At 55.6% G+C, this 130,740-nt stretch overlaps 8 protein-coding genes across 8 annotated transcripts in view; 3 read left to right on the forward strand and 5 right to left on the reverse strand.

Annotated features, from left to right (window-relative positions):
* Positions 1 to 11,711, forward strand: part of CIC (capicua transcriptional repressor) — a 19,117-nt gene extending 7,406 nt beyond the window's left edge. Inside the window, exons 9-20 of the mRNA XM_034072276.1 lie at positions 1 to 27; positions 124 to 221; positions 1,301 to 1,510; positions 1,845 to 2,043; positions 2,631 to 2,652; positions 3,721 to 3,782; positions 4,566 to 4,733; positions 6,340 to 6,445; positions 7,388 to 7,539; positions 8,734 to 8,865; positions 10,128 to 10,259; positions 11,416 to 11,711. The exon at positions 1 to 27 is cut by the window's left edge and continues 54 nt beyond it. Coding sequence (XP_033928167.1) covers positions 1 to 27; positions 124 to 221; positions 1,301 to 1,510; positions 1,845 to 2,043; positions 2,631 to 2,652; positions 3,721 to 3,782; positions 4,566 to 4,733; positions 6,340 to 6,445; positions 7,388 to 7,539; positions 8,734 to 8,865; positions 10,128 to 10,259; positions 11,416 to 11,675 — 1,568 coding nt within the window. The 3' untranslated portion in view covers positions 11,676 to 11,711. The remainder of the gene's footprint in view (positions 28 to 123; positions 222 to 1,300; positions 1,511 to 1,844; positions 2,044 to 2,630; positions 2,653 to 3,720; positions 3,783 to 4,565; positions 4,734 to 6,339; positions 6,446 to 7,387; positions 7,540 to 8,733; positions 8,866 to 10,127; positions 10,260 to 11,415) is intronic.
* Positions 11,712 to 12,086: 375 nt separating this feature from the next.
* RPS19 (ribosomal protein S19) lies at positions 12,087 to 15,815 on the forward strand. The gene is made up of 6 exons (XM_034072322.1): positions 12,087 to 12,236; positions 12,987 to 13,057; positions 13,534 to 13,634; positions 14,218 to 14,401; positions 15,568 to 15,622; positions 15,761 to 15,815. Exons 2-6 carry the CDS (start codon positions 12,987 to 12,989, stop codon positions 15,785 to 15,787), a joined length of 438 nt encoding a protein of 145 aa, XP_033928213.1. The 5' UTR covers positions 12,087 to 12,236; the 3' UTR covers positions 15,788 to 15,815.
* Positions 15,816 to 19,412: 3,597 nt separating this feature from the next.
* On the forward strand, positions 19,413 to 30,272 carry CD22 (CD22 molecule). The gene is made up of 9 exons (XM_034072321.1): positions 19,413 to 19,522; positions 21,836 to 21,982; positions 22,810 to 22,962; positions 24,076 to 24,210; positions 25,449 to 25,613; positions 27,417 to 27,507; positions 28,177 to 28,349; positions 28,865 to 28,993; positions 30,149 to 30,272. The coding sequence occupies exons 1-9, from the start codon at positions 19,450 to 19,452 to the stop codon at positions 30,253 to 30,255; spliced, it is 1,173 nt and encodes a 390-aa protein (XP_033928212.1). The 5' UTR covers positions 19,413 to 19,449; the 3' UTR covers positions 30,256 to 30,272.
* Positions 30,273 to 34,663: 4,391 nt separating this feature from the next.
* Positions 34,664 to 38,177, reverse strand: LOC117437706 (ETS domain-containing transcription factor ERF-like). The gene is made up of 4 exons (XM_034072277.1): positions 38,114 to 38,177; positions 36,287 to 36,521; positions 35,260 to 35,449; positions 34,664 to 34,792 (listed from the first exon to the last, which is right to left on the reverse strand). Exons 1-4 carry the CDS (start codon positions 38,175 to 38,177, stop codon positions 34,664 to 34,666), a joined length of 618 nt encoding a protein of 205 aa, XP_033928168.1.
* A 21,237-nt stretch (positions 38,178 to 59,414) lies between these two features.
* ATP1A3 (ATPase Na+/K+ transporting subunit alpha 3) lies at positions 59,415 to 85,260 on the reverse strand. Its single transcript, XM_034072278.1, has 23 exons — positions 85,255 to 85,260; positions 81,170 to 81,289; positions 80,515 to 80,574; positions 79,401 to 79,604; positions 77,813 to 77,926; positions 77,054 to 77,188; positions 76,290 to 76,407; positions 74,305 to 74,573; positions 73,120 to 73,318; positions 72,363 to 72,472; positions 71,652 to 71,786; positions 70,515 to 70,707; positions 69,329 to 69,504; positions 68,228 to 68,364; positions 67,077 to 67,227; positions 65,864 to 66,032; positions 65,118 to 65,272; positions 63,757 to 63,880; positions 63,043 to 63,188; positions 61,974 to 62,104; positions 60,504 to 60,605; positions 59,933 to 60,024; positions 59,415 to 59,477 (listed from the first exon to the last, which is right to left on the reverse strand). The coding sequence occupies exons 1-23, from the start codon at positions 85,258 to 85,260 to the stop codon at positions 59,449 to 59,451; spliced, it is 3,075 nt and encodes a 1,024-aa protein (XP_033928169.1). The 3' UTR covers positions 59,415 to 59,448.
* A 2,613-nt stretch (positions 85,261 to 87,873) lies between these two features.
* On the reverse strand, positions 87,874 to 114,147 carry GRIK5 (glutamate ionotropic receptor kainate type subunit 5). The gene is made up of 20 exons (XM_034072279.1): positions 114,098 to 114,147; positions 112,124 to 112,254; positions 111,157 to 111,312; positions 108,816 to 108,913; positions 106,374 to 106,539; positions 105,178 to 105,356; positions 103,924 to 103,977; positions 103,189 to 103,344; positions 100,202 to 100,354; positions 99,234 to 99,338; positions 99,043 to 99,150; positions 97,850 to 98,044; positions 95,831 to 95,944; positions 93,708 to 93,817; positions 92,875 to 93,048; positions 92,619 to 92,784; positions 89,636 to 89,861; positions 89,427 to 89,555; positions 88,718 to 88,839; positions 87,874 to 88,080 (listed from the first exon to the last, which is right to left on the reverse strand). Exons 2-20 carry the CDS (start codon positions 112,206 to 112,208, stop codon positions 87,874 to 87,876), a joined length of 2,703 nt encoding a protein of 900 aa, XP_033928170.1. The 5' UTR covers positions 112,209 to 112,254; positions 114,098 to 114,147.
* Positions 114,148 to 115,903: 1,756 nt separating this feature from the next.
* Positions 115,904 to 120,424, reverse strand: ZNF574 (zinc finger protein 574). Its single transcript, XM_034072280.1, has 3 exons — positions 120,376 to 120,424; positions 116,738 to 118,882; positions 115,904 to 115,914 (listed from the first exon to the last, which is right to left on the reverse strand). The coding sequence occupies exons 2-3, from the start codon at positions 118,878 to 118,880 to the stop codon at positions 115,904 to 115,906; spliced, it is 2,154 nt and encodes a 717-aa protein (XP_033928171.1). The 5' UTR covers positions 118,881 to 118,882; positions 120,376 to 120,424.
* A 7,714-nt stretch (positions 120,425 to 128,138) lies between these two features.
* The window catches only part of POU2F2 (POU class 2 homeobox 2), a 13,041-nt gene continuing 10,439 nt past the window's right edge, over positions 128,139 to 130,740 (reverse strand). Inside the window, exons 12-16 of the mRNA XM_034072281.1 lie at positions 130,724 to 130,740; positions 130,065 to 130,188; positions 129,447 to 129,508; positions 128,328 to 128,414; positions 128,139 to 128,146 (exon numbers count right to left, since the gene is read on the reverse strand). The exon at positions 130,724 to 130,740 is cut by the window's right edge and continues 50 nt beyond it. Coding sequence (XP_033928172.1) covers positions 128,139 to 128,146; positions 128,328 to 128,414; positions 129,447 to 129,508; positions 130,065 to 130,188; positions 130,724 to 130,740 — 298 coding nt within the window. The remainder of the gene's footprint in view (positions 128,147 to 128,327; positions 128,415 to 129,446; positions 129,509 to 130,064; positions 130,189 to 130,723) is intronic.

Below are 130,740 nucleotides of genomic sequence, written 5' to 3' on the forward strand. Positions count from 1 at the left end.
AGGAGGAGGGGGACGATGACGTCATCGGTGAGGCCACGCCCCCCAAGTGTGGGGGGAGGGGATGGGGGTCACCCCATTGACACCCCCTGCCCCACATCTCTGCCCCACATCTCTGCCCCATAGCGGATGATGGGTTCGCCCCTCCCCCCACTGACATCGACCTCAAGTGCAAGGAGAGAGTCAGTGACAGCGACAGCGACTCCTCGGGGGAGGAGGGGAAGGTGGGAGATGTGGGGCTGGGATCTATGGGGCTGGGAGATGTGGGGCTGGGAGATGTGGGGCAGGGAGATGTGGGGCTGGGAGATGTGGGGCAGGGAGATGTGGGGCAGGGAGATGTGGGGCAGGAGATGTGGGGCTGGGAGATGTGGGGCAGGGAGATGTGGGGCTGGGAGATGTGGGGCTGGGAGATGTGGGGCTGGGAGATGTGGGGCTGGGAGATGTGGGGCAGGAGATGGGCTGGGAGATGTGGGGCTGGGAGATGTGGGGTAGGGAGATGTGGGGCTGGGAGATGTGGGGCAGGGAGATGTGGGGCTGGGAGATGTGGGGCAGGGAGATGTGGGGCAGGGAGATGTGGGGCTGGGAGATGTGGGGCAGGGAGATGTGGGGCTGGGAGATGTGGGGCAGGGAGATGTGGGGCAGGGAGATGTGGGGCTGGGAGATGTGGGGCAGGGAGATGTGGGGCAGGGGGATGTGGGGCAGGGAGATGTGGGGCAGGGAGATGTGGGGCAGGGAGATGTGGGGCTGGGAGATGTGGGGCAGGGAGATGTGGGGCAGGGAGATGTGGGGCAGGGAGATGTGGGGCTGGGAGATGTGGGGCAGGGAGATGTGGGGCTGGGAGATGTGGGGCTGGGAGATGTGGGGCTGGGAGATGTGGGGCTGGGAGATGTGGAGCTGGGAGATGTGGGGCAGGGAGATGTGGGGCTGGGAGATGTGGGAGCTATGGGGCAGGGATCTATGGAACTGGGGGAGCTGTGGAGTTTGGGGTTCAATGGGTCCATAGGGGGTTTGTGGCGATTATGTGGGGCTGGGATGTGGGGGGGTCTATGGGGCTGGGCAGATCTATGGGGCAGGTGGAGCTGTGGGGTTGGGGAGGGTCTGTGGGGCTTGGGGTTCAGTGGGGCTATGAGGAGTCTGTGGGGGTCAATTGGGGGGGTCTCTGGGTCTGGAGCATCTCTATGGGGCTGGGGCTCTATGGGGCCCTATAGGTCTCTATGGGGCTCTATGGGGCTCTATGGAGCTCTATGGGGCTCTATGGAGCTCTATGGGGCCAGACCCCTGACCCCCCCTTCCCCCCCTTTAGCCCTTCCCCCGGAAGCTGTTCCCTCCTGCACCTCCCCCCCCCCGCCCCTCCCCCCAGGACCCCTCCCCCCCACCTGGCCCCACGGACCCGCCCCCCCCAGGCCCCGCCCCCTACAAAGGGGCCCCCCCCGCCCCCCCCAAGCGCTTCGAGGGGGTCGCCCCTCCCCCCCCCCGCCGCAAACGGGCCGAGAGCGCCGGGGGGGGGGGAGGGGCGAGCGAGGGGGGGGGGTGGGGGAGGGGCCGTCCTCCGCCCCGCCCCTCCCCCCACCGCCGACCCCAAAGCCCCTCCCCCACCCGCGGGGGGGGGAGGGGTCGTGGCCAACCTGGTGCTGGGGGGGGGGGGGGGGAGGGGCGGGGGGGGGGGGGGGGGGGGGGGGGGGGGGGGCCCGGGACCCCCCTTGGCTCTCTTGGCCCCTCCCCCCACCCCGGTGCAGTTCATTGCGCAGGCGCACGGGGGGGGTGGGGGAGGGGCGGGGCCCAACGGGCCCCTCCCCCCCCCGCTGGGGGTGGCCCCTCCCCCCCCCGCCCCCCCCCCCCCCCCGCAGGGTAAAGGGGCTCCCATTGCGCAGGTGCAGTACATCCTGCCCACGCTGCCCCTCCCCCCCCACGCCAAGGCCACGCCCCCCTCCCCCGCGGCCCCTCCCCCCCCTCCCGGCATCCACTTCGCGCTGCCCCCTCCCCCCCCCCCCAACGGGAAGGTTCTGCCCAACCCCCCAGCGGCGGCCGCAGGCTCCGCCCCCAAAGGTGAGGGGGGAGGGGCATGGGGGGGGGGTGGGGGTGGGGGGGATGTGGGGCTGGGGGGGTCTGTGCTCTATGGGGCAGGGGGTGTGGGGCACTGTGATCTATGGGTCTCTATGGGTCACTGTTCTCTATGGGTCTCTATGGGTCACTGTTCTCTATGGGTGTCTATGGGTCACTGCTCTATGGGTCTCTGCTCTATGGGTCTCTATGGGTCACTGCTCTATGGGTCTCTGGGTCTCTATGGGTCTCTATGGGTCACTGCTCTCTATGGGTCTCTATGGGTCACTGCTCTATGGGTCTCTATGGGTCTCTATGGGTCTCTATGGGTCTCTATGGGTCATTGTTCTCTATGGGTCTCTATGGGTCTCTAGGGGTCCCTATGGGTCTCTATGGGTCACTGTTCTCTATGGGTCTCTATGGGTCACTGCTCTCTATGTGTCTCTATGGGTCTCTATGGGTCTCTATGGGTCCCTGCTCTATGGGTCTGATGTGGTCTCTGCCCCTCCCCCCCCAGCCCCCCCCCTGCTCCCAGGCAAGGTTCTGGTTCCGGTGGCTCCGCCCCCCCGAGCCCCTCCCTTCACCCCCCACAGTGCGGCCCCTCCCCCCGGCAAGGTGAGTGCCCCTCCCCCACCCTGACCCCCCCGTGACCCCCCCCATATGCACCCCCTATAGGGCCCCATATAACCTTTCACCCCATAGAACCCGCCCCCCATATACCCCTCTGCCAATATAACCCCCCCATAAACCCCCTCCCCATATATGCTCCCCGCCAGGTAACTCCCCTATCTACCCCCTGTAGAATCCCCCATATACCCCATATAACCTGTTCTATACCCCCATATGTAACCTGTTCCATACCCACCTATACACCCCCCCCATATTCCCCTATATATCCCCCTATATAACCCCCCTATACCCCCTATATATACTGTTCTATAAGCTCCTATATAACCTGTTCTATACCCACCTATATAACCCTCCTATACCCCCTATGTAACTTGTTCTATACCTCCCTATATAAGCTCTTCTATACTTCCCTATATAACCCCACTATACCCCCCCATATAACCTGTTCTATACCCCCCTATATACTCCCCATACCCCCCTATATAACCTGTTCTATAGCCGCCTATATAACCCTCCTATACCCCGTATATAACCTGTTCTATACACCCCATATAACCCCCCCATATAACCCCCCCTATATCCCCCCTATACCCCCCATATACCCCCATATACCCCCATATACCCCCCTATAACCCCATATAACCCCCCCCTATGCCCCCCATACCCCCCATATAACCCCCCCTATATCCCCCCTATACCCCCCATATACCCCCCATACCCCCCCTATATCCCCCCCCTATACCCCCCATCTAACCCCTCCCCCCTCTCCCCACAGATCATCCAGCTGAGCCCTGTACCCGTCGTGCCCCCCCCCGGCAGCCCCACAGCATCCATAGGGGGGGGAGGGGGAGGGGGAGGGGCCAACAGCGGAGGGGGGGGAGGGGCAGGGGGGGCCCAGCCCCCCAAGGTGCTGCTCCCCTCCCCCGCCCGCATTGCCTACGTGCACCCAGCCCCTCCCCCCCCCGCCGGGGCCCCGCCCCCTGCCCCTCCCCCCCCGGGCCAAGGGGGGGGGGCTCCCCCCGCCCCTCCCCCCCCCGCCCCTCCCCCCCCCAGCGCCTTCGTGCAGCCCCCGGTGTTGGGGTTCACGTCTGCCATCGTCCAGCCCCTGCTGCCGGGTAAGGGGGGGGGTATGGGGTATATAGGGGGTATATGGGGGTGTATGGGGGGTATATAGGGGTATATGGGGGGTGAATGGGGGGTGTATGGGGGGTATGGGGGGGGTATATGGGGTGTATATGGGGGGTATATGGGGGGTATAGGGGGTATAGGAGGGGTGTATATGGGGGTAGGGGGGGTATATAGGGGGTATGGGGATGTATGGGGGGTATATAGGGGGTATATAGGGGGTATGAGGGGTATATAGGGGGTATGGGGATGTATGGGGGGTATATAGGGAGTATATAGGGGGTATGGGGGTACATAGGGGGGTATATAGGGGAGTATGGATGGTATATAGGGGTGTATGGGGTGTTACATAGGGGTGTATATAGTGGGGTATATAGAGGGTATGGGGGGTCATCTATTGGATCACCTATGGGGGTATATACGGGGTAATCTATGGGGTATATAGGGGGTATGGAGAGTATATAAGGGCTTGTTTATGGGGGTATATGTGGGGGTCTCATGTGATCTATGGGTCCTATGGGGCTCTATGGGTCCTATGGGTCTCTATGGGTCCTATGGGTCTCTATGGGTCCAATGGGTCTCTATGGGTCCTATGGGGCTCTATGGGTCCTATGGGGCTCTATGGGTCCTATGGGGCTCTATGGGTCCTATGGGGCTCTATGGGTCCAATGGGTCTCTATGGGTCCTATGGGGCTCTATGGGTCCCATGGTTCCAACACTGACCCCTCCCCCCCCAGGCCTCTCCCCCCTGCCCCCCCCACCCCTGCCCCCAGCCTCGGCCGGGCCGGTCCTCGCCGCCATTTACCCAGGCCCCGCCCCCGGCCCCGCCCCTGGCCCCGCCCCCGCCACCGGATTGGTCTACAGCGTGGCAGGCGCCGCCCCCTCCGTGGCCCCGCCCATCCTGCCCAAGGGAGGCCCCGCCCCCAGCCAGGGCAATGCAGGTAACGGGGGGGGGGCAATGGAGGGGGCGTGGTTATGCAAATTAACCGGGTTATGGGGGCGGGGCTTAAACTGGGGCGGAGCTACGGTGAGGAGAGTTGGAGTCAATGGGGGCGTGGTTATGCAAATGAACCTGGTTGTAGGGGTGGGGTTAAGAGTGGGGGCGGGGCTTAAAGGGGGGCGGGGCTACGGTGGGGAGGGGTAGGGTCAATGGAGGGGGCGTGGTTATGCAAATGAACCGGGTTGTAGGGGCGGGGCTACACCCTATGGGCAAGCCCATTGAGTGACATGGGGATGAATGGAGGGGAGGGTGTGCATGCAAATGAGGGGGCGGGGCCTGTATATCCAAGCCCCGCCCCCTAATTTACATAACCCCTCCCTCTTCGCAGCCCCCCTGAGCTTCCCCCCCTCCCGCCCCCCCCGCCCCCCCCTCCCCAAGCCCCCCCAAAAGGTCAAAGCCGCCATCGCCACCATCCCCATTGGCTGCTATGAGGGGCCAAGACCCCCCCATGACCCCCCCCGCGGCCCCCCTGACCCCGCCCCTCCCCCACAGCCCCCCCCTTCCTCCTCCTCCTCACCCCCCCCTCCCCCCCCCGCCGATTGGGACCCCCCAGCCCCTCCCCCCCCCGCCCAGAACGAGGCTCCCCCCTCCCCCCCCCCGCACTGAGGCTTGGAGCCAACGGGAGCCGGAGGAGGAGCAGCCCCAGAGCCCCCCCCCGGGGGACACGGTGAGAGCCCCTCCCCCCTCATTAGCATATCATTAACCAGTCATTAATCAATAATTCTTAATTAATTTATAGTTATTAATTAAACCTTAATTAATGGATAATGAATTTTAATTATGTACAAATTAATCATTAATTATTAATCATTTTTTAAGCTAATATTAACTAATAATTATTAATTAATTTACAATTATTATTTAACTTTTAATAACTAATTAATTTTAATTACCAGTTAATCATTAATTATTAATCAATTTATTTTAAGTAGTTAATAGTTTTCTGTTAATAAACTTATTATTTAATCGTTAATTAATTACTAATTAATTTTAATTATTCACCAATTAATAAGTAATTAATGAATTTATTCATTTTTAATTAATCTTTTGTTAATAACCAGCTATTAATTTAATAAGTTTGCAATAATTTTTTAATCATTAAGTATTAACTTTATTATCAATTAATTATTAATCAATTTATTTAATTTTTAATTAATTATTAATCATTAGGTATTAATTTAGTATTTTTATAGTTATTATTTAATTGTTAATGACTGATATTAGTTAGTTACCAATTAATCATTAATTTAATCTTTTATTAATCATTAATTAATCATCACTCATTAATTAATAGTCATTAATTCATCATTAGTTAATGACGACATAATTCTAATTTATTAATTAATCGTTAATTAGTTATTAATTAAGTTATTAGTAATTATTAATTATTAATTAACAAACCCCCTTTATTCCCCCCCCATAGGGCACCAAGTGGCGGCCGCCCCCCGAGAGCCGCCCGGAGCCCCCCCCTGCTCCCGGCCCCTCCTCCTCCCCCCCCCACCCGGAGGGGCCCCTCCCCCCCCGCAGCTCCGCCCCTCCCCCCCCGCCGGCCCCTCCCCCCCCCCAAGAGGAGCGCAAGGAGGGGGGAGGGGCAGGGAAGAAAGTGAAAGTGAAGCCCCCACCCCTGAAGAAAACCTTCGACTCGGTGGACAAGTGAGGGGGGGGGGGGCGAGGGGGGGGGAGGGGGAGGGGTCAAAAGGTCATGGGGGGAGGGGGCTGAAGGTCATGTGGGGGGCTAAAGGTCATGGTGGGGAGGGGCCTAAAGGTCATGGGGGAAGGGGTGAAAGGGGGGGAGGGGTGGGGGAGGGGTCTGAAGGTCATGGGGGGAGGGGCGAAGGGGGGGGCTTAAAGTCATGGGGGGAGGGGCCTAAAGGTCATGGGGGGAGGGGACTAAAGGTCATGGGGGGAGGGGTGAAGGGGGGGGAGGGGCCTAAAGGTCTCTGTCATGGGGGGAGGGGCTTTGGGGTGGGGGGAAGGTGGGGTTCTATGGGGGGGAGGGGATGGGTATGTGGGGGGAGGGGTCAGGGGTGTGGCCATGGGTCTGTGGGGGAGGGGGAGTTGTGATGCTCCTTCCCCTATAACTCCTCCCCCATTGCCCCTCCCCCAATATCTGTGCCCCCTGTTGATCCCCCATTGCCCATCCCCCCTTTTTGCTTTTTCCCCTCCCCCATTGCCCCTCCCCCCAAATGCCCCTCCCCCATTACCTCTCCCCCATTACCCATCCCCCATTACCCCTCCCCCATTACCCCACCCCTATTGCCCCTCCCTCAATTACCACTCCCCCCATTGCCCCTCCCCCCTTACTCCTCCCCCTTTACCCCTCCCCCCTTTACCCCTCACTCCATTGCCCCTGCCCCCATTCCCCCTCCCCCATTCGCCCTTTCCCCCTCCCCCACTGCCCCTCCCCCATTGCCCCTTTACCCCTCCCCCTTTAACCCTCCCCCACTGCCCCTCCCCCATTACCCCTCCCCCCATCCCCCTTTGCCCCTCCCCCAATTATCTGTCCCCCATTGCCCCTCCCCCCTATCCGCCATTACCCCTCCCCCATCCCCCATTGCCCCTCCCCCCCCCTCCCCCCCCTCCCCTCCCCCCCAGGGTCCTGTCCGAGGTGGATTTCGAGGAGCGCTTCGCGGAGCTGCCCGAGTTCCGGCCCGAGGATGTTCTCCCCTCCCCCACCCTGCAGGCCCTGAGCACCTCCCCCCGCGCCATCCTGGGCTCCTACCGCAAGAAGCGCAAGAACAGCACCGGTGAGGGGGGGGGAGGGGCGGGGTCACCGCGGGGTCATCGCGGGGTCACTGTGGGGTCACGGGGGGGAGCACCTCCCCCCGCGCCATCCTGGGCTCCTACCGCAAGAAGCGCAAGAACAGCACCGGTGAGGGGGGGGGAGGGGCGGGGTCACGGAGGGGTCACCGCGGGGTCACGGGGGGGTCACGGGGGGGAGCACCTCCCCCCGCGCCATCCTGGGCTCCTACCGCAAGAAGCGCAAGAACAGCACCGGTGAGGGGTCACGGGGGGGTCACGGGGGGGTCATCGCGGGGTCACGGGGGGGGAGGGGCTTGAATGGGGAGGGGTCATAGAGGAGTCAGTGGGGGAGGGGCCAGATGGTGGGAGGGGTCAGAACAGGGAAGGAGAGTGGGGAGGGGCCATATGGGGACGGGTCATATGGGGTCAATGGGGGAGGGGTTGGGGGTTCCTCACTGTTTCCCCCCCATCCCCATTCCCATCCCCATCCCATCCCATCCCCATCCCATCCCATCCCATCCCATCCCCATCCCATCCCCATCCCATCCCATCCCATCCCCATCCCATCCCCATCCCATTCCCATCCCATCCCCATCCCATTCCCATCCCATCCCATCCCATCCCATCCCCATCCCCATCCCATCCCCATCCCCATCCCCATCCCCATCCCATCCCATCCCCATCCCATCCCATCCCCATCCCATCCCATCCCCATCCCATCCCCATCCCATCCCATCCCATCCCATCCCCATTCCCATCCCATCCCCATCCCATTCCCATCCCATCCCATCCCATCCCATCCCATCCCCATCCCATCCCCATCCCATCCCATCCCCATCCCATCCCATCCCCATCCCATCCCCATCCCATCCCATCCCATCCCCATCCCATCCCCATCCCATCCCATCCCATCCCCATCCCATCCCCATCCCATCCCATCCCATCCCCATCCCATCCCATCCCCATCCCATCCCATCCCATCCCCATCCCATCCCATCCCATCCCCATCCCCATCCCATCCCCATCCCATCCCATCCCATCCCATCCCCATCCCATCCCCATCCCATCCCATCCCATCCCCATCCCATCCCCATCCCCATCCCATCCCCATCCCCATCCCCATCCCATCCCATCCCATCCCATCCCCATCCCATCCCATTCCCATCCCAATCCCATTCCCAACCCTATTCCCATTGCAGACCTGGACTCCTCAGCAGAGGATCAGGCCTCCCCCAAGCGGAGGCTCAGGCGCCGCTCGAGCTGCGGCTCCGAACCCAACACCCCCAAAAGCGCCAAGTGCGAAGGGGAGATCTTCACCTTCGACAGACCCGGTCAGTGGGGCAGGACCCCCAAGTCACCCACATCTATGGGGCTGGACCCCCAAGTCACCCCACATCTATGGGGCAGGACCCCCAAGTCACCCCACATCTATGGGGCAGGACCCCCAAGTCACCCCACATCTATGGGGCAGGACCCCCAAGTCACCCCACATCTATGGGGCTGGACCCCCAAGTCACCCCACATCTATGGGGCAGGGCCCCCAAGTCACCCCACATCTATGGGGCAGGACCCCCAAGTCACCCCACGTCTATGGGGCAGGACCCCCAAGTCACCCCACGTCTATGGGGCTGGACCCCCAAGTCACTCCATATCTGTGGGGCAGGACCCCCAAGTCACCCACATCTATGGGGCAGGACCCCCAAGTCACCCCACATCTATGGGGCAGGACCCCCAAGTCACCCACATCTATGGGGCAGGACCCCCAAGTCACCCCACATCTATGGGGCAGGGGGGCCTCGAGATCCCCCCCATGGAGGTGTGGGTCAGAGCGGAGGGAGTGGGGCTGGGATATGGGGGGGGAAGGGGGAGATTGAAGGTGTTTGGGGGGGGGTCTGGTAATGGGATGGGGTTGGGGGGGTCCTTATGGGGGGGTTGGGGATCTCTATGGGGGTTCCTTATGGGGGTGCCTGACCCCCCCCCCATTGCCATAGGGGGCAGATGTGGGTCAGGGGTCCCTGCCCCCATTGCCATAGGGGGCAGGTGTGTGGGGCGCCCCATAGATGTGGGTCTGGGGTCCCATAGGGGGCAGGTGTGTGGGGCACCCCATAGATGTGGGTCAGGGGTCCCGTAGGGGGCAGGTGTGTGGGGCGCCCCATAGATGTGGGTCTGGGGTCCCATATGGGGCAGGCGTGTGGGTCTGGGGTCCCATAGGGGGCAGGTGTGTGGGGCGCCCCATAGATGTGGGTCTGGGGTCCCATAGGGGGCAGGTGTGTGGGGCGCCCCATAGATGTGGGTCTGGGGTCCCATAGGGGGCAGGTGTGTGGGGCGCCCCATAGATGTGGGTCTGGGGTCCCTGGCGCCCCATAGATGTGGGTCTGGGGTCCCATAGGGGGCAGATGTGTGGGGCACCCCATAGATGTGGGTCTGGGGTCCCATAGGGGGCAGGTGTGGGTCAGGGGTCCCATAGGGGGCAGGTGTGTGGGGCGCCCCATAGATGTGGGTCAGGGGTCCCATAGGGGGCGCCCCATAGATGTGGGTCTGGGGCCCCATAGATGTGGGTCAGGGGTCCCATAGATGTGGGTCTGCCCCACAGGGGGGGAGGCTGAGGATGTGCTGGGGGAGCTGGAGTACGAGAAGGTTCCGTTCTCGTCCCTGCGGAGGACCCTGGACCAGCGGAGGGCGCTGGTGATGCAGCTGTTCCAGGAACACGGGTTCTTCCCCTCCGGTACCGGGGGGGGGAGGGGGGGGGGGGGTGGGGGGGGGGGAAACAGGGGAATATGGGGGAAAATGGGGAGAAATGAGGGGAAAATGGGAAATAAATGGGGAAAAAATGGGGAAAAATGAGAAAAAAGGGAAAAAATGGGGAAAAATGGGAAAAAATAGGGGGAAAATGGGGGAAAAAAGGGAAAAATGGGGGAAAATGGGGAAAAATTAGGGGAAAAATAGGGGAAAATGGGAAAAATGAGAAAAAATGGGGAAAAAAGGGAAAAAAATGGGGAAAAATAAGGGGGAAATGGGGAAAAATGGGGTGAAACAGGCAAAAACTGGGCCTAAACCAGCCCAAAATGGGCTTCAAAAGGCCCCAGAACACCCACAAGGGCCTAACCCCTTCCTTGTGTATCCCTGTCCCTCTCTCCCTGTCCCCATTCCCATTATCCCCTTATCCCATTCCCATTATTCCTATCTCCATGATCCCATTCTCCTGTTATCCCCATGTTATCCCTATGTCATTCCCATGACATTCCCATGTTACCCCCATGTTATCCCTATATTATCCCCATGTCATTCCCTATGTCATTCCCGGTGCTATCCCTGTATTATCCCTATGTCATTCCCATATTATCCCCATGTTATCCCCATGTTGTCCCCATGTTATCCCTATGTCCATCCCCATGTTATCCCTGTGTTATCCCTCTTACCCCTATGTCATTCCCTATGTTATCCCTATATTATCCCACTGTTATCCCTCTGTCATTCCCTTTGTCATCCCCATATTATCCCTGTGTCATGTCCCATTGTCCCATATCCATCCCCATGTTATCCCACTGTCATTCCCTATGTTATTCCCTATGTTACCCGGTGTTATCCCACTGTTATCCCTCTCTTATCCCTCTGTCATCCCCATGTTATCCCTATATTATCCCTATGTTATCCCCCCGTTATCCCTATGTCCATCCCTCTGTCATCCCCTATATTATTCCTCTGTCATTCCCTATGTTATCCCTGTGCTATCCCCATGTCATCCCTATGTCATTCCCTATATTACCCCTGTGTTATCCCTCTCTTATCCCCATGTCATTCCCTATATCATCCCCCCTGTCCCCCCCCCATGTCCCCCCCCCCTGTCCCCCCCCTCCCCCCCTGTCCCCTCCCCCCCCCAGCCCAGGCCACGGCCGCTTTCCAGTCTCGCTTCTCGGACATTTTCCCGTCCAAGGTTTGTCTGCAGCTCAAGATCCGCGAGGTCAGGCAGAAGATCATGCAGGCGGCCACGCCCCCCGACCAATCAGCGCCCGCCGCCCCCGACCAGGCCCCGCCCCCCGACCAATCAGCGCCCGCCCCCGACGCGCCCGGCCCCGCCCCCGACTCCGCCCACCCCGAGGCCACGCCCCCTTCGCCCGCCGCGGGGGGCGGGGCTCGCTGAGCATTCCGAGGCCACGCCCCCTTCCCCCCCCCCCCCCTCCCCCCGCGGTCGCCATGGGAACCGCGGGGGGGTGATCACGTGACCGCGCTCTATAATAACCGGTAAATCTTTGCAGACCCGGCGCCGCCTCCGTCTCTGATCACGTGGGGGGTTTGCGGCGTTGCTATTGGTTGGGCGGGGGGAGGGGGCGTGGTCTGGCGGCTTGTCAGCCAATGGGAGCCCGGCGCGGAGCCGCACGGACCAATCCGAGAGCGGCTTCCGGAGCGCCGAAAAGCACCGAATTCACCCCAAAACGAGCCCATGGGGGCCGAGGACCAATCAGAGCTCGGCTTTTAACAGCCGCGCGGCCGGCGACCAATCAGCAGCGGGGTTCTAGCGGGAGGCGGGGAGCGGGTGGCCCCTCCCCTCTTCGCCCCGCCCTCTCCCCCTCTCCTATTGGCCCTCGCGTACTCTTGCGCGCGGGGATTGGCGGAGCGAGTCTCGCGAGACTTCCGGCCCTGCGGCTTCCCCCGGGCGGCCCCGTGCTCAGGTCTCTTGTGGTGGCGCCGCGGAGGAGGAGAGGTGAGGGACGGGAGCGGGGACGGGAATGGGGTCGGGAATGGGAATGGGAATGGGATCGGGATTGGGAACGGGAATGGGAATGGGATCGGGAACGGGAGCGGGTTTACCGGTTACTGAGGCGAGGTGAGGGCCGGGATTGGGATCGGGAACGGGATTGGGATCGGGAATGGGAGCGGGAATGGGATTGGGGTCGGGGTTACCGGTTACTGAGGTGAGGGCCTGGGCCGGGATAGGGAACGGGATTGGGAACGGGAACGGCATTGGGATCGGGAATGGGATCGGGGTTACCGGTTACTGAGGCGAGGTGAGGGCCGGGATCGGAGCCGGGAACGGGATTGCGATCGGGGTTACCGGTTACTGAGGGGAGGGCCTGGGGCCGGTACCGGGATTGGGAACGGGGTCGGGGTCAGGATTGGGATCGGGGCCGGGATCGGAGTTACCGGTTACTGAGCTGAGGGTCTGGCGCCGGGGCCTGCTCCGGGTTCGGTGTTACCGGTAACCGGGTCTCCGGTATCAGTGTTACCGGTAACCGGGGTTCAGTGTTACCGGTAACCGGGTGTCTCCGGTATCAGTGTTACCGGTAACCGGGTCTCCGGTATCAGTGTTACCGGTAACCGGGTCTCCGGTTCCGGTGTTACCGGTAACCGGGTCTCTCCGGTATCAGTGTTACCGGTAACCGGGGTTCGGTGTTACCGGTAACCGGGTCTCCGGTTCCGGTGTTACCGGTAACCGGGTGTCTCTGCCCCACAGATGCCGGGGGTGACGGTGAAGGACGTGAACCAGCAGGAGTTCGTGCGAGCCCTGGCGGCCTTCCTCAAGAAGTGAGGCCTATGGGGGTTTGGTGGTGCCATAGGGGGCTATGGGGGGGGGGGTTTGGTGTTACCATAGGGTATATGGGGCGAGGGTTTGATGTTTCTATGGGGATCTATGGGGGGGGGTTTGGTGTTACCATAGGGGGCTATGGGGGGGGGAGTTTGGTGTTACCATAGGTATATGGGGCGAGGGTTTGATGTTTCTATGGGGGGGGGTTTGGTGTTACCACAGGGGTCTATGGGGGGGTCTGGTGCTACCATAGGACCTATGGGGGGCTCTGGTGTTACCATAGAGATCTATGGGGGGCTCTAGGGTTACCATAGGGCCTATGGGGGGGTCTGGTGTTACCATAGGCTCTATGGGGGAGGGTTTGATGTTACCATAGGGATCTATGGGGTGGGTTTGGTGTTACCATAGGGTCTATGGGGTGGGTCTGGTGTTACCATAGGGATCTATGGGGATGCTGAGGGTGCTCCTGGCACAGGTCAGGGAAGCTGAAGGTCCCAGACTGGGCAGACACAGTGAAGCTGGCGAAGCACAAGGAGCTGGCGCCCTATGATGAGAACTGGTTCTACACCCGCGCGGGTACGGACGGGGAATGGCTAAAAGGGACCAAAACACCCCAAAATGGAGCCCCAGAACCCCCAGATTGGCTCTGAACCAACCAAAAAGGGCCAAAAATGGGATTAGGTAACCCAAAAATTGGGTCTAAACCACCCGAAATGGCTCCAAAAGAGCCTCAAAACACCTAAAATTGATCCAAAAGAGCCTCTAAAGCACAGAAATTTATCCAGAACAGCCCCAAAAGACCCTCAAAACTGCCCCAAACCTCCCAAAAGAGCCTCTAACCCACCCAAAATTGACCCAAAACGGCCGCAAATGACCTAAAACTGCCCCTAAACCACCCAAATTTGACCCAAAATAGCTCAAAACCACCTCAAAAGAGCCTCAAAACCCCCCAAAACCGACCCAAAACAGCCCCAAACTCACCCCAAAACTGCTCCAAAACCTCCCAAAAGAGCCTCTAAACCACCCAAATTTGACCCAAAATAGCTCCAAACCCCCTAGCCCAAAACCACCCCAAAAGAGCCTCAAAACCCCCCAAAATCACCCCAAACCCGACCCCAAACAGCCCCAAACTGACCCCAACCGCGGTGTCTCCCGGCAGCCTCCACGGCGCGGCACCTGTACCTGCGGGGGGGGGCGGGCGCCGGCTCCCTCACCAAGGTCTATGGTGGGCGCCAGCGCCGCGGGGTCCGGCCCAGCCACTTCAGCCGCGGCTCCGGCGCCGTCGCCCGGCGCGTCCTGCAGGCGCTCGAGGCCCTCAAGATGGTGGAGAAGGACCAGGACGGGTGAGGAACCCCCCCCCTCTGTCGTGATATGAACCCCACTATCGCGATATGACACCCCCCCCATTGTGATATGACCCTTCCCTATCGTGATATGGCACCCCCCCATTGTGATATGACACCTCTGTATCGCGATATGAACCCCAGTATCGCGATATGAACCCCCCCATTGTGATATGACACCCCTGTATCGCGATATGATACCCCCTTATTGTGGTATGAACCCCACTATCGCGATACAACACCCCCCATTGTGATATGACACCCCTGTATCGTGATATGACACCCCCTTATCGTGGTATGAACCCCACTATCGCGATATGAACCCCCCCGTTGTGATATGACACCCCTGTATCGCGATATGACACTCCCTTATCGTGGTATGAACCCCACTATCATGATACGACACCCCCCATTGTGATATGACACCCCACTATAGTGATTTGGCGCCCCCTCTATCGTGATATGACACCCCCATTGTGATATGACACCCCACTGTAGTGATATGACACCCCCCATTGTGATATGACACCCCACTATAGTGATATGGCACCCCCCCTATCGTGATATGAGCCCCCCCAATCACAATAGGGCACAATATGAGCCCATACTCTCCTATAGTCACAATATAACCCTTATAGACATGATATAACCCCCTATAGTCGCGATATAGCTCCCTGTAATTGTGATATAGCTCTCTATAGTGATATAATGCCCCTATAGTTGCGATATAGTTCCCTATAGTCACGATATAACCCCCTATAGTCGATATACCCCCTATAGTCACGATATAGCTGCCTATAGTTGCGATATAATGCCCTGTAGTCACGATATAACCCCCTATAGCTGTGATATACTCCCTATATTGATACAACTTCATATAGTTGTGATATAGCCCCCTATAGTTGCGATACACCCCCAATAGTAATTATGTAACCACTTGTAGTCGTGATATAATCCCTGTAGTAATGATATAACCCCCTGTAGTCACGATATAGCGCCCTATAGTTGTGATATAACCCCCTTTAGTCGCGATATAACCACCTTAATATAACATGATTCACACCCTGCCACTATCGCGATAGAACCCCCACTATCGCGATAGAACGGGCTAGAAACAGCCCCCCCCACTCACAATGGAATCCGGTTGTGCCTCTCGTTGACTGCAGGGGGCGCAAGTTGACTCCTCAGGGGCAGCGGGACCTGGACCGCATCGCCGGGCAGGTGCGTTTTGGGGCAGTTTGGGGCGATTTAACCATTTTATGGGGTTTTTGGGGTGGTTTTGGGGTGATTTGGGCTGTTTTTGGGGTGATTTGGGCTGTTTTTGGGGTGGTTTTGAGCGGTTTTGGGGTGTCCCCACAGGTGGCGGCCGCCAGCAGGAAGCACTGAGGAGCTGAATAAAGGCAGCGTCGAGATGCTCGTGTGGTGTTTGTTGTCCAAAACGGGGGGAAATGAGCCCAAAATAAGGGGGGAAATGGGGAGAAAATGACCCAAAATGGGGGGAAAATGTCCCAAATCTGGGAGTAAAAACCCAAAATGCCTAAAATTGCCCCAAAAAGAGGGATGGGGATTGCAAAATGGTTGGAAACTGGCCCCAAATAGAGTGGGAATGGTAAAATAGAGGAGAATCACCCCAAAAATAGGGATGGGGATCCCGAAATAGGGATAAAGTGACCCAAAATGGTCCAAAATTGCTTTAAATGGGGGGAAACTGCCCCAAAATCAGGATGAGAATCAGCAAATGAGGGGAAATTGCCCCAAATTGGGGGGGGAATCGCCAAATAGGGAGAAAATGCCCCAAAAAGTGGCTCAAAATGGGGGGAAATGCCCCAAAACTGAAGGATTGTGATGATTTGGATGGAATTGGGTGAAAAATCAGTGATTTTAGGCAATATTTGGTTAAAAGTTGGTGGTTTTGCCCAAAATGGTGCATTTTGGGGAGGAAAACCCTAAAACCGCACGGTTTTGGGTGTTTCCTCCCCAAAAATAGCCATTTTTAGCCAAAAATTGAGGTTTTTTGGGGGGAAATGGTGCGGTTTGGAAGGTGGTGTAAAAAATGAGGTGATTTAACCAAAATTGGTGATTTTTGGGGTTAAAAACAGCATAAAGAGGTGGATTTTTGGGTGGAAAAAGGCCCTTTTTGGGCACATTGGAAGTGGGAGTTTTTGGGGCCATTTGCCTGCATTTTGTGTGTGGGATTCTAGCTGGGAATGGGGGTGGATTTTGGGTCAAAAACACCCAAAAATGGGGTTTTCTGCTGAGGGCCTTGGGAACGTGTGAGGGAAAACCCACTTTTAGCTCAGGAAATGGAGGTTTTGACCCAAAAAGTGAAGGTTTTACCTCAGAAAATTGAGTTTTACCTCAGAAAATTGAATTTTGCCTCAAAAAGTGAAGTTTTTACCTCAAAAAGTGAAGTTTTTACCTCAGAAAATTGAGTTTTACCTCAAAAAGTGAAGTTTTTACCTCAGGAAATTGAATTTTACGTCAAAAAGTGAAGTTTTTACCTCAGAAAATTGAATTTTGCCTCAAAAAGTGAAGTTTTTACCTCAGAAAATTGAATTTTACCTCAAAAAATGAAGTTTTTACCTCAGAAAATTGAATTTTGCCTCAAAAAGTGAAGTTTTTACCTCAGAAAATTGAATTTTACCTCAAAAAATGAAGTTTTTACCTCAGAAAATTGAATTTTGCCTCAAAAAGTGAAGTTTTTACCTCAGAAAATTGAATTTTACCTCAAAAAGTGAAGTTTTTACCTCAGAAATTGGGAGTTTTACCCAAAAAAGAGACTTTTTTACATCAAACTGATGTTTTTACCTCAAAAAATGACATTTTTATGCTAAGAAGTGAAGATTTGAGGTAAGAAAATGGAGATTTTTACCTCAAAACCTGAAGTTTTTACCTCAAAAGTGGGGATTTTGCCTCAGAAATGAGGCTTTAACTACAATAAATGTGAGTTTTTACCTCAAAAAATGATGGTTTTACCTCAAAAAGTGAAGTTTTTACCTCAGAAAATTGAGGTTTTACCTCAAAAAGTGGTTTTTTTACCTCAGAAAATGGGGTTTTACCTCAAAAAGTGACATTTTTACTTCACAAAATGGAGGTTTTGCTTCAAAAGTGAGGGTTTTACCTCAAAAAATGGAGCTTTTACCTCAGAAAATCGAATTTTCCCTCAAAATTTAGGTTTTTACCTCAGAAAATTGAGGTTTTTCCTCAAGGTTTTTACCTCAGAAAATGGGCAGAAGTTGGGTCCAATCCCTCGAATTTGGGGCTAAAGAGGCCAAAATTGGGGCTTTGGTCCCGTTTTATCCCATTTCTCCCCATTTTTGCCCCATTTTCCCCTTATTTCCCCTATTTTATCCCATTTCCACCCAATTTTACCCCATTTTCCCCCATTTTCTCCCCATCTTTCCCCAATTCCCCTTATTTCCCCCCATTTTAGACCCATTTCCACCCGATTTCATCCCGGTTTTACCCCTTTTCTCCCTTTATTTGCCCCAATTCCCCCTTATTTCACCATTTTAGCCCCATCTCCACCCATTTTGCCCCATTTCCCCCTAATTTTGCCCCATTTCTCCCTTTTTCCCCCATTCCCGATCCCATTCCCATCCCCATTCCCATCCCATTCCCATCCCCATTCCATCCCGTTCCCATCCCATTCCCATCCCATTCCCATCCCATTCCCATCCCATTCCCATCCCAATCCCATCCCCATCCCATTCCCATTCCCATTCCCGTTCCTGCCTCAGGAGCCCCCGGATCGGCTCCGTCAAAGCCGCGCCTGTTCCCGGCTCTGAGGCCGCATTGTGCGGAGCCGGGGGGGGCAGCGCTGCCATGGGAACAGCCCCCACACCCCCCCCCGCTGCCATGGCAACAACAGCACCAATCCCCCCCCCGCTGCCATGGAAACAACAGCACCAACCCCCCCCCGCTGCCATGGCAACAACAGCACTAATCCCCCCCCCGCTGCCATGGCAACAACAGCACCAATCCCCCCCCCGCTGCCATGGAAACAACAGCACCAACCCCCCCCCGCTGCCATGGCAACAACAGCACTAATCCCCCCCCCGCTGCCATGGCAACAACAGCACCAATCCCCCCCCCGCTGCCAGGGCAACAACAGCACCAATCCCCCCCCCGCTGCCATGGAAACAACAGCACCAATCCCCCCCCCCCCCCCCCCCCCGCTGCCATGGAAACAACAGCACCAATCCCCCCCCCCCCCCCCCCCGCTGCCATGGAAACAACAGCACCAATCCCCCCCCCCTGCTGCCATGGAAACAACAGCACCAATCCCCCCCCCCCGCTGCCATGGTAACAACAGCACCAATCCCCCCCCCGCTGCCATGGCAACAACAGCACCAATCCCCCCCCGCTGCCATGGCAACAACAGCACCAATCCCCCCCTGCTGCCATGGAAACAACAGCACCAATCCCCCCCCCCCGCTGCTATGGGAACAGCCCCCATCCCACCCCCCATGCACTGGGACAGGGAACAATGGGGGGACAATGGGGGGGTCACAATGGGGGTACCCCCATTGCCACCATAGGGTACCCCCATTGACACCATTGGGTACCCCATTACCACCATAGGGTACCCCATTAGCACCATAGGGTGCCCCATTGCCACTATGGGAGCCCCATTGCCACCATAGGGTGCCCCATTGCCACCATAGGGTACCCCCATCCCACCATGGGTACCCCCATTACCACCATAGGGTGCCCCATTGCCACTATGGGAGCCCCATTGCCACCATAAGGTACCCCATTACCACCATAGGGTCCCCCTTCCCATTTAGGGTACCCCCACCCCCTATGGGCCCCCCACTTCATCCCTATGGGGCCCCCCACTTCATCCCTATGGTGCACCCCATACTCCCAATGGGGGGGGGGGCATAGGGGGGGAATCCCCTCCATCCCCCCCACCATGTAAACACCCCCCCCCCAACCCCCTCCCTCCAGCCCCGCCCCTCGCCGCCCATTGGCTGCCGCGGCGCATCTCATTAGCATACATTAACCGGCAGGTGGGGAAGCGGCAGCAGCGCCGCGGCAGCGCCATGGAGCCCCCCCCGCGCCCCCCCCCGCTGCTGCTGCGGGGCCTCCTCCTGCTCTGGGCCGCATCCGGACCGGGTAAGGGCCCCCCCCCAGCCCCAAAACACCCCCAAAATCACCCCAAAATGACCCAAAATCACCTGAAAATGGCCCAAAATCACCTTAAAATGGCCCAAAACCAGCCCAAAATGGCCCGAAACCAGCCCAAAACGGACAGATCCCCCCCCAAATCCACCCCCCCGCTCCCAAATTGCCCCCCCGACATCGCAGGGACCCCCCCCAAACCCCCCCCCACCATCCAATAACCCCAAAACCACCCCAAAACCCCCTTGAAATAACCCATAACCCCCCCCAAAACCCATCCCCCCCCCAAAACCCCCCCCAAAAGACCCCAAAATCGCCAGAAATCACCCCAAAACCCCCCCCCATCACATAACCCATAACCCCCCCCATTCCCACCCCCATATGGTTCACCCCCATTGTCCCCCCCCCCCTTTTCCGCATCCCCCCCCCCCCCATTGTCACCCATTGAGGGGGGGGGGACACCCTTTGTACCCCCCCCATTGAGGTGCCAGGCGTCACCCGGCGCGGGTGTCATTGAATGGGCCCATTGTGTGCCCCCCCCCGCACCCCCCCCATTGACACCCATTGACAACAACGTGGCCCTTGTCCCCGTGTCACCCTCGGGGTGACCTTGGGGGGGGGGGATGGGGTTGGGGGGGGATGGGAAGGGGGGGGGGGGGTTGTGCTGACACAGCAGAAATGGGGTTGACTCCCCCCCTCCCCCCCCAATCCGGTGGCGTCACAATGGGGGGGCAATGGGGGGGACCCGGTGGGAGCATCGGAGGGGGGGGGGCAATGGAGGCGTGTTCCATATCCCATATCCCATGTATTCCATACCCTATACCCCATACCCAATATCCCTTACACCATATTCTATATATTCCATACCCCTACCCCATATTCCATACCCCATATATTCCATATCCCATGCCTCATATCCCATACCCCTTATCCCATACCCCATATTCAATATCCCATATCCCATACCCCATGTCCTGTACCCCATATCCCATATATTCCATACTCCATATCCCATACCCCACATCCCACATCCCATATCCCATGCCCCATTCCTATACTACATACCCCATATCCCATACCCCACATCCCAAACCCCATATATTCCATATTCCATATCCCATATATCCCATACCCCATATCCCATATATTCCATGTTCTATATATCTCATACCCCGTATCCCATATCTCATATATCTCATTTATCCCATACCCCATATCCCATATATCTCATACCCCATATCCCATATATCCCATATGTCCCATACCCTTATCGCATATATCCCATATATTCCATATATGCCATATATACTATCTACCCTATCTACCCCATCTATCCCATATATCCCATGTACCCCATACACCCCATACCCCATATATCCAATACCCCATACCCTGTATCCCATCTATCCCATCTACCCCATCTATCCCTATGTATCCCCATGTATCCCATCTATCCCTATGTATCCCATGTATCCCTATGTATCCCCATGTATCCCCATGTATCCCATCTACCCCTATGTATCCCCATGTATCCCTATGTATCCCATCTATCCCTATGTGTCCCCATGTATCCCATCTATCCCATCTATCCCTATGTATCCCTATGTATCCCATGTATCCCTATGTACCCCCATCCATCTCCATCTATCCCATGTATCCCTATGTATCCCATCTATCCCTATGTATCCCATGTATCCCTATGTATCCCATCTATCCCTATGTATCCCATGTATCCCTATGTATCCCATGTATCCCTATGTATCCCTATGTATCCCATGTATCCCTATGTATCCCTATGTATCCCATGTATCCCATGTATCCCTATGTACCCCCATCCATCTCCATCTATCCCATCTATCTCTATGTATCCCCATGTATCCCCATCTACCCCATCCATCCCCATGTACCCCATGTACCCCCATCCATCCCCATGTATCCCATCTATCCCTATGTATCCCCATGTATCCCTATGTATCCCTATGTATCCCATCTACCCCATCCATCCCCATCTATCCCCATGTATCCCATCTATCCCTATGTATCCCATCTATTCCTATGTATACCTATGTATCCCTATGTATCCCTATGTATCCCATCTATCCCATGTACCCCCATGTACCCCATGTATCCCCATGTATCCCATCTATCCCTATGTATCCCATCTATTCCTATGTATACCTATGTACCCCTATGTATCCCTATGTATCCCATCTATCCCTATGTATCCCATCTATCCCTATGTATCCCCATCTATCCCTATGTACCCCCATCCATCCCCATGTACCCCCTGTCTGCGGGTGTGCGCAGGGCGGTGCCAGGAGGTACAGGCGGAGAACGTGACGGTGTTGGAGGGCGGCACAGCAGAGATCACCTGTCACCTGCACCGCTATGATGGTTCCATTGTGGTGCTGCAGAACCCGGCACGGCAGACACTGTTCTTCAATGGGACACGGGGTGAGAGCCAATGGGATCAATGGGGGTCAATGGGATCAATGGGGGCAATGGGGGTCAATGGGGGCAATGGGGATCAATGGGGGCAATGGGATCAATGGGGGTCAATGCAGAACCCGGCGCGCCAGACACTGTTCTTCAATGGGACACGGGGTGAGTGCTAATGGGGGCAATGGGGGCAATGGGGATCAATGGGATCAATGGGGGTCAATGGGATCAATGGGGGTCAATGCAGAACCCGGCGCGGCAGACACTGTTCTTCAATGGGACACGTGGTCAGTGCCAATGGGGGCAATGGGATCAATGGGATCAATGGGGGCAATGGGGATCAATGGCAGTCAATGGGGGTCAATGGGATCAATGGGATCAATGGGGGCAATGGGATCAATGGGGATCAATGGGGATCAATGGGGGTCAATGGCATCAATAGGGATCAATGGGGGTCAATGGGGGTCAATGGAAATGGGGGGAATGCCCATAGACCCCCATAGGCTGCCCACAGACCCCCATATATTGCCCATAGACCCCCATAGATTGCCCATACACCCCCATAGGATGCCCACAGACCCCCATAGGCTGCCCATAGACCCCCATAGGCTGCCCATAGACCCCCATAGGATGCCCACAGACCCCCATAGGCTGCCCACAGACCCCCATAGGCTGCCCATAGACCCCCATAGGCTGCCCATACACCCCCATAGGCTGCCCATACATCCCCATAGGCTGCCCATACACCCCCATAGGCTGCCCACAGACCCCCATAGGCTGCCCATAGACCCCCATAGGCTGCCCACAGACCCCCATGGGCTGACCCCCTCCTGTACCCCCAGCACTGAAGGACGAGCGGTTCCAGCTGGTGGAGTTCAGTCGGCGACGGCTGCGGCTGCGACTGTCGCGGGCCAGGCTGGAGGATGAGGGGGGTTACTACTGTCAGCTGTACACCGAGAGCACGCACCATCAGATAGCTACACTCACTGTACTGGGTGAGCCATGGGGCAATGGGAGTCAGTGGGGGGCAATGGACTCAATGGGACTTAATGGGGGGCAATGGGAGTCAATGGACTCACCGAGAGCACGCACCATCAGATAGCTACACTCACCGTGCTGGGTGAGACATGGGCAATGGGAGTCAATGGGAGTCAATGGGGGGCAATGGGAGGCAATGGACTCACCGAGAGCACGCACCATCAGATAGCTACACTCACTGTGCTGGGTGAGCTGTGGGGCAATGGGAGTCAATGGGACTCAATGGGGGTCAATGGGAGTCAATGGGGGGCAATGGGGGGCAATGGGAGTCAATGGGAGTCAATGGGGGGCAATGGGAGGCAATGGGAGTCAATGGACTCACCGAGAGCACGCACCATCAGATAGCTACACTCACTGTGCTGGGTGAGCTGGGGGGTAATGGGGGTAATGGGAGTCAATGGGAGTCAGTGGGAGTCAATGGGAGTCAATGGGACTCAGTAGGAGTCAATGGGAGTCAGTGAGACTCAATGGACTCAATGGGACTCAGTGGATTCAATGGGACTCAATGGGAGTCAATCGGACTCAATGGGAGTCAATGGACTCAATGGGACTCAATGGGACTCAGTGGATTCAATGGGACTCAATGGGAGTCAATCGGACTCAATGGGAGTCAATGGACTCAATGGGACTCAGTGGGACTCAATGGGACTCAATGGGAGTCAATCGGACTCAATGGGAGTCAATCAGACTCAATGGACTCAATGGGACTCAATGGGAGTCAAAGGAACTCAATGGGAGTCAATGGGACTCAATGGGACTCAATGGGACTCAATGGGAGTCAATGGGACTCAATGGGAGTCAACCGGACTCAGTGGAACTCAATGGGACTCAATGGAGACATGACAGTCAATGGGACTCAATGGGGACTCAATGGGCCTCACTGGGATCCAATGGGACCCAATGGCACCCAATGGGACCCAATGGTACCCAATGGCACCCAATGGCACCCAATGGCACCCAATGGGACCCAATGGCACCCAATGGTACCCAATGGCACCCAATGGCACCCAATGGGACCCAATGGCACCCAATGGGATCCAATGGCCCCCAATGTGACCCCTGCCCCACAGTGCCCCCCGAGGACCCGGTGGTGGAAGCCGGTACTGCAGCAGTGGAGGGGGCAGAGCTGGAGCTGAGCTGCCTGGTGCCCAGAGCGAGACCCCCAGCGACCCTGCGGTGGTACCGGGACCGGAGAGAGCTACCGGGTGAGCATTGGGGTGTATAGGATGTATAGGATGTATAGGGTGTATAGGGTGTATAGGGTGTATGGGAGCTGGAGCTGAGCTGCCTGGTACCCAGAGCGAGACCCCCGGCGACCCTGCGGTGGTACCGGGACCGGAGAGAGCTGCCCGGTGAGCATTGGGGTGTATGGGGTGTATGGGGTGTATAGGGTGTATGGGGTGTATGGGGTATATGGGGTATATGGGGTATATGGGGTGTATGGGGTGTATGGGGTGTATGGGGTACATGGGGTGTATGGGGTGTATGGGGTGTATGGGGTGTATAGGGTGTATAGGGTGTATGGGGTGTATGGGGTGTATGGGGTGTATGGGGTATGTGATATAGGATATGGGATATAGGTTATGGGATATTGAATACAGGATATGGGATATAGGATATGGGATAAAGGATATAGGATATTGAATACGGGATATGGGGTATGGGATATATGGGGTATGTGATATAGGATGTGGGATATAGGATATGGGATATTGAATACAGGATATGGGGTATGGGATATAGGATATGGGATAAAGGATATAGGATATTGAATATGGGATATGGGGTATGGGATATATGGGGTATGTGATATAGGATATGGGATATTGAATACAGGATATGGGATAAAGGATATAGGATATTGAATATGGGATATGGGGTATGGGATATAGGATATTGAATACAGCATATGGGATATGGGATATAGGATACAGGATGTAGGATATTGAATACGGGGTATGGGATATGGGATATATGGCATATGGGATATAGGATACAGGATACAGGACATGGGATATAGGATACAGGATATAGGATATTGAATACAGGGTATGGGATATGGGATATATGGTATATGGGATATAGGATATTGAATACGGGGTATGGGATATATGGCATATGGGATATAGGATACAGGATATAGGATACAGGATACAGGATATGGGATATAGGATAAGGGATACAGGGTACAGGATATGGGATATAGGGTATGGGATATATGTGATATAGGATACAGGATATAGGATATAGGATATGGGATATGGGATATAGGATATAGGATATGGGATATGGGATATAGGATATAGGATATGGGATATGGGATATGGGATATAGGATATAGGATATGGGATATGGGATATGGGATATAGGATATAGGATATAGGGTATGGGGTATATGTGATACCTGACACATGATGTATGACCCTGCCTGTCTCCGGCTCAGGCTCCAGCAGCCGCGAGCTGCAGGGGAAGGTGTTCAGGCAGCGGAACCTGCTCCGGCTGCGGGTGGAGCGTCGGGATCATGGAGCCATCGTCACCTGCGAGGCCTCACACCCGGCCCTGGCGCGGGGACAGCGGCGCCTGACACAGTACATGCTGGATGTGCAGTGTGAGGGATGGGGTATGGGGTGTATGGGGTGTATGGGGTATATGGGGTGTATGGGGTGTATGGGGTGTATGGGGTATGGGGTGTATGGGGTGTATGGGGTATATGGGGTATATGGGGTATGGGGTGTATGGGGTGTGGGGTGTATGGGGTATGGGATCATGGAGCCATCGTCACCTGCGAGGCCTCACACCCGGCCCTGGCGCGGGGACAGCGGCGCCTGACACAGTACATGCTGGATGTGCAGTGTGAGGGATGGGGTATATGGGGTATGGGGTGTATGGGGTATATGGGGTGTATGGGGTATGGGGTGTATGGGGTATATGGGGTGTATGGGGTATATGGAGTGTATGGGGTATATAGGGTGTATGGGGTGTATGGGGTATATGGGGTATATGGGGTGTATGGGGTGTATGGGGTGTATGGGGTATGGGATATGGGGTATATGGGGTATGGGATCATGGAGCCATCGTCACCTGCGAGGCCTCACACCCGGCCCTGGCGCGGGGACAGCGGCGCCTGACACAGTACATGCTGGATGTGCAGTGTGAGGGATGGGGTATGGGGTGTATGGGGTGTATGGGGTATGGGGTATATGGGGTATGGGGTGTATGGGGTGTATGGGGTATGGGGTATGGGGTGTATGGGGTGTGGGGTGTATGGGGTATATGGGGTATATGGGGTATATGGGGTGTATGGGGTATGGGGTGTATGGGGTGTATGGGGTATGGGGTATATGGGGTATGGGGTGTATGGGGTGTATGGGGTATGGGGTATGGGATGTATGGGGTGTGGGGTGTATGGGGTATATGGGGTATATGGGGTATATGGGGTGTATGGGGTATGGGGTGTATGGGGTGTATGGGGTGTATGGGGTATGGGATCATGGAGCCATCGTCACCTGCGAGGCCTCACACCCGGCCCTGGCGCGGGGACAGCGGCGCCTGACACAGTACATGCTGGATGTGCAGTGTGAGGGATGGGGTATATGGGGTATGGGGTATGGGGTGTATGGGGTATATGGGGTATATGGGGTGTATGGGGTGTATGGGGTATGGGGTGTGTATGGGGTGTATGGGGTGTGTGGGGTATGGGGTATATGGGGTATGGGGTGTATGGGGTATATGGGGTGTATGGGGTGTATGGGGTATATGGGGTGTATGGGGTGTATGGGGTATATGGGGTGTATGGGGTGTATGGGGTATGGGGTGTGTATGGGGTGTATGGGGTGTGTGGGGTATGGGGTATATGGGGTATGGGGTGTATGGGGTATATGGGGTGTATGGGGTGTATGGGGTATATGGGGTATGGGGTATATGGGGTGTATGGGGTATATGGGGTATATGGGGTGTATGGGGTATGGGGGGTATGGGGTATGGAATGTATGAGGTATGGGATATGGGGTATGGGATATGGGGTATGGGATATGGGGTATGGGGTATGGGATATGGGGTATGGGGTATGGGATATGGGGTATGGGATATGATGCTGTCTCCCCCCATTTATTTATATGTCACCTACCTGTGGCAATGCCACCCAGCCCTGAGGCCTGCCCTATGTCCTATGAGCTTGGTGCCACCTCCTCATATCCCATATCCCATACCCTATATCCCATATATGCCATACCCCATATCCCATACCCATACTCTTATATCCTTATATCCCATCCCCTATACCCCATACCCAATACAATATATTCCATACTCCATAGCCCATATCCCATAGCCCTATATCCCATACCCCATATACCATAATCCATATCCCTCTATCCCATATCCCTGTATCCCATATCCCATGTCCCCATAGACGCTCCCACTGCCCGCATCCACCCATCCCAGAGTGTCCTAAGGGAAGGTGACACCTTGGTGCTGACCTGTGCTGTCAATGGCAACCCCCGGTGAGTGTCACCCTATGGGGTGACAATGGGGTGGCTATGGGGTATCCATGGGGTGATAATGGGGTTACTATGGGGTTACTATGGAGTTACAATGGGGTTACTATGGGGTTACTATGGGGTTACTATGGAGTTACAATGGGGTTACTATGGAGTTACAATGGGGTTACAATGGGGTTACTATGGGGTTACTATGGAGTTACAATGGGGCTACAATGGTGTTACTATGGGATAACTATGGGGTCACTCTGGGGGTCATCATGGGGTCACAATGGGGTCACTCTGGGGGTCTCTATGGGGTCACAATGGGGTCATCATGGGATCACTCTGGGGGTCACTCTAGGGGTCTCTATGGGGTCACAATGGGGTCATCATGGGATCACTCTGGGGGTCTCTATGGGGTCACCGTGGGGTCACTCTGGGGGTCTCTATGGGGTCACTCTGGAGGTCTCTATGGGGTCACAATGGGGTCACCCTGGGGTTAGTATGGGGTAACTCTGGGGGTCTCTATGGGGGTTACTCTGGGGGTCTCTATGGGGTCACCATGGGGTAACAATGGGGTCACAATGGGGTCTCTATGGGGTCACAATGGGGTCACAATGGGGTCACTCTGGGGTCTCTATGGGGTCTCTATGGGGTCACAATGGGGTCACCATGGTTCCCCTCCCCCAGCCCCACGGAGATCGCCTGGAGCCGCGGGAACGACTCTCTGCCCCCGCGGGCGCGCGCCGAGGGGGAGGTCCTGACCCTGCCGGCGCTGGCGCCACAGGACAACGGCACCTACAGCTGCCACGTGGGCAACCGGCACGGCCGCGCCGCCGACCACTACGTGCTGGTGGTGTATGGTGAGTGCTGACAGAGAGACAGCATGGAGATGTACCATAGAGATGTACTATAGAGATGTACCATAGAGATGCCATAGAGATGTACCATAGAGATACCAGAGAGATACCATAGAGATACCATAGAGATGTACCATAGAGATGTACCATAGAGATACCATAGAGATGTACCATAGAGATACCATAGACATACCAGAGAGATACCATAGAGATGTACCATAGAGATACCATAGAGATGTACCATAGAGATAGCATAGAGATACCATAGAGATGTACCAGAGAGATACCAGAGAGATACCATAGAGATACCATAGAGATACCATAGAGATACCAGAGAGATACCATAGAGATACCATAGAGATACCATAGAGATACCATAGAGATACCATAGAGATGTACCATAGAGATGTACCATAGAGATGTACCATAGAGATGTACCATAGAGACACCATAGAGACACACAGAGCCCCCACACCCAGCCCCACACCCTGCCCCACGGCTGCCCCATTGTGCCGCAGACCCAGGTGCGGTGGTGGCGGCACCAAGGGCTGTCCCATTCGCCATCGTTGGGGGGGTGCTGGCCCTGCTGGTGTTCCTACTGCTCTGCCTGCTGGGGGCGCTGCTATGGGGCTCCGTGCGGCAGAAAGGTGGGTAATGGGGTAATGGGGGGTAATGGGGGTAATGGGGTAATGGGGGGTAATGGGGGCAGTGGGGGAATGGGGGTAATGGGGTGATGGGGGTAATGGGGTAATGGGGGGCAATGGGGGGCAATGGAGATAATGGGGGCAATGGGGGAATGGGGGGAATTGGGGTAATGGGGGAAATGGTGGGAATGGGGGTAATGGGGCAATGGGGTAATGGGGGCAATGGGGTAATGGGGGTAATGGGGGGCAATGGAGATAATGGGGGCAATGGGAGAATGGGGGGAATTGGGGTAATGGGGGAAATGGGGGTAATGGGGTAATGGGGGCAATGGGGGTAATGGGGTAATGGGGGGAAAGGGGGGAATGGGGTAATAGGGGTAATGGGGTAAGGGGGGTAATGGGGTAATGGGGGTAATGGGGGGAATGGGGTAATGGGGGTAATGGGGTAATGGGGGAATGGGGTAATGGAGGTAATGGGGTAATGGGGTAATGGGGGTAATGGGGTAATGGGGTAATGGGGGTAATGGGGTAGTGGGGGTAATGTTTGTAATGGGGTAATGGGGGTAATGGGGTAATGGGGGCAATGGGGTAATGGGGTAAGGGGGGAATGGGGGAATGGGGGCAATGGGGGCAATGGGGGGAATGGGGGGCAATGGAGATAATGGGGGCAATGGGGGAATGGGGGGAATTGGGGTAATGGGGGAAATGGGGTAATGGGGTAATGAGTGTAATGGGGTAAGGGGGGAATGGGGGGCAATGGGGTAATGGTGGTAATGGGGGGTAATGGGGGCAATGGGGTAATGGGGGTAATGGGGTAATGGGGATAATGGGGGCAATGGGGTAATGGGGGGAATTGGGGTAATGGGGGTAATGGGGGCAGTGGGGTAATGGGGGTAATGGGGGGGAATGGGGGCAATGGGGTAATGGGGGGTAATGGGGTAAAGGGACAATGTGGGCAATGGGGGTAATAGGGGACAATGAAGGTAATGGGGTAATGGGGGCAATGGGAGGAAATGGGGGTAATGGTAATGGGGGCAATAGGGGTAATGGGGGTAATGGAAGTAATAATGGCAATGGGAGGGGGCGGAGCCTCGGATGCATTGGGGAGGGAGGGGGCGTGTCTCGCCGCTGACGCCCTCCTCTGATTGGCCGAGCCAGGCTCGTACCTGACGCACGAAGCCAGCGGATTGGAGGAGCACGGGGAGGCCAGAGAGGCCTTCCTGGGGGCCGAGAGCGGCAAGCGCAAGGAGGAGTTCTTCATATAGGGATGCTATGGGGCCTATGGGGCCTATAGGGGGCAATGGGGGGGGCCTATGGGGTGATTATGGGGGGGTTATGGGTTTATATGGGGGTTATGGAGGTCAATGTGGGGGCTATGGGTGTCTATGGGGGTCTATGGGGATCTATAGGGGGTCTATGGGTGTCTGTGAGGGTCTATTGGGGGGGCTATAGGGGAGTCTATAGGGGGTTATGGGGGGGGTCTATGGGGGGTTATAGACACAAGGGAAGGGGCCATGGGGCTGCTGTGGGGATAGGGATAAGCTCCGCCCCCCATAGCTCCCCAAGCCCCTCCCCTTTAAGCCCCTCCCCTTTAAGCCCCTCCCCCTTTAAGCCCCTCCCCCGAAGACCCCAAAATGGGGGGGAGGGGCCATCCGGATGCACCCATAAATGGGGGAGGGGTCTATGGGTTGTGGGCGGGGCTTATGAAGGGGGTGTGGCCTAAGGGCAACGGGCAAACCCTATTGGTTGGGGGGTAAAGGGGCGGGGCCTATGGGCAGGGAGAGATCTCTATTCATTGGGGCCAATGGGAGGGGGCGGGGCCAAAGGGGAGGGGGCGGGGCCAAAGGGGAGGGGGCGGGGTTATGGGGGGGGGGGGGGATGGGGGGGGCTCAGGTGCCCTCCCCCCCCCCGATCAAAGCCATGAAGGGGGAGGGGCATGGGGGGGGTGGAGGGGGGGGGGGGGGTGGGTCCGTTGCCCCCCCCCCGGCACAAAGGGATGGGGGGGTCATGAATAATGTATGAGGGGGCGTGGCCATGAGGCCCCTCCCCCCCCCCCGCGGGTGTGTCTGTAAATAGGTCGCCTTTTAAACACCTTTGATACGCAATAAACCCCAGTTCGTACCCGGGGGGCAATGGGGGTAATGGGGTAATGGGGTAATGGGGTAATGGGGGTAATGGGGGTAATGGGGTAATGGGGTAATGGGGGTAATGGGGGGAATGGGGTAATGGGGGTAATGGGGGTAATGGGGGTAATGGGGGTAATGGGGTAATGGGGGAATGGGGGGAATGGGGGTAATGGGGGTAATGGGGTAATGGGGTAATGGGGTAATGGGGGTAATGGGGGTAATGGGGGTAATGGGGGTAATGGGGTAATGGGGGAATGGGGGGAATGGGGGTAATGGGGGTAATGGGGTAATGGGGGCAATGGGGGTGATGGGATATGCTGGTATATAGCGGCACATACTGGGATATCATGGGGTGTGCTGTGATATAATGGGATATAATGAGATATAGTGTGATATAAGAAGGGGATATAATAGGATATAATGGGATATGCTGGGATATAATGGTGTATCATGGGTTATACTGGGATATAATGGGCTATAATGGGATATTCTGGGATACAAAAGGATACAATAGGATATAATGAGGTATAACAGGATATACTGGGATAAACTGGGATATAAAGGGGTACAATAGGATGTAATGGGATATAATGGGATGCAATGGGATATACTGGGATATAACAGCATATACTGGGATACACTGCTTAATGGAATGCAATGGTATATACTGGGATATAATGGGATGCAGAAGGATATACTGGGATATAATGGGATACAATAGGATATAATGGGATACAATAGGATATAATGGGATACAATAGGATATAATGGGATATACTGGTATATACTGGGATATACTGGGATGCACTGGAGCCTCCGCTTGGGTTAGGAGCGCTCCCTCCGCGCCGCCAGGGGGCGCCGCAGCCTCTCCCCTGGCCCCGCCCCCCGCACGCCATTGGCCGACGGGCACCACCCCCTCCAGCGAGGCCCCGCCCCCCGCACGCCATTGGCCGACGGGCACCACCCCCTCCAGCGAGGCCCCGCCCCCCGCACGCCATTGGCCAATCAGCACCACCCCCTCCAGCGAGGCCCCGCCCCCCGCACGCCATTGGCTGACGGGCACCACCCCCTGCAGCGAGGCCCCGCCCCCCGCACGCCATTGGCCGACGGGCACCACCCCCTCCAGCGAGGCCCCGCCCCCTGCGGCATCGCCACTGCGCATGTGCCCTCTGCTATGCGGCTCTCCCCAGTGCGCATGCCCAGCCTACGCCGGCGCCTCTGATTGGCCACGGGCGGAACAGAAACGAGGCTGCACCGGAAGCCGGAAGCAGAGGGGGTGCGGAGGGGTCTATGGGGATCTATAGGGGTCTATAGAGGGTCTATAGGAGTCTATAGAGGGTATATAGAGGGTCTATTGGGGTCTATAGGGGTCTGTGGGGGTCTAAAGGGGTCTATAGAGGGTCTATGGGGATCTGTGGGTGTCTATAGGGGTCTATAGGGGATCTATTGGGGTCTATGGGGATCTATGGGAGTCTATAGGGATCTATGGGGGTCTATAGAGGGTATATAGACGGTATATAGAGGGCCTGTGGGTGTCTATAGGGGTCTATAGGGTTCTGTGGGTGTCCAAAGGGGTCTCTAGAGGGTCTCTGGGGGTCTATAGGGGGTCTGTATTGCTCTATAGGGGATCTATGGGTGTCTAAAGGGGTCTATAGAGGGTGTATATGGGTCTATGGGGATCTATGGGTGTCTATAGAGGGTCTATGGATTTCTAAATGGATCTATAGAGGTTCTATGAATGTCTAAAGGGGTCTATAGAGAGTCTATGGGGATCTATAGGGGTCTATGGGTGTCTATAGGGGTCTGTAGGGGTCTATGGGGATCTATAGGGGTCTATGGGTATCTATAGGGTCTGTAGCAGTCTATGGGGCCTCTATGGGGTCTCTGTTGGTCCCTATGGGTCTTCCCCCCCTTCCAGAATGGGGGGGGGATCTCTCAGCGCATGCGCGGGGCTGCTGCGTCACCGCCGAGGCCACGCCCCCTCCGGCACGCGCCGGGGGGGGAGGTCTGAGGGGCGGGGCTTAAAGGAGGGGTGGGAGCCAATAGAGAGCCGTGGTGGGAGCTGATGCGTTCTGATTGGTGGTGGGGGGGCTCTGAGCGTGACGTCATAGTACGGATGACATCACCCACTGATGACATCACCCACTGATGTTTGGGTGAAAAACCCAAAGAATTGGGAAAAACCCCAATAAAAAACGATGCTTTTGACCCATAGAGCCCCCATTTATGTGACCCCCCCCATATATTGGGGTCCCCTCCTATATAATGGTGTCCCAATACCCCCCCCCCCATACTTGGACCATTCCATCCCACCCATATATTGGGGTCCTCCTATTTATGTCCCCCCCATATTGGGGTCCCCCCATCCCCCCCCCCACTTGGACCATTCCACCCCCCCCACACGGGGTCACACGAGGTCACTTTATTGCTTCAGCAGCCGCCGGGGGGGGGAGGGGGGGGGCGGCCCATGTTGGGGGGGGGGGAGGGGGGGACACACAACAGGGGGTGGGGGAGGGGTATTTACAGTGGGGGAGGGGCAGGATCACACCAACACACAAAGGGGGGGGGTGGCACCAACCATATTGCACTTGGGGGGGGTAAAATGGGGGGGGGAGGGGGGGGAAAGGGGGAGGGGTTATGGGATGGACACCCCCCCCCCCCATTGGGACCGCACCATTCAGGGTGCGGGGGGGGGGGGGGGGGGGGGGGGGTGGGGGTGGCCTCGTCCCCCCCCCCCCCGTCCGTGACCTCGAGCTCCGAGTCCGATGAGTCCGGGGGGGGGCGGGGAGGGACCAAAGGGGGGTAGAAATGGGGGGGGGGGAGGGGGAGGGGGGGGGGTGTAGAGGGGGGGGGGCAGCTTGGGCACCCCCAGAGCCCCCGGCACGAATGGTCCAGCCCAGCCCCAGGGGTACTCGGGCAGGGGGGGGGCGGGGGAAGCCCCCTCCCAACAGCGCAGGAGCCTTGGGAAGGGCTGGGGGGGGGAGAGGGAGGTTGGGGGAACAGCCACAGAACAGGCCTGAAATAGCACAAAACTGCCCCAAAACAGCAGAAAATAGCCCCAAAACAGCCCAAAATATGTTAAAATAGCCCAAAATAGAGGAAAATAGCCCAAAATAGAGGAAAATAGCCCAAAATAGCCCCAAAATAGACTGAGATAGGCAGAAATAGCCCAAAATAGACTGAAGTAGAAAGAAATAGCCCCCAAACTGACTGAAATACCCGAAATAGCCCAAAATAGTCCCAAAGTAGATTGAAATGAATAGAAATAGCCAAAATAGCCCCCAAATAGTCTGAAATAGACCAAAATAGCCTGAAATCCCCCAAAGAGCCCCAAAATAGCCCAAAATAGCCCAGAATACCCCAAAATCATCCCAAACCAGCCCAAAACACCCAAAAAGAGATCAAAACACCCAAAAAAAAGCCCAAACCACCCCAAAAAAGATCAAACCACCCCAAAATAGGCCCAAAACACCCCAAAATAGCCCAAACCAGCCCAAAAAGCCCCAATCCCACCCCGGATCCCCCCCCCCCTTAGCCCCGCCCCCCCTTAGCCCCGCCCCCTACCAGGCCCCAGCGCCGCCTCCAGCCGCAGCTTGTCCCGCTCGAACAGAGCAGAGCGCCCCCCAGCGGGCGGGAGGTCTGAGGGGCGGGGGGGGCACAGCAGGGACTGAAGGGCCTGCAATGGGGCAATGGGGATACATTAACTCATTGATACCTATTGATACCTATTGATACCTATTGATCCTATTGATACACATTGATCCCAATTGATACCCATTGATACCCATTGATCTCAATTGATACCCATTGATACCCATTGATCCCCATTGATCCCTATTGATCCCCATTGATACCCATTGATCCCCATTGATTCCAATTGATCCCCATTGATCCCAATTGATACCCATTGATACCCATTGATCCCTATTGATCCCCATTGATCCACATTGATACCCATTGATCCCCATCTCCCCCATTACCCCCATTATCCCCATCACCCCCATTACCCCCATTACCCCCATTACCCCCATTACCCCCATTACCCCCATTACTCCCCATTGCTCCCCATTGTCCCCATTCCCCCATTACCCCATTGCTCCCCATTATCCCCATTACCCCCATTCCTCCCCATTCCCCCATTACCTCAGCCGTCAATGGGGCACAGTCGGGTCCCGGCCCCCCCCCAGGGAAGGGGGCAGTGCTGAGCAGCAGGGGGGGGCCCCCCCCCAGCTCCAGGAGGGGGTAATTGACCAGAACCACTTTGCTGAAGTTGAACTTGTAGGTGAAACGTTTGCCCTTAGTCTTGTGGAGGATGCGCTTGTTGTAGTAGTACCTGTGGGGCACCCATTGATCCCTATTGATACCTATTGATCCCTATTGATACCTATTGATCCCTATTGACACCCATTGATACCCATTGATATCCATTGAACCCCATTGATACCTATTGATACCCATTGAACCCCATTGATACCCATTGATACCCATTGATACCCATTGAACCCCATTGATACCCATTGATACCCATTGAAACCCATTGATACCCATTGATGCACATTGATCCCCATTGATACCCATTGATACCCATTGAAACCCCATTGATACCCATTGATGCACATTGATCCCCATTGATACCCATTGATACCCATTGATACCCATTGATCCCATTGATACCCACTGATACCCATTGATACCCATTGATCCCCATTGATCCCATTGATACCCATTGATATCCATTGATACCCATTGATACCCATTGATCCAATTGATCCCCATTGATACCCATTGATACCCATTGATCGCCATTGATCCCATTGATACCCATTGATATCCATTGATACCCATTGATCCCCATTGATCCCATTGATCCCCATTGATACCCATTGATACCCATTGATACCATTGTTACCATTGATACCCATTGACACCCATTGATCCCTATTGATACCCATTGAACCCCATTGAATCCCATTGAAACCCATTGATACCCATTGAAACCCATTGATACCCATTGAAACCCATTGATACCCATTGATACCCATTGATACCCATTGATCCCATTGATCCCATTGACACCCATTGATCCCCATTGATCCCATTGCCCCCCATTGATCCCCATTGATCCCCATTGAACCCATTGATCCCCATTGATTCCCCCCATTCCCATCACCTGAGCGCCCGGCTGAGCTTGTCATAGTTCATGTGGGGTTTGCACTTCCTGACCCCCCAGAGCCTGGCGACCTCATCGGGGTCCTTGATGACGAACTCCCCATAGTCCCCTTGCCAGGCGATGAGCTCCCGGTACCGCTCCTGCCGCAGCAGCTCCAGGATGAAGTGCCAGAGCTGGATCTGCCGCGAGCCGGGGCTGGACTCGGCTTTATAGGCCCAGTCCGGGAATGCAAACCCTATATAGGGATGGATGGGGTTTATTGGGGTGTATTGGGATGTATTGGGGTGTACTGGGGTCTATTGGAATGGATAGGGATGGATAGGAATGGATAGGGTTGGATAGGGATATAGGGATGTATAGGGATGGATATGGATGGATAAGGATGTATAGGGATATAGGGATGGATAGGGATGTATAGGGTTGGATAGAGATGTATAGGGATGGCTAGGGATGTAGGGATGTATAGGGATGTATAGGGTTGGATAGGGATGGATAGGGATGGATAGCGATGGATAGAGGTGTATAGGGATATAGGGATGTATAGGGATGGATAGGGATGGATAGGGATAGATGGGGTGTATAAGGATGTATAGGGATGGATAGGGATGGACAGGGATAGATGGGGTGTATAGGGATGGATATGGATGGCTAGGGATGTATAGGGATGGATAGGGGTGTATAGGCATGGCTAGGGATGTAGGGATGTATATGGATGTATATGGCTGTATATGGATGTATATGGATGTATAAGGATGTATAGGGATGTATATGTCTGTATAGGTGCCCTGTGTTCACAGCATCCCTCCTGTTCCCCTTTGCTCCCTGTGCTTCCCCTTTGCCCTGAGCCCAGCGCTGACAGCACCAGCAGTTGTGCTCCCGGCTCCAGGCCTGGGATCCCATCCCTGCAGGGACCGGATCCCAGCGGTATCCATAGGGATGGAGCCAGGAGAGGCTGGGAAGGGGATGGGGAGGTGCTCAATGGGGCAGTGCTCTATGGGGTGGGTTATGGGGTGAGTTATGGGGTGAGTTATGGGGTGAGTTATGGGGCGGTGCTGGTGTGGGGCTGGTTCTTGTCACTTGTTCTTGGTGTTAGCATCATTGTAGTGGTAATGGCAGTGAAGGAGTTGTGTGGACTTGGTTTAAACCATGCACAGGGATGCAGGATACAGGGATACAGGGATACAGGATATGGGGATACAGGATACAGGGATACAGGTGTACAGGGATGCAGGATACAGGATACAGGGATACAGGGATACAGGGATGCAGGATACAAGGATACAGGATACAGGGATACAGGGATACAGGATACAGGGATACAGGATACAGGATACAGGGATACAGGATACAGGGATGCAGGATACAGGGATACAGGAAACAGGGATACAGGAAACAGGGATACAGGGATACAGGATACAGGATACAGGATACAGGGATACAGGATACAGGGATGCAGGATACAGGGATACAGGATACAGGATACAGGGATACAGGATACAGGGATGCAGGATACAGGGATACAGGATACAGGGATACAGGGATGCAGGATACAGGGATACAAGGATACAGGATACAGGGATACAGGGATACAGGATACAGGGATCCATGCACAAGGATACAGGGATACAGGATACAGGGATACAGGATACAGGGATCCATGCACAAGGATACAGGATACAGGATCCATGGATACAGGGATGCAGGATACAGGGATACAAGGATACAAGGATACAGGATACAGGATACAGGATACAAGGATACAGGATACAGGGATACAGGATCCATGGATACAGGGATACAGGGATGCAGGGTTACAGGAGGGGGTACCTGGGGTCCAGAGCGCCGGCAGGGGGGCAGTGAGGAGCAGGTCGGAGGCACAGCTGCAGTCCATGGGTCACAGCTGGGGGGGAGATTTGGGGTAAGTTTGGGTGATTTTGGGGTAAATTGGGGGTAATTTGGGTGATTTTGGGTAAATTTGGGTGATTTTGGGGTAATTTGGATGATTTTGGGGTATTTTGGGGCGATTTTCATGCAATTTGGGGTGAATTTGGGATCTTTTTTGTGTGATTTGGGGGCGATTTTGGGGCCATTTTTGTATGATTTGGGGCGATTTTGGTGCAATTTGGGTTCATTTTTGTGTGATTTGGGGCCATTTGGGGGTGAATTTGGGGCAAATTCGGGTGAATTTGGTGCAATTTGGGGTGAATTTGAGCTGCTTTGGGTGCGATTTGGGCCATTTCAATGCGATTTTGGGGGTGTGTAAAGCACGAGGAGCATCCCCCCCCCCCCCCCCCCCCCCCCCCCCTCCCCCTCCCCCCCCCCCCCCCCCCTCCCCTCCCCTCCCCCCCCCCATTCCCATCCCCATTCCCGTCAGTTCCAGGCCGGGATCACTGTTGTTAACGAGCAGCAATGGGAATTGCGGAGCCGCCGCCCCGAGGGCGCCCCCGGAACAGCACAGACACCGACCGAGAACGTATAGACACCTATAGAGACCCTATAGACACCTATAGAGACCCATAGAGACCCATAGAGAGCCTATGGACACCCTATAGAGAACCTATAGAGACCTATGGAGACCTATGGAGAGCCATAGAGACCTATAGACACCTAGAGATACCCTATAGAGATCCTATAGAGAGCCTATGGACACCCTATAGAGAACCTATAGACACTCTATAGAGAACCTATGGAGAGCCTATGGACACCCTATAGAGAGCCTATGGACACCCTATAGAGAACCTATAGACAGTCTATAGAGAACCTGTGGAGAGCCTATGGACACCCTATAGAGAACTTATGGAGACCTATGGAGAGCCTATAGAGACCTATGGAGAACCTATGGAGACCCATAGAGAGCCTATAGACACCTATAGAGACCTATGGAGAGCCTATGGAGACCTATAGAGAACCTATGGAGACCCACAGAGACCCATAGAGAGCCTATAGACACACTATACACACCTATAGAGAGCCTATGGAGAGCCTACAGAGACCTATAGAGAGCCTATAGGGACCTATGGACACCCTATAGAGAGCCTATAGAGACCTATTCGAGCCTATAGACACTCTATAGACACCTACAGAGAGCCTATAGACACCTATAGACGCCCTATGGACGCCTATAGAGACCTATAACCCCCCCTATAACCGCCTATACCCCCCTATAACCCCCCTGTAACCCCCCTATAAACCCCCTATACCCCCTATAACCCCTTATACCCCCCCATACCCCCTATAACCCCCCTTATAAACCCTATAACCCCCTATAACATCCTATAACCTCCTATAACCCCCCCATAGCTCCCTCCATAACCCCCCTATAACCCCCTATAACCCCTTTATACCCCCCTATACCCCCCTATACCCCCTATACCCCCCTATAACCCCTCCATAACTCCCTATACCCCCCTATAACCCCCTACACCCCCCCATAATCCCTATAGCCCCCCTATACCCCCTATAGCCACCCCATAACCCCTCTATACCCCCCCTATAACCCCCCTCTCTCCCCCCCTCCCCCCCCCCCCCCCCCCGGGGGCTCAGGGGGGGTCCCCCCCCCTCCCCTCCCCCCCCTGCATTATTCATGCCCCCAATTAACGCAGGCGCTGGGTCCGTTTGGGCTTCGTTGTTTCATGACCCGCGGCGATGGGGGCGGGGCCCCTCCCCCCCCCTGACCCCCCCTCCCCCCCCCCCCCCGACCCCCCCCGACCCCCCCCGGGCCCCCCCGGATCGATGCAGGGGATCAATGGGGCTGCTTTGATCCGGGGATGGGGGGGAGGGGAGGGGAGGGGGGGATGGGGGGAGGGGGTATGGGGGGGATGGGGGGGAATGGGGGGGATGGGGGGGGGGAAATGGGATGAAATGGGGTGAAATGGGGGGGAAACGGTGGAAAACGGGGGGGAATGGGGGGGAAACGGGGGAAATGGGATGAAATGGGGTGAAATTGGGGGAAATGGGGTGGGAATGGGGTGGAAATGGGGGAGAAACGGGGGAAACGGGGAAAATGGGGGGGAACGGGGGAGAAACGGGGGGAATGGGATTAAATGGGGGGGAAATGGGGGGAAACGGTGTTAAATAGGGGGGAAGGGAGGAAATGGGATGAAATGGGGGGGAATGGGGGAAAATGGGGGAATGGGGGAGAAATGGGTAGAAACGGGGGGAAACGGAGGAAATGGGGTGAAATGGGGGGGAAACGGTGGAAAACGGGTTGGAAACGGGGGTGAAATGGGGGTGAAATGGGGGTAAAGGGTGGAAACGGGAGGGAAACGGGGGGAAATGGGGGTGAAATGGGGGGAAACGATGGAAACGGGGGTGCAACGTTGGATACGGGGTGGTAGTGTTGGAAATGGGGGTGCAACGTCGGAAACGGGAATGAAGCGTTGGAAACGGGGGAGACACGTTGGGAATGGGGGTGAAACGCTGGAAACGGCCCCCCCGTCACCTATAGATGTGTGTGGCAGATGTATAGATCTATACGGGGCCATAGGGCCCTGCTGGATCGCCCTATATAGCCCTGCTATAAGGGTATATACGGCCCCCCCATAGGATGCTCTAGGACCCCGCTATAAGGGGGTGTACGGCCCCTGTACCACATCCATAGGTATGGAGCGTGTATAGGGGATGGGGGGGTAGATTATCTATAGGGGGGTCATATAGAACCTGTATATGGGGGGTTCCCCTATAGACCCTGTATATAGGGTGCCCCATACACACCCTCTATATGGGGTGCCCCATATACATACTATCTATACTTATGGACCCCCTATAGACCCTATAGATGTGTATAGGACCCCCATACACCCTATATATATGTATAGGAACCCCAATAGAACCTAGAGATGTGTATAGGACCCCCATACATCCTATATATATGTATAGGAACCCCAATAGACCCTATAGATGTGTATAGGACCCCCATACACCCTATATATATGTATAGGAACCCCAATAGAACCTAGAGATGTGTATAGGACCCCCATAGACCTATATATATGTATAGGGTCCCCTATAGACCCTATAGATGTGTATAAGACCCCCTATAGACCCTATATATGTATAGGACCCCCATAGACCCTATATATATGTATAGGGTCCCCTATAGACCCTATATATATGTATAGGACCCCCATAGACAGTAGTGGGGGGGGATGGGGGTGGGGGAGGGGCCACATCAAAGCGGCGCCGCCGCCGCCGGGAGGATCCGGTCCTGGGGGCTGTTTGCGCGAGACGGGTCCCGGGGGGGGGAGGGGAGGGGGAAGGGGAGGGGGAGGGGGGATGGGATATGGAGGCTAGGGGGGCTATAGGGTTCTATGGGGGCTATGGGGGCTGTAGGGTTCTATGCGGGCTATAGGGTTCTATGGGGTTCTATGGGGGCTATAGGGTTCTATGGGGTTCTATGGGGGCTATAGGGTTCTATGGGGGTCTATAGGGTTCTATGGGGGGCTATAGGGCGTTATGGGCGTCTATATGGCCCTATAGGGTACTGTGGGTGCCGTGAGACACTATGGGGCGCTATAGGGTGTCCATAGGCACTCTGTGTGTAAGGACATGTAACACGTGTGTAAAGGCATGTAACACGTGCGGAAGGACACGTGACATGTATGTAAAGCCCCATAGAGCACACGTGTACAGCCCCATAGAGCACACGTGTGGAACCCCATAGAGCTCACATGTACAACCCCATAGAGCTCACGTGTACAGCCCCATAGAGCTCACATGTACAGCCCCATAGAGCACACGTGTACAGCCCCATAGAGCACACGTGTACAGCCCCATAGGGCACACGTGTGCAGCCCCATAGAGCACACGTGTACAGCCCCATAGATCACACGTGTACAGCCCCATAGATCACACGTGTACAGCCCCATAGAGCACACGTGTACAGCCCCATAGAGCACACGTGTACAGCCCCATAGAGCACACGTGTACAGCCCCATAGATCACACGTGTACAGCCCCATAGAGCACACGTGTACAGCCCCATAGAGCACACGTGTACAGCCCCATAGGGCACACGTGTACAGCCCCATAGATCACACGTGTACAGCCCCATAGATCACACGTGTACAGCCCCATAGAGCACACGTGTACAGCCCCATAGAGCACACGTGTACAGCCCCATAGAGCACACGTGTACAGCCCCATAGGGCACACGTGTACAGCCCCATAGAGCACACGTGTGGAACCCCATAGAGCACACGTGTACAGCCCCATAGAGCACACGTGTACAGCCCCATAGAGCACACGTGTACAGCCCCATAGGGCACACGTGTACAGCCCCATAGAGCACACGTGTGGAACCCCATAGAGCACACGTGTACAGCCCCATAGAGCACACGTGTGGAACCCCATAGAGCACACGTGTACAGCCCCATAGAGCACACGTGTGGAACCCCATAGGGCACACGTGTACAGCCCCATAGAGCACACGTGTGCAGCCCCATAGAGCACACGTGTACAGCCCCATAGGGCACACGTGTACAGCCCCATAGGGCACACGTGTACAGCCCCATAGAGCTCACGTGTACAGCCCCATAGAGCACACGTGTGGAACCCCATAGGGCACACGTGTACAGCCCCATAGAGCTCACGTGTACAGCCCCATAGGGCACACGTGTATAGCCCCATAGGGCACACGTGTGGAACCCCATAGGGCACACGTGTATAGCCCCATAGAGCACACGTGTGGAACCCCATAGAGCACACGTGTACAACCCCATAGAGCTCACATGTGGAACCCCATAGAGCTCACATGTGGAACCCCATAGGGCACACGTGTACAGCCCCATAGGGCACACGTGTACAGCCCCATAGGGCACACGTGTCTCACGTGCATGTTCCCCCCATGCGGCAGCCTCAGCCCCCCCCATTGCTCTGCACCCCAGTCACGCGTCGCGCCCCGCGCCGCAGTCTGCATCCCCCATAGGATTCTATAGGGTCTATAGGGCTCTATGGGGCCTATAGGGCTCTATAGGGGCTATAGGGATCTATAGGGGCTATAGGGCTCTATAGGGCTGAGGGTGGTCAATAGGGTGATATGGGGTTGAGGGGAGTTAAAGGGGATGGCAGCTATGGGGTGCACAGGTCCTGGCTATGGGGTCTATTGGGCTGGTCTATAGGTCCCGTCTATGCGGTGTATAAGGGACAGTCTATAGGGACTCATAGGACCCATATATGGGGTCTATAGGCTCTGTCTATGGGGTCTATATGGGTGGTCTATAGGACTCTTCTATGGCGCTATAGGTTCTGTCTCTGGGGCTCTATGAGGCTGTTCTATGGGTTCTATGGGGCTGTTCTATGGGCTTTATGGGGCTGCTCTATGGGGTGCACAGAGCCCGTCTATGGGGTCTATAGGCTCTGTCTCGGGGGCTCTATGGGGCTGTTCTATGGGTTCTATAGGCTCTGTCTATGAGCCCTATGGAGCTGTTCTATGGGCTTTATGGGGCTGCTCTATGGACTGTATAGGGCCGGTCTCTGGGCTCTCTCTATGGGCTCTACAGGCTCTGTCTATGGGTTCTATAGGGCTGCTCTATGGGATCTGTCTATGGGTTCTATAGAGCCGGTCTGTGGTCTCTATAGGGGTGCTTTATAGGCTCTATGGGCTCTGTCTCTGGTGTCTATAAGATTGCCCTATGGGTTCTATAGGCTCTGTCTCTGGACCCTATGGGCTCTATCTCTGATCTCTATAGGGCTGTCCTATGAGCTCTCTAGGGCTCTATCTCTGGTCTCTATAGGGCTCTATCTCTGGTCTCTTTAGGGCTCTATCTCTGGTCTCTATAGGGCTGCCCTATGGTCTCTATAAGGCTCTATCTCTTGTCTCTATAGGGCTCTATCTCTTGTCTCTATAGAGCTGCCCTATGGTCTCTATAAGGCTCTATCTCTGGTCTCCATAGGGCTCTATCTCTGGGCTCTATAGGGCTCTATATCTGCTCTCTATAGGGCTGCCCTATGGGCTCCATAGGGCTCCATAGGCTGTGCCTGGGCCCGGCCGCTGATGGATTCTCGCCCTTGTCTCTTCATCTCCGCCTCGATCGATTCCCTATTTCCTTTTGTTGCCAGAAACTTCGATCCGGGGTCGGGAGGGGGGGGGGGGGGGGAACGGGAATGGGGGGGGGGGGGAAACGGGAAAGAGCCGGGACGGGAACGGAGGAGAAGGGAAAACGGGATCGGTCCAATGGGAAAAGCAAGGGAATAACTTCGGAACTTACCACGGGGCAGCCCCGCATCGGGATCGGGATGAGCCGGGATCGGGATGAGCCGGGATCAGGATCGGGATGAGCCGGGATCGGGATGAGCCGGGATCGGGATCGGGATGAGCCGGGATCGGGATCGGGATGAGCCGGGATCGGGATGAGCCGGGATCGGGATGAGCCGGGATCGGGATGAGCCGGGACCGGGATCGGGATGAGCCGGGATCGGGATGAGCCGGGATCAGGATCGGGGATGAGCTGGGATCAGGATCGGGATGAGCCGGGACCGGGATGAGCCGGGATCGGGTTCGGGATGAGCCGGACTCAGGATCGGGATGAGCCGGGATCGGGATCGGGATGAGCCGGGATCGGGATGAGCCGGGATTGGGATGAGCCGGGATCGGGATCGGGATGAGCCGGGATCGGGATGAGCCGCGATCGGGATGAGCCGGGATCGGGATCGGGATGAGCCGGGATCGGGATCGGGTTCGGGATGAGCCGGGATCGGGATGAGCCGGGATCGGGATGAGCCGGGATCGGGATGAGCCGGGATCGGGATCGGGGATGAGCTGGGATCGGGATGAGCAGGGCTCAGGATCGGGGATGAGCTGGGATCGGGATGAGCAGGGATCGGGTTCGGGATGAGCCGGGATCAGGATGAGCAGGGATCGGGGATGAGCCGGGATCGGGATGAGCCGGGATCGGGATGAGCCGGGCTCAGGATCGGGATCGGGTTCAGCTCCGTCTCATGAGCGAAGGGAAACGGGAAACGGGGCTGGAAGCAACGGGAAAGAGGGATGGGAACGGGGCAGGAAGCACCGCAGGGAATGGGGCTGCAGCGAGCGGAGCCCGAGGGGATGGAAGGAGCGGAGGGAGCCGGGAGGAGGCAACGGGATCGGGATCGGGAAGAGAGGGAGAGGAGGGAGCGAGAGGAGACAACGGGAACGGGATCGTCGGGGATGGAGAACGGGAAGAGCGGGGATAGAGTGGGATCGGTGGGGATGGAGGGAGCGGGATACGGGATACGGGATACGGGATACGGGATACGGGGATGGAAGGACCGGGATGAAGGAGCCGGGATACGGGATACGGGATGGAAGGAGCCGGGATACGGGGATAGGGGATGGAGGGATCGGGATGGAGGAGACGGGACCGGAGGGAGCCGGGATGGAAGAAGCCGGGATACAGGGATCAGGGATGAAGGGATCGGGATACGGGGAGAGGGGATGGAGGGATCGGGATACAGGGAACGGGGATGGAGAGATCAGGATGGATGAGATAGGACCGGAGGGATCCGGGATGGAGGGATCGGGATACAGGGATCAGGGATGGGGGGATCGGGATACAGGGATAGGGGATGGAAGGATCGGGATGGAGGAGACGGGACCGGAGGGATCCGGGATGGAAGGATCAGGATAGAGGGAGCGGGGATGGAGGGGTCGGGATACAGGGATCAGGGATGGAGGGATTGGGATGGAGGAGACGGGACCGGAGGGATCCGGGATGGAAGGAGCCGGGATATGGGGATCAGGGATGGAAGGACCGGGATGGAAGGAGCCGGGATATGGGGATAGGGGATGGAGGGATCCGGGATGGAAGGATCGGGATACAGGGATCAGGGATGGAGACGGGAGGAGAGAGGGAAGGAGGAGGGATGGGAAGAGGGATGCAGGGATGGGATGGAGGGAGAGGGGCAGGAGGGAGGGGAGAGGGGCAAGGAGGAGGAGGAGGAAGAGGAGGAGGAGGGTGGAGGGAGCGGACAGTGGGGCAGAGGAGGGATAGAGGGATACAGGGATAGAGGGATACGGGGATAGAGGGATACGGGGATAGAGGGATACAGGGATACAGGGATGGAGAACGGGACAGAGGAGGGATACAGGGATGGAGGGGGAGGAAGAAGAGACTGGGATGAAGGGAGACAAGAGGGATACGGGGACTGGGCAGAGCAGGAGACAGGGATACGGGATGCGGGATACAGAAGGGATGTGGGGTGCAGGAGGGATGTGGGGTGCAGGAAGGCTCCGGGCAGGAGGGATACAGAAGGGATAAGGGATGCAGCGGGATACAGGAGAGATGCAGGATACAGGAAGGATGCAGCGGGATGCGGGATACAGGAGGGATGTGGGATGCAGTGGGATACAGCTGCGGGATGCAGCAATGGGATGCAATGGGATACAGGAGGGATGCAGCTGCGGGATGTGGGATGCAGCTGTGGGATACAGCAGCCGGGATGCAGGAGGGATGCAGCCGGGATGCAGCTGCGGGATACAGGAGGGATGCAGTGGGATGCAGCTGTGGGATACAGCTGTAGGATGCAGTGGGATACAGGATGCAGTGGGATACAGGAGGGATGCAGTGGGATACAGGAGGGATGCAGTGGGATGCAGTGGGATACAGGAGGGATGCAGTGGGATGCAGTGGGATACAGGATGCAGTAGGATGCAGTGGGATGCAATAGGATACAGATGTAGGATGCAGTGGGATATAGGGATGCAGGATGCAGGATGCAGTGGGATACAGGCAGGATGCTGCGGGATGCAGTGGGATGCAGCTGTGGGATGCAGTGGGATGTGGGATGCAGGATGCAGCAGTGGGATCCAGCAGCCGGGATGCAGCAGTGGGGTATAGGGCTGCAGCTGTAGGATGCAGTGGGATGCAGCAGTGGGATGCAGGATGCAGTGGGGTATAGGGGGATGCAGTAGGATGCAGTGGGATGCAGTGGGATCCAGGCAGGATGCTTGGGGCTGCTGCGGGGGCTGCAGCAGTTTATGAACCGTCCCTGGATCGATGGCCACAATTTTCCTCAAACTCGGGAAATAAAAAGTTCATCTGATCCAATTTGAGCTCAGATCCAGGCGCGAGGCCCGCGATGGGATTCGATCGGAGCGGGAATGACGGGACCCCCTCCCCCACCCCTGCGGGCGAGGGGACATGGGGGGCGAAGGGGGGTATGGGTGGCTATGGGGTGCTATGGGGTGCTACGGGGTGCTATGGGGTTGCTATAGGGTGTCTATGGGTAACTATGGGGTGGCTATGGGGGGCAAAGAGGGGGCTATGGGGTGCTATGGGGTTGCTTTAGGGTTGCTATAGGGTTCTATGGGGTGGCTGTGGAGTGCTATGGGGTTCTATGGGGCGCTATGGGGTGTCTATGGGTGTCTGTGAGGTGGCTATGGGATGGCTGTGAGGTGGCTATGGGTGTCTATGGGGTGGCTATGGGGTGCTATGGATGTCTGTGGGGTACTATGGGGTGCTATGGGGTGGCTATGGGTGGCTATGGGTTATCTAGGGGGTGCTCTGGGTCTCTATAGGGTGACTCTGTCTGCCTGTGGATGCTATAGGATGCTATGGGTGTCAATGGGGTCTCTATAGGATTCTCTATGGCACTATAGGATGCTATAGGATGCTATAGGATGCTACGGGTGTCGATGGGGTCTTTATAGGATGCTATAGGATGCCATGGCTCTCTATGGGGTGTCTCTATGCCCCCGTAGGTCGCTATGGGGCGCTATGGGCCCGTACACGTTACCCGTAGGATGCTCTATAGCACTATAGGACGCTATAGGACGCTATATGGGGTGTCTCTATCTCCCCATAGGTCGCTATGGGGCGCTATGGGTCAGCCATTGGATGCTCTATGGGTTGGGGGGGGGGTTGCCGGCGCCTCGTCCCGCTCCCGGCCTCGGGAATGATGACAAGTCCCCCCATAGGGATCTATAGGATGCTATAGGATACTATAGGATACTATGGATGTCTATGGGGTGTCCATAGGGTGTTCTATGGCCCTATAGGATGCTATAGGATGCTATAGGATGCTATGGCTCTCTATGGGGTGCCTCTATGTCTCCGTAAGTCGCTATGGGGCGCTGTGGGTCTGTACATGTTACTCATAGGATGCTTTATGATTATAGGATGCCATTGGATGCTATATAGGGTGTCTCTATCTCCCTGTAGGTCGCTATGGGGCGCTATGGGGCTCTACCCGTTATACATAGGATGCTTTAGGATGCTCTACGGAGCTATAGGATGCTACAGGTTGCTATATGGGATGTCTCTATCTCCCTGTAGGTCGCTATGGGGCGCTATGGGGCTCTACCCGTTATCCATAAGATGCTATAGGATGCTCTAGGATGCTCTACAGAGATATGGGATGCTATAGGATGCTGTAGGATGCTATAGGATGGTACAGGATGCTGCAGGATGCTGTAGGATGCTATAGGGTGGTACAGGATGCTCTAGGATGCTGTAGGATGCTCTGGGATGCTATAAGGAGCTATAGGATACTCCCAGCCCCCCCCCCCCCGCACACAGCTCAGGCCCCATTAGCACAGATAGGCTCCGACAGCCACAGATCAATACGGGTCCTATAGGATACTGTAGGATGCTCTAGGATGCTGTGGGATGCAGTAGGATGCAGTAGGACACTATAGGATGCTATAGGATACCCCTATCTCCCCCCCCACAGCTCAAGCCCCATTAGCGCAGATAGGACCCGACAGCCACAGATCAATACGGGTCCTATAGGATACTGTAGGATGCTCTAGGATGCTGTGGGATGCAGTAGGACACCATAGGATGCTATAGGATGCTATAGGATGCTATAGGACACCATAGGATGCTATAGGATGCTATAGGACACCCCCCCACAGCTCAAGCCCCATTAGCGCAGATAGGACCCGACAGCCACAGATCAATACGGGTCCGGCCTCCAAGTGTCAGTAATGAATCAATTTGGAGTCAATTTGCCTCGTTCCGGGCGCAGGTTCCAGGCGGGAACCGGGTCCCGCTCCAAACATATTGTTATCGATTGCGGCGGAGCCGGACCCGGAGCGGGAGGGGGAGGGGAGGGGGGGGAGGGGGGATGGGGGAGGGGGGAGATTGAGATGTGGGAGATAGAGATATGGGAGATGGGAGATAGGGGATGGGGGATAGGGAGATAAGGAGATGGGGGAATAGAGAGATAGGGATAGAGATATGGGAGATAGGGATAGAGATATAGGGAGATAGGGATAGAGATATAGGGAGATAGGGGGATAGGGGATAGGAGATGGAGATATAGGGAGATAAGGGGATAGGGTGATAGGGGTATAGGGAGATAGGGGGATAGAGATATAGGGAGATAGGAGATAGGGGGATAGGGGGATAGGGAGATAGGGAGATAGGGAGATAGGGAGATAGGGACATAAGGGTATAGGGAGATAGGAGATAGGGAGATAGGAGATAAGGGTATAGAGAGATAGGAGATAGTGATATAGGGAGATAAGGAGATAGGGGGATAGGGGTATAGGGAGATAATGGGATAGGGGTATAGGGGTATAGGGAGATAGGGGTATAGAGAGATAGGGAGATAAGAGTATAGGGAGATAGGAGATAGGGAGATAGGGGAATAGGGAGATAGGGATATAGGGAGATATGGGTATAGGGAGATAGGGGGATAGGGAGATAGGGAGATAGAGAGATAGGGAGATTAGAGTATAGGGATACAGGGATATAGGGAGATAGGGTATATGGAGATACGGGTATAGGGGTATAGGGAGATAGGAGACAGGGAGATAAGGGAATAGAGAGATAAGGGTATAGGGAGATAGGGGGATAGAGAAATAGGGGTACAGTGGTGTAGGGGTATAGGGAGATAGGGGTATAAGGAGATGGGATAGGGAGATAGGTTATAGGGAGATAGGGAGATAGCAGTATAAGGAGATAGGGAGATAGGGGTATAGGAGTATAGGGAGATAGTGATATAAGGAGATAGGTGTATAGGGATGTAGGTATATAAGGACATATGGACATATGGACATGGACATGGGGACAGGGACACACAAACAGGTACATGGACATGGAGATGGACACATGGACATAAGGATATAGGGACATGGACACACACATGGACATGGATGCATGGACAGGGACACACACGTGAACCTTGTATGTGGGGCAGGTGGGGGGTTAGGGGGGATATAGGGATAAAGAGGGTGATTTGGAATAAAGGGATGCCATAGGGATAAGGGGGGATAAGGGGGGATGGGGGATATAGGGATAAAGGGGATATAGGGATGAAGGGGATATAGGGAAGAAGGGGGACAGAGGAACCAGAGGGTGATGGAGCTGGAGGGTGTCTGGGGATATGGATGAAGTGGGATGGACACATGGATGGATGGACACATTGATATGGGGGGTCCGTGTGCTCCATGTGTGCTTGGGCTGCATCCCCCTGCATCCCAAATGCAACATAATCCTGAATCCCTCAGCCTCCTGTATCCCACAGCATCCCACATCCCACAGCATCCCATATCCCATAACACCCTGCATGCCTCAGCATCCTGCATCCCACAGTGTCCTGCATCATCCCACATCCCCAGCATCCCACATCCCCAGCATCCCATATCCCCAGCATTCCATATCCCACATCCCCCATCCCCCCCCCCCCCCCCCCCGTTCCCGGGATCCCGGCTGCCTCCATCCCACATCCCATATCCCATATCCCACAGTATCCCAGTGTCCCTCATCCCATCCCCCCCCCCCCCCGTTCCCGGGATCCTGGCTGCCTCCATCCGACAGCATCCCATATCCCATATCCCATATCCCATATCCCCCCCCCATCCCGGCTGCCTCCATCCCGCAGCATCCCATATCCCATATCCCACACCCCCATCCCATATCCCATATCCCACATCCCATATCCCATATCCCACACCCCCATCCCATATCCCATATCCCACATCCCATATCCCATATCCCACACCCCCATCCCATATCCCATATCCCACATCCCATATCCCATATCCCACACCCCCATCCCATATCCCACATCCCACATCCCATATCCCATATCCCACACCCCCATCCCATATCCCATATCCCACATCCCATATCCCATATCCCACACCCCCATCCCATATCCCATATCCCACATCCCATATCCCATATCCCACACCCCCATCCCATATCCCACATCCCACATCCCATATCCCATATCCCACACCCCATATCCCACATCCCATATCCCATATCCCACACCCCCATCCCGGCTGCCTCCATCCCACATCCCATATCCCATATCCCACATCCCATATCCCATATCCCACAGTATCCCAGTGTCCCTCATCCCATATCCCCCCCCCCGTCCCGGCTGCCTCCATCCCACAGTGTTTAATGTTCCCATTTGCAGGAAGCAAAACATTCAATCAGGCGGATTAAGTGGTTAATGCTGCTCATCGCTCACCGTGACACCGGCGGGAGCGCCGGGAGCCGGAGAGCCGGGAGCCGGAGAATGGGATAACGGGATAATGGGATACAAGGACACCGGGGCTTGGGATAGTGGGATAATGGGATACTGGGATAATGGGACACAAGGACACACAGACACTGGGGCTTGGGATAGTGGGATAACGGGATAGCAGGATAATGGGATACTGGGATAATGGGATACAAGGACACCAGGGCTTGGGATAGCAGGATACTGGGATAATGGGACACAAGGACACACAGACACTGGGGCTTGGGATAGTGGGATAACGGGATACTGGAATAGCGGGATAATGGGATACTGGGATAACGGGATACTGGGATACTGGGATACAAGGACACAGCAACACCGGGGCTTGGGATAGTGGGATAACGGGATAATGGGATAGTGGGATAGCGGGATACTGGGATAGCGGGATAATGGGATAGCGGGATACAAGGACACAGAGACACTGGGGTGGCCAGGCCGTGGGATAGCAGGATAGCGGGATAATGGGATACTGGGATAATGGGATACTGGGATAATGGGATACAAGGACACACAGACACGGGGGCTTGGGATAGCGGGATAATGGGATACTGGGATAACAGGATAATGGGATGACGGGATAACGGGATACAAGGACACAGAGACACTGGGGCTTGGGATAGCAGGATACTGGGATAGTGGGATAATGGGATGACGGGATAGTGGGATAGCAGGATACAAGGACACAGAGACACCGGGGCTTGGGATAGTGGGATAATGGGATACTGGGATAGCGGGATAATGGGATAATGGGATAACGGGATAACGGGATACTGGGATAATGGGATACAAAGACACAGCGACACCGGGCCTTGGGATGATGGGATAATGGGATAACGGGATACAAGGACACAGCCACACCACGCTCCAGCGTGATAGCGGGATAATGGGATAGCAGACACAAGGACACAGCGACACTGGGCCTTGGGATAACAGGATACTGGGATAATGGGATACTGGGACGCTGGGATAACAGGAAACAAGGACACACTGACACTGGGGCAGCCAGACGGGATAACAGGATAATGGGATACTGGGATAATGGGATAACAGGATACTGGGATAATGGGATACTGGGACACCCAGACATTGGGATACTGGGATAACAGGACGCCAGGATAACGGGATACTGGGACACCCTGACACTGGTGTATCAGGATACAGGGACACTGGGATACCTGGACACTGGGGGGCCAATCCCGGTGCCAATGGGGTAGTCCCAGTCCCAATCCCGATATTGGTCCCAATGTGGGGGTGCCTGGTCCCAATCCCGATCCCAATGGGGGGGTCCAGTCCCGGTATCAAGGGGGGGGGGGGTCCCGGTTCTGGTATCAATCCCAATGGGGGGGGGTCCCAGTATCGGTGCTGATGTGGGGGGGTTCCGGTGCCGGTATCAATGGGGGGGGGGGGGGGGGGTCCGGTATCGATCCCGGTACCAATTTGGGGGGGGGGGGGGGGGGGGTCCCGGTATCGGTATCAATGAAGGGGGGGCGGTCCCGGTATCGATCCCGGTACCAAAGGAGGGGTCCCGGTGCCGGTATCGGTATCAGTGAAGGGGGGGGATCCCTCTATCGGTATCAATGGGGGGGGGTCCCGGTGCCGGTATCGATCCCGGTCCCAATGTGGGGGGGGGGGGGGTGTTCCGGTATCGGTATCATTGAAGGTGGGGGGTCCCTCTATCGGTATCAATAAGGGGGGGGGTGGTCCCGGTATCGATCCCGGTCCCAATGGGGGGGTCCCGGTATCGGTATCAATCGGAGGGGGTCCCGGTATCGATCCCGGTACCAATGGGAGGGGGGGGGGGGTCCCGGTATCGTTATCAATCAGGGGGGGTCTCGGTATCGATCCCGGTACCAATGGGGGGGTCCCGGTATCGGTATCAATCGGAGGGGGTCCCGGTATCGGTATCAATAGGGGGAGTTCCGGTCCCGGTATCGATCCGGGTCCCAATGGGGGGGTCCCGGTGCCGGTATCGGTATCAACTGGGGGGGTCCCGGTCCCGGTATCGATCCCGGTCCCAATGGGGGGGTCCCGGTGCTGGTATCGGTATCAATGGAGGGGGTCCCGGTCCCGGTATCGGTATCAATGGGGGGGGTCCCGGTGCCGGTATCGGTATCAATGGGGAGAGGGGGTCCCGCTATCGATCCCGTTCTGATTGCGGCTGCGATGTTGGGATGGGGGGGGGTGGGATGCGGGGGGGGGGGCGGGGACGGGGGGGGGGATGGGGGGTGGGGGGGGGTTGGGGGGGGGGCAGCGGAGCGCAGCGGCGGCCGCGCTGATCAATATTCGATTTAGGTGCTAATTCGCCGCCGCCGGAGCTGTCAGCGCGTGATGGATGGGGGGCGGCGGGGGGGGGAGGGGGGGGGGGGGGGGGGGGGGGGGGGGGGGGGGGGATGGGGGAGGGGGCACCAGAATCCCCCCCCCCATCCCCGATGTAAAGGGCAAACGGAGCCCGATGGGGAAGGGACCCCCCCAATGGGGAGGGGAGACCTAAATCCGACCCCCCCCTATATACATATGGGGAGGGGACCCCGAAATGGGGAGGGGGGAAGGGAGAGGAAGGGATGAGCCCCAAATGGGGATGGGGGCACTGAAAACAATGGAAATTAGCCCAGAATGGGGATGGGGACACCAAAAACAATGGAAATTAAGCCAAAATGGGGATGGGGACCCTAAAATCATAGAAATGACACCAAAATGGGGATGGGGAGCCCAAAAACAGGGGAAATGACCCCAGAATGGGGATGGGGACGGTAAAATGGGGGGGGAACGTGAAATGCATGGAAATGATGGCAAAATGGGGATGGGGACACCTAAAACCATGTAAATGACACCAAAACGGAGCTGGGGACCCCAAACCCAACATAAATCAGCCCAAAACCGGTCAGAGGACCCCAAAACCAATATAAATCACACCAAAACCGGTCTGAGGACCCCAAACTCAACGCAAATCACCCCAAAACAGATCGGAGGACCCCAAAACCAGCATAAATCCCCCTAAAACCGGTGTGAGGACTCCAAACCAGCCCCATTATAGGCAATGGGACCCCCAGACCGAACCGAGGACCCCAAATCCAATGTAAATGACCCCAAAATGAGGATGGGGACCCCAAAACCAATGTAAATGACACTAACATGAGCTGGAGACACCAAAACCCATATAAATCACCCCAAAACCGATCCGAGGACCCCAAACCAGCCCCATTATAGGCAATGGGACCCCCAGACCGAACCGAGGACCCCAAACCCAATGTAAATGACCCCAAAACGGGGCTGAGGACCCAAAACCAACATAAATCACCCCAAAACCGATCTAAGGACCCGAAACCCCCCTAAACCCCCCCAAAACCGATCCGAGCACCCCCAACCCCCCCCATTAGATCCCATAGGACCCCCTCCCCATTCCCATCCCCATTCCCATCCTCCTTGCGCATCATTCCCCACCCCCCCCCCCCAATTTAAGGACCGATGTGGGGGAAGGGGGGGGAGGGGGGGGAGGGGGGGGGGCTCCCGTCCCCCTCCCCCCCCGCAGATGGATGGCGGCGTCGCGCGCCGTAATTAACACTGGCGGTTAATTAGTTCGGGCTCGTTTGGGAGGCTGGGGGGGGGGCGGAGGGGGGGGGGATGGGGGGGGGGGTAGGGGATAATGGGGGGGGATAATGGGGGGGATAACGGGGGGTAATGGGGGTATAGGGGATACTGGGGGAATAGGGGGATATAATGGTGGGGGGATAATGGGGGGATAGGGAATAATGGGGGGATAGGGGATAATGGGGTGGGAATGGGGGATATAGGGGATAATAGGGGGGATAATGGGGGTATAGGGGATGATGGGGGAATAGGGGATAATGGGGGGATAATGGGGGGTAATGGGGGGATAATGGGGGGATAATGGGGGGATAGGGGATAATGGGGGGATAATGGGGGGTAATGGGGGGATAATGGGGGGGATAGGGGATAATGGGGGGATAGGGGATAATGGGGGTATAGGGGATAATGGGGGGATAATGGGGGGATAGGGGATAATGGGGGGATAGGGGATAATGGGGGAGATAATGGGGGGATAATGGGGGGGATAGGGGATGATGGAGGGGGTAATGGGGATAATGGGGGAATAGGGGGGATAATGGGGGGATAATGGGGTATAGGGGATAATGAGGGAGTAATGGGGGGGATATAGGATAATGGGGGGATAATGGGGGATAAGGGGATAACGGGGGGGTAATGGGGGGGATAATGGGGTGGTAATGGGGGTATAGCGGATAATGGTGGGGGGATAATGGGGGGATAGGGGATAATGGGGAGATAATGGGGGGATAATAGGGGGATAAGTGAGGGATAAAGGGGGGATAGGGGGTAATAGGGGTATAATGGGGAATAACGGGGTGATAATGGTGGGGGGAATGGGGGGATAGGGGATAATCCGGGGATAACGGGGGGTAATGGGGGGGATAATGGGGGGGATAGGGGATAATGGGGGGATAATGGGAGGGATAATGTGGGGGGTAATGGGAGAATAGGGGGGGATAATGGGGGGATAATGGGGGGGATAATGGGGTATAGGGAATAATCGGGGCGTAATGGGGGGGTAATGGGGGAGATAGGGGATAATGGGGGGGTGACCAGAGACACAACAGGAATGGGGTGTTACCCGATATAGGGGTGTCCTACGGGTTACAATGGGGCTCGGCCCCGTTTTGGGGTCATTTACACTGGTTTTGGGGTCCTCAGCCTCGTTTTGGGGTCACGTACATTGGTTTTAGGGGTTCTCATATTATATTATATAGGGGTGATGGGGGTGGGATATGGGGCTTTAGGGGCTTTTGGAGGTGATATTGGGGGAATTTGGGGGGATTTTGGGGGGATTTGGGGCTATTTTGGGGATTTGGGGTGAATTTAATGTGATTTGGGCTATTTTAGGGTGAATCTGATGTAATTTGCCTCTATTTTGGGGTGAAATTGGGCTATTTCGGGGTGTTTTTGGGGTGATTTTGGGGTATTTTAGCCTCAGTTCCCCTACGTCTCCTCCACTAGAGGCTGTGCTGCCGCCTGGTGGGGAAGCGGCGTCATTGCTGGCACTCCCTGAGCCCCCCATAGCCTCCATAGCCCCTATAGCCCCCATAGCCCCCATAGAGATCCATAGCTTCTATTCCCCCTATAGCCCCCACATCTTCCTACCCCATCGATAACCCCTATAGCCACCATAGCCCCTATAGCTCCCATAGACCTTATAGCTTCCTATATCCTCTATATCCCCCCTATAGCCCTTTATCTTCCTATCTATATAGTCCTCTATACCCCCAATAGCCCCCATATCCCCTACAGCCCCCGATAAACCCTATAGCCCCATAGCCCCTATAGCTCCCATAGCCCCTATAGATTCCTATATCCTCTATATCCCCTCTATAGCCCCTCATATTCCTACCCCCATAGTCCTCTGTATCCCTTATAGCTCCCGATACCCCCTATAGCTCCCACAGACCCTATAGCCCCTATAGCTCCCATAGCCCCTATAGCCTCCATAACCCCTATAGCCCCCATAGCCCCCGTACCCCCCATAGTCCCCATAGACCCCATAGCCCCCATAGCTCCTATATCCTCTATATCCTCTATATCCATCTCTATCGAGCTCATCCATCTCCATCAGCAGCGAGTGATAGGTGGGGGGGGGGGGGCTGCCCATTATAGCTAATGGGAACAGGGGGGAAGGGCTGCTCCTATGGGGTTCCTATGGGGTTTTTATAGGGTTCCTATGGGGCTCCTATGGGGCTTCTATGGGGCTCCTATGGGGTCTGTTTCCCCCCCACGGCCCCATTGCAATGGACGCGTCCCCATTGGACTACAATTCCCATAATGCCTCGCGATAGAGCCGGCATGGGGGGGTGGTCCCCATGGCAACAGTGCCCCATAGCGCCCCCTGGCGGCCCCACATAGAGCGCTCTAGCCCCCCCCAAACCCCCCCCATTGCCCCATAACGCTCTGCCCCATAGATCCTCCCCCCCCCCCCCCCCAGACCCACATCTCCCTCCATACCCCCCCCCGCTCTGCCCCATAGACCTGCCCCACATCTCCCTTCACCCCCCCCCTCTGCCCCATAGACCTGCCCCACATCTCCCTCCATACCCCCCCCCGCTCTGCCCCATAGACCTGCCCCACATCTCCCTCCACACCCCCCCCCGCCCCATAGACCTGCCCCACATCTCCCTCCACCCCCCCCCCCCTCTGCCCCATAGACCTGCCCCACATCTCCCTCCACACCCCCCCCCCCTCTGCCCCATAGACCTGCCCCACATCTCCCACCCTGCCCCACAGCTGTGGCTGGTGAGGGGTTGGGGATGCTGTGGGGCAGAGGGAGGTGTGGGGCTGGGGGATGTGGGAGGCAGACATGGTGCTGTGGGTCAGCTCTATGGGACAGGCTCTATGGGTCAGGTTCTATGGGTCAGCTCTATGGGTCAGACTCTATGGGTCAGACTCTATGGGTCAGGCTTTATGGGTCAAGCTCTATGGGTCACCCCATGTATCAGGCTCTATGGGTCAGTCTCTATGGGTCAGGATCTATGGGTCAGGATCTATGGGGCAGGATCTATGGGGCAGGCCCCGCCCCTGACGCTGGCTCCTGGATGAGCGACCCCTGGTGGCAGCGAGGGGCTTGTGGGAGCCCCAAAATCACCCTGAAACATCCCAAACTGGCCCAAAATCACCCGAAATCACCCCAAAATCACCCCCAAACCCACTTCTAAACACTTTAAACCAGCCCAAAATCACCCCAAACCACCCAAAAATAACCCTCAAATTACCCCAAAATCACTCTCCAAAAACCCCCAAATCACCCCAAAATAAGCCCCAAAACACCCCAAAACCACCCCAAAATCAGCCCCAAAACACCCTAAAATCACTCCAATATCATCCCAAAACCACCCCAAAATCACCCCCAAAACCACCTCAAAATCAGCCCCAAAATAACCCAGAATCACCCTAAAAATCACCCCCAAAATCACCCCCAAAACCACCTCAAAATCACCCCCAAAATAACCCAAAATCACCCTAAAAATCAGCCCCAAAATCACCCAAAATCAGCCCCAAATCCCCCCAAACCCACCCCCACTTTGCTCCTCCCCCCCCACGATCCGGGCTCATTTCCGGCCCCTCCCCCCATGCACTCGCACCTGATGACGTCATCACTCTCACTTTTAATGAACTTTTTTTCCCGGGTTTTTTTCCCCCTCGTTTTTTTTTAATTTTTTTTTCATTTTCCCGGGAATTTTTTTTTAATTTTTTTCCCCCATAAATTTTTTTTTTTTTTCTCACAACGACGAAATTTTTTTTTCTTTTTAACCATTTTTTCCGGGGGGGGGAGGGGGGAGGGGGAGGGGCGGGAACCCCCAAAACCCCTCCCCCCCCCCCACACCCCCCCCCGCCCCTCCCCCCCCATAAGGCTCGGCGCCCCTCCCCCCTCCCCATAGAGCTCAATGGGGGCGGGGCTTAATGGGGGCGGGGCTTAATGGGGGCGGGGCTTAATGGGGGCGGGGCTTAATGGGGGCGGGGCTTAAAAGGGGAGGGGCTTCAAGGGGGGTTGTGACCCCCCCGTAGGGTGGGTTTTAAGGGGGAAAAGCGTTTTTGGGGGTGTTTTGGGGTCGTTTTTGGGGTGTTTTTGGTGGTTTTTGGGTGTTTTTGGGGTGGTTTTGGGGTTCCGGTTTGGGGGGCTCAGTAGTAGGTTTCTTTCTCGACCCAACCTGTAGGAGAGAGGGGAGAGGGGGTGAGGGGGGGGTCAAGGCACCCCTAAAAGCCCCATAGACCCCATAGGCAAACATAGGACCCCATAAACCATATAGACCCCCCTAGAATGCCTATAGACACCCATAGATCCCCATAGGACCCCTAAGACCCCCCCTTGGGTACCACTCCCCAGAGGATGCTCAAGGATGAAGGATGCTGCTTCCCACTTAGGACCCCATAGAACCCCCATAGACCCACATAAACCCCCCATAGGCCCCTATAGACCCCAATGGGACCCCCAAAAACCCCCCTTGGGTACCACTATCCAGAGGATGCTCAGGGATGAAGGATGTTGCTTCCCCCTTAGGACCCCATAGAATCCCTATAGAACCCCATAAACCACCCCATAGACCCCCATAAACCCCCCATAGACCCCTATAGACCCCTATAGACCCCATAGCCCCATTCCCACCTCCGGGATTGCGGCGCAGGATGAGTTTGCGGATCTCATCATAGACGAAGATGAGGAAGCTGTAGGGGAAGGCGCAGAACCACCAGCTCGGCCTGGGGGGGTAGAAATGATGGTTAAAGACACCCCAAAATGGGTTAAATTCACCCCAAAATGGGTTAAATTCACCCCAAAAGGGGTTAAATTCACCCCAAAACGGGTTATATCACCCCAAAAGGGGTTAAATCATCCCAAAACTGGGTTAAATCACCCCAAAAATGGGTTAAATCCAACCAAACCCGACCTTAGGGCATTCAAGACCCCCCCAGAACACCCCAAGAACCCCATAGACCCTCCCAGACCCCCCTTAAACCCCCTATGGACACCCCAAAGCCCCCATAGGACCCCCAAGACCCCCCTTGGGTACCACCACCCAGAGGATGCTCAGGGATGAAGGATGCTGCTCCCCCCTTAGGACCCCATAGACCCCTATAGACCCCCATAAACCCCCCCTAGACTCCTATAGACCCCCATAGACCCCCCATAGACCCCCATAGACCCCATAGCCCCCCAAATGTGGGGTCCCCCCGCTTACTTGAGGGGGTACATGCGCAGAGCCACATCCATGCCAGGGCAATAGGACAGGAATGCAGCCAAAGCCGTTTCCTCAAAGAGCCCGAAAATCAGGATCTTATTCCTAAAGGGGGGATAAAGAGAATCACCCCCAAAGCCACAACCCCCCCGGACCCCTCCGACCCCCCCCTGTGCCCCCCAATACCGAGAGACCCCCATATAGCATCTGCAAGGATGGAGGATGCTGCTCCCCTTGGGTACCACAACCCATAGGATGCTCAGGGATGCAGGATGCTGCTCCCCATTGGGTACCACAACCCATAGGATGCTCAGGGATGCAGGATGCTGCTCCCCATTGGGTACCACAGCCCATAGGATGCTCAGGGATGCAGGATGCTGCTCCCATTGGGTACCACAACCCATAGGATGCTCAGGGATGCAGGATGCTGCTTCCCATTGGGTACCACATCCCATAGGATGCTCAGGGATGCAGGATGCTGCTCCCATTGGGTACCACATCCCATAGGATGCTCAGGGATGCAGGATGCTGCTCCCATTGGGTACCACAACCCATAGGATGCTCAGGGATGCAGGATGCTGCTTCCCATTGGGTACCACATCCCATAGGATGCTCAGGGATGCAGGATGCTGCTCCCATTGGGTACCACATCCCATAGGATGCTCAGGGATGCAGGATGCTGCTCCCATTGGGTACCACAACCCATAGGATGCTCAGGGATGCAGGATGCTGCTCCCATTGGGTACCACAACCCATAGGATGCTCAGGGATGCAGGATGCTGCTCCCATTGGGTACCACAACCCATAGGATGCTCAGGGATGCAGGATGCTGCTTCCCATTGGGTACCACATCCCATAGGATGCTCAGGGATGCAGGATGCTGCTCCCCATTGGGTACCACATCCCATAGGATGCTCAGGGATGCAGGATGCTGCTCCCCATTGGGTACCACATCCCATAGGATGCTCAGGGATGCAGGATGCTGCTCCCATTGGGTACCACAACCCATAGGATGCTCAGGGATGCAGGATGCTGCTCCCCTTGGGTACCACAACCTATAGGATGCTCAGGGATGCAGGATGCTGCTCCCATTGGGTACCACAACCCATAGGATGCTCAGGGATGCAGGATGCTGCTCCCCCCATTGGGTACCACAACCCATAGGATGCTCAGGGATGCAGGATGCTGCTTCCCATTGGGTACCACATCCCATAGGATGCTCAGGGATGCAGGATGCTGCTCCCATTGGGTACCACATCCCATAGGATGCTCAGGGATGCAGGATGCTGCTCCCATTGGGTACCACAACCCATAGGATGCTCAGGGATGCAGGATGCTGCTCCCCTTGGGTACCACAACCCATAGGATGCTCAGGGATGCAGGATGCTGTTTCCTTCGGGATTTCTCGTTTCCCCCCCCAACTTTTTGGGGTCCCCCTCATTTTTGGGGTCCCCCCCCCATCCCCCCCCTTACTTCATGCCCTGCTGGAACACGGAGTTGCGTCGGGTCTTGCAGATGATGAGATCTGCCCATTGCACCACCACGATGCTGACGAAGAACGCAGTGTGACACGTGAACTCCACCACCTTGCGCTGCTCATAGGTCTGGGGGGGCCGGAAGTGACGTCAGAGACACCCCAAAACCATCACCCCTCCCCCACCCCAAGAGCTATGGGGTGGCCCTATATGGGGGTATTGGGGTGCACAGGGTAAGCAATGGGTTGCTATGGAGGGGCATTGGGTTGCTATGGAGGGGCATTGGGGTGCAGAGACCCCCATTGGGGTGAAGGGACCCCCCCCATTATGAGCATTGGGGTGCAGAGACCCCCAATTGGGGTGCAAGAACCCACTGCTGCAATGGGGTGCTATGGGAAAACTAAACTATGGGGTACTATGGAATGCTATAGGGCAATATGGGGTGCTACTGAGACCTATAGGGTGCTATAGGGGGCAATGGGGTGCTATAGGGTTCTATGGGATGCAGTGGGGTACTATGAGGATGCTATACAGACACAATGGGGTGTTATGGGGTGCTGAGCCACCCCTGACTGACCCACTGCTGCAATGGAGATGCTATGGGATGCAGCAGAGGGCAATAGGATGCAATGTGGCACTATGGAATGCAATGGGTGCAACGGGTGCTATGGGGATGCTATAGGGCTTTGTGGGGTGCTATGGGGATACTATGGGGCTCTATGGGGCGCTATAAGGCTGCTATAGGGCTCTATGGGGCACTGACCCACTGCTGCAATGGGGATGCTATGGGATGCAACGGAAGGCAATGGGATGCAATGGGGTACTATGGAATGCAATGGGATGCAATGGGGTGCTATGGGGATACTATAGGGCTCTATGGGGTGCTATAAGGCTGCTATAGGGCTCTATGGGGCACTGACCCACTGCTACAATGGGGATGCTATGGGATGCAACAAAGTGGAATGGGATGCAATGGGGTACTATGGAATGCAATGGGATGCAATGGGGTGCCATAGGAATGCTATGGGGCTCTATGGGGATGCTATAGGGCTCTATGGGGCACTGACCCACTGCTGCCCATAGGAGTCCTCCAGGTCATTGACAGTGCGGTCATCCCAACGCAGTCGGATCCCAACCAAGCGGGATGGAAGGAATCCGTTCTCAGCCAGGATCACGAAGTAGGCAAAGAAACCACCGAGAGCCTGGATCATCCCTATGGAATGGGGGGGAAAGGGGGTCAGGGAACCCCGACCCACATAGGAACCCCCATAGTGCCCCCTAACAACCCATAGGATGCTCAGGGATGCAGGATGCTGCTCCCATTGGGTACCACAAAGAGGATGCTCAGGGATGCAGGATGCTGCTCCCCATTGGGTACCACAACCCATAGGATGCTCACCTTCCCTCCATATCACCTCCTATATCGCGATATCTCACTCCCCCCATATGACCCCCCATTCTCCCCATATCACCTCCTATATCCTGATATCTCACTCCCCCCCATATCCCCCCCCTTCATCTCCCATATCACGTCCTATATCGCGATATCTCACTCCCCCTATATCCCTCCCATTCTCCCCCATATCACCCCCTATATCCTGATATCTCATTCCTCCCCATATCCCCCCCCTTCTCCCCACATCTCCCCTTATATCGCGACACCCCCCACCCCACATCTCCCCCCCCCCATACTCCCCCCGTTCTCCCCATATCCCCCCCTATATCGCGATACCTCTCTCCCCACCCCACATCTCGCCCCCCCCCATCTCGCGATATCTCACCGATCTGCCCATAGGCCATGCTGATGAGCCTCTCGTTCACCAGTTTATCGGATCGGGGGTTCCGGGGCTGCCTCTTCATGATGTCACTCTCAGCTGCCTCATAGGCCAAGGAGATAGCAGGGACCTGGGGGGGTTGGGGGGTGCCCCACATTGGTACCCGTGGGGGGGGCACAAGGTTTGGGGGGGGCTCGTAAATGGGGGTTCCCCCCCTTTATGGGGTCATGGTATTGCCATAGCATCCCTAGAGCATCCCCATAGCATCCCCATAGCATCCCATGGTACCCAACTGCATCCCAATTGCCCCCTATTGCCCTCCATAGCATCCCATACTGCCCTATAGCATTGCCCATAGGGAGGATCTTGGGGGGGCTCAAAAAGGGGGTCCCCCCCTTTATGGGGGTCATAGTGTCCCAATAGCATCCCTAGAGCATCTCTAGAGCATCCCATGCTACCCCACTGCATCCCAATTGCCCCCTATTACCCCATAGCATTGCTCATAGGGAGGATCTTAGGGGGTCCCCAAAGCTTAGGGGGTACTCAAAAAGGGGGTTCCCCCTTTATGGGGGTCATAGTGTCCCATAGCATCCCCATAGCATCCCATATTACCCCACTTCATCCCATTTACCCCCTATTGCCCTCCATAGCACCCTTATTGCCCTATAGTATTGCTCATAGGGATGAACTTGGGGGGTCCCCAAAGCTTAGGTTCCCCCTTTATGGAGATGATTGTGTCCCCATAGCATCCCATGGTACCCCCCTGCATCCCAATTGCCCCCTATTGCCCCATAGCACCCATATTGCCCCATAGCACCCCATGTTACCCTATAGGGACGACTTTGGGGGTGCCCACAAAGGGGTCCCCCCCTTTATGGGGGTCCTGGTGTTCCATAGCATCCCATGGTACCCCACTGCATCCCAATTGCCCCTATTGCCCCATAGCACCCATATTGCCCCATAGCACCCATACTACCCCATAGCACCCCATGTTACCCTATAGGGATGACTTTGGGGGTGCCCACAAAGGGGTCCCCCCCTTTATGGGGGTCCTGGTGTTCCATAGCATCCCACGGTACCCCACTGCAACCCAATTGCCCCCTATTGCCCCATAGCACCCATATTGCCCCACAGCACCCATGTTCCCCTATAGGGATGACCTTGGGGGGGTCCCCAACACTTTGGGGGTGCCCACAAAGGGTTCCCCCCCTTTATGGGGGCCCTGGTGTTCCATAGCATCCCATGGTACCCCACTGCATCCTATTGCCCTCCATAGCATCCATATTGCCCCATAGCACCCATATTGCCCCATAGCACCCCATGTTCCCCTATAGGGATGACTTTGGGGGTGCCCCCCCCCCTCTCACCATGTCGGTGCCCAGGTCGATGCAGAGGATGGTGATGGTGCCCAGGGGCAGGGGGATGTTGGCCATGATGAAGAGCAGGAAGGGGGTGATCTCTGGGATGTTGCTGGTCAGGGTGTAGGCAATGGACTTCTTGAGGTTGTCGAAGATCAGGCGGCCTGAGGGCAGGGGATGGGCACACATAGGGATGGGCACACATAGGGATGGGCACACATAGGGATGGGCACACATAGGGATGTCCCCGTTGATCCCATAGGAATGTCCTCATTGATCCCATAGCGATATCCCATAGGGATGTCCTCATTTATCCCATAGGGATGTTCCCATTGATCCCATAAGGATGTCCCCATGGATCCCATAGCAATGTCCCCATTGATCACATAGGGATGTCCGTATGGATCCCATAGGAATGTCCCTATGGATGCCATAGGGATGTTCCCATTGATACCACAGGGATGACCCCATTGATCCCATAGGGATGTCCCCATTGATCCCATAAGGATGTCCCCATTGATCCCATAGGAATGACCCTATGGATCCCATAGGGATGTCCCCATTGATCGCATAGTGATCCCCATTGATCCCATAGCGATGTCCCCATTAATCCCATAGTGATGTCCCCATTAATCCCATAGTGATGTCCCCATTAATCCCAGAGGGATGTCCCCATTGATCCCATAAGGATCCCTATGGATCCTATAGGGACATGCCCATTGATCCCATATTATCCCCATGGATCCCATACTCACCTTCCTCAACGCCGGTGACGATGGAGGCGAAGTTGTCATCCAATAGGATCATGTCGGCCGCCTGCTTGGAGACGTCGGAGCCAGCGATGCCCATGGCGACCCCAATGTCAGCCTTCTTTAGGGCCGGGGAGTCATTGACCCCATCACCGGTCACTGCTACAATGGCGCCCTAGGGATGGATATAGGGTATGGGGTTAATGGGGTTAATGGGGTATCGGAGCCAGCGATGCCCATGGCGACCCCAATGTCAGCCTTCTTGAGGGCCGGGGAGTCATTGACCCCATCACCGGTCACTGCTACAATGGCGCCCTAGGGATGGATATAGGGTATGGGGTTAATGGGGTTAATGGGGTATCGGAGCCAGCGATGCCCATGGCGACCCCAATGTCAGCCTTCTTGAGGGCCGGGGAGTCATTGACCCCATCACCGGTCACGGCCACGATGGCGCCCTGGGGATGGGAATGGGGTGGGATAATGGGATAATGGGGTATGGGGATATGGGGAGCATCCCAGCATGGTGGCACCTTGGGTACCATCTCCATGGTGATGGGGATATGAGGAGCATCCTCATCCCCATCATGATGGAACCTTGGGTGTTTTTGTGGGTTTTGGGTGTTTTGGGGTGTTTTCAGTGTGTTTTTGGGGTGTTTTGGTGTATTTTCAGTGTATTTTTGGGGTGTTTTCAGGTGTTTTGGGTGTATTTTTGGGCTGTTTTCAGGTGTTTTCAGTGTGTTTTTGGGGTGTTTTCAGGTGTTTTGGTGTCTCCCCACCTGTCTCTGACATCCCTCCACAATGATGAGTTTCTGCTGTGGGGATGTTCGAGCAAACACAATCTCCGTGTGGTTCTGTGTATTTTCGGTGTGTTTTTGGGGTGTTTTCAGGTGTTTTTGGTGTGTTTTGGTGTATTTTCGGTGTATTTTTGGGGTGTTTTCAGGTGTTTTGGGTGTATTTTTGGGGTGTTTTCAGGTGTTTTGGGTGTATTTTTGGGGTGTTTTCAGGTGTTTTGGTGTCTCCCCACCTGTCTCTGACATCCCTCCACAATGATCAGTTTCTGCTGTGGGGACGTCCTTGCAAACACAATCTCCGTGTGGTTCTGTGTGTTTTTGGGGTGTTTTGGTGTGTTTTGGTGTATTTTGGGTGTATTTTTGGGGTGTTTTGGTGTGTTTTGGGTGTATTTTTGGGGTGTTTTCAGGTGTTTTTGGTGTCTCCCCACCTGTCTCTGACATCCCTCCACAATGATCAGTTTCTGCTGTGGGGACGTTCGAGCAAACACAATCTCCGTGTGGTTCTGTAGGATCTCATCGATCTGCTCTGAGCTCATGTCCTTCAGGTCTGTGCCATGGATCACACAGGCCTTGGCATCCCTGGGGGGCAAGGGGATAGGGGGTCAGTGCCAGCGGATCCATAGGGAAACCCCTGAATCCATAGGGAAAACCCTAAAATCCATAGGGAAAAACCCAAAATCCATAGGGAAAACCCTAAAATCCATTGAGATACCCTGAAATCCATAGGGATAACCCGGATCTATAGACACAACCCCGAAATCCATAGGGATACTCTGAATCTACAGACACAACCCCGAAATCCATAGGGATACCCTGAAATCCATAAGGATACCCCCAACATCCATAGGGATATCCTGAAATCCATAGGGGAAAAATGCCTGAATCCATAGGGAAAAACCCCAAATCCATTGAGATACCCCAAAATCCATAGGGATATCACAAAATCCATAGGGATACCCCGGATCTATAGAGACAACCCTGAAATCCATAAGGATACCATGAAATCCATAGGGCTACCCCCAAAATCCATAGGGAGCCCCAAATCTGTCTGGACAGCACAAAATCCATAGGGACAGCCCAAAATTGATATGGACAACCAAAAATCCATAGGGACAAGCCAAGATCCATAGGGACAACCCCAAAATGCACTGGGGAGCCCCCAAAAGTCCCGCCCATAGCTCCCCATATCCCCCTAAATCCTTCCTAACTCCTCTCCATCACCCCCAATACCCCCATAACCCTCTAAATCCCCCCTGTAGCGCCCCATATCCCCCCTATAGTGCTCACAGCGCCCCATAGTGTTCCATATCCCCCCTCATAGTGCACACAGCTCCTTGTAGTGCCCTATAACACCCATAGCGCCTCATAGTGCACATAGCACCCCATAGTGCCCAGAGAGCCCCATAGCACCCCGCAGTGCCCCATAGCGCCCCATAGCACCCCATAGAGCCCTATAGCACCCATAGCACTCCATAGTACCCCATAGTACCTCATAGCCACCATAGGAGCCCCATAGTCCCCCATAGCCACCATAGCACCCCATAGCCCCCCATAGCACCCATAGCCCCATAGCACTCACCGGGGGTTGACCTGGCTGACAGGGATGTTGAGCCTTGCTGCAATGTCCTCCACGGTCTCGTTGCCCTCGGAGATGATCCCGACCCCTTTGGCTATGGCCTTGGCCGTGATGGGATGGTCACCGGTCACCATGATCACCTGGGGGGGATTGGGGGATTTGGGGTGATTTTGGGGGATTTGGGTGATTTGAGTGGAAATTGGGTTTTTTTGAGGGTATTTGGGTGATTTGGGGTGATTTGAGGGGAAAATTGGGGGGTTTGGGGGTGATTTTGGGTGATTTGAAGGGGAATTGGAGGTTTTGGGGGTGATTTGGGTGATTTGAAGGGGATTTGGGGGTTTTTGGGGTGATTTGGGGTGATTTGAGGGGAAAATTCGCACCTATTTTTGCACTATTTCCCTCTATTTTTGCTCTATTTCCACCCTGTTTTTGGGCTGAATCCGGTCGGTTTCGGGTCTCTTTTTGGCCTGAATTCAGCTCTTTTGGAGCTATTTTCCTGTTTTGGGTCTATTTTGGTTGTTTTGGGTCTCTTTTTGTCCTGAATTCAGCTGTTTCTCACCTATTTTGGGGCTGGTTTTGGTCTACTTCCACCCTCTTTTTGGGCCAAATCTGACCAATTTAGAATCTCTTTTTCCCCTGAATTCATCTGTTTTGTACCCATTTTTAGGTTATTTCCCTCTATTTCCGCTCTATTTCCCCCCCAATTTTGGGCCAAATCCGGTCGGTTTCGGATCTCTTTTTGTCCTCAATTCAGCTGTTTCGCACCTATTTTGGGGCTGGTTTTGGTCTATTTCCCCCCCAATTTTGGGCCAAATCCTCGCGGTTTCAGGTCTCTTTTTTGTCCTGAATCCAGCAGTTTTGGAGCTCTTTTGGAACTATTTTTGCCTGGTTTCTGGCTACTTTCACCCTGTTTTTGGGCCGAATCTGGCCAGTTTTGGGTCTCTTTTTGGCCTGAATTCAGCTCTTTTGGGCTATTTTCCTCTGTTTTGGGTCTATTTTTCCCCTAAATTCAGCTATTTCACGCCCATTTTTGCGCTATTTCCCTCTATTTCCCTCTATTTCCGCCCCCATTTTGGGTCAAATCCTCGCAGTTTTGGGTCTCACCTTGATGCCAGCGCTCCGACACTTGCCCACAGCATCGGGCACAGCCGCCCGGGGGGGGTCGATCATGGACATGAGCCCCACAAAACACAGGTTGTCGGTGGCGAAGTTGACGTCGTCACAGTCGAAGGCAAAACCCTTTGGGTATTGATCCTCGGGCAGGTAGAAGTGGCAGAAACCTGGGGGGGGGAGGGGTCAGAGACCTTTTATACCCCAAAATACACCTTTTGTACCCAAAAATACACCTTGTGTACCCAAAAATACCCTTTTTGCCCCAAAATACCCCTTTTCTGCACCAAAATGCACCTTTCCTACCCCAAAATACCCTATTTCTACCCAAAAATACCCATTCCTATAACCCCCTATATCTCCATCCCCCTATCCTCATCCCCATATCCCCACTCTTATATCCCCATCCCTCTATCCCTCTATCCCTATCCCTATATCCCCCTATATCCCTCTATCCCTATATCCCCACCCATCTACCCCTCTATCCCTATATCCTCCATCCCTCTATCCCTGTATCCCTGTATCCCTCTCTCCCCATCCCTCTATCCCCATCCCTCTATCCCCATCTCCCTGTATCCCTGTATCCCCATCCCTCTATCCCTGTATCCCTCTCTCCCTGTATCCCCATCCCTATATCTCCCTCTATCCCTATATCCCCCTATATCCCCCTGTATCCCTCTCTCCCTGTACCCCTGTATCCCTATCCCTCTATCCCTCTATCCCCATCCCTGTATCCCTGGTATTGCAGTCTCCCCTTACCCAGGACCCTCTATCCCTATATCCCTGTCTCCCTGTATCCCTGTATCCTGTATCCCTGTATCCCTATATCCCTCTATCCCTGTATTCCCATCCCTGTATCCCTGTCTCCCCGTATCCGGTCTCCCCTTACCCAGGACCCTCTCTCCCTCTATCCCTCTATCCCTGTATCCCTTACCCAGGACCCTCTCTCCCAGCCCCCTTACCCAGGACCCTCTCTCCCTGTATCCCTATATCCCTATATCCCTGTATCCTGTATCCCTATATCCCTGTATCCCTGTATCCCTGTATCCCTGTATCCCTGTATCCCTATATCCCTGTACCCCTGTATCCCTGTATCCCTGTATCCCTATATCCCTGTATCCCTGTATCCCTGTATCCCTGTATCCCTATATCCCATATCCCTGTCTCCAGTATCCCTTACCCAGGACCCTCTCCCCCAGTCCCCCCAGCTCCAGGTACGCGTTCTGGAACGCCTCCTTCATCTCCTCATCCAGAGGCTGCTCCTTGCCCTGGAGCAGGATGGTTGAGCACCGGTCCAGGATGCGCTCGGGCGCCCCCTTCATCACCAGCAGGTACCGGTTGTCGTTGGGGTCCTCGGTCTCGTGGATGGACAGCTGCGGATGGGGACATATGGATATCTATGGGGGCCATAGGGGAGCCTATGGGGGTGTAACTCACATCCCAGTATGGGCATCCCATAGGGAATAGGGGGAGGAATGGGAATGGGGAACGGGTGGGTATCTATATGGGGAACGGGTGGGTATCTATGGGGTCCATAGGGGAGCCTATGGGGGTGTAACCCACACTCCAGTATGGACATCACATAGGGAATAGGGGGAGGAATGGGAATGGGAATGGTGAGTATAGGGGAGCCTATGGGGTTGTAACCCACACCCCAGTACAGACATCACATAGGGAATAGGGGGAGGAATGGGAATGGGGATAGGGGGAGGAATGGGAATGGGGAATGTATGGATATCTATGGGGGCCATAGGGGAGACTATGGGGGTGTAACCCACATCCCAGCCTATACATCCCATAGGGAATAGGGGGAGGAATGGGAATGGGGAATGGGTGGGTATAGGGGAGCCTATGGGGTTGTATCCCCACACTCCAGCCTATACATCCCATAGGGAATAGGGGGAGGAATGGGAATGGGAAACATGTGGATATCTATGGGGTCCAGGGAGCCCATAGGGGTTGTAACCCCCATCCCAGCACGTGCATCCCATAGGGAATAGGGGAAGGAATGGGGATGGGAGGGTATGGAATAGGGGGAGGGAAGGGAATGGGGGAGAATGGGGATGGGAATGAGGGAGTGGAGGGTATGGGAATAGGGGGAGGAATGGAAGGATTTTGGGTTCCTGCACTGGCTTTGAGCATCCCCTGATGGATCTGGGATGTATCCCATTGGATTTAGGGTGTATCCCATTGGATCTGGGATGTATCCCATGCAATGTGGGATGTATCCCATTGGATTTAGGGCGTATGCCACTGGATCTGGGATGTCTCCCATTGGATGTCTCCCACTGTATATGGGATGTCTCCCATAGGATACCTGGTACTTGTTGGTGGAGTTAAATGGGATCTCAGCCACTTTCTTGTTCCTCTCGCGCATGAGTTTGACGGAGCCGGACGAGAGCTCAATGCACTTGAGCAGAGCTGACTCCGAAGCGTCTCCGGCCACATCCCGCTGGGAATGGGGTACAATGGGATGAGGGGGGACCCATGGACCCATTGACACCCATTGATCCCATTGACACCCATTGACACCCATTGACCCCCATTGACACTCATTGACCACATTGAGCCCCATTGACACCCATTGTCCCCATTGACACCCATTGACACCCATTGACTCCCATTGTCCCCATTGACACCCTTTGACCACATTGTTCCCATTACCTCCATTGTCCCCTTTGTCCTCATTGTCCCCATTGACCCCATTGTTCCCATTGACCCCATTGATCCCATTAACCCCATTGTCTCCATTGACCCCATTGTTTCCATGGTGCCCATTGACCCCATTACCTCCATTGACCTCGTTGTCCTCATTGTCCCCATTGACCTCATTGTCCCCATGGTCCCCATTGACCCCAATACCTCCACTGACCCTGTTGTCCTCATTGTCCCCATTGACCCCATTGTTCCCAGTGACCCCATTAACCCAATTGTCCCCACTGTCCCCATTGATCCCATTGGTCCCCATTGATTCCATTAACCCCATTGATCCCATTACCCCCATTGATCCCATTGCCCCCATAGTCACCTTGAGGATGGGGACGTTCTCCTGCCCCCCCTTGAACACTGCTCGGTTGCAGAGCCCTGCGATGTGGGACAGAGCCACCCACGTGGCTGAGCTCTTGTCAAAGGCGGTGCCTGAGGGGGGACATAGGGGGTCAGGTCATGGAGACCCCATAGAGATCCATAGAGACCCATAGAGACCCCATAGAGACCCATAGAGACCCATAGAGACCCATAGAGACACATAGAGACACATGGAGACCCATAGAGACCCATAGAGACCCATAGAGACCCCATAGAGACCCCATAGAGACCATAGAGATCACATAGACATCAATAGAGACCCAATAGAGACCCTATAGAGACCCCATAGAGACCCCATAGACATCAATAGAGACCACATAGAGACCCCATAGTGACCCCATAGGGACCCTATAGGTGACAATAAAGACCCCATAGACATCAATAGAGACCCCATAGGGACCCCATAGACATCAATAGACCCCCTTAGACACCCCAGTGAACCCTCCATGGACCCCCCATAGACACCAGAGACACCCCACAGACACCAATAGACCCCACATAGACCCCATAGAGCCCCCCAATAGCCCCCAATAGATACCCAAGACCCCTCCATAGACCCCCCATAGATGTCAATAGAGATCCCACAGACACCAACAAACACCTCATAGACCCCATACAGACCCCATAGAGCCCCCCAACAGACACCCAAGCCCCCCCCCATAGACCCCAACCACCCCCTAATCCCCCCCATCACCCACCAGACTGGTCCTCAGTGGTATCAGCCTCATGGATCTGGTTATCGAACCACATATGAGCCACAGTCATCCTGTTCTGGGTCAGGGTCCCAGTCTTGTCGGAGCAGATGGTGGAGGTGGAGCCCAAGGTCTCCACAGCCTCCAGGTTCTTCACCAGGCAGTTCTTACGCGCCATGCGCTTGGCCGTCAGCGTCAGGCACACCTATGGGGTGACACACAGCACCCATGGGACACCCCCATATGGGGTGTCACACAGCACCCATGGGACACCCCCCTATGGGTGGTGTATGGGGGGGATTCGAACCCGCAACCCTTTGGTTAGCGCAGGTCTCCCATCCAAGCGCTCACCCGGGCGGACCCTGCTTAGCTTCTGAAGTGAGGCGGCAGCCCTAGGCTGGGCTGGGGACTCTATTGGGTGTATGGGGCCGCTATGGAACCCCAGTACAGGGCATGGAGCCACCATTGGGAACCCCAATAGGGATAATGGGAGGATACAGACCCCACATTGCACCACTCGGTATGAGGTAGACATGGGGGGATTTGAACCCCATACATCACCCCATACATTGCCTCTACACCCCATACATGGCTCCCTACACCCCACGTATCACCCCCTACACCCCATACATTATGCCTACACCCCATACATTACTCCCTATGCCACATACGTCACCCCATATATCACAGCATACCCTACCCCTACACCCCATACATCACCCCATACATCCCTTTATATATTACCCTTACACCCCATATATCACCCCATATATAGTTCCTACACACCATACATCACCCCATACATCATGCCATACATCACCCCCTACATTACCCTGTACATCACCCCATACATCATACTATACATCACCCCATACATTACCCTATACAACACTATACATTACCCTATATGTCACCCCATACATTACCCATACATCACCCCATACGTTACCCTATACATCCCCATACATCACCCCATACATTACCCTATAAATAACTCTGTACATTACCCTATACATTACCCTATACATCACCCAATATGTTACCCTATACATCACCCCATACATCACCCCATACATCACCCCATACATCACCCCATACATCACCCCATATATCACCCTATACATTACCCCTACACCCTATACATCACCCCATATGTTACCCTATACATCCCCATACATCCCCCCCACTCACGGTGACAGTGGCCAGCAGCCCCTCGGGCACATTGGCCACGATGATGCCGATGAGGAAGATGACGGCCTCGAGCCAGGTGTATCCCAGGATGAGGGAGAGGATGAAGAAGGAGATGCCGAGGAAGACGGCGACGCCGGTGATGAGCTGGATGAAGTGCTCGATCTCCACCGCGATCGGGGTCTTGCCAACCTCCAGCCCCGAGGCCAGCGTGGCGATGCGGCCCATGACGGTGCGGTCACCCGTGGCGATCACCACACCGCGAGCGGTGCCTGGAACATGGGTACCAAAAATGGGGTTAAAACAGCCAAAAATGGGTCTAGAACATCGAAAAATGGGGTTAGAACACCCAAAAATGGGTCTAGGACATCAAGAAATGGGGTTAGAACACACAGAAATGGGGTTAGAACGTGGCGATGCGGCCCATGACGGTGCGGTCACCGGTGGCGATCACCACACCGCAAGCCGTGCCTGTACCAAAATGGGGTGAAAACATCAAAAAATGGGTCTAGAACATCGAAAAATGGGGTTGGAACACCCAAAAATGGGTGTAGAACATCAAGAAATGGGGTTAGAACACACAGAAATGGGGTTAGAACGTGGCGATGCGGCCCATGACGGTGCGGTCACCGGTGGCGATCACCACACCGCGGGCTGTGCCTGGAACAACGGTACCAAAAATGGGGTTAAAACAGCCAAAAATGGGGTTTATGAGCCCAAAAATGGGTGTAGGACATCAAGAAATGGGTGTAGGACACACAGAAATGGGGTTAGAACGTGGCGATGCGGCCCATGACGGTGCGGTCACCCGTGGCGATCACCACACCGCGAGCGGTGCCTGGAACAACGGTACCAAAAATGGGGTTAAAACACCCAAAAATGGGTCTAGAACATCGAAAAATGGGGTTAAAACATCAAAAAATGGGGTTAGAACACACAGAAATGGGGTTAGGACACACAGAAATGGGGTTAGAACACACAGAAATGGGGTTAGAACACCCAGAAATGGGGTTAGAACGTGGCGATGCGGCCCATGACGGTGCGGTCACCCGTGGCGATCACCACACCGCGGGCTGTGCCTGTACCAAATATGGGGTTAAAACACACAGAAATGGGGTTTAGAGCCCAAAAATGGGGTTAGAACACACAGAAATGGGTGTAGGACACACAGAAATGGGGTTAGAACACCCAGAAATGGGGTTAGAATGTGGCGATGCGGCCCATGACGGTGCGGTCACCGGTGGCGATCACCACACCGCGAGCGGTGCCTGTACCAAATATGGGGTTAAAACAGCCAAAAATGGGGTTAAAACAGCCAAAAATGGGGTTAAAACACCCAAAATTGGGGTTAAAACATCAAAAAATGGGTCTAGAACATCGAAAAATGGGGTTAGAACACCCAGAAATGGGGTTAGAGCGTGGCGATGCAGCCCATGACGGTGCGGTCACCCGTGGCGATCACCACACCGCGAGCGGTGCCTGGAATAACGGTACCAAAAATGGGGTTAAAACAGCCAAAAATGGGGTCAAAACAGCCAAAAATGGGTCTAGAACATCGAAAAATGGGGTTTAGGACCCAAAAATGGGGTTAGAACACACAAAAATGGGTGTAGGACATCAAGAAATGGGTGTAGGACACACAGAAATGGGGTTAGAACGTGGCGATGCGGCCCATGACGGTGCGGTCACCCGTGGCGATCACCACACCGCGGGCGGTACCTGGAATAACGGTACCAAAAATGGGGTTAAAACAGCCAAAAACGGGGTTAAAACACCCAAAAATGGGGTTAAAACACCCAAAAATGGGGTTAGAACATCAAAAAATGGGGTTAGAACACACAGAAATGGGGTTGGAACACCCCAAAAAAACCCTAACCCATAAGGACCCCAACGACTTCCTATGGACCCCATAAGGACCTCAATGCCCCCCTATGGACCCCAATGCCCCCCTATGGACCCCTATAGACCCCTATAGACCCCATACCCACCCTCGACGCAGTTGGTGGAGAAGAAGGTGATGTTCCTTGTCTCCAATGGGTTGTCGTGGGTACAGTCGGGGGATCTGGTCTGGGGCTCAGATTCACCCGTCAGGGAGGAGTTGTCAACCTGGGGGGGTAATAAAGGGGTTAGGGGGTAATAAAGGGGTTAGGGGGGTAATAAAGGGGTTATGGGGGTAATAAAGGGGTTAGGGGGGTAATAAAGGGGTTATGGGGTAATAAAGGGGTTAGGGGGTAATAAAGGGGTTATGGGGGTAATAAAGGGGTTATGGGGGTAATAAAGGGGATATGGGGGGTAATAAAGGGGTTATGGGGGTAATAAAGGGGTTAGGGGGTAATAAAGGGGTTATGGGGGGTAATAAAGGGGTTATGGGGGGTCCTAAAGGGGTTATGGGGGTAGTAAAGGGGTTGTAAAGGGGTTATGGAGGTAATAAAGGGGTTCTAAAGGAGTTATGGGGGCCCTAAAGGGGTCCTAAAGGAGTTTGAGAGGGATTAAAGGGGTTCTAAAGGGGTTTGGGGTGCTTCTAAAGGGGTTATGGGGGTCCTAAAGTGGTCCTAAAGGGGTTATGGGGGTAATAGAGGGGTTCTAAAGGGGTTATGGGGGGGCCTAAAGGGGTTCTAGAGGGGTCTGAGAGGGATTAAAGGGGTGCTTTAGGGTTTTTGGGTTGGTTTAGGGTTAATTTGGGGCATTTTTGGTGTATTTTGGGGTGTTTTGGGGGTATTTTGGGGTGTTTTAGGGTGTTTCGGGTCCCCACCTTGCAGCCATGGGCTGAGATGATGCGCAGGTCAGCAGGGACACGGTCACCCCCCTTCACCTCCACCAGGTCCCCAACCACAACCTCCTCTGCATTGAGCTGCATCTTCTCCCCTTCGCGGATCACCAGGGCTTGCTATGGGGCAGGGACCCCCAAGTGTGGGGCAGGGACCCCCAAGTGTGGGGCAGGACCCGAAACAGGGGGGGGGGGAACATGTTATGGGGGTCCAGAAGGTGCTGGGGGGGTAGGACCTCCCCCGAGCATCCTTCATCCCATCAGCATCCTTCATCCTCAGCATCCTTCATCCTCATCCTCCTTCATCCTCATCCTCCTTCATCCTCATCATCCTCCATCCTCATCCTCCTTCATCCTCATCATCCTTCATCCTCATCCTCCTTCATCATCAGCATCCTTCATCCCATTGCATCCTTCATCCTCATCCTCCTTCATCCCATCACATCCTTCATCCCATCACATCCCCCATCCTCAGCATCCTTCATCCTCAGCATCCTTCATCCAATCAGCATCCTTCATCCTCATCATCCTTCATCCTCATCCTCCTTCATCCTCAGCATCCTTCATCCTCATCATCCTTCATCCTCAGCATCCTTCACCCCATCAGCATCCCCAAACCCCATAATTTGCCCCAAACCCCATTATTTGCCCCCAAACCACCCCAATTTGCCCCCAAACCACCCCAATTTGCCCCCAAACCCCCCCAGTTTGCCCAAAACCCCCCAGATTTGCCCCAAAACCCACCTGGGGCACCATGTTCTTGAAGGATTCCATAATCTTGGAGCTTTTGGCCTCTTGGTAGTAGGAGAAGCAGCCGGTGATGATGACAACAGCAGCCAGCACAATGCCCAGGTATAACTAATGGGGGGAATGGGGGTTGTGCCCCATAGAAATGCCTCATTGGGGCTCCCACCCCAGCCCCACATCACCCCCCAGTCCCCTATTGCCCCCCATTAATCTCCCATTCATCACCCCCAGCCCCATGTTATTATTGGGGGGCTCATCCCTGGTACCCACTCTCCATCATCACCATCATCCTTCATTCTCTATCTCCCCCTATACCCCCGTTACCCCCTATACCCCCATCACCCCCATTACCCCCTATAGCCCATACATTGTCATTGGAGATCTCATCCTTGGTACCCACTCCCCATCATCCTCCATCCCTATCTCCCCCTATCCCCCCTATATCCCCTATCCCCCTATCCCCCCTATACCAACATCACCCCCTATCCCCTCTATATCCCCTATATCCCATACGTTGTCATTGGAGGGCTTGTCCTCGGTGCCCACTCCCCATCACCCCTATACCCCATACCCTTATACCCCCTATACCCCATATATCCCCTATAACCCCTATATATCCCATACATTATCATTGGAGGGCTCGTCCTCGGTGCCAGCCTGGATGCCATAGGCCAGGAAGCAGAGGATGGCTCCTCGGTGCCCACTCCCCATACCCCATATACCCCTATATAACCCTATATATCCCATACATTATCATTGGAGGGCTCGTCCTCGGTGCCAGCCTGGATGCCATAGGCCAGGAAGCAGAGGATGGCTCCTCGGTGCCCACTCCCCATACCCCTATACCCCATTACCCCATCACCCCCATACCCCATATACCCCTATATAACCCTATATATCCCATACATTATCATTGGAGGGCTCGTCCTCGGTGCCAGCCTGGATGCCATAGGCCAGGAAGCAGAGGATGGCTCCTCGGTGCCCACTCCCCATATACCCCTATATAACCCTATATATCCCATACATTATCATTGGAGGGCTCGTCCTCGGTGCCAGCCTGGATGCCATAGGCCAGGAAGCAGAGGATGGCTCCTTGGTGCCCACTCCCCATACCCCTATACCCCATATACCCCTATATAACCCTATATATCCCATACATTATCATTGGAGGGCTCGTCCTCGGTGCCAGCCTGGATGCCATAGGCCAGGAAGCAGAGGATGGCTCCTCGGTGCCCACTCCCCATCAATCACCCCCATACCCCCCATACCCCTATACCCCATATACCCCTATATAACCCTATATATCCCATACATTATCATTGGAGGGCTCGTCCTCGGTGCCAGCCTGGATGCCATAGGCCAGGAAGCAGAGGATGGCTCCTTGGTGCCCACTCCCCATACCCCTATATAACCCTATATATCCCATACATTATCATTGGAGGGCTCGTCCTCGGTGCCAGCCTGGATGCCATAGGCCAGGAAGCAGAGGATGGCTCCTCGGTGCCCACTCCCCATACCCCTATACCCCATTACCCCATACCCCCCACTCCCCATATACCCCTATATAACCCTATATATCCCATACATTATCATTGGAGGGCTCGTCCTCGGTGCCAGCCTGGATGCCATAGGCCAGGAAGCAGAGGATGGCTCCAATCCACAGCAGGATGGAGAAGCCCCCAAAGAGCTGGCGACAGAACTTGACCCACTCAGGGGTCATGGGGGGAGGGGTCAGGGCGTTGGGGCCGTCCCGAGCCAGGATCTCCTGAGCCTTGCTGTGGGTCAGACCCTGCGGGGACAGGTATGGGTTAGGGTATAGATATGGGTATAGGGTTAGGGTTATAGGTATGGTTATAGGGGTGGGTATGGGTATAGGTATAGGTATAGATACGGGTATGGTTATGGGTACAGTTATAGGTATGGGGTTATGGGAATGGGGTTATGGGGATGGGGATGGGTATGGGTATGGGGTTACAGTTATGGGGTTGGGTATGGTATGGGTATGGTTATAGGTATGGGGTTATGGGGATGGGATGGGGATGGGTATGGGTACGGTTATGGGTATGGGTATGGTATAGGTATGGGGATGGGGTTATGGGGATGGGATGGGATGGGATGGGATGGGATGGGATGGGGATGGGATGGGGATGGGATGGGGATGGGGATGGGATGGGGATGGGAATGGGATGGGATGGGGATGGGATGGGGATGGGATGGGGATGGGAATGGGAATGGGATGGGATGGGATGGGATGGGATGGGATGGGAATGGGATGGGGATGGGATGGGGATGGGAATGGGATGGGATGGGATGGGATGGGTATGGGTTAGGGGTAGGGGTGTGGGTATGGGATTATGGGTATGGTTATGGGTATGGTTAGGATTAGGGTTAGGGTTAAGGTTACGGTTATTGGCTATAGGCACCTTTCCCTTTTAATGTGCCCTGCTGTTTGTTCTATGGGGCGAGTTACTGGGGTAAGGGGGAGCCATAAATGGAATGTGGGGAACCATACTGGGAATGGGTTGAGCCTTAGGGCTAATTTGGGGGACCATAGGGTCAATGGGGCAGAGCCATAGGGTATAATGGGGGAGCCATAGGGCGAATGGGGTGGAGTCATACAGTCAATGGGAGGAGCCAGAGTGGGAGTGGGGCAGCCCCATATGGTCAATGGGGCAGCCCCATAGGGTCAATGGGGTTACCTGCACGCAGTCCGTGTTGTACTTCCTGCAGACCTCCTCGATGGACATCTTGTGCTCGGTCTGTGGGGCAGCAGTGACCGAAACCAGCCCCAAACCCCCCAAAACTGCCCCAAAACTGCCCCAAAACACCCCAAAACTGCCCCAAAACACCCCAAAACTGCCCCAAAACAGCCCCAAAATGACCCAAACCCACCCCCAACCCACCCAACAGCCCCCATTTAACCCTAATGCCCCCCATAACACCCCCGAATGCCATTATAGTGAATCCAAACCACCCCATACCCCCCTATATCCCCATAGCCCCTATAGACCCCTATACTCATATACCCCTATACCACCCATAGGCCCCATACCCCCTATACCCCCCATACCCCCTCCATAGCCCCTATATTCTTCATACCCCCATATCCCCCATAGGCCCCATAGCCCCTATAGACCCATATACCCCTATACACCCCATACCCCCTATACCCCCCATAGCTCCCACGCCCCCCATAGGCCCCCATAGGTCCCATACCCCCCATACCCCCCTATATCCCCATAGCCCCTATAGACCCCCATACCCATATATCCCCATACCCCCCACCCCCCCATGACCCCCATGACCCCCACCCCCTCCACCCCCCCCATGACCCCCATGACCCCATGACCTCACCATGGCCACCTCCTTCTTGAGGTCATCGAGGTCACGTGTTTTGCTCTTGCCCTTCTTGGGTGAGTCCTTGTCCCCCTTGTCCTGTGCAGTGGCCACGCGGTAACTGTCGGAGCCTCCGCGCTGGGGGAGGGGAACGTGGGGGCCCCGACCCCCAACTGACCCCCAACTGACCCCCAACTGACCCCCAACTGACCCACAGCTGACCCACAGCTGACCCCCAACTGACCCACAGCTGACCCACAGCTGACCCATAGCTGACCCATAGCTGACCCATAACTGACCCATAACTGACCCATAACTGACCCACACCTGACCCATAACTGACCCCCAACTGACCCACAGCTGACCCACAGCTGTCCTGTGCAGTGGCCACGCGGTAACTGTCGGAGCCTCCGCGCTGGGGGAGGGGAACGTGGGGGCCCCGACCCCCAACTGACCCCCAACTGACCCCCAACTGACCCACAGCTGACCCACAGCTGACCCATAACTGACCCATAGCTGACCCACAACTGACCCCCAACTGACCCACAGCTGACCCATAACTGACCCCCAACTGACCCCCAACTGACCCACAGCTGACCCACAGCTGACCTGTGCAGTGGCCACGCGGTAACTGTCGGAGCCTCCGCGCTGGGGGAGGGGAACGTGGGGGCCCCGACCCCCAACTGACCCCCAACTGACCCCCAGCTGACCCACAGCTGACCCATAACTGACCCACAGCTGACCCATAACTGACCCATAACTGACATCCGGACCCACAACTGACCCACAGCTGACCCATAACTGACCCACAGCTGACCCATAACTGACCCACAACTGACCCACAACTGACCCCCAACTGACCCACAGCTGACCCACAGCTGACCCACAGCTGACCCACAGCTGACCCATAACTGACACCCACCCCACAACCCACACCCGGACACACAGATGGACCCATAAGTGAGCCATGAGACCCCCCCCAGCCCTCCACAGATGGACCCACAACTGAGAGCTCCCAGACCCACAACTGAGACCCAGAGAGGGACCCATAAGTGAGAGCTCCCGGACCCATAAGTGACCCATAAGTAACCCATAAGTGACCCAGAACTGAGAGTTCTCAGACCCATAAGTGAGCTATAAGTGAACCATAAGTGACCCATAAGTGACCCACAATTGACACCACCCACACCCCATAACCAACACCCGGAGATGGACCCACAACTGAGAGCTCCCAGACCCATAAGTGACCCATAAGGGACCTATAAGTGAGCCATAACTGACCTATAACGGACCCATAACTGAGCACTCAAGGATCCACAACTGAGCCCCCACCCGACCCACAACTGCCCCACAACTGAACCCCTCGCCCCACAACTGCCCCACAATGGGGCACCCAGCCCCACAGCTGAACCCCAGTGTGGCACCCAGCCCCATAACTGAGCCCCCCATCAATGTCACCCCCATTGCACCCAAACTGAGCCCCAAATCAATGGGGCCCCATAACTGCCCCTCCCTGCCCCATAGATCCCCCCCCATCCCCTCCCCCCTCCCTCCGCCCCTCCCCCACCCAAGGACAAGGACACGGGGGGGGGGGGGGGAGGGGGCGCCCCCCCCTTCGCCATCTGCTCCCCCGTTAATCCCCGGGGGGGGGAGGGGCGGGGGGGGAGGGGAGGGGGGGGGGGAGGGGTTCTATAGGTGCTGCTCTATAGGGGCTGTTCCATGGGGGGTAAAGGGGGGGGGCTTTATATACATACATGGGGGTGAACCCCCATTGGGGGGTCTCTATCGGGGGCAGATTGAGGGGGGCTCTATACATCACTATAGGGGTGTCCCTATACATCACTATGGGGGTGTCCCTATACATCACTATAGGGGATGTCTATACAACACTATAGGGGGACCCCAAAAATGGGGGGGTATCTCTATACATTACTATAGGGAGGTCTCTATACATTGCTATAAGGGAACCCCCAAAAGGGGGGGAAATTGGGGGGGGTTCTATACATCACTATGGGGTTTCTCTATGTATCACTATAAGGGTGTCCCTATACATCACTATGGGGGTGTCTCCATACATCACTATAGGGGAGGTCCCTATACATTACTATAGGGGGTGTCCCTATAAAACACTATAGGGGAGGTCCCTATACATTACTATAGGGGGTGTCCCTATAAAACACTATAGGGGAGGTTCCTATACATTAATATGGGGGTGTCCCCATACATCCCTATAGGGGTGTCCCCATACATTTCTATAGGGGGGGGGTCCCCTTTACCCCTCCCCCCCCGTTCATTATCGCCCCAATTAACGGCGTTAATTAAAGCCGGGGGGGGAGGAGGGGAGGGGGGAGGGGGAAGGGGAGGGGGGGGACGCGCACGCGCACTGCGGATGCGCGCGCACGAGGACGGGCGCGGGGGGGGCGCGTGATGGGGCGGGGGGGGGGGGGGACACGACGCGCACGTGACGTACATGGCACATACGGGAGCCACGTGACACGCGTGGCACATACATGGCACATACGTGATGTATATGGGGCATATATGGCACATAAGCGTGTACACCCTATAGAGCATTGAGCGTCCCCTATAGAACCCTAAGCGTCCCATATAGAGCCTTGTGTGTCCCCTATAGAGCCCTGAGCATCCCCTATAGAGCCTTGAGCACCTCCTATAGAGCCTTGAGCATCCCCTATAGAGCCTTGAGCATCCCCTATAGAACCCTGAGCATCCCCTATAGAGCCTTGAACATCCCCTATAGAGCCTTGTATGACCCCTATAGAACCCTGCGCATTCCCTGTAGAGCCCTGCGCGTCCCTTATAGCGCCTTGAAACCCCCCTATAGCGCATTGCACATCCCCTATAGCGCATTGCAATTCCCCAATAGCGCATTGCACATCCATTATAGAGCCTTGCACGTCCCCTATAGCGCATTGAAAATCCCCTATAGAGCCTTGCACGTCCCCTATAGCGCATTGAAAATCCCCTATAGAGCCTTGCATGCCCCTTGCACCCCCGTTATCCCCTTGCACCCCCTATAGAGCCTTGTACCCCCCATAGCGCATTGCACATCCCCTATAGAGCCTTGCACGTCCCATATAGCGCATTGCACATCCCCTGCACCCCCCCCGTTATCACCTTGCACCCCCCCTATGGCGCATTGCACATCCCCTATAGAGCCTTGAAACCCCCATATGGCGCATTGCACATCCCCTATAGAGCCTTGAAACCCCCATATAGCGCATTGCACCCCCCCTATAGCGCATTGCACGCCTCCTATAGACCCCATTATCACCTTGCCCGTCCTTCATAGCGCATTGCACGTCCCCTATATCGCCTTGCACACCTCCTATAGACCCCGTTATCACCTTTGCGTGCCCCCTATAGCCCCTTTCTCGTCCCCTATAGACCCCGTTATCACCTCGCACGTCCCTATACCGCATTGCCCGTCCCCTATAGACCCCATTATCTCCTTACACCCCCCTATAGCGCATTGCCCGTCCCCTATAGCGCCTTGCACACCATTGCACACGCATTAGCGCCTTGCCCGTCCCCTACAGACCCCGTTATCCTCTTACACTTCCCTATAGCTCCTTTCTCATCCCCTATAGACCCCGTTATCACCTCGCACCCCCCTATGGCGCCTTGTCCATCCCCTATGGCGCTTTGCACACCCCTTACACCCCCTATAGCGCCTTGCTCGCCTCCTATAGACCCCGTTATCACCTCACCCCCCCCATAGCTCCTTTCCCATCCCCTATAGACACTGTTATTCCCTTACCCCCCCCATAGATCCTTTCCCATCCCCTATAGACCCCGTTATCCCCTCCCCCCCCTATAGCTCCTTTCTCATCCCCTATAGACCCCGTTATCACCTCGCACCCCCCTATATCGCCTTCTCCATCCCCTATAGACCCCGTTATCATCTCACACCCCCTATAGCTCCTTTCTCATCCCCTATAGACCCCGTTATCACCTCGCACCCCCCTATATCGCCTTCTCCATCCCCTATAGACCCCGTTATCATCTCACACCCCCTATAGCTCCTTTCCCATCCCCTATAGACCCCATTATCACCTGCCCCCCCCCCCGGGGCCCTTACATACCCCCATGGTTGCGGTGGGGGGGGTCGGGTCCGTTCGGGTCCGGTCGGGTCCGGTCGGGTCCGGTCGGGTCCGGTCGGGTCCGGTCGGGTCCGGTCGGGTCCGATGCGGCCCCCGCGGCTGCGGAGCCGGGAATGGGGTGGGGGGCACAGAGCGGCCCCGTCTGAGCTTATGGGGAGGGAGGGGGGCGAGAGCAGCCAATCAGAGAGCGAGGAACTGACCCCCCCCCTCCCATGGCCACGCCCCTTTTACTGCGGATCTATGGGGGGGGGATGCAGGGGACACGATGGGAACTGCAGTGGGAACCCCCCCCATAGACCCCCCTATAGACCCCCCTATAGACCCTCCCTATAGACCCTCCCTATAGACCCCCCCTATAGACCCCCCCCATAGACCCCCCCATAGACCCCCATATGGGATCCCCCACCAAAGGACCCCCCCCCACTGCAATGCAGCCCCCCCCGCTATAACCCCACTGCAATGCCCCCCCCCTTTCCATGGGTACCCCCATTTTAGCACCCCCCCATTGACACCCCTATAGGGTACCCCAATTTTAACCCCCCCATTGAGACCCCCATAGGGTAACACGTATTCAACACCCCCCTATAGGTTACCCCTATAGGATACCCACCTATAGGGTACCCCTATAGGATACCCTCCTATAGGGTACCCCCAATTGAACCCCCACTGACACCCCTATAGGGCACCCCCACTTTATTACCCCCCCCACTGCAATGCAGCCCCCCATTAATGCACCCCCCTTTCCCCCCCCTCCCGCAATGCGGCCCCATCCCCTCCCCCCCCAATAACTTTGCCCCCCCCAAAGCAGCCCCCCCCATCAGACCAAGCCCCGCCCCTTTAGGGACCCCCCCATACCCCCCCTAATTAATTAGCGCTGTCCCTAATGAGCTTTGCCCCCCCCCTCTGCAGCATCCCCGTGCCCATCACCAGGGCAACGCTGCTGCCTGGCAACGGGGTCGCCATGGCAACGGGGCCGTAGCAACGGGGATAGGGAGTGGGGATGAGGATGCGGATGGGGGGGGGGTGATTTTGATGCCCCCCCTTTTAATGGGGACCCCCCAATGTGTCCTTGGGGTGACCTTGACCCCCCCCCCCCAATTAGGGACCCCCATAATTGGGGACCCCCCCTGAGGTTTTGGGGGGGTCCCTATGGAGGTCGGTTTGGGGGGGTCCCTATTGAGGGGGGTTATTTGGGGGGGTTCTTATAGGGGGGGTGTTGAAGGGATCCTATTAGGGGTGATACTGGGGGGTCCGTATTGGGGGGGGTCCATATGGAGGGGGTGTTGAAGGGATCCTATTAGGGGTGATATTGGGGGGGTCCCTATTGGGGGGCTATTTGGGGGGGTCCCTATTTGAGTGCTGTTTGCGGGGATCCCTATGGGGGTCGCTTTTGGGGGGTCTCTATGGGGGGGACCGTACTTGGGGATCAATATGGGGGGGTTCCTATGGGGGGGGTCCCTATGGGGGGGTCCATATGGGGGGGGTTCTATGGGGGGGTCCATATGTGGGGGGTCTTTGGGGGGGGTGGGTGGGGGTTCCCTCCTCCCGAGCATCCCAATGCCGCCGGTGTCCCCCCTCCCGTGACGTCACGTCTGGTTGCCATGGCAACCATCGATGGAGCCTGGACCACACCACCATGGATGGGGGGGGGGGGGGGGTGGGTTTGACCTTGATGGGGGGTGAGGGTCGGGGGGGGGGAGGGGTGTGTCTCTTTATCCGCATTCCTCATTTGCATATCGCCCGCGCTTCTGTCGCCTTAGCGCCCCCTGGCGGAGCGGAGGTATCACATCTATGGGGGGGGTATCAAAGGGATGCTCAACCCATATAAAAGTCCGGATGGGTTTTATTGGGGGGGGGGGGGAGGGGGCGATTTGGGGGTGGGGGGAGGGGCGATGACGTCACGGGGAAATAAAATCACCCCCTCCTCAAATTAATAATAATTAATAATTAATTATAACCAACCCCTCCCCCATCCCCCCCCCCAACCCCCTTCCCCCCTTTAAAACCCACCCCTTGGGCCTGGCCCTACACCCCCCCCATACCCCCCATTATAGGGTTGCCCCCCCCATTATAGGGGTGCCCCCCCCATTATAGGGGTGAATTGGAGGGGGATGGGGGGGGTCCCCCTAAATCCTTCCAGGCACGGCTTTTGGGGGGGGCAAAATGGGGGGGGCAAAAAAGGGGGGGGGGCATCACCCCTCCCCCCCCCGGGAAGGCACAGCGCAGTAATGGGGGGGGAAGGGGCTTAAAATGGGGGGGGGGCTTTATTATAAGGGGGGGGGGGTCCCCCATATCCTATCATACGCACGGCGTACAAGGAAGGGGTCTATGGGGGGGGCCCCCCCCCCTCATTATGCGTTGTGGGGGGGGGCGTGGGTTGCGTTGTGGGGACCCCCCCCCCTCCTTTGTCCCCCCCTCCCCCCATCCCCATCCTTTGGGGGGGGGGGGGGCCCCCCTCGCAGCGCTTGGATGCGGCGGCACTCGGGGCACACCCGCACGTGGGTACACGGGGGGGGGGCCTGGGGGGGGCCCCCGACCCCCCCCTCCCCCATGGGGACCCCCCCGACCCCCCCCCCCCCACCGGAATAGAGCTTCCCATTGCTAAAGCGCATCTCCCTCAGCGCAGGGGGGGGCCCCCCCCCCCCCGTGATGAGCGGACCCCATTGTGCCCCCCCCGCTATGGGGGTGATGGGGGGGGACCCCCCCCCCGGATCGCCCCATTGGTCTCCTCCGACGGCGAGCACGGGAGGGCTTGCGGCAGGACACAGCACGGCGGAGCTCCCGGAGCATCTCATTGCATAGGGAGATCTGGGGGGGGCACAGTGGTTATATAGGCACCTATAGGGACCTATAGGGCACCTATAGATGTCTATGGGGCAGCCCTGGCTCTATGGTGTCTATGGGGAGAGTTGGGTACACGTAGAGTTTATGGGGAGCATCTCCAGCATCCCCAATGGGGCATCCATCAGAGCGCTTGGGTACCACCTCCCATGCAGTTCTATGGGGGCACACGGGGGATATGGGCACCTATAGAGACCCCCATTATACCCATTGCCCCCATTACCCCCATTACCCCCATTCCCCCCATTACCCCCATCACCCCCATTGTCCCCATTACCCCCACTGCCCCCATTACCCCCATTGCCCCCATCACCCCCATTGCCCCCATTACCCCCATCACCCCAATTGCCCCCATTGCCCCATTACCCCCATTACCCCCACTGCCCCCATTGCCCCCATTACCCCATTACCCCATTACCCCCATTACCCCCATTACCCCCATTGCCCCATTACCCCCATCACCCCATCACCCCCATTACCCCCATTGCCCCCATCATCCCCATCACTCCCATCACCCCCATTGCCCCCATTACCCCCATTGTCCCCATTACCCCAATTGCCCCCATTGACCCCATTGTCCCCATTGTCCCATTGACCCCATTACCTCCTCGCTCTCGGCCGAGCGCCGCGTTGACCACACGAACTCCACCACGGCCACAAAGATGGCGACGATGAGGCCACAAACCAGCACCACGAAGATGCCCCCGATGTTCTCCATGCCCAACCCTGCATGAGGAGGAGACCCCATATGTCCAATGGGCTCCATTGGGTGTCATTGGGTTCCATTGGGTTCCATTGGGTGTCATTGGGTGCCATTGGGCTCCCTTGGGTGCCATTGGGTGCCATTGGGCTCCATTGGGCTCCATTGGGCTCCATTGGGTGCCATTGGGTGCCATTGGGTTCCATTGGGTGCCATTGGGCGTCATTGGGCTCCATTGAACTCCATTGGGCTCTATAGGGCTCCATTGGGCTCCATTGGGTGCTGTTGGGCTCCTTTGGGCACCACTGGGTTCCACTGGGTGCCATTGGTTTCCATTTGGCACCATTAGGCTCTAGAGGGCTCCATTGGGTTCCATTGGGCCCCACTGGGCTCATTGGGCTCCCTTGGGCTCTATTGGGTTCCACTGGTCTCCATTGGGCTCTACTGGAGGCCACTGGGTTCCACTGGGAACCATTGGGCTCCACTGGAGGCCATTGGGCTCTATTGGGCTCCATTGGGTGCCATTGGATTCCCTTGGGCTCCATTGGGTTCCATTGATCTCCATTGATCTGCATGTCCCCCCACCCCATAACCCCTCAATGTGTGGGGTCACCTTTCGCCCTATGATCCTCCTCCTTGGGACAGTGTCCCCCTTCCCACCACTTCCTCTTGAGGATCTCCAAGCGGTTGTTCTCCTGCAGCTGCAGTATGGCCAATGTGATCTCATCGCGGAACGGGGACCCTATGGGAGAGCACCCATGGGTGTCAATGGGTCCCTATGTTGGAGGTGGAGCCCTGACCCCATTCCCCATCACCCCATACCCAATGGCATGCCGATGCCATAGCCCTTGGTGTCCAGCAGCCCCCCGATCTGGGTCAGGTTGCAGTTATGGCGCCGGTGGTACTCGTTCATGGTGGACTCCAATAGGAAGGCGTACTTGGAGTTGAGGACACGAGCGATGCCTTCCTCCGTGCTCTTGACGAAGACGCTGGGCTGCTTGGACTGCATGTAGTTCCACATGCGCTGGTAGGTCTGGTACCTCGAGTTCTGGGGGGGAACAGGGGGATGTGGTGGGTATGGGGTGGGTATGGGGTGGGTTGGGGTGAATGGGATGGGATGGGTTGGGTTGGGTTGGATGGGTTGGGTTGGGCTGCTTGGACTGCATGTAGTTCCACATGCGCTGGTAGGTCTGGTACCTCGAGTTCTGGGGGGGAATGGGATGGGTTGGGTTGGATGGGTTGGGTTGGGGTGAATGGGTTGGGTTGGGTTGGATTGATCTAAGTTGGGTTGGATGGGTTGGATGGGTTGGGTTGGATGGGTTGGGTTGGATGGGTTGGGTTGGATGGGTTGGGTTGGATGGGTTGGGTTGGGTTGGATGGGTTGGGTTGGGTTGGATGGGTTGGGTTGGATGGGTTGGATGGGTTGGATGGGTTGGGTTGGATGGGTTGGATGGGTTGGATGGGTTGGGTTGGATGGGTTGGATGGGTTGGGTTGGATGGGTTGGATGGGTTGGGTTGGATGGGTTGGGTTGGGTTGGATGGGTTGGGTTGGGTTGGATGGGTTGGGTTGGATGGGTTGGATGGGTTGGGTTGGATGGGTTGGGTTGGATGGGTTGGGTTGGATGGGTTGGGTTGGATGGGTTGGGTTGGATGGGTTGGGATGGGTTGGATGGGTTGGGTTGGGATGGGTTGGGTTGGGTTGGATGGGTTGGGTTGTGTTGGGATGGGTTGGGTTGGATGGGTTGGGTTGGGTTGGGATGGGTTGGGTTGGATGGGTTGGATGGGTTGGATGGGTTGGGTTGGGCTGCTTGGACTGCATGTAGTTCCACATGCGCTGGTAGGTCTGGTACCTCGAGTTCTGCATGGAATGGGTTGGATGGGTTAGGTTGGGTTGGATGGGTTGGGATGGGTTGGGTTGGATGGGTTGGGTTGGATGGGTTGGGTTGGATGGGTTGGGTTGGATGGGTTGGGTTGGATGGGTTGGATGGGTTGGGTTGGGTTGGATGGGTTGGGTTGGATGGGTTGGGTTGGATGGGTTGGATGGGTTGGGTTGGGTTGGATGGGTTGGGTTGGATGGGTTGGGTTGGATTGGGTTGGGATGGATGGGTTGGGTTGGATGGGTTGGGTTGGGTTGGGATGGGTTGGGTTGGATGGGTTGGGTTGGATGGGTTGGGTTGGATGGGTTGGGTTGGATGGGTTGGGTTGGGTTAGGTTGGGTTGGATGGGTTGGGTTGGTTGGGTTGGGATGGGTTGGGTTGGATGGGTTGGGTTGGATGGGGTGGGTTGGGTTGGATGGGTTGGGTTGGGTTAGGTTGGGTTGGATGGGTTGGGTTGGTTGGGTTGGGATGGGTTGGGTTGGATGGGTTGGGTTGGATGGGGTGGGTTGGGTTGGATGGGTTGGGTTGGATGGGTTGGGTTGGATGGGTTGGGTTGGATGGGTTGGATGGGTTGGATTGGGATGGGTTGGGTTGGATGGGTTGGGTTGGGTTGGATGGGTTGGGTTGGGTTGGATGGGTTGGGTTGGGCTGCTTGGACTGCATGTAGTTCCACATGCGCTGGTAGGTCTGGTACCTCGAGTTCTGGGGGGGAATGGGTTGGGTTGGGTTGGATGGGTTGGGTTGGATGGGTTGGATGGGTTGGATGGGTTGGGTTGGGTTGGATGGGTTGGGTTGGATGGGTTGGGTTGGGTTGGATGGGTTGGGTTGGATGGGTTAGGTTAGGTTGGGTTGGATGGGTTGGGTTGGGCTGCTTGGACTGCATGTAGTTCCACATGCGCTGGTAGGTCTGGTACCTCGAGTTCTGGGGGGGAATGGGATGGGTTGGGTTAGGTTGGGTTGGGTTGGGTTGGATGGGTTGGGTTGGATGGGTTGGGTTGGGTTGGATGGGTTGGGTTGGATGGGTTGGGTTGGATGGGTTGGGTTGGATGGGTTGGGTTGGGTTGGATGGGTTGGGTTGGATGGGTTGGGTTGGGCTGCTTGGACTGCATGTAGTTCCACATGCGCTGGTAGGTCTGGTACCGGGAGTTCTGCATGGAATGGGATGGGTTGGGTTGGATGGGTTGGGTTGGATGGGTTGGGTTGGATGGGTTGGGATGGGTTGGGTTGGATGGGTTGGGTTGGATGGGTTGGGTTGGATGGGTTGGGTTGGATGGGTTGGGTTGGGTTGGATGGGTTGGGTTAGGTTGGGTTGGATGGGTTGGGTTGGGTTGGATGGGTTGGGTTGGGATGGGTTGGATGGGTTGGGTTGGATGGGTTGGGTTGGATGGGTTGGGTTGGATGGGTTGGGTTGGGTTGGATGGGTTGGGTTGGATGGGTTGGGTTGGGTTGGGTTAGGTTGGGTTGGGTTGGATGGGTTGGGTTGGATGGGTTGGGTTGGGTTGGATGGGTTGGGTTGGGTTGGATGGGTTGGGTTGGGCTGCTTGGACTGCATGTAGTTCCACATGCGCTGGTAGGTCTGGTACCTTGAGTTCTGCATGGAATGGGATGGGTTGGGTTGGGTTGGATGGGTTGGGTTGGGTTGGTTGGGTTGGGTTAGGTTGGGTTGGGTTGGATGGGTTGGGTTGGGTTGGATTGGGTTGGGATGGGTTGGGTTGGGTGGGTTGGGTTGGATGGGTTGGATGGGTTGGGTTGGGTTGGATGGGTTGGGTTGGATGGGATGAGCTGGGTTGACCCATGTTGGGTTGGGTTGACCCAGGTTGGATTGGGATGAGTTGGATTGACCCATGTTGGGTTGTGTTGGGTTGGGTTGACCCATGTTGTGTTGGGACAGGTTGTGCCCCCCCCCCCCCACCGCGCTCCCCCCCCACCTGGAAGAAGGTCATGGTGGATCCGGCATGGATGGTGCCATACTCGATGTTGGTCTGATCCGCCAGCTCGTCGGCAGACTCGACCGGCGCCTCCATGCGCTGCACCGTGAGGAAGGCCGCCAGGTTGGCGGTGTAGGACGAGATGATGATGAGGGTGAATGCCCACCTGTACCAACACCGCCATGGGGGGTGTGGGGTGACGGCCGCGTCCACCCCCCCCCCAGCCCCACACTTGGGGGTCGCTATGGGGCCTCACCAGACGCCGCTGACGCAGCGCGTGGACAGCGCGCGGGGCAGCACCTCCGAGCCCTGCTGCATGAAGCCCCCAACTGGGAACCAGAGGCTGTTGCCCAGTGTGTACTGGTTCTCCAGGAGGTTCCGGCGCTCCCGGAGGCACGGGTGGGGGTTGTACCACTCGTAGGGGCTGAGCCTGCAATGGGGTGATGGGGGGCGGGGGGGACAGACCCCGTTATTGATCCCAATGGGAGGGACGTGAACCCATCATTGGCCCCATAGGGAGAGATTTGAACCCCATTATTGACCCCATAGGGAGAGACATGGACCCCAGCATTGACCCCAATGGGTGCTCAAGGAGCTCCAATTGGGGTTCTATTATGGGATGGCCCTATTGGGGTGCTATTATGGGATGTCCCTATTGGGTGCTATAATGGGGTGTCCTTATTGGGGCTCATTATGGGATGTCCCTATTGGGTGCTATTACGGGATGTCTATATTGGGGTTCTATTATGGGGTGTCCCTGTTGGGGTTCGATTATGGAATGTTGCTATTGGGTGCTATTATGGGATGTATCTATTGGGGTGCTATTATGGGATGTCCCTATGGGGGTACATTATAGAATGTCGCTATTAGGGTGCTATTATGGGATGCCCCATGGGGGTTCATTATGGGATGTCCCTACTGGGTGCTATTATGGGACATCCCTATTGGGGTTCATTATGGGATGTCCCTATTGGGGTTCATTATGGGTTGCCCCTATTGGGGTGCTATTATGGGATGCCCCTATGGGGTTCATTATGGGATGCCCCTATTGGGGTGCTATTATGGGATGTCCCCATGGGGTTGCCTCACCTGGCAGCCAGGAAGAGGACGCAGCTCACAGCCAGGTACGCCAGGAGCATGAAGAACCACACGGCCGGAGAGAAGGGGTCTAGGAAGGAGAAATACCCCGGCTTGCGGCCCTGCGGGGACACGGCGTGAGACCCCATGGGGTGGCCCTGTACCCACAGCACCCCATACAGCATGGGTGTACCCATACCCTGTACCCATAACACCCCATACAGGATGGGGGTACCCATACCCATAACACCCCATACAGGATGGGTGTCCCCATACCCACAGCACCCCATACAGGATGGGTGTCCCCATACCCACAGCACCCCATACAGGATGGGTGTCCCCATACCCATAACACCCCATACAGGATGGGTGTCCCCATACCCTGTACCCATAACACCCCATACAGGATGGGTGTCCCCATACCCCATACCCATAACACCTCATACAGGATGGGTGTCCCCATACCCACAGCACCCCATACAGGATGGGTGTCCCTATACCCCGTACCCACAACACCCCATACAGGATGGGTGTACCCATACCCACAGCACCCCATACAGGATGGGTGTCCCCATACCCATAACACCCCATACAGGATGGGTGTCCCATACCCATAACACCCCATACAGGATGGGTGTCCCCATACCCATAACACCCCATACAGGATGGGTGTCCCATACCCATAACACCCCATACAGGATGGGTGTCCCATACCCATAACACCCCATACAGGATGGGTGTCCCCATATCCTGTACCCATAACACCCCATACAGGATGGGTGTCACCATACCCATAACACCCCATACAGGATGGGTGTCCCCATACCCATAACACCCCATACAGGATGGGTGTCCCCATACCCATAACACCCCATACAGGATGGGTGTCCCATACCCATAACACCCCATACAGGATGGGTGTCCCATACCCATAACACCCCATACAGGATGGGTGTCCCCATACCCTGTACCCATAACACCCCATACAGGATGGGTGTCCCCATACCCATAACACCCCATACAGGATGGGTGTCCCCATACCCTGTACCCATAACACCCCATACAGGATGGGTGTCCCCATACCCACAGCACCCCATACAGGATGGGTGTCCCCATACCCACAACACCCCATAGGGGATGGGTGTCCCCATACCCTGTACCCATAACACCCCATAGAGGATGGGGGTACCCATACCCTGTACCCATAACACCCCATAGAGGATGGGTATCCATGTACCCTGTACCCATAACACCCCATACAGGATGGGTGTCCCCATACCCATAACACCCCATACAGGATGGGTGTCCCATACCCATAACACCCCATACAGGATGGGTGTCCCATACCCATAACACCCCATACAGGATGGGTGTCCCATACCCATAACACCCCATACAGGATGGGTGTCCCATACCCATAACACCCCATACAGGATGGGTGTCCCCATACCCTGTACCCATAACACCCCATACAGGATGGGTGTCCCCATACCCATAACACCCCATACAGGATGGGTGTCCCCATACCCTGTACCCATAACACCCCATACAGGATGGGTGTCCCCATACCCACAGCACCCCATACAGGATGGGTGTCCCCATACCCACAACACCCCATAGGGGATGGGTGTCCCCATACCCTGTACCCATAACACCCCATAGAGGATGGGGGTACCCATACCCTGTACCCATAACACCCCATAGAGGATGGGTATCCATGTACCCTGTACCCATAACACCCCATACAGGATGGGTGTCCCCATACCCATAACACCCCATACAGGATGGGTGTCCCCATACCCATAACACCCCATACAGGATGGGTGTACCTGTACCTCATACCCACAACACCCCATACAGCATGGGTGTCCCCATACCCATAACACCCCATACAGCATGGGTGTCCCCATACCCTGAACCCACAACACCCCATACAGGATGGGTGTCCCCATACCCACAACACCCCATACAGCATGGGTGTCACCATGACAACCCCATACCATGGCTGTCACATGACAACCCCGTACCATGGCTGTCACATGACAACCCCATACCATGGCTGTCACATGACAACCCCATACCATAGGTGTCACATGACAACCCCGTACCACGGCTGTCACATGACAACCCCTTACCATGTGCACGCGGTACAGGATGCTGATGCCCAGTGTCATGAATGGCTTGGAGAAGTCAATGACCTTCTCGCGCTCGGCAGTGATGGTGAAGGCGGCGACGGCGAGGTCAGCTTTCTATGGGGGCAAAGGGACACCAAAACCACTTTAAATGACCCAAAAACCCTTTAAATGGCCCCAAACCCCTATTAAATGGCCACAAACACCTCAAAACTGTTTAAGATACCCAAAACCCCTTTAGATGCCCCCAAAACCCCTTAGAATGCCCCAAAACCCTTTTTACATGGTCCAAGGCACCCCAAAACCCCTTTAGATGCCCCACAAAGCCCTATTAAATGACCCAAAACCATTTAAGATGCCCCCAAACCCCCTATTAAATGGCCCAAGACACCCCAAAACCCCTTAGGATGCCCTCAAACCCCCATTAGATGCCCTCAAACCCCATCAGTTGCCCCCAACCTCCCTTTAGATGCCCTCAAACCCTATAAGATGCCCTCAAACCCCCTTTAGATGCCCTCAAACCCCATAAGATGCCCTCAACCCCCCTTTAGATGCCCTCAAACCCCATTAGATGCCCTCAAACCCCATTAGATGCCCTCAAACCCCCTTTAGATGCCCTCAAACCCCCTTTAGATGCCCTCAAACCCCATTAGATGCCCTCAAACCCCTTTAGATGCCCTCAAACCCCCTTTAGATGCCCTCAAACCCCATTAGATGCCCTCACCCCCTTCAGACACCCCCATACCCTATTGATGAGCTCTCCCACCATCCCGGTCCAGGACCCGTTGGGCTCGGGCGCCCCATAGAGCCCATCCTCCACCAGTTTGATGCCCTCAAACCCCTTTAGATGCCCTCAAACCCCATTAGATGCCCTCAAACCCCATTAGATGCCCTCAAACCCCCTTTAGATGCCCTCAAACCCCATTAGATGCCCTCAAACCCCTTTAGATGCCCTCAAACCCCATTAGATGCCCTCAAACCCCCTTTAGATGCCCTCAAACCCCCTTCAGACACCCCCATACCCTATTGATGAGCTCTCCCACCATCCCGGTCCAGGACCCATTGGGCTCGGGCGCCCCATAGAGCCCATCCTCCACCAGTTTGATGCCCTCAACCCCCTTTAGATGCCCTCAAAACCCCCTTTAGATGCCCTCAAACCCCCTTTAGAAGCCCTCAAGCCCATTTAGATGCCCTCAAACCCCCATTAGATGCCCTCAAACCCCCTTTAGATGCCCTCAAACTCCCTTTAGATGCCCTCAAACCCCATTAGATGCCCTCAACCCCCATTAGATGCCCTCAAACCCCTTTAGATGCCCTCAAACCCCTTTAGATGCCCTCAAACCCCTTTAGATGCCCTCAAACCCCATTAGATGCCCTCAAACCCCCTTTAGATGCCCTCAAACCCCCTTTAGATGCCCTCAAACCCCCTTTAGATGCCCTCAACCCCCTTTAGATGCCCTCAAACCCCATTAGATGCCCTCACCCCCTTCAGACACCCCCATACCCTATTGATGAGCTCTCCCACCATCCCGGTCCAGGACCCGTTGGGCTCGGGCGCCCCATAGAGCCCATCCTCCACCAGTTTGATGCCCTCAAACCCCCTTTAGATGCCCTCAAACCCCTTTAGATGCCCTCAAACCCCTTTAGATGCCCTCAAACCCCCTTTAGATGCCCTCAAACCCCTTTAGATGCCCTCAAACCCCATTAGATGCCCTCAAACCCCTTTAGATGCCCTCAAACCCCTTTAGATGCCCTCAAACCCCTTTAGATGCCCTCAAACCCCTTTAGATGCCCTCAAACCCCTTTAGATGCCCTCAAACCCCATTAGATGCCCTCAAACCCCTTTAGATGCCCTCAAACCCCTTTAGATGCCCTCAATCCCCCTTTAGATGCCCTCAAACCCCTTTAGATGCCCTCAACCTCCCTTTAGATGCCCTCAAACCCCCTTTAGATGCCCTCAAACCCCATAAGTTCCCCTCAAACCCCATTAGTTGCCCTCACCCCCTTCAGACACCCCCATACCCTATTGATGAGCTCTCCCACCATCCCGGTCCAGGACCCGTTGGGCTCGGGCGCCCCATAGAGCCCATCCTCCACCAGTTTGATGTGGAAGCGGAACTTGAGCAGCCCCGCCAGCTCCTGCAGCATGTCCACGCAGAAGCCCTCGTAGCGCTCGGGGCCTCCCGCGCCCCCCACGCGCATCACGTAGGGGTTCTCCTATGGGGCAGGGTATGGGGTGGGAGATGGAGCCATGGGGGAGGTAATAGGGAGGTGATGGGGAGGACAATGGGGGAGCAATGGGGGAGCACAATGGAGAACCCAATGGAGAACCCAATGGAGGATCCCAATGGAGATATCCCATAATACCACAGTGGAGGATCCTAATGGAGAACCCAATGGAGATCCCAATGGAGAACCCAATGGAGAACCCAATGGAGAACCCAATGGAGAACCCAATGGAGATCCCAATGGAGAACCCAATGGAGAACCCAATGGAGAACCCAATGGAGGAGCCCAATGGAGAACCCAATGGAGGAGCCCAATGGAGGATCCCAATGGAGAACCCAATGGAGGATCCCTATGGAGAACCCAATGGAGAACCCAATGGAGAACCCAATGGAGAACCCAATGGAGAAGCCCAATGGAGGATCCCAATGGATGATCCCAATGGATGATCCCAATGGAGAACCCAATGGAGAACCCAGTGGAGAACCCAATGGAGAACCCAATGGAGATCCCAATGGAGGAGCCCAATGGTGGATCCCAATGGAGGATCCCAATGGAGAACCCAATGGAGGATCCCAATGGAGAACCCAATGGAGAACCCAATGGAGATAACCCATAAGACCGCAATGGAGAGCACAAAGGGGAACCCAATGGAGATCCCAATGGAGAACCCAAGATGGAACCCAATGGAGTTATTCCATGAGATCCCAATGGAGAACCCAAGGATGATCCCAATGGAGACACCCCATAAGATCCCAATGGAGAACCCAATGGAGACCCCAAGAGGACACCAATGGAGACCCCAATGAGACCCCAATGAACAACCCAACCCAAACCCCACAGAGAACCCAACCAAAGACCCCTGATACCTGCCCCCCCTCACCCCTCCTGCCCCATAGAGCCCCATGGGGAGCAGAGGCCACCCCATAGACCCTATGGGGAGCAGAGGCAGCCCCATAGACCCCATAGACCCCTATGGGGCCACTCACCAGTATGGTGGTGATGATGAGGGTCTTGTTGGCCAAGCTATCGGATGCATTGATGGCCAATGTGGTGGCGTTCATAGCCAAGGTCCTATTGGAGTACCACACACCCACCTGTGGGGGGGGGGGACGGGACCATGGGGCAGCCATGGGGCGGATGTGGGGCAGCCGTGGGGCAGGTGTGGGGCAGGACTCACCTCGCGGTGCCCATCGCGCCCCTTCTCCAGCACATGGAGGGTGTAGTTGGTCCTCTGGCCCTTGCTGTTGAACTCCACACGTCCAGTTAACCCATCGTACTCCACCTGGGGGGGACAGAGGTTGTGGGGCACAACCAGAGCTGCCCCACACGTGTGGGGACCGACAGCGCAAAGGGTTTGGGGAGCCCATTGATCCCCATTGAGCCCCATTGACACCCATTGATCCCCATTGAGCACCATTGACACCCATTGACCCCCATTGACCCCCATTGATCCCCATTGATCCCATTGACCCCCATTGATCCCCATTGAGCACCATTGAGATCTATTGACACCCATTGAGCCCATAGTGCCCCACAGCGCCACACTGAGCCCCATTGACACCCATTGATCCCCACTGATCCCCACATCGCCCCATAGCGCTCACCATGCACAGGTAGTTCATTGATCCCCATTGATCCCCATTGATCCCCATTGATCCCCACACCGCCCCATAGTGCCCCCCACCGCTCACCATGTGCAGGTAGTTAATTGATCCCCATAGCTCCCCATTGAACCCCACTGACACCCATTGATCCCCATTGATCCCATTGACCCCACTGACCCCCATTGATCCCCATTGATCCCATTGATCCCATTGATCCCATTGACCCCCATTGATCCCATTGACGCCCATTGATCCCCATTGATCCTATTGATCCCATTGATCCCCATTGACCCAATAGCCCCCCCCCCCCTCACCATCCTCAGGTAGTTCATTGATCCCCATTGACACCCATTGATCCCCATTGATCCCCACTGATCCCCATTGATCCCCATTCATCCCCATTGACCCCCATTGATCCCATTGACCCCATTGCCCCCATAGCCCCCATAGCCCCCATAGCCCCCATAGCCCCCATAGCCCCATTGACCCCATTGATCCCCATTGATCCCATTGACCCCCATTGACCCCATCCCCCCCTCACCATCCTCAGGTAGTTCATCAGGCTGGTGCCCGGTGCCCAGATCCCAGGTGTGGTACAACCCAGGGCGCGACCTCCGACCTCCTGGCTGCGGTTGAGGGCGCGGACGGCACCGACCACCACGTGCACCGCGTCGAACAGCAGCGCCGCCGACAGCTGCGTATTATGGGATGGATATGGGTATTATGGGATGGATATGGGGTTATATGGGGTATTATGGGATGGGTATGGGGTTATATGGGGGGTTATGGGGTTATATGGGGTTATATGGGGTATTATGGGATGGATAGGGGGTTATATGGGGGGGATATGGGGTTATATGGGGTATTATGGGATGGATATGGGGGTTATATGGGGGGTTATGGGGTTATATGGGGTTATATGGGGTATTATGGGATGGATAGGGGGTTATGGGATGGATATGGGGTTATATGGGGGGTTATGGGATGGATATGGGGTTATATGGGGTTATATGGGGGGTTATGGGGTTATATGGGCGCGGACGGCACCGACCACCACGTGCACCGCGTCGAACAGCAGCGCCGCGGAGAGCTGGGTATTATGGGATGGATATGGGTATTATGGGATGGATATGGGTATTATGGGATGGATAGGGGTATTATGGGATGGATATGGGGTTATATGGGGTTATATGGGGGGTTATGGGGTTATATGGGGGGATATGGGATGGATATGGGGGTTATGGGGTTATGGGGGGTTATGGGATGGATATGGGGTTATATGGGGGGTTATGGGGTTATGGGGGGTTATGGGATGGATATGGGGGGATATGGGGTTATGGGGGGTTATGGGGTGGATATGGGTATTATGGGATGGATAGGGGGTTATATGGGGTATTATGGGATGGATAGGGGGTTATATGGGGTATTATGGGATGGATAGGGGGTCATATGGGGTTATATGGGGGGTTATGGGGTTATATGGGGTTATATGGGGGGTTATGGGGTTATATGGGGGGATATGGGATGGATAGGGGGTTATATGGGGGGTTATGGGGTTATATGGGCGCAGACGGCACCGACCACCACGTGCACCGCGTCGAACAGCAGCGCCGCCGACAGCTGGGTATTATGGGATGGATAGGGGTATTATGGGATGGATATGGGGTTATATGGGGTTATATGGGGGGTTATGGGGTTATATGGGCGCGGACGGCACCGACCACCACGTGCACCGCGTCGAACAGCAGGGCAGCGGACAGCTGGGTATTATGGGATGGATAGGGGGGGTTATGGGGTATTATGGGATGGATATGGGGTTATATGGGATGGATATGGGGTTATATGGGGGGATATGGGGTGGATATGGGGGGTTATGGGGTTATATGGGCGCGGACGGCACCGACCACCACGTGCACCGCGTCAAACAGCAGGGCCGCGGAGAGCTGGGTATTATGGGATGGATATGGGTATTATGGGATGGATAGGGGTATTATGGGATGGATATGGGGTTATATGGGGGGGTATGGGATGGATAGGGGGTTATATGGGGGTTATGGGGGGGATAGGGGTTATATGGGGGGTTATGGGGTTATATGGGGGGTTATGGGGTTATATGGGCGCGGACGGCACCGACCACCACGTGCACCGCGTCGAACAGCAGCGCCGCCGACAGCTGGGTATTATGGGATGGATAGGGGGTCATATGGGGGGGTATGGGGTGGATAGGGGGTTATATGGGGGGTTATGGGGTTATATGGGGGGTTATGGGGTGGATATGGGGGTTATATGGGGGGTTATGGGGTTATATGGGGGGTTATGGGGTGGATAGGGGGTTATATGGGGTTATATGGGGGGTTATGGGGTTATATGGGGGGTTATGGGATGGATATGGGGGTTATATGGGGGGTTATGGGGTTATATGGGCGCGGACGGCACCGACCACCACGTGCACCGCGTCAAACAGCAGCGCCGCCGACAGCTGCGTATTATGGGATGGATAGGGGGTTATATGGGGGGTATTATGGGATGGATATGGGGTTATATGGGGTATTATGGGATGGATAGGGGGTTATGGGGGGTATTATGGGATGGATATGGGGTTATATGGGGTATTATGGGATGGATAGGGGGTCATATGGGGTATTATGGGGGGATATGGGGTTATATGGGGGGGGTATGGGGGGATATGAGGGGATATGGGGGATATGGGGGGTTATGGGTATTATGGGATGGATATGGGGTGTTATGGGGTTATGGGGTTATGGGGTGGATATGGGGTGTTATGGGGTGGATATGGGGTTATATGGGGGGGATATGGGGGTTATGGGGTGGACATGGGGTCATATGGGGTGGATATGGGGGGATATGGGGTATTATGGGATGGATAGGGGGTTATATGGGGGGATATGGGATGGATAGGGGGTTATATGGGGGGGATATGGGATGGATATGGGGCTATGGGGTGGATATGGGGTGGATATGGGGTTATGGGGTGGATATGGAGTAGTATGGGATGGATATGGCGTTATGGGGTGGATATGGGGGGATATGGGGTGGATATGGGGTGAATATGGGGTGGATATGGGGTGTTATGGGGTGGATATGGGGGGATATGGGGTGGATATGGGGTGGATATGGGGGGTTATGGGGGGGATATGGGGTGTTATGGGATTGAGAGAGTATTATGAGATGGATGGGGGTATTATGGGATGCATAGGGGGTATGATGGGATGGATACAGGGTATTACGGGATGGATGGGGGCTATTATAGGATGGATAGGGGTATTATGGGATGGAGAGGGGGTAATATGGGATGAATGGGGGATAGGGGGGATTGGGGGTATATGGTGTATAGGGGGTATAGGAGGGATATGGGGTATGTGGAGTATAGGGGGTATAGGGGGTATATGGTATATGGGCTATGGCTTCTTCCTGTCCCCCATCACCTTCTATGCCCCCCATTGACTTCAATGCCCCCCATTGAATCCCCCCCTCCCCCCCCCCCTCCCCCCCTCCCCCCCCCCTCACCGTGGGCCCCGGGTAGGGGCTGTGTCCGCAGCTCTCTCGCCACGACAGGTTGAGGCTGAGCTCGAACTCGGGGTAGAAGTGATGGCTGAGATTGAACATGGAGAACCCCAAGACCGAGCGCGGAGCCGCCGACCCCAACCGCAGCACTGGGAAGTCCTGGGGACACCGACAGGGGGCGCTATGGGGCGCTATGGGGTGGTTATGGGGCGCTATGGGGTGGTTATGGGGCGCTATGGGGTGGTTATGGGGTGCTATGGGGCGCTATGGGGTGGTTATGGGGTGGTTATGGGGTGGTTATGGGGTGGGTATGGGGCGCTATGGGGTGGTTATGGGGCGCTATGGGGTGCTTATAGGGGTTGTATTGGATGCTATGGGTTTCCATGGTGTGGTTATGGGGCTCTACAGAGTGGCTATGGGGCACTATAGGCTGGTTCTATGGGGTGGTTATAGGGATTAAAGGGGCTTTTATGGGGTTATTATAGGGGGTTAACGGGTGGTTCTATGCTTTCTATGGGGTGGTTATAGGGGGTTAAGTTGGGATACTATAGGGTGGCTATGGGGTTCTATGGGGCTCTATGGGTCTCTATGAGGTCTCTATGGGTCTCTATGGGGCTCTATGAGGTCTCTATGGGTCTCTATGGGGCTCTATGGGTCTCTGTGGGGTCTCTATGGGTCTCTATGGGGCTCTATGGGGCTCTATGGGGCTCTATGGGGCTCTATGGGGTGGTCACTCACCATGGTAGTCAAGATGTACTTGTAGAAGGCCGAGGTCATGCCCAGCTCAGAGGCCTGGAGGGGGGACAGAGTGGGGCTGACCCATAGCGGTTCTGCCCCATGGCGCCAGAGCCTCCCCATAGCCCCCAGTGCCGTGGTCCCCATCCCATTGTTCCCATCCATCCCATTTCACCCATCTACTCCATTACCCCCTTCATTCCCATTACCCCATTACCCCCATTACCCCATTACCCCCATCACCCCCATCACCCCCATCACCCCCATTACCCCCATTACCCCATTACCCCCATTGCCCCATTACCCCCATTACCCCATTACCCCCATTGCCCCCATCACCCCCATTACCCCATTACCCCCATCACCCCCATTACCCCCATCACCCCCATTACCCCCATCACCCCCATTACCCCCATTACCCCATTACCCCCATTGCCCCATTACCCCCATTACCCCATTACCCCCATTACCCCATTACCCCCATTACCCCCATTACCCCCATTGTCCCCATTACCCCATTACCCCATTACCCCATCCCCCCCACCTTGGTGAGCACGCTCAGTGCCACATGAGTGCTGCTGTCAATGATGATGGTTCCCACTCGGTCACCCCCATTACCCCATTACCCCCATTGCCCCATTACCCCCATTACCCCATTACCCCCATTACCCCCATTACCCCATTACCCCCATTACCCCATTACCCCCATTACCCCCATTACCCCCATTACCCCCATCACCCCATCACCCCCATCATTCCCATCCCCCACCTTGGTGAGCACGCTCAGCGCCACCCCAGCACTGCCATCGATGATGATGGTTCCCACTCGGTCATCCCCATTACCCCCATTACCCCATTACCCCCATTACCCCCATTACCCCCATTACCCCATTACCCCCATTACCCCATTACCCCCATTACCCCCATTACCCCCATTACCCCATTACCCCCATTACCCCATTACCCCCATTACCCCATCGTTCCCATCCCCCACCTTGGTGAGCACGCTCAGTGCCACGCTGGCGCTGCCATCGATGATGATGGTTCCCACTCGGTCATCCCCATTACCCCCATTACCCCATTACCCCCATTACCCCCATTACCCCATTACCCCATTACCCCCATTACCCCATTACCCCCATTACCCCATTACCCCCATTACCCCATTACCCCATTACCCCCATTACCCCATTACCCCCATTACCCCCATTACCCCCATTACCCCCATCACCCCCATCACCCCCATGACCCCCCCACCTTGGTGAGCACGCTCAGTGCCACCCCAGCACTGCCGTCAATGATGATGGTTCCCACTCGGTCATCCCGGATCTCCTTGAGCACAGGAGTCGGATCCGTCTCCTCCTCCAGGATCCGAACTGAGAGAGACTCCCGCGAGATGGGGAACGCGCCAAGGAGGACCTCCAGGCGCAGCAGGCCTGGAGACAGCCACACATACCATAGAGACACCATAGAGACACCATAGAGACCATAGAGACACATAGAGACCATAGAGACACATAGAGACCATAGAGACACATAGAGACACATAGAGACACATAGAGACCCATAGAGACCATAGAGACACATAGAGACCATAGAGACACATAGAGACCATAGAGACACATAGAGACCATAGAGACCATAGAGACACATAGAGACACATAGAGACACATAGAGACCATAGAGACACATAGAGACACATAGAGACCATAGAGACCATAGAGACACATAGAGACACATAGAGACACATAGAGACCATAGAGACCATAGAGACACATAGAGACACATAGAGACACATAGAGACCATAGAGACCATAGAGACCATAGAGACACATAGAGACACATAGAGACCACAGAGACACATAGAGACACATAGGGACAGATAGAGACACATAGGGACCCATAGAGACCCATAGACAGCCACAGGATCCACATATTCCCATATACAGCCCCTATAGCCCCCATATCCCATCCCCATCTCCTTCCCATTGCATCCTCATCCCATCCCATCCCATCCCCATCCCATCCCATCCCATCCCCATCCCATCCCATCCCATCCCATCCCCATCCCATCCCCATCCCATCCCCATCCCCATCCCATCCCCATCCCATCCCATCCCATCCCATCCCATCCCATCCCATCCCATCCCATCCCCATCCCATCCCATCCCCATCCCATCCCATTCCCATCCCCATCCCCATCCCCATCCCATCCCCATCCCATCCCATCCCCATCCCCATCCCCATCCCATCCCATCTCATCCCATCCCCATCCCATCCCATCCCATTCCCATCCCATCCCATCCCATCCCCATCCCCATCCCCATCCCCATCCCCATCCCATCCCATCCCCATCCCATCCCATCCCCATCCCATTCCCATCCCCATCCCATCCCATCCCCATCCCATCCCATCCCATCCCATTCCCATTCCCATCCCCATCCCATCCCTACACTCAGCCTTGGCACACAGCAGGGATGCTGAGCGGGTTGGGAACCGGTGCAGGATGTGACCCAGGGCCAAGCTCACGTCCTCATTGCTGGGGTAGAGGCTCACGGCGGCGAAGCGAAGGTACTGCAGGCGAGGGGTCTCCTCCGGACCCACCTTGATGTGTGGGATCTGAGCGATTTTGGGTCATTTTGGGCCATTTTAAGGCATTTTGGGTCATTTTGGGCTGTTTTAGGTCATTCTGGGTCAGTTTAGGATCAGTTTGGTGTCATTTTGGGTCAGTTTTGAGCTGTTTTGGGTCAGGTACTGCAGGCGAGGGGTCTCCTCCGGACCCACCTTGATGTGTGGGATCTAAGGGATTTTGGGTCATTTTGGGGCATTTTGGGTCATTTTGGGCTGTTTTAGGTCATTCTGGGTCAATTTAGGATCAGTTTGGTGTAATTTGGGGGCTGTTTGGTGTCATTTTGGGTCAGTTTTGAGCTGTTTTGGGTCAGGTACTGCAAGCAGGGGTCCCCTGGGGACCCACCTTGATGTGCGGCATCTGCGCCACACGAGGGCGACAGAGAGGCGGCTTTGGGTCAGTTTTGAGCTCTTTTGGCTCATTTTGGGCCATTTTGGGTCATTTTGGGCTGTTTTAGGTCATTCTGGGTCAATTTAGGATCAGTTTGATGTCATTTTGGGGCTGTTTGGTGTCATTTTGGGTCAGTTTTGAGCTGTTTTGGGTCAGGTACTGCAGGCGAGGGGTCTCCTCCGGACCCACCTTGATGTGCGGGATCTGAGCGATTTTGGGTCATTTTGGGGCATTTTGGGCCATTTTGGGTCAGTTTTGAGTCAATTTTGAGTCCCTTTGGGTCAGTTTTGGGTTATTTTGTCTGTTTTGGGTCATTTTGAGGCTATTTTGGGTCAGTTTTGAGCTGTTTTAGGTCAGGTACTGCAAGCAGAGGTCCACCTTGATGTGCGGCATCTGCGCCACACGAGGGCGACAGAGAGGCGGCTTTGGGTCAAGTTTGAGCTCTTTTGGGGCATTTTGGGGCATTTTGGGCTGGTTTTTGTCATTCTGGGTCAGTTTAGGATCAGTTTGGTGTCATTTTGGGGCTGTTTGGGGTCATTTTGGGTCAGTTTTGAGCTGTTTTAGGTCAGGTAATGCGGGTGAGGTGTCCCCTGCGCACCCACCTTGATGTGCGGCACCTGCGCCACACGAGGGCGACAGAGAGGCGGCTTTGGGTCAGTTTTGAGCTCTTTTGGGGCATTTTGGGTCATTTTGGGCTGGTTTTTGTCATTCTGGGTCAGTTTAGGATCAGTTTGGTGTCATTTTGGGGCTATTTTGGGTCAGTTTTGAGCTGTTTTGGGTCAGTTTTGAGCTGTTTTGGGTCAGGTACTGCAGGCGGGGGGTCTCCTCCGGACCCACCTTGATGTGTGGGATCTGAGGGGTTTTGGGTCATTTTGGGGCATTTTAGGTCAGTTTTGAGTCGATTTTCAGTCCCTTTGGGTCAGTTTTGGGTTATTTTGCCTGTTTTGGGTCATTTTGGGGCTATTTTGGGTCAGTTTTGAGCTGTTTTAGGTCAGGTACTGCAAGCAGGGATCTCCTCCGCACCCACCTTGATGTGCGCGATCTGCGCCACACGAGGGCGACAGAGAGGCGGCTTTGGGTCAGTTTTGAGCTCTTTTGGGTCATTTTGAGGCATTTTGGGGCATTTTGGGCTGTTTTAGGTCATTCTGGGTCAGTTTAGGATCAGTTTGGTGTCATTTTGGAGCTGTTTGGTGTCATTTTGGGTCAGTTTTGAGCTGTTTTGGGTCAGGTACTGCAGGCGAGGGGTCTCCTCCGGACCCACCTTGATGTGTGGGATCTGAGCGATTTTGGGTCATTTTGGGCCATTTTAGGTCAGTTTTGAGTCAATTTTGAGTCCCTCTGGGTCTGTTTTGGCTTATTTGGTCTGTTTTGGGTCATTTTGAGGCTATTTTGGGTCAGTTTTGAGCTGTTTTAGGTCAGGTAATGCGGGTGAGGGGTCCCCTGCAGACCCACCTTGATGTGTGGGATCTGCGCCACACGAGGGCGACAGAGAGGCGGCTTTGGGTCAAGTCTGAGCTCTTTTGGGTCATTCTGGGTCAGTTTTCGCCTGTTTTAGATCTGGTTTGGGTCATTTTGGGTCCATTTGGGGCCATTTCAGGTCATTTTGGGTCATTTTGGGTCACTTTTCGTCTGTTTTAAGTCTGCTTTGGGTCCTTTTGGGGCCTTTCTGGGTCATTTTTTGCCTGTTTTAGGTCCGTTTTGGGTCATTTTGGGTCAATATAGGTCCGGTTTGGGTCATTTTGGGTCAATTTTCGCCTGTTTTAAGTCAGTTTTTGGTCATTTTGGGTCAGTTTTGGGTGAATTTGGGTCAGTTTTGGGTGATTTGGGGTCAGTTTTGGTTCATTTTGGGTGCTTTTGGGCCCGTTTTGGGTCTCACCTCCTTCTCCCCACAGATGTGGCTGACGGTGGCAGCAGCTGTGGGGCTGTCAGCAGGTCCCAGCACAGACACGACTCCCTTGGGCAGGATCTGGCACACTGGGAACAGCAGAGGAAGGAATCAGCACTGACCCCATTATCCCAGTTCCCATTCCCAGTATCCCAGTTCCCATTCCCAGTATTCCCAGTCCCCATTCCCAGTATTCCCAGTTCCCATTCCCATTATCCCAGTTCCCATTCCCATTATCCCAGTTCCCATTCCCTGTATTCCCAGTTCCCATTCCCAGTATTCCCAGTTCCCATTCCCAGTATCCCAGTTCCCATTCCCAGTATTCCCAATCCCCATTCCCATTATCCCAGTTCCCATTCCCAGTATCCCAGTTCCCATTCCCAGTATTCCCAGTTCCAATTCCCATTATCCCAGTTCCCATTCCCAGTATTCCCAGTTCCCATTCCCATTATCCCAGTCCCCATTCCCTGTATTCCCAGTCCCCTTTCCCATTATCCCAGTCCCCATTCCCATTATCCCAGTTCCCATTCCCAGTATTCCCAGTTCCCATTCCCATTATCCCAGTTCCCATTCCCAGTATTCCCAGTTCCCATTCCCATTATCCCAGTCCCCATTCCCATTATCTCAGTTCCCATTCCCAGTATTCCCAGTCCCCTTTCCCATTATTCCACTCCCCATTCCCGATATTCCCAATACCCATTCCCATTATCCCCATCCCTATTATCCTGGTCCCCATCCCCATTATCCCAACCCATTCCCATTATCCCAGTTCCCATTCCCTGTATTCCCAGTCTCCATTCCCATTATCCCACTCCCCATCCCCATTATCCTGGTCCTCAACCACATTATCCCAGCTCCCATTCCCAATATTCCCAGTCCTCATTCCCAGTACTCCCAGTATCCCTTACTGGTTCCAGTGCTCTCATAGGCGCCGTCCCCAGTATCCCCCAGTGTTCCCAGTATCCCTTACTGGTTCCAGTGCTCTCATAGGCGCCGTCCCCAGTATCCCCCAGTACTCCCAGTATCCCTTACTGGTTCCAGTGCTCTCATAGGCGCCGTCCCCAGTATCCCCCAGTACTCCCAGTATCCCTTACTGGTTCCAGTGCTCTCATAGGCGCTGTCCCCAGTATCCCCCAGTGTTCCCAGTATCCCTTACTGGTTCCAGTGCTCTCATAGGCGCTGTCCCCAGTATCCCCCAGTGTTCCCAGTATCCCTTACTGGTTCCAGTGCTCTCATAGGCGCTGTCCCCAGTATCCCCCAGTACTCCCAGTATCCCTTACTGGTTCCAGTGCTCTCATAGGCGCTGTCCCCAGTATCCCCCAGTGTTCCCAGTATCCCTTACTGGTTCCAGTGCTCTCATAGGCGCTGTCCCCAGTATCCCCCAGTGTTCCCAGTATCCCTTACTGGTTCCAGTGCTCTCATAGGCGCTGTCCCCAGTATCCCCCAGTGTTCCCAGTATCCCTTACTGGTTCCAGTGCTCTCATAGGCGCCGTCCCCAGTATCCCCCAGTACTCCCAGTATCCCTTACTGGTTCCAGTGCTCTCATAGGCGCTGTCCCCAGTATCCCCCAGTACTCCCAGTATCCCTTACTGGTTCCAGTGCTCTCATAGGCGCTGTCCCCAGTATCCCCCAGTGTTCCCAGTATCCCTTACTGGTTCCAGTGCTCTCAAAGGCGCCGTCCCCAGTATCCCAGTGTTCCCAGTATCCCTTACTGGTTCCAGTGCTCTCATAGGCGCTGTCCCCAGTATCCCCCAGTGTTCCCAGTATCCCTTACTGGTTCCAGTGCTCTCATAGGCGCTGTCCCCAGTATCCCCCAGTGTTCCCAGTATCCCTTACTGGTTCCAGTGCTCTCATAGGCGCTGTCCCCAGTATCCCCCAGTGTTCCCAGTATCCCTTACTGGTTCCAGTGCTCTCATAGGCGCTGTCCCCAGTATCCCCCAGTGTTCCCAGTATCCCTTACTGGTTCCAGTGCTCTCATAGGCGCTGTCCCCGGTATCCCCCAGTACTCCCAGTATCCCTTACTGGTTCCAGTGCTCTCATAGGCGCTGTCCCCAGTATCCCCCAGTGTTCCCAGTATCCCTTACTGGTTCCAGTGCTCTCATAGGCGCTGTCCCCAGTATCCCCCAGTGTTCCCAGTATCCCTTACTGGTTCCAGTGCTCTCATAGGCGCTGTCCCCAGTATCCCCCAGTGTTCCCAGTATCCCTTACTGGTTCCAGTGCTCTCATAGGCGCTGTCCCCAGTATCCCCCAGTGTTCCCAGTATCCCTTACTGGTTCCAGTGCTCTCATAGGCGCTGTCCCCAGTATCCCCCAGTGTTCCCAGTATCCCTTACTGGTTCCAGTGCTCTCATAGGCGCTGTCCCGCTCCAGCTCATGGATCTCCAGCTCCAGCTTGGCGGTCGCCCCCCCCCCGTTGAGTCTCTCTCGCGCCAGCGCCAGCGCCAACCGCTGCCCCCCCCCGCACACCCCCCGCTCGTCCAGGATGGCGGCTGCAGGGGGGGGGGACACACGGGATGGAACAGCCCATAGGGATCAATGGGGACACATAGGGATCAATGGGAGCAATGGGGAGCATAGGGAACAATGGGGAACCATAGGGAACCATAGGGACCAATGGGGACCATAGACCCCATAGGGACCCATAGGAACCATAGGGACACATAGGGACCCATAGAGACCAACAGGGGACCATAGGGAACCCCTTGCCCCCATTGCCCCCATTCACTCCCATTCACCCCCATTGATCCCCATTCACTCCCATTGATCCCCATTGTTCCCCCCATTCCCCCCCATTCATTCCCATTCCCCCCCTTTCCCCCATTCACCCCCATTGACCCCATTGATCCCATTCCCCCCATTGACCCCATTGATCCCCATCCAGCCCCATTCCCCCCCATTCCCTCCCATTCAATCCCATTCACTCCCATTCCACCCTCATTCCCCCCATTCCCCCATTCCCTCCCATTCCCCCCATTGATCCCCATTCACTCCCATTGATCCCCATTGTTCTCCCCCATTCCCATTGATACCCATTGATCCCCATTCACCCCCATTCCCCCCCATTGACCCCCATTGATCCCCATTCCCCCCATTCAGTCCCATTGACCCACATTCACACCATTGATCCCCATTGCCCCCCATTCACCCCCATTGCCCCCATTGATCCCCATTCACCCCCATTGATCCCATTCCCCCCCATTGAACCCCATTCACCCCCATTCACCCCCATTGATTCCCATTGATCCCCATTGACCCATTCACCCCCATTCCCCCCCCATTGATCCCATTGATCCCCCTTACCCATGCGCAGTGCCGCGGGCGCCCCCGTGTGTCCGCGGGGGGTAATGGCGGCCGCCAACAGCAGCAGCAGCAGCGGCGCCGGCATCGCCCCCGGGCCCCGCTCCGCATGGAGGAGGGGGCGGCCCCGCCGCCTGCGGAGCGATGGGGACACATGGGGACCCCATAGGGACCAATGGGACCCATAGGGACACATAGGGACCCATAGGGACACATAGGGACACATAGGGACACATAGGGACACATGGAGACCCCATAGGGACACATAGAGACCAATGGGGACCCATAGGGACACATAGGGACACATAGGGAGTAATGGGGACACATGGGGACCCATAGGGACCAATGGGGACCCATAGAGACACATAGGGACACATATGGACCCCATAGAGACCCATAGGGACCCTAGAGGGACACACAGGGACCCATAGAGACCCATAGAGACACATGGGACCCATAGAGACCCAGAGAGACCCCAGAGAGACCCCATAGGGACCCATAGAGACCCCACAGAGACCCATAGGGACACATAGGGACACATAGAGACCCCAGAGAGACCCCATAGGGACCCATAGAGACCCCACAGAGACCCATAGAGACCCCATAGACCCCATAGAGATCCATAGAGACACAGAGGGACATATAGGGAACCAATATGGTCAATGGGGGGATTAATGGGGCAATGGGGGTGTCAATGGGGGCGTCAATGGGGGTTTAATGGGGGGATCAATGGGGGACCAATGGGGGGGTCGATGGGGGGATCAATGGGGGAGTTAATGGGGCATGGGGTTCAATGGGGGAGGTCAATGGGGCATGGAGGGTCAATGGGGGTTAATGGGGGAATCAATGGGGGGTCAATGTGGCAATAGGGGTGTCAATGGGGCAATGGAAGGGTCAATGGGGGGCAATGGGGGGTCACTGGGGGATCAATGGGGAGGTTAATGGGGGGGCAATGGGGGGGTCCATGGGGCAATGGGGGTCAATGGGGGGCTCCATGGGGGGGTCAATGGGGGGGTTAATGGGGGTCAATGGGGGGGTTAATGAGGGCTCCATGGGCAGGTTAATGGGGGGGTCAATGGGTGTCAATGGGGGATCAATGGGGGTCAATGGGGGGACCAATGGGGATCAATGGAGGGGTCAATGGGGATCAATGGGGTTCAATGGGGTTCAATGGGGCTCCATGTGGGTCCCGTCCCCCCCATTGATGCCCCCTCCGCTGCCCCGTGTCCAGGCAACCGTTGCCAGGCAACGGGCTCGGCTCCCGCGGCTGCTGCCGTTGCCTGGCAACAGCGGGGCCGGGCGGGGGGGGGGGGAGCGGCTGTTCCAACACCCCCCCCACCCCCCCGGGGGGGAACCGGTAACGGGAATGGGGAGGAAAGGAATGGGGGGGGGGGATGGGGATGGGACCGGAAACGGGGAATGGGACCGGGAATGGGGAATGGGGATAGGAATGGGACCGGGAATGGGACCGGGAACCGGGAATGGGGAATGGGAATGGGGATGGGAATGGGGATGGGAATGGGGAATGGGACCGGGATGGAACAGGGATGGAGATGGGAATGGGGATGGGAATGGGAATGGGTCACAGATGGAACCGGGAATGGGACCGGGAACCGGCACCGGAAACCGGGAATGGGGATAGGAATGGAACCGGGAATGGGACCGGGAATGGGACCGGGAATGGGGCAGGGAATGGGACCGGGAATGGGGCAGGGAATGGGGCCGGCAACCGGGAATGGTTCAGGGATGGGACCAGGAATGGAACCGGGATGGGACCGGGAATGGGACCGGGAACGGTACCGGAAACCGGGAATGGGGATGGGAATGGAGCCGGGAATGGGGAATGGAACCGGGATGGAACCGGGAATGGAACCGGGAATGGGGCCGGGGATGGGACCGGGAATGGGACCGGGAATGGCTTCGGGGATGGGAAGCGAGGAGGAGCATCGGGAACGGGAATGGGTTTGGGGCCGGTACCGGGATGCGGGAGCGGAGCTGGATCCCGATGATGGATCCCGGGGCTGGATCCCGGTATCCGGTAACGGGGGGGATGGGGCCGGAACCGATATCCGGTATCCGGTAACGGGGCCGGATCCGATATCCGGTAACGGGGATGGGAACGAGGCTGGATCCCGGTACCGGATCCCATAGGATGGAGGGGGGGGGGGGGGGGGGGAAAGGCGCATCCCGTTATCCCCCCCCCCCATCCCCCGTTATCCCCCCCCCCCATTCCCCGTTATCCCCCCCCCATCTCCGTTATCCCCATCATTGGTACCCCCCATCCCCCGTTATCCCCCATCCCATTCCCCCCTCCCCATCCCATTCTCCCGTTATCCCATCCCCCCCCATCCCATTATCCCTCCTCCCCCAGTTATCCCATTCCCCCCCAGTATCCCCCAGTTATCCCCCCCCCATTCCCAGTACTCACAACGCGCTGCGCGGCCGCCGCAGCCCCCCCCCCCCCCCCGGGGCGGGGGGGGGGGAAAAGAGGGGGGGGGAAGGGAGGAGGGGGGGGGGGCCCGATCCTTGTGTCCTCAATGGGGGGGGGTTAAAGGGGGGTCCCCCCTTTGGTCCTCGTTATCCAATGGGGGGGGCAAAGGGACCCCCCCCATTGATGGGTATTGGGGGGGGGATCCGGTTTGGTTCTTCCCCCCCCCCCCCTTTTGGTTCGGTTCAATGGGGGGGGGGGGGGGAAAGGGGCGTCGCTTACACCCCCCCCCCCGCGCAGCGTGGGTCGGTCCAGGGGGCGTGGCTAAAAGGAAGGGGCGTGGCCAAGGAGCGAGGAGGGGGCGTGGCTATGGGCTGTACCATTGCTGCAGGGGTAATAGGGCCCATATAGATACCCCCCCATCCACCCCCAAGGGTTTATTGCCCCCCTATGGGGTTATTATTACCCCTCCCCCCCCCAATAAAGGCATTTTGGGTCAATTCATCTGTTTTAATTGCATCTGGAATAATTAACACACAAACCCTCCCCCCCCATCCCCCCCAGTGTGGTGATGGGGGGGGTGAAACACCAACACCCCCCCCAAATAAGGGGGTGCATGAAGGAAAGGGGGGGTCCCAATGTGTTCTCCATCCCTATAATGGGGTTAACCCCCCCACTCCATTACTTGGGGCTTATGGGGGGACATGGGAGGGTCCATTGAGGCCCATGGGGGGGGGGGGTCCCAATGTGTTCTGCATCCCTATAATGGGGTTAACCCCCCCCACTCCATTACTTGGGGCTTATGGGGGGACATGGGAGGGTCCATTGAGGCCCATGGGGGGGGGGGTCCCAATGTGTTCTCCATACCTATAATGGGGTTAACCCCCCCCACTCCATTACTTGGGGTCTATTGGGGTCTATGGGAGAGTCCATTGAAACCTAAGGGTGGGGGGTCCGGTGCCTTCTCCATCCCTATAATGGGGTTTAACACCCCCCCCCCATCACCTGGTGTCCATTGATACCCATGGACATGATGTGGCCATCCCAATTCCTTCTGCATCCCTATAATGGGGTTTCACCCCCCCCTCCATCACTTGGGGTCTATTGGGGTCTATGGAAGGTTCCATTGATGCCCTGGGGGGGGTCCCAATGTGTTCTCCATCCCTATAATGGTGTTGAACCCCCCCAGACTCTCAATGGGGGGATCCCAATGCCTTCTCCATCCCTATAATGGGGTTAAACCCCCCCACTCCATCACTTGGGGTCTACTGGGGTCTATGGAAGGTTCCATTGATGCCCACAGGGGTGTCCCAATATCTTCTTCATCCCTATAATAAGGCTTAACCCCCCCTCCATCACTGGGGGCCTATGGGGGGACATGGGAGAGTCCATTGAGGCCCATGGGGGGGGGATCCCAATGTGTTCTCCATCTCTTTAATGGGGTTGAACCCCCCCACTCCATCACTTGGGGTCTATTGGTGTCTATGGGAGAGTCCATTGAAACCTACGGGGGGGGGGGGGGTCCCAGTGCCTTCTCCATCCCTATAACGGGGTTAACCCCTCCCACTCCATCACTTGGTGTCCATTGATACCCATGGACATGATGTGGCCATCCCAATTCCTTCTGCATCCCTATAATGGGGTTTCACCCCCCCTCTCCATCACTTGGGGTCTATTGGGGTCTATGGGAGGTTCCATTGAAGCCCATGGGGGGGATCCCAATTCCTTCTCCATCCCTATAATGGGGTTAAACTCCCCCATTCCATCACTTGGGATATACTGGGGTACATGGAAGGTTCCATTGATGCCCATGAGGGGGGTCCCAATTCCTTCTCCATCCCTATAATGGGGTTTAACCCCCCCAGACCCTCAATGGGGAGGTCCCAATGCCTTCTCCATCCCTATAATGGGGTTAAACCCCCCACTCTATCACTTGGGATCCATTGATGTCTATGGGAGGCTCCCAATTCCTTCTCCATCCCTATAATGGGATTAACCCCCCTCCATCACTTGGAGTCCATTGATACCCATTCGGACCATCCCAATTCCTCCCCCCCTCCATCCCCATCACTTCTATTGCCCCGTCCCCCCCTCTCCCCCCTCCCCTCCTCCTCCAGTGGCTCCATCCTGACCATTCCCATCCCCATTCCCATTCCCATTCCCATTCCCATTCCCATTCCCATTCCCACCCCCATTCCCCTCAGCCTCCCGGTGCAGCTTGCGGTGCTTCCATAGGTTGGAGAAGGACCGGTAAGCCTTGGCACAGAGCTGGCACCGGTAGGGCCTCTCCCCGGTGTGGATGCGCCGGTGCTCGGCCAGCCGCACGGCGATGGCAAAGGCTTTACCACACTCCTCACACTTGAATGGCTTCTCCCCGGTATGGAGCCGGCGGTGATCCTTGAGGTGTGTGGATTGCCGGAACGCCTTCCCGCATTCCGGACACGGATACGGCCGCTCCCCGGTGTGGATGCGCCGGTGCACGTGCAGAGAGGTCTCGGTGCTGAACAGCTTATGGCATTCCAGGCATTGGAAGCTCTTGCGGCCCTGGCGGCGCTGGGGGGGGGGGGACGGGCATGGGATGCCGTTGGGAATGCCGTTGGGAATGCCGTGGAGCTTCTGGTGCGCGCGGAGGCGGGAGGGGGACGCGGCTTTCTTGCCGCAGATGGGACATTCCAGCTTCCCGCAGGGATGCTCCCGCAGCTGCAGCGCCGACACGAAGGAGGCTCCGCATTGGGAGCACACGTAGGGCTGCTTCCCACTATGGAGCAGCTGGTGCACATCCAGCAGGCGCCGGAGCAGGAAGGAGCTGCCACACTCCTGGCACTTGTAGGGATACTCTCCGGTGTGATGGTAGCGGTGCAGGAGCAGGCGGTAGGGCCGGTGGAAGCGGATCCCACACTCCGGACACTTGTAGGGATAGCGGCGGCTGTGGATGAAGTGGTGCTGGCGGAGCGTGGAGGACTGGGTGAAGCGCTTGTGGCACACGTCACACTCATAGGGCCGCTCGCCTGTATGGATCAGGCGGTGCCGGAGCAGGTTGGCTTGGGAATTGAAGCTCTTGGGGCATTCCCGGCATGGGAACGGCCTCTCCCCGGTGTGGGTGAACAGATGATTCCGGACATGGGACTTCTTCTTGAACAGCTTCCCGCATTCCGGGCACGGATGCCGGCGCTCCAGGCGGTGCACGAAGCGCTGGTGCCGCGCCAGCTGCTGGGCCTTGGGGAAGCTCTTGGCGCAGGCGGTACATGGGAATGCCGGAGCCGGATCCGGCGTCACCGACGGCACCGGTTTGGGGTCGGGGCCGTGGCTGCGGCGGTGGTACAGGAACTTGGTCATGTTGATGAAGGCTTTGCCGCAGGAGCAGCGGTGAAGGGGGTTGGGACAATGGGATCGGCGATGGGATAACAGGACGGATTCGGTGTCGAAGGCCAAGCCGCAATCCAGGCACAGGAAATGGGATTCGCCGCCGTGATCCCCTTGGATGTGCTGCTCCAGGCTGGATGGGCTGGGAAGGACCCGGCTGCATAGGGGGCAATGGAAGGCGCCCAGGCGGTGGCAGCGCAGATGGGACTGGAGCTGATGGGATGTCGGGAAGCGCTGCGGGCACTCGGAGCAGCGATGCTCTATGGGGGGCGCAGGGGGGGGGTCGGGGTCCTCCTTGACCTCATAGGCGGCATTCCCATGGGATTGGGATGCTAAATGGGCTGCCTGGTGCTCCAGGAAGTCCTTGGGGCTCTGGAAGAGCTGGAAGCATTCACCACACTCATAGAGCAGCAGCTGGACTGTGGCATTCCCGTCCTCACCCTGCTCCTCCTCCGGCTTCCGATAGGAATGCTCCCGATCCACCTGGATCTGGATGGGTTGGCTCTGGTGGCTCTGCCGATGGGCCAACCACAGCTCCTGGCTGCTGAACAGAGCCTTGCACTCCACACACTCATAGTGAATGGCATTCCCGGTGGGGGGGATGCTCTTCCCGACGGGAATGCCGTCGGGATCCTGCGCCAGCAGCTTCAGGTGCAGCTCCTGGTGCTCCAGCAGCTGCCCTGGGGACACCAGTAGCTGCCCACACTCCAGGCACTGGTACTGGCTGCTCTCTGGGAACTCTGTGCTCATTCCCAGTACCTCATACTGGTGTTCCTGCTGGGATGGGGCTGGGACCTCGGGAATGGTGGGGGGGGCAGGGGGGGGGCCGGGTCCTGCCCCCCCCCCCGGGGTCAGGAGATGCTGTTGGTGATGCAGGAGAGCATCTTCCAATGAGGACGAGAGGTGGTTGCATTCGGAGCACACATAGCGATGCTCAACCAACAGCAGGGTCTCCTCTGGGCGATCCATGGCTGTGGGATGGGATGGGAATGGGATGGGATGGGGATGGGATGGGATGGGATGGGATGGGGATGGGATGGGGATGGGGATGGGGATGGGATGGGAATGGGATGGGATGGGATGGGATGGGGATGGGATGGGGATGGGATGGGAATGGGATGGGATGGGATGGGATGGGGATGGGATGGGGATGGGGATGGGGATGGGATGGGGATGGGATGGGGATGGGATGGGAATGGGATGGGGATGGGATGGGATGGGATGGGGATGGGATGGGATGGGATGGGATGGGGATGGGGATGGGGATGGGATGGGATGGGGATGGGGATGGGATGGGGATGGGATGGGATGGGATGGGGATGGGATGGGAATGGGATGGGATGGGGATGGGGATGGGATGGGGATGGGATGGGAATGGGAATGGGATGGGGATGGGATGGGGATGGGATGGGATGGGATGGGGATGGGATGGGGATGGGGATGGGATGGGGATGGGATGGGATGGGATGGGGATGGGATGGGGATGGGGATGGGATGGGATGGGATGGGATGGGGATGGGATGGGGATGGGGATGGGATGGGGATGGGATGGGGATGGGATGGGATGGGGATGGGATGGGATGGGGATGGGATGGGGATGGGATGGGGATGGGATGGGGATGGGGATGGGATGGGGATGGGATGGGGATGGGATGGGGATGGGATGGGATGGGATGGGGATGGGATGGGGATGGGATGGGGATGGGATGGGATGGGAATGGGAATGGGATGGGGATGGGATGGGGATGGGATGGGATGGGATGGGGATGGGGATGGGATGGGGATGGGATGGGATGGGATGGGGATGGGGATGGGGATGGGAATAGAAGGGAAAGGGGTGCAGAAAAGAGGGGAGATGAAGGAGATACCCCCCACACACCAAAGGCCTTGGATTAGCCCATTAGGAGCCCCCAGGCCCCTTTAAGAGCCCCTTGGACCCCTTTACCCCCCCTTAGGCCTCTTTAACCCCCTTCAGGACCCCCCCAGACCCCTTTAATGCCCCTTAGATCCCATTAACCCCCATCAGACCCATTTAGGACCCCCCCAAACCCGTTTAAGAGACCCCCGGCCCCTTTAATGCCCATTGGAACCCTTTAATGCCTCTTAGAACCCCTTTAACCCCCCCCCAGGCCCCTTTAAGAGCCCCCCAGACCCTTTTAAGACCCCCCAGGCCCCTTTAAGAGCCCCCCCGGCCCCTTTAAGAGCCCCCCGACCCCTTTAAGACCCCCCAGGCCCCTTTAAGACGCCCCCAGGCCCCTTTAAGAGGCCTAAGGCCCCTTTAAGAGCCCCCATTCCCCTTTAAGACCCCCCAGGCCCCTTTAAGACCCCCCCAGGCCCCTTTAAGACCCCCCATGCCCCTTTAAGAACCCCCCGACCCCTTTAACCCCGCCCCCAGCGCCCTTTGACCCCCATTGACCCCCATTTTAACCGATTCCTCCCTTTTTCACCCCATTTTCCGCCTCACCCGCTCCCGCTCGCGCTGCCTCCGTCTCCCCCTTCCACCGCCGGCACCTCGCAACAAGGCGCGTCCTGATTGGCCGCAGCGGAGCGGAGCGGCCAATCAGAGCGAGGCCACGCCCCTTCCTCCCCCCTCCCCTCCCTCCCCAGCGGCGGCCATGTTGGAAGCGGAAGGAACCAATGCGGAGGGGGGGGGGGGATGGGAGGGACCAATGGATGTGGGGGGGGTGGGAGGGACCAATGGATGTGGGGGGGATGGACCAATGGATGTGGGGGGGGATGGGAGGGACCAATGGAAGTGGGGGGGGATGGGAGGAACCAATGGATGTGGGGGGGATGGGAGGAACCAATGGATGGGGGGGGGGGATGGGAGGGACCAATGGATGTGGGGGGATGGGAGGGACCAATGGATGTGGGGGGGGATGGGAGGGACCAATGGATGTGGGGGGTGGAATGGGAGGGACCAATGGATGTGGGGGGAGATGGGAGGGACCAATGGATGTGGGGGGGGATGGGAGGGACCAATGGATGTGGGGGGGGATGGGAGGAACCAATGGATGTGGGGGGGGGATGGGGGGGACCAATGGATGTTGGGGGGGGATGGGAGGAACCAATGGATGTGGGGGGGGATGGGATGTACCAATGGATGTGGGGGGGGATGGGAGGGACCAATGGATGTGGGGGGGGATGGGATGTACCAATGGATGTGGGGGGGACACAAAAGGAGGCGTCAGCGCTGGAACAGCTTTTATTGATCCCGTCGGAGGTGAATAAATCATCGCTCATGAATAAATAATCAGCAAGAACCGAGAGCATCAATGGTAATGGTGACGTCACCCAGCCCGGGGGGGGCGGGGCTACGGGGGATGGGCCAATGGGAAGGGGGCAAAGGGAAAAGGGGGCGGGGATAAGGGGAAGGGGGGCGGGGAAGGGAATGGGGCTATGGGGAAGGGGGCGGGGCTAGGAGGAAGGGGAGGGGCTATAGGAAGGGGAGGGGCTACGGGGAAGGGGATGGGCCAATGGGATGGGGGATATGGGAAAGGGGAAGGGGCTATGGAGAGAGGGAGGGGCTATGGGGTGTGAATGGGGCTATGGGAAAGGGGCGGGGCTATGGGGAAGGGGATGGGCCAATGGGACGAGGGCGAAGGGAAAGGGGCGGGGCTATGGGAAGTGAATGGGCTATGGGGAGTGGGCGGGGCTATAGGGAAGGGGCGGGGCTATGGGGAGTGAATGGGCCTATGGTAAAGGAGGTGGAAGGGGAGGGGCTATGGGGAAGGGGAAGGGCCAATGGGAAGGGGCCTAAGGGAAGGGGGCGGAGCTAGGAGAAGGGGCGGGGCTATGGGGAAGAGGGCGGAGCTATGGGGAGTGAATGGGGGTATGGGAAAGGGGCGGAGCTACGGGGAAGGGGAAGGGCCAATGAGAAGGGGGCTATGGGTAAGGGGGCGGGGCGATGAGAAAGGGGCGGGGCTATGGGAAGTGAATGGGGCTATGGTAAAAGGGGAGGGGCTGGGGGAAGGGGAGGGACCAATGGGAAAGAGGCTGTGGGAAAGGGGGCGGGGTTAAAGGGGGAAAGGGGGCGGGGCCATCCCGGGAGGCGTGACGTCATCAACAGGGGCGGGGCTTGGGGGGGGGGGGAAAATCCTAGAAATTCTTTTATTTTTTTTCCTTTTTCCCCAAATTTTTTTTCGTAAAATTTTTTCTTTTTTTTTAAATTTTTTCTTTTTTTTTTAATTTTTTCTTTTTTTTTATTTTTTTCCTTTTTTTTTAATTTTTTTTCCCCTCTTTTACAAAAAACCTTCGGGGGGGGAGGGGCTATGGGGGGGGGGAGGGGCAGGGGGTGGGGGAGGGGCCGGCGTCTTTGGTTTGCTCTACGCTTCGCTCGCCGCCCCTATGGGGGGTCCTATGTATATGGGGGCCCTATAGATATATAGGGGGGTCCTATATATGTATAGGGGGTCCTATATATAGGGGGGTCCCTATATATATGGGTGGGCCTATCTATATAGGGTTGTCCTATATACATATAGGGGGTCCTAAATATAGAGGGTTCCTATATGTATATAGGGGGGTCTTATCTATATAGGAGGGTCCTATAAATATGGGGGACCTATATATATATAGGGGGTCATATATATATAGATAGGTCCTATATATATATATAGGGGTGTCCAATATATATATAGGGGGGCCTATATATATAGGGCTTGTCCTATATGTGGGGGAGTCCTATATGTATAGGGGTGTCCCATATATAGGGTGGGTCCTATACATAGGGGGGGTCATAATGACACCCCAACCCCCCCCCATATATATGTGGGTATATAGTGGGGGACCCCCCCCACAAGATGAGGGGCAATGAGAGTGGGCCATCAATGGGGACCCCCTATAATAAATAGGGCACCCCCATCAATGGGGATCCCCATCAATGGGGACCCCCCCATTAGAATTAGGGGCACCCCCATCAATGGGGACCCCCCTAAAACCCAAGCCCCCCCCATGAATGAGTGGTTGCACCCACAATAGGGGTCCCATTGAGAACTGGGGGACCCCCATAAGTAACAAGGACCCCCCCCAATATAACCGGGACCCCCAATAAGTGGGGGTTGGGGGGTGTCACGGCAATGGGGGGGTCCCATTGGGACCCAATGGGAAGTGGGGGACCCCCCCCCGGCCCCCCCCATCCCCCCCCATGGGGGGGGCTCTTTGGTTGAGCACAGGTCAATGAGGTATTTGTCCTATGGGGGGGGGGGGGTTTGGGGGGGGGGGCTCCTGCCCCTCCCCCCCCACCCCCCCCCCCTTCTTTGGCTGTTGGATGGGGGGAGGGGGGGGCGCGAGTGGGATGGGGGGTGTGGTCGTGACGTCATCGCCTCGATGACGTCACGTGGTGGGGTGTGGCCTCTGTGACGTCACAGCGGGCCAATGAGGTAATGACGTCACAGGGTCGTCGAGGACACCGTGGAGGTCATTAAGGCCGATGACGTCATGGGGTCGTCGGTGACATCACAGAGGTCGTCAAGGACACAATGGGGGTCCTCAAGGCTGTGACGTCATAAGGACCCCCAATCCCATTGGCCAATGGGGGTCCTCAAGGCTGTGACGTCACAAGGACCCCCAAGCCCATTGGCCAATGGGGGTCCTCAGGGCCGTGACGTCACAAAGACCCCCAATCCCATTGGCCAATGGGGGTCCTCAAAGCCGTGACGTCACAAAGACCCCCAATCCCATTGTCCAATGGGGGTCCTCAAGGCTGTGACGTCACAAGGACCTCCATCCCATTGGCCAATGGGGGTCCTCAAGGCTATGACGTCATAAGGACCTCCATCCCATTGGCCAATGGGGGTCCTCAATGCCATGACGTCACAAGGACCCCCAATCCCATTGGCCAATGGGGGTCCTCAAGGCCGTGACGTCACAAGGACCCCCATCCCATTGGCCAATGGGGGTCCTCAAGGCCATGACGTCACAAGGACCTCCATCCCATTGGCCAATGGGGATCCTCAAGGCCATGACGTCACAAGGACCTCCATCCCATTGGCCAATGGGGGTCCTCAAGGTCATGACATCATAAGGACCTCCAATCCCATTGGCCAATGGGTGTCCTCAAGGCCATGACATCATAAGGACCCCCAAACCCATTGGCCAATGGGGGTCCTCAAGGCCATGACGTCACAAGGACCCCCAAGCCCATTGGCCGATGGGGAACCTCAACGCTATGACGTCACAAGGACCCCCAATCCCATTGGCCAATGGGGGTCCTCAAGGCCGTGACGTCACAAGGAGCCCCAATCCCATTGGCCAATGGGGGTCCTCAAGGCTATGACGTCACAAGGACCCCCAATCCCATTGGCCAATGGGCTCCTTTGTGCCCCCCCCCATCTATTTGGTTTCTCCAATAGCATCTGAGGTATTTCCGGTGCCCCCCCCAGGCCCTATTTGGTTTGGCAGCGTTCATTAAAGCTTCATTAATGCAATTAACCCGGGGGGGGGGGGAGGGGCCCCCACATCCCCCCCCCCCCCCCGGGGCCGTTTTTGGTCTAAAACTCCTTTTTTTGGTGGTTTTTGGCTGAGGTTTGGGTGAGTTTTTGGCCTTTTTTCACGTTTTTCACCAGTTTTTGTCCTTTTTTGGTCAGGTTTTGTCCTTTTTTGGCCCTTTTCGGGGCCAGGTTTAGTCCGTTCGTTTTGGGCTCATTTTAGCCCTTTTTGGGCCGGTTTTAGTCCTTTCTGGGCCGTTTTTAGTCCTTTTTGCCCATTTTTAGTCCTTTTTGCCCATTTTTTGTCCTTTTCGCCCCATTTTTTGTCCATTTTTGTCCTTTTTGGCCCATTTTGGATCCCTTGGGGGCCGTTTAGGTCATTTCAGGGCCGGTTTTGCCCAGTTTGGGCTGGTTTTAGCTGGTTTCGTCCTTGTTTTGGCCGATTTTGTCCATTTTGGGCCAATTTTGTCCATTTTTGGGCCACTTTTGTCCTTTCTGGGCCATTTCCATCCTGGTTTTGGCCACTTTAGTCCTTTTTGGGCCACTTTTGTCCATTCTTTGTCCATTTCCATCCATTTTTGTCCATTTTTTGTCCTTTTTAACCCTTTTTATCTCTTTTTTTTGCTTTTTCTCATTTTTTCCTTTTTTTTCCTCATTTTTTCATCCTTTTTTATCCTTTTTTTTTTGCTCTTTTTCTCCTTTTTTTTCCCTTTTTTTGGTCCTTTTTCCCAACTTTTGGGGCATCTTCCACCACTTTTGGCATTTCCGCAGCGAAATTGCCCAATTTTTGGCTTTTTCACACAGTTTTTTGCTCTTTTCCATGCTTTTTTTGGTCTCTTTCCCCCTTTTTCGGGGTCACCCCATCCCCCCCCACCCCCCGTGTTATTTTTGGGTCTCTTCCTCTTCTTTTCCACATTTCCTATACAAAAACACCCCAAAAACCCATAAAACACCCCAAAAAAGGGGGTTCCGCCCCTCCCCCACCCCCAAAAACATTAAATTTCACTTTTTCTTCCATTTTCGTCCTTTTTCCATCGCTCAAACCCCCCCAAAAGCCCCAAACCCCCCAAAACCCATTGGGCTTTGGGAGTACATTCAGGGACGAGCCCCTCCCCCCACCCCCAATTTTGGGTCATTTTGGGGGGATTTGGGGGCTATTTTGGGGGGATTTGGGGCTTTTTGAGGTATTTGTGTCCAGCGGGGGGGGGGGTCAGGCACTGAGGGGGGTTTGGTTGTTTTTGGTTTTTGGCTGTTTTTGGCTGTTTTCGGCTGATTTTTGGCTGATTTTGGCTGGTTTCGGCTGGTTTCCGGTTGGGTTTTGGTCTCTTTTCCTTGTTTCCACCTTTTTTTGGTCTTTTTTGTCCTTTTTTCCTTCATTTTTCCTTTTTTTTCCATAATTTTTCCTTTTTTTCCTTCATTTTTCCTTTTTTTTCCATCATTTTTCCTTTTTTTCCATCATTTTTCCTTTTTTCCTTCATTTTTTCCTTTTTTTCCTTCATTTTTCCTTCATTTTTCCTTTTTTTCCATCATTTTTCCTTTTTTCCTTCATTTTTTTCCTTTTTTTTCCTTCTTTTTCCCCTTTTCTTCATTTTTCCTCTTTTTTGCTTTTTTGCCTCATTTTTTCCCCTTTTCCTTTTTTTGGGTCATTTTTCCTCATTTTCCTTTGTTCTTTTCCCATTTTCCTCTTTTTTTCCACCTTTTCCTTCTTCTTTTTTCACCATTTTCCTCCTTTTTGGCCTTTTCCCACTTTTCTTTCCATTTTCCCACTTTTTCCCTATTTTTCCCTTTCCATTTCTGGATCTTTTCCCTCTTTTCCTTTTCCTTTTCCCATTTTCTTTCTCTTTTCCTCTCGATTTTCCCTTTTTCCTCTTTATTCCCTTTCAAATTCCTTTCTTCCCGTTTCCTTTTCCCCTTTTCCTTCATTATTTCACCCAAATTCCTTCTTTTCCCTTTTCCTTTCCCCTCTTTTCCTTATTTCCCTTTTCTTTCCTTCCATCTTTTCCTCCTTTTTCCTTCTTATTTCCCCTCTTTATTCCCCTTTTTCCCTCTATATTTCCCTTTTCCCCTCTTCCTTTTCCCATTTCCTATCAATTTTCCTCTTTTTTCCCCTTAATTTCTCTCTTTATTCCCTTTTTTCCTCTCAATTTCCCCATTTTTCCCCCTTTTCCTCTTTATTCCCATCCTTTTCCCCCCTTTTCCCTCTTCATTCCCCTCTTTCTTCCCCTTTCTCCTCTTCATTTCCTTCCTTATTCCCATTTCCCTCAGAATTCCCTTTTTCCTCCTATTTTATCTCTTCATTTCCCTCTTTATTCCCCTTTTCCCTCTTATTTCCCCTCATTCCCCTTTTCCTTCTTCACTTCCCTGTTTATTGCCCTATTTCCTTCTCCATTTCCCCTTTCCCTTCCTCATTCCCTTCTTCCCACTTCCCTTTTCCTTTCCTTTTCCCATTTCCCCTTTAAATCTCCCTTTTCCTTTTCCCTTTTCCTTTAGTTTTCCTTTCCCTTTCCCTTTTCCCATTTCCTTTTCCCATTTCCTCTTCCTTTTCCTTTCTTTTTCCCATTTCCTTTCCCATTTCCTTCTCCCATTTCCTATTCCCATTTCCTCTTCCTTGTCCCTTTTCCTTTCATTTTCCTTTCCCTTTTCCCTTTTCCCATTTCCTTTTCCTATTTCCTCTTCCTTTCCCATTCCCATTCCCTTTTCCCATTTCCTTTTCCCTTTCCCTTTTCCTTTTCCCATTTCCTCTTCCTATTTCCTCTTCCTTTTACCTTTTCCTCTCCCTTTTCTTCTTCCTCTTCCTTTTCCTTTTCCCATTTCCTTTTCCTTATCCTATTCCCATTTCCCATTTCCTTTTCCCATTTCCTTTTCCCATTTCCTCTTCCTTTTCCTTTCTTTTTCCCATTTCCTTTCCCATTTCCTTTTCCCATTTCCTATTCCCATTTCCTCTTCCTTGTCCCTTTTCCTTTCATTTCCCTTTCCCTTTTCCCTTTTCCCATTTCCTCTTCCTTTTACCTTTCCCTTTCCCTTTTCCTTCTCCCTTTTCCCTTTTCCCATTTCCTTTTCCTTGTCCCTTTTCCTCTTCCTTTTATTCTTCCTTTTCCTCTTTCTTTTTCCTATTCCCATTCCCTTTTCCCATTTCCTCTTCCTCCTTTTCCTTTCCCTTTCCCTTTCCCATTCCCTATTCCCATTTCCTTTCCCATTTCCCTTTCCCTTTCCCATTTCCCATTTCCTCTTCCTATTTCCTCTTCCTTTTCCCTTTTCCTCTCCCTTTTCTTCTTCCTTATCCTTATCCTCTTCCCATTTCCTCTTCCTTTTCCCTTTCCCATATCCCATTTCCTTTCCTATTTCCTTCCCTTTTCCTTATCCTATTCCCATTTCCTATTCCCATTTCCTTTTCCTCTTCCTCATCCTATTCCCATTCCCTATTCCCACTTCCTCTCCCATTCCCACCATTCCCACCCCCTTCCAGCGCACACGAGGTCAGAACGTTTGGTACAAACCTTTGGGATCAGCTTTGGGGGGGGGGGGGGGGGGGGGCAGGATTTTTGGTGTGAAATCATCACTTTTTGGGGCTTTTTCCTCCCCCCGGGGCCAAAAAACGCCCTTTTTGGGGGGGGTTTCCCCCTTCCCCCCCCTTTAATGAATGGGGGGGGAGGGGGATTTAAGGGGGGGTGAAACGAACCCCCCCCCCCCTTTAGCATCATTAATGGGGGGGGGGAGGGGATTGATCCAACCCCATTTTGGGGGGGGGGGGGAGGGGCTGTTTTTGGTCTGTAGCAAGGGGGGGGGCTCCCCCCCCCCATTACTCGTCTATGGGGGGGGTGGGGGGGGGGTCGGAGCTGCACGAGGAGCAGGAGGGGGAGGGGGAGGGGGAGAGGGAGGGGGGGGGTAAGGGGGGGGCCACGCCCACGGGGGTGGGGGGGGCGGGGGGGGGCCCCGCTCCCAGCAGGGGGAGGGGGCTCTGGTTGAGGAACAGCCCCGGGGGCGGGGCCATGGGGGGGGCGGAGCTTGGGGCCCCCCCCGCTGCCCCCCAGCACCTCAAGGCTGGGCAGGGGCAGGGTCCCACCAGTGGCCAAGGCTGTGGAGAGAAAGGGGGGGTAAGGGGGGGGCCCTATAGAAACCCTATAGACCCCTATAGATCCCCTATAGAACCTCAATAGAACCCCTATAGAAACCCTACAGAAACCCTATAGAAACCCTATAAAACCCCTATAGAGCCCCTATTGAACCCCTATAGAAATCCTATAGATGCCCTATTGAACCCCTATAGACCCCCTATAGAACCTCAATAGACCCCCTATAAAACCCTTCAGACCCTCTATAGAACCCCTATTGAACCCCTAGAGACGCCATATAGAACCCCTATAGAAAACCTATAGACCCCAATAACACCCCTGTAGAACCCCTATAGCCCCCCTATAGACCCCTATATAGACCCCCCCATAGACCCCCCCATAGACTCCTCTATAGACCCTCCATAGACCCCCCCATATGTCCCTCTATAGACCCCCCTAGACCCCTATTCCTACATGCACCCACATCCACACATACCCCTTCCTATAGGTCCCTCCCCTATAGCCATAGCATGCAGTTAGTGAGCGGGGGGGGGTGTTAGTATTGCACAAGCACAGGGGCAGCCTTTCCACCCCCCCATGTCCCATATGTATCCCAAACACGTCCCATATGTGTCCCATACATTCCCCATGTGTGTCTAATATGTGTCCCATATGTATCTCATACATGTCCCATACATGTCCCATATGTATCCCATATGTATCCCATACATGTCCCATACGTATTCCATATGTATCCCATATATATCCCATATGCATCCCATATGTATTCCATATATATCCCATATGCATCCCATATGTATCCCATATATATCCCATATGTATCCCATACATGTCCCCTATGTATCCCATATGTATCCCATATGTATCCCATATGCATCCCGTACATATCACATACATGTCCCATATGTATCCCCTATGTAACCCCTATGCATCCCCTATACATCCCATATGTATCCCATACATATCCCATATGTATCCCATATGTATCCCCTGTGTATCCCCTATGGATCCCATATGTATCCCATGACACGCACCTTGGATGGTGGCCAGCGGGTTGGTAGCCATGAGCCCCGCGGTCACCCCAAGCACTGAGCTACTGCAAAGCAAAGGGGGGGGGGGAATCCTCAATGCCCCCCCCATTATATAGGGTACCCCCTAACATATAGGGTACACCCCTAATAAATAGGATACCCCCCTAATATATAGGGTATCCCTGTAATATATAGGCTATCCCCCCTAATATATAGGGTACCCCCAATATGTAGGATACCCCCCTAATATATAGGCGATCCCCCTAATATATAGGATACCCCCCTAATGTATAGGATACTCCCCTAATATATAGGCTATCCCCCCTATTATATAGGATACCCCTCTAATATATAGGGCACCCCCCATTATACAGGGTTCCCCTCTATTATATAGGATACCCCCCATTATATAGGATACCCCCTATTATATAGGATACCCCCCCCATTATATAGAATAACCCCCCATTATATAGGGTATACCCCATTATATAGGATACCCCCCATTATATAGGGTTCCCCCTATTATATAGGATACCCCCCATTATATAGGATACCCCCATTATATAGGATACCCCCCCATTATATAGGGTACCCCCATTATATAGGGTCCCCCCAACTCACCCCGGGCTCAGGCTCAGCCCCACGGCGCCGCTGGGGGGGGTCGGGGTTGTGCTGGTGGGGGGGGGGGGGGTCGCGGGGGGCCCCCCCCCCCGGAGGGACCCGGATGTGGAGGATAAGGTGGGAACTGGAAGGGAAGGGGATGGGGTAGGGCCTATAGGAACCATAGGGGTTTATATAGGGCCTATAGGAACCATAGGGGGTGATGGAGGGCCTATAGGAACCATAGGGGGTGATGGAGGGCCTATAGGAACCATAAGGGGTTATGTAGCTCCTATAGAAACAATGGGGTTTGGGATGGTTCCTATAGGATATTTGGGGTCCCCCCCCCCTTAATCCCCCCCTTTACAATGCCCCCCCCAAACCAGCCCCTATAGGTGCATTCTATACAGTGTTTACATAGACCCTCCATAAACAATAGGGAAAGCCCTATAGGATCTATAGGGCCCCTTCCCCCCCCCATAAGACCCCCTTTAACCCCCCCTTTAAAGCCCCCCCATAGGCACTGTATACACGTTCCTATAGGCACCATGCTATAGGTCCTATAGGCACCATACCATAGGCCCTATAGGCACCATAATATAGGTCCTATAGGTGCCATGCTATAGGCCCTATAGGCACCATACTATAGATCCTATAGGCCCTATAGGACCAGCTCCAACCTGTTGTGCTGAGGCTG

This window comes from Melopsittacus undulatus, chromosome 26, assembly GCF_012275295.1.
Source record: "Melopsittacus undulatus isolate bMelUnd1 chromosome 26, bMelUnd1.mat.Z, whole genome shotgun sequence".
NCBI classification, from domain to species: Eukaryota; Metazoa; Chordata; class Aves; order Psittaciformes; family Psittaculidae; genus Melopsittacus; species Melopsittacus undulatus.

Bases quoted from the DNA above. Each gene is read 5' to 3' on its own strand.
- ZNF574 (XM_034072280.1), bottom strand. From the start codon at position 118,880: ATGGATCGCCCAGAGGAGACCCTGCTGTTGGTTGAGCATCGCTATGTG.
- CD22 (XM_034072321.1), top strand. From the start codon at position 19,450: ATGGAGCCCCCCCCGCGCCCCCCCCCGCTGCTGCTGCGGGGCCTCCTC. The intron at 27,508-28,176 runs GTGAGTGTCACC...CCCCTCCCCCAG, and splicing joins GCTGTCAATGGCAACCCCCG to CCCCACGGAGATCGCCTGGA. The intron at 28,350-28,864 runs GTGAGTGCTGAC...ATTGTGCCGCAG, and splicing joins CTACGTGCTGGTGGTGTATG to ACCCAGGTGCGGTGGTGGCG.
- LOC117437706 (XM_034072277.1), bottom strand. From the start codon at position 38,177: ATGGACTGCAGCTGTGCCTCCGACCTGCTCCTCACTGCCCCCCTGCCG. The intron at 35,450-36,286 runs GTGATGGGAATG...GGTGCCCCACAG, and splicing joins AAGCTCAGCCGGGCGCTCAG to GTACTACTACAACAAGCGCA. The intron at 34,793-35,259 runs GTAATGGGGGAA...GCCCCATTGCAG, and splicing joins GTGCCCCATTGACGGCTGAG to GCCCTTCAGTCCCTGCTGTG.
- GRIK5 (XM_034072279.1), bottom strand. From the start codon at position 112,208: ATGCCGGCGCCGCTGCTGCTGCTGCTGTTGGCGGCCGCCATTACCCCC. The intron at 103,345-103,923 runs GTGAGTGACCAC...CGGTGTCCCCAG, and splicing joins AGTACATCTTGACTACCATG to GACTTCCCAGTGCTGCGGTT. The intron at 92,785-92,874 runs GTGAGGCCCCAT...GTGTTGGTACAG, and splicing joins CGCTGCGTCAGCGGCGTCTG to GTGGGCATTCACCCTCATCA.
- RPS19 (XM_034072322.1), top strand. From the start codon at position 12,987: ATGCCGGGGGTGACGGTGAAGGACGTGAACCAGCAGGAGTTCGTGCGA. The intron at 13,058-13,533 runs GTGAGGCCTATG...CTCCTGGCACAG, and splicing joins CTGGCGGCCTTCCTCAAGAA to GTCAGGGAAGCTGAAGGTCC. The intron at 15,623-15,760 runs GTGCGTTTTGGG...GTGTCCCCACAG, and splicing joins TGGACCGCATCGCCGGGCAG to GTGGCGGCCGCCAGCAGGAA.
- ATP1A3 (XM_034072278.1), bottom strand. The intron at 73,319-74,304 runs GTGAGTGGGGGG...GTCACCCCATAG, and splicing joins GGCTGCTGGCCACTGTCACC to GTGTGCCTGACGCTGACGGC. The intron at 59,478-59,932 runs GTGGGAATGGGG...TCTCTCCTACAG, and splicing joins CCTGCGCCGCAATCCCGGAG to GTTGGGTCGAGAAAGAAACC.